General features: G+C 53.6%; 6 protein-coding genes and 1 long non-coding RNA gene across 15 annotated transcripts; 3 read left to right on the top strand and 4 right to left on the bottom strand.

Annotated features, from left to right (window-relative positions):
* The first annotated feature begins 25777 nt into the window (after positions 1 to 25777).
* Positions 25778 to 40496, top strand: CUNH15orf39 (chromosome unknown C15orf39 homolog). Of its 7 annotated transcripts, XM_070042863.1 has the most exons (5): positions 27454 to 27625; positions 28210 to 28282; positions 34239 to 36956; positions 39309 to 39412; positions 39821 to 40496. In XM_070042863.1, exons 3-5 carry the CDS (start codon positions 34289 to 34291, stop codon positions 39860 to 39862), a joined length of 2814 nt encoding a protein of 937 aa, XP_069898964.1. In that variant the 5' UTR covers positions 27454 to 27625; positions 28210 to 28282; positions 34239 to 34288; the 3' UTR covers positions 39863 to 40496. The 7 variants fall into 7 exon arrangements, with proteins under 7 accessions (XP_069898962.1, XP_069898964.1, XP_069898958.1 ...); XM_070042857.1 differs by lacking the exon at positions 39821 to 40496 and having other exon boundaries at positions 39309 to 39812; XM_070042858.1 differs by lacking the exons at positions 27454 to 27625; positions 39821 to 40496 and adding an exon at positions 27639 to 27696 and having other exon boundaries at positions 39309 to 39812.
* Positions 40497 to 44169: 3673 nt separating this feature from the next.
* Positions 44170 to 48527, bottom strand: LOC138842138 (taste receptor cell protein 1-like). Its single transcript, XM_070043376.1, has 11 exons — positions 48519 to 48527; positions 48398 to 48459; positions 46945 to 47099; positions 46725 to 46855; positions 46158 to 46222; positions 45816 to 45955; positions 44951 to 45075; positions 44777 to 44835; positions 44538 to 44683; positions 44314 to 44405; positions 44170 to 44181 (listed from the first exon to the last, which is right to left on the bottom strand). Exons 1-11 carry the CDS (start codon positions 48525 to 48527, stop codon positions 44170 to 44172), a joined length of 996 nt encoding a protein of 331 aa, XP_069899477.1.
* Positions 48528 to 57070: 8543 nt separating this feature from the next.
* Commd4 (COMM domain containing 4) lies at positions 57071 to 61801 on the top strand. Its single transcript, XM_070042856.1, has 8 exons — positions 57071 to 57154; positions 59884 to 59955; positions 60108 to 60173; positions 60341 to 60380; positions 60524 to 60643; positions 60763 to 60843; positions 61305 to 61481; positions 61573 to 61801. The coding sequence occupies exons 1-8, from the start codon at positions 57152 to 57154 to the stop codon at positions 61611 to 61613; spliced, it is 600 nt and encodes a 199-aa protein (XP_069898957.1). The 5' UTR covers positions 57071 to 57151; the 3' UTR covers positions 61614 to 61801.
* Positions 61802 to 62282: 481 nt separating this feature from the next.
* Positions 62283 to 65228, bottom strand: LOC138841899 (uncharacterized). Its single transcript, XR_011376522.1, has 3 exons — positions 65022 to 65228; positions 63132 to 63237; positions 62283 to 62837 (listed from the first exon to the last, which is right to left on the bottom strand). It is a non-coding gene; the product is annotated as an uncharacterized lncRNA (long non-coding RNA).
* Neil1 (nei like DNA glycosylase 1) lies at positions 64398 to 68307 on the top strand. The gene is made up of 11 exons (XM_070042855.1): positions 64398 to 64469; positions 64706 to 64820; positions 64866 to 65320; positions 66362 to 66481; positions 66573 to 66636; positions 66788 to 66887; positions 67105 to 67232; positions 67388 to 67415; positions 67569 to 67630; positions 67748 to 67928; positions 68066 to 68307. The coding sequence occupies exons 3-11, from the start codon at positions 64887 to 64889 to the stop codon at positions 68125 to 68127; spliced, it is 1179 nt and encodes a 392-aa protein (XP_069898956.1). The 5' UTR covers positions 64398 to 64469; positions 64706 to 64820; positions 64866 to 64886; the 3' UTR covers positions 68128 to 68307.
* An 832-nt stretch (positions 68308 to 69139) lies between these two features.
* Positions 69140 to 81812, bottom strand: Man2c1 (mannosidase alpha class 2C member 1). 2 transcript variants are annotated; one of them, XM_070042853.1, is made up of 26 exons: positions 81441 to 81809; positions 81180 to 81305; positions 80572 to 80695; positions 77735 to 77805; positions 76985 to 77162; positions 75832 to 76021; positions 75488 to 75594; positions 75251 to 75361; positions 74931 to 75023; positions 74719 to 74835; positions 73698 to 73793; positions 73461 to 73606; positions 73069 to 73192; positions 72759 to 72880; positions 72590 to 72675; positions 72343 to 72498; positions 72134 to 72234; positions 71918 to 72012; positions 71672 to 71776; positions 71442 to 71598; positions 71195 to 71338; positions 70795 to 70904; positions 69874 to 69953; positions 69647 to 69795; positions 69436 to 69545; positions 69140 to 69369 (listed from the first exon to the last, which is right to left on the bottom strand). In XM_070042853.1, exons 1-26 carry the CDS (start codon positions 81539 to 81541, stop codon positions 69243 to 69245), a joined length of 3126 nt encoding a protein of 1041 aa, XP_069898954.1. In that variant the 5' UTR covers positions 81542 to 81809; the 3' UTR covers positions 69140 to 69242. The 2 variants fall into 2 exon arrangements, with proteins under 2 accessions (XP_069898954.1, XP_069898955.1); XM_070042854.1 differs by lacking the exon at positions 73698 to 73793 and having other exon boundaries at positions 81441 to 81812.
* Positions 81813 to 83026: 1214 nt separating this feature from the next.
* On the bottom strand, positions 83027 to 132512 carry Sin3a (SIN3 transcription regulator family member A). 2 transcript variants are annotated; one of them, XM_070042852.1, is made up of 21 exons: positions 132484 to 132512; positions 119533 to 119753; positions 116758 to 116934; positions 113317 to 113423; positions 112218 to 112500; positions 110144 to 110395; positions 107870 to 108022; positions 107573 to 107731; positions 105793 to 105882; positions 103814 to 103932; positions 103051 to 103261; positions 102200 to 102316; positions 101013 to 101251; positions 99077 to 99260; positions 97543 to 98116; positions 93956 to 94125; positions 90478 to 90651; positions 89106 to 89198; positions 87373 to 87467; positions 84730 to 84937; positions 83027 to 84143 (listed from the first exon to the last, which is right to left on the bottom strand). In XM_070042852.1, the coding sequence occupies exons 2-21, from the start codon at positions 119719 to 119721 to the stop codon at positions 83913 to 83915; spliced, it is 3825 nt and encodes a 1274-aa protein (XP_069898953.1). In that variant the 5' UTR covers positions 119722 to 119753; positions 132484 to 132512; the 3' UTR covers positions 83027 to 83912. The 2 variants fall into 2 exon arrangements, with proteins under 2 accessions (XP_069898953.1, XP_069898952.1); XM_070042851.1 differs by lacking the exon at positions 132484 to 132512 and adding an exon at positions 128235 to 128503.
* Positions 132513 to 137339: the final 4827 nt, after the last annotated feature.

Raw genomic sequence — 137339 nt, 5'->3', positions numbered from 1 at the left:
CAATGGCCAGTGTTTAAACCCAAGGCCAGATCACAGATCCAGGCTTAGAGATAGCATGGGGTGACTCATCTCTCTGCTTGCTTCTGTGTTGTTGACTTCCTTACGATCCAGGGGCTTTTGGTGACAGGAGACAGAAATCTCTGTCTTCTGTCACCTCTCTGCTGGCCTTCAAAGTGTCCACTCAGGCTGGACACACACAGTAGCTCATACATGCCATCCCAGCTACTCAGGAGGCTGAGATCTGAGGATGGTGATTTCCAAGCCAGCTCAGGAAGGCAAATCTATGAGACTCTTGTTTATTTATTTATCGTGGGGCTTGAACTCTGGGTCTGAGCACTGTCCCTGAGCAATTCAACACAAGTCAGCACTCTACAACTTGAGCCACAGCGCCACTTCCAGTTTTCTGGTGGTTAACTAGAGATAAGAGTCTCATGGACTTTCCTGCCCAGGTGGGCTTTGAACCATGGTCCTCAGATCTCAGCCTCCAGAGTAGCTAAGATTATAGGCGTGAGCCACCAGCGCCTGGCAACGTTCTTATCTTCACTGATGAGTGGTAGATCGCTAGCCTGGAGGGAAAAAAAAAAGAGCTCAGGACAGTGCCGAGGCTCTGAGTTCAAACACCAGGACTGGCATAAAAACAAAATGAAAGAGCAAAGCTGTTTATCTGGAGGATGCTCAGAGCAGCCACGCTTCCCTCCCCTCCCTTCTCTTCCCTTTCTTTTTCCTCTCTCCACTCTTTCCTCCTCTCTTCTTTTCTTTTCTTGTGCCAGTACTAGGGCTTGAAGTGAGGAACTAGGTGTTATCCCTTAGTTTTTTTTTTTTTCCACTCCGGGCTGGTGCTCTACCACCTGATCCACATCTTGGCTTCTGGCTTTTTGGCGATTCATGGGAGGTGAGTCTCAGGGGCTTTCCAGCCTGAACTGCTTTCATACGCAGAGATCTCCAGCTCTGAGCCTCCTGAGTAACAGGGCATGAGCCACGGGGCACGCCCAGCTCTGACTTTGCCTTTGTCCGTTCGTTCATTTGCCAATTACATCACCAGATGCAATGTCTAACTATTTAATCAACAGAAAAGACATTTTTGAGTGGGAAGGGGATGATGTCACATGACTCATCGTGTTTCCCCCACACCCGGCCCCCTCCTGCCAAGGAAGGGCAGCCGACAGCCTTAAATGATCCCCAAGCCCTGGGAAAGCAGACAGGAAGAATCGAGAATCCCGGAACACCACAAAATGGCCAGGTCCCTGCACCCATTGGTTCTGGTTCTCTTTTTCTGGCTACACACTCAGCCCTGACATCTCTTCCTCCTGGTGCTCCATGGGACCCCACACTGGGTTTAGTGCTTATTCAAGCTGGGCACCAACAGCTCCTGGCTGTAACCCTAATCCTAGCTACTCAGGAGGCTGAGACCTGAGGATCATGGGTCAAAGCCAGTGGAGATAGAAAAGTCTATGAGAATCTTATCTCCAATGAACCAGCAAAAAACTGGATGTGGAGCTGTGGTTCAAGTGGTAAACTGCCAGTCTTGTTTCTAAAAAGGAAAAAGACAGCACCTAGCCTCTGACTTCAAGCCACAGTACTGGCACAGTGATAATAATGAAAATAATGGAAGCCGGGTGCTGGTGGCTCACACCTGTAATCCTAGCTACTCAGGAGGCTGAGATCTGAGGATCACGGTTCAAAGCCAGCCAGGGCAGGAAAGTCTGGGAGACTCTTATCTCCAATTAACTACCAGAAAACCGGAAGTGGTGCTGTGGCTCAAGTGGTAGAGCACTAGCCTTGAGCTGAAGAGTTCAGGGGCAGTGCCCAAGCCCAGAGTTTAAGCCCCATGAACACCGCCATCACCAGTAATAATAATGATGATGCTTGTTAGTAGTGTCATTTTAAAATTGAATTTGTGTGTGTGTGGGGGGGGTATGTGCACACTAGTAAGGGGATTTGAACTCTCTGGGCCTTGGCACTGTCCCTGAACTCTTAGTTGTTGTTTGTTTGTTTGTTTTCCTCAAGGCTGGCTGTTGGTCATTGGGCTTGAACTCAGGGCCTGGGCACTCTTTGGCTTAAGGCAAGTGCTCTACCACTTGGAGCCACAGCTCCACTTCTGGTTTTCTGGTGGTTCATTGGAAATGGGTCTCACAGATTTTCATGCCCTGGCTGGCTTCAAATCATGATCCTCAGATCTCAGCCTCCTGAGTAACTGGGATGAGAGGCATGACCCACTGGCATCTGACAAGACATGCATTTGGTTGTTGTTGTTGTTGTTAGCCATGAAGATTAAATTTAGGTCCTGGGAGTTGTCCCTGAGCTTTTTTTTTTCCCCCAGTCCTGGGGCTTGAACTCAGAGCCTGGGCACTGTCCCTGAGCCCCTCTGTGCAAAAGGCTAGGGCTCGACCATTTGAGCCATAATACCACATCCAGCCTTTTCTGTGTATGCGGTACTGAGGAAAGCACTGCACCTCTAAGCCACATCCAGTCCAGAGACATGCTTTTTCTTTTTGTCAGTCCTGGGGCCTGAACTCTGGGCCTGGGCGCTGTCCCTCAGCTCTTCAGCTCAAGGCTAGCGCTCTACCACTTGAGCCACAGCGCCACTTTGGCCTTTTCTGCTTATGTGGTGCTGAGGAATCGAACCCAGGGCCTCATGCATGCAAGGCAAGCGCTCTACCACTGAGCCACCTTCCCAGCCTGAGACATGCATTTGTATTTTGCACCAGGCAGGATGATGACATGTTTCTGATGTCACTGTCAACCTAGGCTGATCCTGGGATTTCCCCTAATATCTCTGATCATTCCAGAATATGCTTCTCCTGGCCTGTGTCTTCCCATGAAACACTGAGCCCCTTAAGAGCTGGAGGAGGGTTGACTGTGCCCTACAAACATAGCTTCTAGCAGGTTCCTCATTAATTGGGAGCTGGAATGGAACAATCCAGATGGGGAAAGGCCCGGCCCGATTTCCTCCAGGAGTCTGTCCTGAGCGAGGCCTCAACCCATTTTTCTTGCTTTCCTGCCAACACAGCCCTCCTCGCTCTCTCGTTCTCTGAGCCAGTGGCTAAAGGCCAAAACTAACCCAGACCAAAGCCAAATATAAATTTGTTTTGCTGACCTGGAACTCACATGAGTGTATTTTGTTTTTCTCAAAGGTATTCTACTATTTTTTTTTAAAAGAATAGTTAACGCCAACTGATCTAGAAACTCTCTCATCCCAAGAGGAATGGAGCCCTGGGGAAAGACAAGGAGCTCAGCCTGGTCCAGAAATGAGGACCCGGATAGCCGTGGGCGCAGCATGATGTGTGTATGTGTCTGTCTGTCTGTCCGTCTGTGACTATGTGCCTGTGTGTCTGTGTGTTTGTATTTACGGGGGCCAAGAGGAAGAGCAGTTCTGACATCTACTCATCTATTCCCTCAAGGGCTGGGAAGGTGGCTCAGTGGTAGAGCGCTTGCCTTGCATGCATGAGGCCCTGGGTTCAATTCCTCAGCACCACATAAGCAAAAAGAAAAAAGCCGGAAGTGGCACTGTGGCTCAAATGGTAGAATGCTAGCCTTGAGCTGAAGAGCTGAGGGACAGCGCCCAGGCCCAGAGTTCAGGCCCACGACTGGACCCAAAAAAAACAAAAACAAAAACAAAAACATCTATTCCCTCAGTCAGCCATCCATCCATCCATCCATCCATCCATCCATTCAACTGACCAGCCATCCATTCACTCAGCTATCCATGCATCCATTCACTCAGCTATCCATTCACCCAACCACTCATTTGCTTAGCCATCTACCCTTCCATTCATCCGTTTGCTTGGTTATCCACCTATCCAGCCATCTATTCACTCAGCTATCCAAAACAGAGTGTAATGGAGTAGAAGAAAGTCGAGTTTTTTCTTTTTTGGTTTTTGTCAGTCGTGGGGCTTGAACTGTGGGCCTAGGGGCTGTCCTTCAGCTCTTTAACTCAAAGCAAGCACTCTACCACTTGAGCTACAGCGCCACTTCCGGTTTTCTGGTTGTTTATTCATGGTCTTTCCTGCCCAGGCTGGCTTTGAACCGTGATCCTCGGATCTCAACCTCCTGAGTAGCTAGGATTACAGGCGTGAACCACAGTAGCCCGGTGAAAGTCCAGTTTTTAGTCTTATTATTCATTTATTTATTTGGCTAGCACTAGGGTTTGAACTCAGGGCCTCATTTCTTGCTCAGCCAGTGCTCTACCGTTTAAGTCACATCTCCATCCCATTTTTTGCTGGTTATTTTTGAGACTGGGAGTCTTGTGGACTTTTCTGCCCCAGGTTGACTTTAACCCATGCTCGTCTGGATCTCAGCCTCCTGAGAAGTTAGTATTATAGGCATGAGCCACTGACACCCAGCTTAAAGTTTCTAGTCTTTTTTTCTTCACAGCCTAGACTTAATATTGCTGATGTTCTGATCTTCTGAAGTAAAGTACTAAAGTAAAATCTACCAAAAATAAGGGAGAAACAAACCAAAAGTGTCCACTTCATTCTCTCTGCTGGAAAGAGACACCAAAAGATCACTCTCTATTTTTATTTTTATTTATTTATTTTTGTCAGTTGTGGGGCTTGAACTCTGGGCCTGGGCGCTGTCCCTCAGCTCTTCAACTCAAGGCTAGCACTCTACCACTTAAGCCACAGAGCCACTTTTGGTTTTCTGAGTGGCTTATTGGAAATGAGTCTCACAGACTTTCCTGCCCAGGCTGGCTTTGATGTGATCCTCAGATCTCAGCCTCTTGAATAGCTAAGATTATAGGCGTGAGCCACGGGCGCCCAGCACCCTGAGCTCTTTTGCTCAACTCTATGAGGGCTGGAGACCAGTGCCTGTCATCCCAGCTACTCAGGAGGCTGAGATCTGAGGATCTCAGTTCAAAGCCAGCTTGGGTAGAAAAGTCCATCTGGAACTGTCATCTCCACTTAAACCACTCAAGTGGAGATGTGACTTAGAATGGTAGAGAGAAGCGGGGGAGGGAGGGAGGAGGGAGGAAGGAAGAAAGGAAGGAAGGAAGGAAGGAAGGAAAGAAAGAAGGAAGGAAGGAAGCAAGCAAGCAAGCCAGGCACCAATGGCTCACGCCTGTAATCTAGCTATTCAGGAGGCTAAGTATCATGGTTCAAAGCCAGCCTGGGCAAGAAAGTCTATGAGCCTCTTATCCCCAATTAATCACCAGAAAAACCAGAAATGGTGCTGTGGCTCTAGTGGTATAGTGCTAGCCTTGAGTTGAAGAGCTGAGGGACAGCGCCAAAGCCAAGAGTTCAAACCCTACCACCACCAAAAAAGAAAAAAGAAAGAAAAGCAAGCAAGCAAGCACATACACACTTCCAGACTCTCTCTCCGGTGTCTGGCTATTGACTCCACACACCAGAGATGTCCAGACTGAAGGAACTGGGCCCTGTCCTCTAGAAGGCTCATCTCGGGAAGAGCTGTTGAGGAATGAATGGAGTGTGGACTTTGGGTGCAGATGGTGAATGTTGGCTGCTCAGAGCGGCTGGAAGTCCACTGTGGGGGAGGAGAGGCGTGAAGAGCAGACTTTTCTATTCTCAGAATCCAAAAACAGACTGCCTTGGGAACTGGTCCCAAACCACAAACAGCCCAGACAGAGGGATTTTTTAAACCTGCCCCAACCAATCATAGACAGCTTCGCTCCAGTGACCATGCTTCTCCGAGCCAGCCATTCAGCGATGGCCTTACTCCAGCGATTCTAGGAATGCCAGCCAATCCTGAAACAGAAGGCTGAATATCTGCCAATCCCTCATCACCAAGGTTGAACATGGTTGGTCAATCCCTAAACCCCATTTCTGAACATGGGCCAATCCCTCCACACCAAGACTGAACATGAGCCAATCCCCAAACACCATTTCTGAACGCCAGCCAATCCCTAAACACCAAGGCTAAACGTCAGCCGATCTGCAAACACGCAGGCTCGTGGAACTTGGCCAATGCAGCACCCATGTTTTCTGTACTCAAGATCAGGGTTGCTTGGATCCTGGGCCACTTGTTCTAAGTTTGCTTTTTGTGTTGGTATTGTTCAGTTTCATTGTCCTGTCACATGATCTATGCCCTGAGAAGGGGTCCACAGTCCTTACCCCCCACTACACAGGCTGTTATAGACTCTCTGGGTCCCTTCTCAAGGAGTAACTCTTTTTGTTGTTGTTGTTGTTTGTTGCCAGACCCAGAGCTTGAACTCTGAGCCTGCTGTCCCTGAGCTTCTTTTGCTCAAGGCCAGCACTCTACCACTGGAACCACAGTGCCACTTCCAACTTTGTTGAGTAGTTTGTTGGAGATAAGATAGGATTAACAGGCATGAGCCACGGATGCTCCAAGGAAGAGCCACGCTAATCTCCAACTAACCAGCAGAAAGCCAGAAGTGGAGACGTGGCTCAGGTGGTAACACCAGCCTTGAGTGGAAAAAGCTAAGTGACCACTCCTAGGTCCTGAGTTCAAGTCCCAGCAGTCAGAGTGGGCGACTCAGTGGTGGAGTCAGCCTGCTGTGCAATTTCTGCTTGATATGATCTGCTTGGGTCTGTCTGTCTGTCCCCCGTCACAGCCACGCACACAGCCTTGCTGGCCCTTTCCTTGAAGTCTGGCTGCAGATTCTCCCTCCTCCTCGCCTCTCCCTCCTCTTCAGCCCATGCAAACCTCAAAGGCTTTAATTTCCATAGCATTTTGCCTGTGTTTACCTTTGCCTCCTCACCCTTTTGAAGCCAACCAGCAAACCCCTGGGTTCTACCTCTGGTGAGCCCTACCCCTCCCTCCACAGGTGAAGAGGATCCCTCCCCCCCAGAACAGGCTGGCGGTGTGGGGTGGAGGGGTCTCTGCAGTGAGGTTTATAGGACACTAGTGGCTCACACCTGTAATCCTAGCCATTCAGGAGCCTGAGATCTGAGGAGGATCCTGGTTTGAAGCCAGCCTGCCCAGGAAAACTTGTGAGACTCTTTCCTCCAATGAACCAGCAAAAAGCCAGGAATGGAACTGTGGCTCAAGTGGTAAGAGTCTTGAGTGGAAGAAGCTAAGGGACAATACCCAGAGCCTGAAATCCCCAAGCCCTTGCGTTCCCATCTCCCCTGGGGTGGAAGACTCAGGAGAGCCAACACACACACACACACACACACACACACACACACACACACACACACACACACACACACACACACACACACACACACACACACACACACACACACACACACACACACAGGTGGGGAGTAAGAGAAGACCAGTGAACCCAGGGTATAACCCAGTGAAGTCTCAGCAGGGAGCTCCTATTGGTGGACATATCTGGCGTCTGTGCACCCTGGCTTATCTGAGCAGCCCAGGCAGGGCATGGAGGGGTGTGGTGACCCCCAAGGGTTTTATCTGGGTGTCCCCCCACAGGGAGAAAGGTATATAAGGCAGATATCTCAATGGCACACACTCAGGAAGTACCAAGTGGAACTGGGTGGCCTGGTGAGGGTAATTAAGTGCTGCTCTGACACAGCACCGAGTGATATTCAAAATGGATGGAGGGGAAAGGCCAGGAATTCACTGCCCTCCTTCTGTCCCTGGGCCTCTGTGGTTCCCCAGGATTTCCTTGGAGAGCTGAAGGAGACCTGCCCTTTCCTGTGGCTGGGGTAGAGCTGGTGTGTGTGTGCGCACGCGCGTGTGTATACGTATGCGTGATTGCGTGAATGTGTGTGATGTCCCTTGATTATTCCAGGCCGGGCCTGTGGCACGCCATTCTCCCTGTGTCTGGTTGACCTGGGCTCACTGACAGGCCCCTCCAACTCCTTGGCCTGGACAAGTGGGGCCTTGTTTCAGGAAAGCTTCCTTCATTACTGTTAGAGAAGGAAAAATGGCAGACAACACAGCTGGCTGATGGCTGTGGCCTCTCCATTCAGGGTAGCAGGGGATTCCCAAGCTCTTGCTTTCCCGTCTCCCCTGGGGTGGAAAGCTGGAGAGAGACACCTTCCACCAGGCCCTCAGGAGAACTCCACCAGGCAAGTCTACATCCTCCCTAGGACAGGTGCTAGAAATAGCTTGAGATGTTGGGGTGTCACGTAGGAATGGGGACACCAACTTGAACTCAGTGAGGCTGAGTTTACTTCTGCAGAAGGGCGCAGCCATCAGCCAAAATTGGCAGATGAACACACAGAGCAGGCAGGCTGCTCCCTTTTTGTCCCTAACCCAGCAGGCCCCGCCCCTCTGCTCCAATTGGCTGAGCTCAGGTTCCCATGTTTGCAAAAGGATGTGGCCTCATTAAAAATGCAACTAAAATTCAATGACATTGTAACAGGATGTCTTAAAAAAAAAAAGTCGCAGGAAAAAGATGTAATTAAAACAATTCACTCAGGAACCTGAGATCTGAGGATGAAGTTCAAAGCTATCCCTGGCAGGAAAGTCAATGAGACTCTTATCTCCAATGAACCACTCAGAAAACTGGAAGTGGCGCCGTGGTTCAACTGGTATAGTGCTCACCTTGAGCTGAAGAGCTGAAGGACAGCTCCTACACCCAGAGTTCAAGCCCCATAACCAACCTAAATAAATAAATAAAAATAACTCACAAGGGCCAAGCCACCTCCTCAGAAAAACAATGCTCACAAGATTGGCAGAAAGGAAAAAGACACTTGGATAAAAAAGTAAAGAAGGCTTTTTCCAGCCAGGGACCGGTGATTCACGCCTGTAATCCTAGCTACTCAGGAGAATGAGATCTGAGGATCACAGTTCAAAGGCAGCTTGGGCAAAAAAAAATAGAGAGACTCATCTCCAATGAATCACCAGAAAACTGGAAGTGGTGCTGTGGCTCAAGTGGTAGAGCACTGGCCTTGAGTTAAAGAGCTCAGAGACAGTGCCCAGGCCCAGAGTTCAAGCCCCACAACTGACAAGAAGGAGGAGGAAGAAGAGGAGGGAGGAAGAGGAGGAGGAATAGGAGGGGAAGGAGGAGGAAGATGAGGAGGAGGAGGAGGAGGAGGAGGAGGATGGGAGGAGAGGAAGAGGAGGAAGAAGAGGAGGAAGAAGGCTTTTCCCACACTGGGAGCTCACTGGCCCTCAGAAACTATGGGATGATTAAGGTCAACAGAAGCAGGTGGATGCTGGTGGCTCATGCCTGTAATCCTCCTGGATAGTTGAGAGGCTGAGAATGGGAAAGTCACTGATCCAGGTCAGTCCAGACAGAAAAATTTGTGAGATTATTTTGTACAATTAACCACCACCAACAACAAAAAAAGCAGGAAGCAGAGGTGTGGCTCAAGTGGTAGAGGGCTAGCTTTGAGCAGAAAAAGCTAAAGGACAGCGCCCAGGTCCTGGTTTCATGCTCCAGTACTGTGTGTGTGCACACACACACACAAACACACACACACACACAAACATACACGCACACACACACACAAACACACACACACACAAACACACACACAAACATACACGCGCGCACACACACACACAAATGCACATGCGCACACAAATAATTATAATAGGCTGGGAAGGTGGCTCAGTGGTAGAGTGCTTGCCTTGAGCACAGAGAGGTGCAGGGACAATGTCCAGGCCCTGGGTTCAAGCTCAAGGACTGGCAAAATAATAATAATAATAACAATAACAACAACAACAACAATAATAATAATAACAGATCTCGCCCTCCTAGGGGACCTTGTTCACAGCCAGGCTCAGGAAGTGCAGGGCCACTTGGAGCTCAGCGACACAGCCCAGACACAGCCACAATGTGTCCTGAGTCTTGGGATCTTGTCCACTTTGGGTAGGAGGTGGTAAAGGCCTATGCAAATAGGATGCAAATCAACCCTGCCGAGCCCCAGCTGGGCCTCCCCTCCCACCTCCTGCCAGCATAAATCCCAAACTACTGGCTTCTGCTGGTCAGGTCTCCACACTCTCCCTTACAGCCAAGTAAATAGGAATGAAAGCCAGTGAGCCTAGCTACTCAAGAGACTGAGATCTGAGGATCATGGTTCAAAGCCAACCCAGGAAAGAAAGTCCATGATACTTTTTTTTTTTTAACTGTATTTGTTTTTTGTCTTTTCTTTTTTGGTACTGGGGATCGAATTCAGTGGCAAGCACTTTGCCACTGAGCTACATCCCAGCCCCATGAGACCCCCACCCCTTTTCTTTTCCCAGTCCTGGGGCTTGAACTCAGGGCCTGGGCACTGTCCCTGAGCTTCTTTTGCTCAAAGATAGTGCTCTACCACTTGGGCCACTTTTGGCTTTTTCTGTTTATATGGTACTGAGGAAGTGAACGCATGGCTTCATGCATGCTAGATAAGCATTTTACCACTAAGCCACATTCCCAGCCCCCCAGAGACTCTTATCTCCAATTAACCACCAAGAAAAAAAAAGCCAGAAGTGGAGCTATGGCTCAAATAGTAGAGCACCAGCCTTGAATGGAAATGCTCGGGGACGGCTCACAGGCCTTGAGTTCAAGTCCCAGGACCAACACACACACACACACACACACACACACACACACACACACACACACACACACACACACACACACACACACACACACACACACACACACACACACACACACACACACACACACACACACACACACACACACAATCTTTCTCCCTCTAGACATGAGCTCTAGGTTTAAATAGACAAAGAATTAGGGCAGAGGTGTGGGATGGATCCTTCAGTCTTGGCCTCGGGAGGGGCCTGGGGAAGTTGTTATCTCTGTCTCCAAGGCTCAGCATTTCGCTTGCTAGCAGGGTATTTTCCTGCATCTTTTCTAGTAAACATGTTGTTGACCAAACCTGTCTTCCTGGATCTCAAGGTGACTCTAAGGCCAATGGCTTCAAACAAAAACAGTTACGAAACGGAGTCTGAGATGCCTAATTTTTCCTGTTTTTTAATTTGTTCCTACTCATAACTAAGGAATCAATACTTTTGAAACATTGTATTAGCGGGGTTTTTTTGTTGTTTTTTTTTTGGGTCTGGTCGTGGGGCCTGAACTCTGGGCCTGGGCGCTGTCCCTCAGTTCTTCAGCTCAAGGCTAGCACTCTACCACTTGAACCACAGCGCCACTTCCGGCTTTTTTCTTTTTGCTTATGTGGTGCTGAGGAATTGAACCCAGGGCCTCATACATGCAAGGCAAGCGCTCTACCACTGAGCCACCTTCCCAGCCCCTGTGTTAGCGTATTTTTTGTGTTTTGTGTTTTTTGGTTGGTTGGTCATGGGGCTTGAACTCAGGGGCTGGGCACTGTCCCTGAGCTCTTTTGGCTTAAGGCTAGTCCTCTATCACTTTGAGCCATAGCACCACTTCCTGTTTTGTTGGTTAATTGGAGATAAAAGTCCCATGGACTTTCTTCTACGGGCTGGCTCTGAGCCACAATCCTCAGATCTCAGCCTCCCTGAGTAGCTAGGATTACAGGTGTGAGCCTTGGCACGCAGCTCTCTCATCCTTTTATAAAGGCTTTAATCTCATTCAGGAGAGCAATGCCCTTATGACCTAGATCATCCTCCCATAACCCTATCTCTTAATACAGCCATCCAACCATCTTGAGCGTTAAATATGCTTTGGGGTGTACACAAACACTTAGTCCATTAACAATTCTGAAATATACTTGTGGAGATGCCCCCACTTAAGGTGACATGAAAGACCCAGACATACCAAGATTCAGGTAGATGGAAGAATGAGCCAAGGCCAAGACCTGGGCCAGGGGGAATGCAGATTTGAAAAACAATGGTTTGGGCTGGGAATTTATATCCCAGTACAAGAAAAAGCCAAAGGATGAGCTCTACAAATAGCCAATCAGAAGTAGCCAATCAGAAGGGAATAGCCAATAAGAAGTAGCCAATCAGTAGGGACTAGGCAATCAGAAGTAGCTCAACCAGAGCCATAAGCCCTCCTCCCAGTCTTGTCTGTTCACTGTTCTGAACCCCTGGCTGGCTAGCTGACTCCTTGTGTCTCTCTTAACCAGCGTCTTAATACACTTTTATTCCTCCTATCCTTCTGTCTTAGGAAATTCTTTTTCTTTTTTCTTTTGTCCATCGCGGGGCTTGAACTCTGGGACTAGGCGCTGCCCCTCAGCTCTTCAGCTCAAGGCAAGCACTCTACCACTTGAGCCACAGCGCCACTTCCGGTTTTCTAGTGGCTAATTGGAGATAAGAGTCTCACAGACTTCCCTTGCCTGGGCTGGCTTTGAACCACGATCCTCAAATCTTCACCTCCTGAGCAGCTAGGATGACAGGCGTGAGCCACCGGTGCCCCACTAGGAAATTATTTTATCTAGATGATCTTTTATTGTGTCATCCACCTAGAGGAGAGAAACATTAAGGAATATTCCAGGGAGACTCAAGTATGCTAGGTATGCTACAGGTTTGTGCAAGTCTGCTCAAAAGGCTCGGCCAGTTCTTCTCCACCCCGGGGGGGGGGAGGTGGGGGTGGGACCCTGACCCAATCAGGAGGGAGGACGTGGAAAGTGGCCAGCCTCTCTGACCTGGAACCTCCAATCCGTAGCTTTTCAGAGCAGGTATCCCGCCCACCTCAACTCCAGCCACATCTCACGGCAGTGCAGAGGACAGGGGGATGGCTGGAGGGCTCCTTAGCTCTGATAAAGAATTCCTCCTAGCCCTCCATTTCAGCTGGGGAGGGTGAACAACATGGGGACAGACATCCTCTGGGCTTACCTGGATCTTTTCTATCTTCACCTTCTCCCCGTAGTGATGAAGCGTTTTTGTTTGTTTGTTTTAATAATCCTTCCTTCCTCCCAACTCTTGTACTCTGACACAAATTCTGGGCTTTATGCTCTCACTTGACTTTTTTGCTTAAGACTGGTGCTCTACCACTTGACCTATAGCTCCACTCCTGGCTTTCTGTTGCTTCATTGGAGATAAGAGCCTTACAGACAGTTGGACACTAATGGCTCAGGCCTGTCATCCTAGCCACTCAGGAGGCTGAGATCTGAGGATCACAGTTTGAAGCCAGCCTGGGCAGGAAAAGTGAGCTGATCTCCAACAAACAACTCAGAAAAGGCCGGAAGCGTACTGTGACTCAAATGGTAGAGCATAATTGAGCAAAAAGAATTTCAAGGACAGGCCCTGAGTTCAAGCCCCAGGATGGGGGAGGGGTGAAGGGAAGGAAGGCAAGAGGGAGGGAGGGAGAAGGAGAATGGAGGGAGGGAGGGAGGATAGGAGGGAGAGAGGGGGAGAGGAGAGAGAGAGATAGTCAGAGTCTTACAGACATTTCTGCCTGGGCTGGCTTTCAATCTCCATCCTCAGACCAGCATCTGGCAGAATTCTTTTTATTTTTATTTTGTCGGTCCTGGGTCTTGAACTCTGGGCTTGGGCGCTGTCCCTCAGCTCTTCAGCTCAAGGCTAGTGCTCTACCACTTGAGCCACAGCACCACTTTGGTTTTCTAGTGGTTCACTGGAGATAAGAGTCTCACAGACTTTCTTGCTTGGGCTGGCCTTGATCCTCAGATCTCAGCCTCCTGAGTAGCTAGGATTATAGGTGTGAGCCACCGGAATTCTTTTAAACTAAAGACCCTGAAGAATGAATTAATGCTAGCAGAGGCTTTTCTCTGAGCTACCCTTATCTTTCTGAAAATGGACCTTCCCCAAGGAATTCAGATCTTAAATCTGTTCCCTAAAGCCAGAGTATTTCTCAATCAGAGAAGATGGACTCAGATTACCAGACTGGAGGCAAAATCGCACCAGGATAAGTAATTGTCTGAATGGACACAGAGGGGAAAGCACCTTATCTTCTATCTGCCCTCCTTCGGGCCCCTATGATTTCCTTCAAATGCCCTTTCTCCTCTTCCTCTATCCCTGGCAGGATGGTAAATTCCAGCCTCTTCCTGGAGCCACATTTTCAGTGAGCTCCAGCTTTTCAGTGTTAAGAGCAGAAGTGTGTGTGTGTGTGTGTGTGTGTGTGTGTGTGTGTGTGTGTGTGTGTGTGTGTCTGTCTGTCTGTCTGTCTGTCTGTCTGTCTGTCCTGGGGCTTGAACTGAATTCAGAGCCTGTGTGCTGTCCCAGCCAACTCTGCCACTGTCTTTGGGTCAGTGGCTTGCCTTTTCTCAGTCAATGTCTTGCTCTCTCCTTCTGATCCCCATTCTAGAAGAGAGGTGTAAACTACAGAGACTCTACTCTCCCTGGAGAGCCTGAGACTTCAGGAATTGAGAGTCTCTAAGCTGGGCTATAGGATCGATTGCCCCATTGTCTTATCTGTATAGGGTAGTGGAGGTGGCTGATTTGCATGTTTATCAGATCTGCAACCAGATTGGATGGATAGTGTAGCAACTCAAGCAAAAAGTCTTATCTGTATAGATACCAATGAGCTGGGAATGTGGTTTAGTGGTAGAGCACTTGCCTAGCGTGCTTGAAGCCCTGACTTTGATTCCTTAGTACCACATACTGTGCTGTGGCTCAAGTGATAGAGAAAAAGCAGCTCAGGGACTGTGCCCAGGCCCTGAGTTCAAGCCCCAGGACTGGCAAAAAACAAAAAAACAGCACCAGGCCGGGTGCTGATGGCTCACACCTGAAATCCTAGCTACTCAAGAAGCTGAAGTCTGGGGAAGGTGGCTCAGTGGTAGATCGCTTGCCTTGCATGCCTGAAGCCTTGGGTTCGATTCCTCAGCACCACATAAGCAGAAAAAGCCGGAAGTGGCGCTATGGCTCCAGTGGTAGAGCATTAGCCTTGAGCTGAAGAGCTGAGCGACAGCGCCCAGGCCCAGAGTTCAGGCCCCACGACCGTCAAAAACAAAACAAACAAACAAACAAAAGAAGCTGAAGTCTGAGGATCGGGGTTAGAAGCCAGCCCAGGCAGGAAAGTCTGTAAGACTCTCATCTACAATAAACTATTCAGAAAACTGGAAGTGACTCTGTGGCTCAAGTGATAGAGCTCTATCTATCCTTGAGCCAAAGAAGCTCCAGGACAGCAACTGGGCCCGAGTTGAAGCCACACAATTGACAACCACAACAAAGGTTGGGAAGGTGGCTCAGTGGTAGAGCGCTTGCCTTGCATGCATTGGAGTCCTGGGTTCGATTCCGCAGCACCACATAAGCAGAAAAAAGAACAATAATAATGTCATTATTATATATAATTACTATTATCATTTCCTGTCCTCCAGGAAGTCTAAGACCAAGAGAGGCCCCCATGTGGTCTGTTGACCCCAGTTCTGATGGGGGGGTTCTAGTCCTCGTCAGTGCCACTCTGGCCAGCCTTGGAAGGCTCTTCAGGATAATAATCACTCACCCAGAACCCTGAGGAACCTAAGCCCACCCCGGCCCCCCCCAGCAGAGTTATCTGAGGACTCTCAGGGAGTAACCGCTGAAGACAGGTACAAAACACTGTGCAGAGGAGCTGGCCCACGCTGGCAAGGATTTACAGGACGTTGCTACTTGTCACTGCCCTGCAAACACACGCACAAAAACCCAGCCTCGTCAGGAGACACACCAACTGCGGCCTCCATTCTCTCCCAGTTCCTTGCATGCCACCACTCTTCCCTTTTAGAAAATTAACTTTTCTTTTTTAAATACTGTTCATTTTACATTTTTCTCCTCTTTATTTATCTATTGTTTGCTCTTCAGCTCAAGGTGAGCGCTCTACCACTTGAGCCACGGCGCCACTTCTGGTTCTCTGGTGGTTCATTAGAGATAAGAGTCTCACAGACTTTCCTGCCCTGGCTGGCTTTGAACCGCGATCCTCAGATCCCAGCCTCCTGAGTAGCTAGGATGACAGGCGTGAGCCACCAGTGCCCGGCTTGTATCTATGGTTTTAAACAGTAACACCCTAGCACCAATGTGGTGAATAGACACCCTGTAACCAGTCCCATTTATTAACCCACAGAGCCTTCACACTCTGAAAGTTTTCTCCATGGTGATATTTGTCTCCGGGATGGAAGCCAAATATTGACCCAGGTTTCATTTTGTATTGTTTTTAGCAAACTAAGAGCAGCAGCTTTTTTGGCTTAAAAACCAAACAAAGCATTTCCACTCATCAAAAGCTACTGCCTGTCCTCCTGAAAGGAGCCAGCACCGTTCCTGAAAGGGTCAACTTCCTGATAGGAATTTGTTCCGGGTGGGCCGTGTGCTGTGGCTCACACCTGTAATCCCAGCTACTCAACAAGCTGAGATCTGAGGATCATAGTTTGAAGCCAGCCTGGGCAGGAACATCCCACCAGGAAAGTTGAAAGTAGAGCTGTGGCTCAAGCGGTAGAATGCTATACATGAGTAAAAGCTCAGGGACAGCGTCCAGGCCCTGTGTTCAAGTCCCCATGCTGAGCTTCATGTGAGCATGCGCGTGTGAAACATACACACATTTTATTACTTGATAACGAATTTCTAGACCTAGACCTAGTTCTCTGAACAAACTTCCCATACTTTTTTTTTTCTCGGTCGTGGGGCCTGAACTCTGGGCCTGGGCGCTGTCCCTCAGCTCTTCAGCTCAAGGCTAGCAACCTACCACTTGAGCCACAGCACCACTTACGGCTTTTTCTGTATATGTGGTACTGAGGAATCGAACCCAGGGCCTTGAGCATGCAAGGCAAGCACTCTACCACTGAGCCACCTTCCCAGCCCCTTGGGGTTTTTTGTTTGTTTGTTTGGGTTTTTTTGGTACTAGGGATGAACCCAGGACGTTGCACTTGCTAGACAAGTGCTTTGCCACTGAGCCACACCTCCTTCTTCAAAGAGTCTTCTGCTCCAAATAAGCCAGGCCTGGCCCCTCCTCCACGAAGCCCTCCAGGATTGCTCCCCCCACAGAGCGCTCTTGAATGAAGGCCTGGGAAAAAGGAATCTGCTGGCTGTGAAGCTGACCCCACCCCCACCCCCAAGTCACTGGATGACCTGAGCCCTGGCTCTCCTCTCTGTCCCCCACTCTGCTTGCCTCACCAGAGAATTGAGAGTCTGCAGGGCTCTGTGGCTACCAACCGAGGCTGAGCTGCCAACCCAGATCCACTATTATTTACGCTGGCTCCTTCACACTCTCCCTTGGGGCCGCCTGGCCCTGGGGCTGGGGTGGGGTAGGTGTGTGTCTTCAGCCCTTGGTGGGCCCAGCCAGGGCAGAGGTTAGGAGGGTGTGTTTAGAGGCCTTTATCTGGCCTCTGTGCCAAAAGCATTAGGAAGTTCCCTGGGAAAGGCTGGTTTGTTTGGCTTTGTTTTCATTTTTGTTTCCAGGGCCGGCTACTTTTTTTGGAGGGGAGGGGTATTCAAAGAAGCCCCCACCCCACCCCCTCTTCTTCCAGTGCTAGAATGGAGTTTGTCCTAGCAAAGCATAGTGTAGAAACCTCTCTCCCCAGCCTGGTACCAGTGGCTCACGCCTATAATCCCAGCCACTCTGGAGGCTGAGATCTGAGGCTCGCAGTTCAAAGCCAGCCCAAGCAGGAAAGTCTATGAAACTCTTATCTCCAGTAAACCACCAGAAAACTGGAAGTGGAGCTGCGGCTCAAGTGGTAGAGCACTCGCCTTGAGCAAAGGAACTCAGAGACAGCCCCCCAGGCCCTGAGTTCAAGCCCCAAGACTAACCAAAAAAAAAAAAAAAGTCTCATAGATTGATCCTTCCTGAGCAGGCTTTGAACTTCAATCCCCAGATCTCAGCTTCCTGAGTAGCTGGGATTACAGGTGTGAGTCACTGGCCTCTGCGTGTTACAGGGACTGGGGTCATGGCAGAGTCGCCCTTGGCTGGACATTGCTTGGAGTCTGCATGCTGAGGTGTAGCAGGATGTAGCAGTAAGCGAGGGCTGGTGCAGTGGCTGTCACTTTGGCTCGGGGAGGAGCACACACGCACGCGGGCCAGGACCAGGAGCTCAGGTAAACAAGCCAGGCACACCTGGGGACTGCTGCAAGGCAGGCTCCGAGTTACATCAGGGCCCCCAGGGCCTCCCGCCCCGGCAGCCGGGGCCCAGGGGGGCTGCTGGTGTCCAGGGCAGGCAGAGGGCTGGCGAGGCGCCAGGGCGGGTACCCTGACATGTTTTCTCCCGAGGTCTCCAGAGACTTCGTGGAAACCAACTTTGGCCTGCCTGGGGCTGGAGGTAGGGAGGAGTGTGGTGGTGGTGCCTCAGTTTCTCCTCCTCTGTGAAATCAGATTGCTGTGCTTCCCAGTGGGGGTGGGGAAGTGACAGAAAGAGACGAAGAGAGGTGGCCAGGGGCTGGATCTGGGCTTTCTTCACTGTGTGTGTGTGTGTGTGTGTGTGTGTGTGTGTGTGTGTGTGTGTGTGTGTGTGTGTGTGTGTGTGTGTGTATGTCTGTGTCTGTGTCTGTAGGTACCAATCCTGGATCTTGAACTCAGGGCCTGGGTGCTATCCCTGAGCTTTTTGTTTTTGTTTTGGCTCAAGGCTGGTGCTCTACCATTTGAACCACAGCACCCCTTCTGACCTTTTGATGGGTAATTGGAGATGAGGCTCTCGCAGCCTTATCAATCCTTGATCGAGCTTCAGATCTCAGCCTCGGGTGTAGCTGGGATGATGGGAATGAGCCACCCATGCCCCGAGGACACAGACATTTCAAACTTGGTCTCCTGCTGTCACACCCTGGAGAAAGCCATTTGTTTTTCCCACTGGCTTACTTTGTTCCCCCTCTCCTGCTCCCTGTAAGAAGCCTTTACCTGGCCAGGTGACAGTGGCTCACACCTGTCATCCCAGCTACTCAGGAGGCTGAGGCTTGAGGATCACAGTTCAAAGCCAGCCTGGGAAGGGAAGTCCGTGAGACTCTTATCTCCAATGAACCACCAGAAAACAGGAAGTGGCGCTGTGGCTCAAGTGGTAGAGCGCTCGCCTTGAGCTGAAGAGCTGAGGGACAGTGCCAGACCCAGAGTTCAAGCCCCATAACCGGCCTTTATCCTTAGCCTGCACAGCCCTGTCATCTGACTTTGTTCATTTAATTCGCAGGCCCCACAGTGGAAAAATCCACACACAATCTCAGATGCAGCATGCGCCAAAAGAAAAGGTAACCGATCTCATTCATTATTTCATAGATCGATTAGCGCTGAACCAGTCACAGTCTGTGGAGAAATCGGGTTAAATTAAACGTATTACTATGTGTTCTCTTTCTTCCTCCCCCTCTCCTCCTTTGGTAGACTTTTGTAGAATATTCTAGAAAAAAAATCTCAAATAACATACAGGCACCTGTTATGTTTCTTTTGGCTTAGGGATATGACACGTCAGGTGACTTTGAATCTTTGGTTCGTTTTTTTTACCAAGAAACCATCAGCCTGTTTCTGTGATGTTCTGGGTCTCAGCAGCTTGGGCCTGGGGGAGAGGGGAGGGGGGAGGGGGAGGGGGGAGGGGAGGGGTGGGGGAGGAGGAAGGAGGCGGCGGTGGTGGCCCAGTGCCAGCCTTCAGGCCCTGCTAAGCTCCTCTTGGCTCCCAGCTCAGCCTGGTTAGGCCAATCCCGCCGGCCTGCCTCGCTATTTCCACAGAAGAATCAGGAGAAAGTTGGATAGAGACTTCTGAAGTTGGCCAGGGCGCTGAGAAGAACTGAGGAGTGTGTGTGTGTGTGTGTGTGTGTGTGTGTGTGTGTGTGTGTGTGTGTGTGTGTGTGTGTGTGTGTGTGTGTGTGTGTGTGTGTGTGTGTGTGTGTGTGTATGTGCCGGTCCTGGGGCTTGAACTCAGGGCCCAGGCACCGTCCCTGAGCTCTGGCTTTTTCTTTGGTTCCCTGCAGATCAGAGTCTCACGGACTTTCCTGCCCCGGCTGGCTTTGAGCCACGATCCTCAGATCTCAGCCTCCTGAGGAGCTGGGATGTGAGTCACCAGCGCCCGGCTGGAGGCCAAGGCTTCTGAGCACAACGTGGCCAGCCAGTGGCCAGAAACCACGGCCGGGCCCTGCAGCGCAGCCGGCCTCTGGGCCGCCCAGCCCCACCGGCCAGCACCGCCGCCGCCGCCTCGTCGGGCTCTGAGCAGCGATCCCCGAGCTGGCCCTGCTGGCTCCATCTGGCAGAGGGGGAGCAAGAGGCCCCCCTCCCCCCTCCATCCTGCCCGCCCCTCCGTTCCCAGGCCTGGCCTGATTAAAAGATTTTTCTGATAGTCAGGGATAGAAACGGAGGTCTGGGAAAGAAATGTATCTCAGACTCTGGAAAAACAAACAAACATAGTTCTAAGGCTGGTATTTCTTTATTCTCTTCCTTCTAACCTCCTTCCTTCCTTCCTTCCTTCCTTCCTTCCTTCCTTCTCTCTCACTCTCACTCCTCTGGGCCTAAACACGCTCCCTGAGCTTTTTCACTCAAGGCTGGCGCTCTACCCTTTGAGCCGCACCTCCACTCCCTGTTTTCTGGTGGTTTATTGGAGATAAGAGTCTCATGGCCTTTCCTGCCTGGGCTGGCTTTGAACCTTGCGCCCCAGCCTCCTGAGTAGCTGGGATGACAGGCGTGAGCCGTGGGCTCCCCAGCAGGCTGGTATTTCTGATGACAGCCCACACCTGGCATTTTAGAGATCTTCCTGGTTGGTGTGACCCCAGTTTAACCTCGGGGAGCAAACATTGATGTGACACCTTTATAGCCCTTAAAACTAAGCAGACCCGGGTGTAAACAAGCTTATCTGGGGTTCTTTTTTCCACTCTCTATAAATCTGCTTCTAACAGATCACACTCCTGGCATGTTTACCTTCCACTAGGCACCAGTGCTAAGAGCTTGCATGTATCCATCCATCCATCCACCCATCCATCCATCCATCCATCCATCCATTCAGCTTGCAAGTCAAACCCTGCCTTCATTCATCAGCTAAGGTGCTCTGACAGGTGAGAAGCAGAGGCACAGAGAGGTCAAGCCACATGGCACAGGTCACACAGGGAGAAAGGCGAATGGGAAGACATGCAGGCAGTCTAGCTTTGGGGCTGCTCTGGATTTCACAGCTTCCCTGGAGGAACCAGCTGTCCTCTGTGAAACAGTGTGTGACATGCTGTGTTCACCACCAAACCTGCCTCCAGCACGGGCCTAAACATATGAAAACCAATGAGGTAGTGAGTGATTGCATTCATCAGAAGAAGAAGTAAAAAAAGCCAGGAACTGGTGCTCACACCTATAGTCCTAGCTAGTCAAGAGGTTGAGATCTGAGGATCACAGTTCAAAGCCAGCCAGCGTAGGAAAGTCCGTGAGAATCTCTCCAATGAACCAGTAAAACAAACAAACAAACAAAAACCAACATGGAGCTGTGGTTTAAGTGGTAGAGCATCAGCCTTGAGCAGAGAAGCTCAGAGACAGTGAGCAGGCTTTGAGTTCAAGCCCCAGGATCTGCACAAAAATAAATGAAGAAAGTAGAATAAGAAAGTCTTGGGCTGGGAAGGTGGCTCAGTGGTAGAGTGCTTGCCTGGCATGCATGAGGCCCTGGGTTCGAGTCCTCAGCACCACATAAGCAAAAAGAAAAAAGCTGGAAGTGGCACTGTGGCTCAAGTGGTAGAGCGCTAGCCTTGAGCTGAAGAGCTGAGGGACAGTGTCTGGGCCCTGAGTTCAAGCCCTACAACTGACAAAAAAAGAAAGAATAACAAAATCTTCCCTTCTGTCAGCTTTTGCCTGTGTGTGCATGGGGGCAGGGAAGGGGAGCCCTAGGTACAAATGGGCGTGGCTTGTTGGGAGATGATCCAGATGGAAGGTTCTGGTTATCTGCCTGTGGTCTATCCAGCTGCTGAGCTGAAGCAGGCCGGTACCTGGACTGCAGAGCAGAGAGGAGGAAAAAAAAAGAAAACTCAAGTGTGTTTCAGATCAGGGAGGAAGAAACGCCGAGGTTGGGGCCGCATGCAGGCCGGCCTGGGTGGGGCAGGACAGGAAGGAGCTGTGAGTTTCCACCACAGGATGAGCGTCTAGCTTGAATATGGTTCGTCTCCTTCAAAACTCACCTTGAGCTGGGGGCGGGGACTCACGCCTGCCATCCTCGGGAGGCTGAGATCCGAGGATCCTGGTTGGAGGCCAGCCTGGGGAGGGAAAGTCTGTGAGACTCCTATGTCCAGGCAGTGCTTGATCTGAAGCAAGTACCCGGATGTCACCCTGACAGGCTGTGTGACATCCTGAGAACGAACACCTCCCCAGCCCCTGGAGGCCTGAATCCTGACTCAACTTCCCCACCTGCCTCATCCCTCCCTCCCTCCCTCCTTCCTTTCTTCCTATCTCCCTCTCTCCCTTCCCTCTTCCCTTTCTTCTTCCCTCCCCCCTCCCTCCTTCCTTCTTTCTTTCCTTCCTCCCTCCCTCCTCCCTCCCTTCCTCTCTCCCTCCTTTCCTCCTTTCCTCTCTCCCTTCCTCCCTCTTCTCCTCCCTTCCTTATCCCTCCCTCCCTCCCTCCTTCCTCCTTCCTTCCTTCCTTCCTCATTCACTCTCTCCCTCCCTCCTCTCTTCCCTTCCTCCCTCCCTCCCTCCTTCCTTCCCTTTCTCCTACTGTCCTTCCTTCCTTCTCTCCTTCCTCCCTCCCTCCTCCTCTCTCTCTCTCTCTCTCTCTCTCCCTCCCTCCTCTCTCTCTCTCTCTCTCTCTCTCTCTCTCTCTCTCTCTCTCTCTCTCTCTCTCTCTCTCTCTCTCTCTCTCTCTCTCCCTTTTCTTTTGTGCTGATCCTGGGACTTGGACTCAGGACCAGGGCACTATGCTAGAGCTTTTATGCTCAAGGCTAGCACTCTACCACTTGAGCCACACCTCCCCTTCTGACTGTGTGCGTGTGCATGTGCACATGTGCGTGTGAATGTGTGTGTTTAATTGGAGATCAGAGAGTCTCACAGACTTTCCTGCCCGGGCTGGATTTGAACTCTGATCCTCTGATCTCAACCTTCTCACTAGCTAGGATTACAGGCGTGAGCTACCAGGCTCGACTCCTGTACCCATTGTTGGAGTCTTGGACGCCCTGCGCTGTGTTTGGAAGGGTGGGTAAGCAATCAGGAAGATGGACTGAGGCCTTGCCAGCCCAGACTTGCCCAAGCTGTGGGCCCTGAAGCCCCCTTCTCAAGAGAGCTCCTCGCAGGCGGCCAGATGGCTGATGCGATCATTACTTGGCTAATTGGGTGGAGCTGCAGCTGTAGCGGGAGGCAGGGGAGGGTGAGGAGCAGACCCAGCCCCTGGCTGCTGCCCCGCTGGCCACTGGCTCCAGGATTGTTGATTTATGAACAATGACCAGAGCTTTCAAACTCATCCTTTGCTTTACACCTGGAGTCTGGCCTTGCTTTGCTCTCTGAGAAAATCTTTGTGTTCTGAGGCCATTGTTTGTCAGTAAAGGCTTCATGGGACATGGGTTGTTGGCTCTGGAGGGGTGATCTAGAAAGGTCTAGGCAGATTCCAGGCCTGCAGCAGTCCAGGGAGGTGCGGACTGTGTGTGTGTGTGTGTGTGTGTGTGTGTGTGTGTGTGTGTGTGTGTGTGTGTGTGTGTGTGTGTGTGTGTGTGTGTAACTTGGCCATTTTGTTGCTTTCACAAAATAGTCCCGTGCTGGTGGCTCAGGCCTGTCATCCTAGCTACTCAGGAGGCTGAGATCTAGGATCACAGTTCAAAGCCAGCCAGGGCAGGAAAGTCCCATGAGACTTTTATCTCCAAGGAACTACCAGAAAACCGGAAGTGGAGCCCTGGCTCCAAGCGGTAGAGCACTAGCCTTGAGCTGAAGAGCCCTGGGTTCAAATCCTGGGACTGGCACACACAGACCTGGCCACTCCAGACCCCGGCTCTCAGTGGCTAGCGGGACATCATCCACTGACTCCTTTCTGTCCACTCAAGTCCTCTCTACTCCTAGCTCTACCTACTGGAAATGGTGCAGCCACACAGCCCTGCCACGAGCCTTGGACTGGGGGGTGGGGGGGGGACCCAGACCTGCTGGGAGTCTGGAGAAAAACTTGGGAGGCGATTGCCACGCCACTACGTGTACACCTCTCCCTCCCTCCTTCCCCAGAGGCTCCCAGGGCTAAATGAGGTGAGGCCTGTGATTTGGGGGGTAATTAATAGTTTAATAACGAGAATGATAATTGCTCCAATTTTATGAATCCCTATTATCTGAGCCAGGCATTGTATGAGGTACTTTGTATGCAGGTCTCCTCAACGCAATCCTCCCCAGCTTTTCAGTGTGGAAATAGAGGCTCAGAGAGGGCTAACCACTCCTTCAACATCACACAGCCTGTGTGTGTGTGTGTGTGTGTGTGTGCGCGCGCATGTGCGCACGCAGGTCCCCGAACTTGAACTCAGGACCTGGGTGCTGTCCATGATCTTTCTTGCTCAAGGCACCAGCTGAGCCACAGCTCCATTTCCAGCTTTTTTTTGGGGGGTGCTTCACTGGAGTTAAGAGTCTCACAGTTTTCTGCTTGGGCTGGCTTCCAGCTATCTCAGCCTCTTGAATAGCCAGGATTACAGGCATGAGCCACCAGCTCCGTCTGCACATCTCTTAGTGAGTCTGGAGACTCTAGTACTCACCGGGAGAGGAGGATTGTTATTATTGTCATTTAAAAAGAAAAAAAAAACTTGTTTCCTCCCCCTCCTCCCCCTTCTCCTTCCCAGTTATCTTGTGCCTGGTGAGTTTGCATCATTACTGGGGCTCAGGGGTCCAATCAGGGGACCCCCCCCAAGGAGAAGGAATGAAGCAATCCCTGCCCCCAAGGGCCTCCCGGAGTTGAAGTTTTAATTAGCCTGAACTGCTCTTCCTGAAACTCTGACCCACCGCTGGCATTGCCAGGCCGGGCGGCCTGTGCCAGGGGCAGGGCTGGATGGCATCCAGTGCAGGGCCCCATCCCGGGGGGGGGGAGGGTGAGTGTCCCCCCCGCCCCCACTCCGCCACCTCCGAATTACTGAATCTAATCCCATAAATGGACTCATGAAATAAAGTGACTTAATCCATTAAATGGATTAAATAAGCAAGTTAATATGTGAAAAAGCATTTACAACCATACTCAACACATAGGACAAGCTATAAGAGTATTTATTAAATTACAAAAAAAAAAAAGCAATTCAGCCGAACGCCAGAGGCTCAAACCTGCCAGCTACTCAAGAGGCTGAGATCTGTGGATCAGAGTTTAAAGCCAGCCCAGACAAGAAAAAGGTTGTGAGAGTCTTTTTTGTTTTTAGTAAGTCATGAGGTTTGAACTCATGGCCTGGGCGCTGTCCCTGAGCTGCTTTTGCTGAAGGCTAGTGCTCTACCACTTGAGCCACAGCGCCACTTCTGGTTTTCTGGTGGTTCATGGAAGAGAAGAGTCATAGATTTTCCTGCTCAGGTTGGCTTTGAACCATGATCCTCAGATCTCAGCCTCCTGAGGAGTTAGGGTTACAGGCGTGAGCCAATAGCGCCTGGCTTATGAGACTCTTATCACCAATTGAACCAACCAAAAAACTGAAACGGAAAACTCAAGGGGGCTGGCATTGTGGCTTAGTGGTAGAGTGCTCGCCTAGCAAGCATGAAGCCCTGGGTTCCATTCCTCAGTGCCACCTAAACATACAAAAAAACGGAAGTGGTGCTGTGGCTCAAGTGCTAGAGCGCTAGCCTTAAGCTGAAGAGCTCAGGGACAGTGCCTAGGCCCAGAGTTCAAGCCCCAGGATCCACACACACACACACACACACACACACACACACACACACAAAGGTGAAAACTATGACTCCCACCCCTCAGCAACCCTTCAGCTTCCCCTGGACCTCTAGGAAACTACAGGGCGCAGAGTTTGTATCCTAGGCCCCAGTGACTCTGTCCTAGGGGAGGGCTGGAGTTATGGTGACAGGAAGACAAGGAGTGTCCAGACCCCGCCCCTCCCCCTGGGGGGGGAGGGGGAGCTCCTGACCTTGACCTTGGCCTCCCTGCCCTCTCACCCACCCCCACCCCCACTGCGGCCTGCTGTAGTGTCAGCCCACAGCCAGAGCCCTGGGGACGCCGTTGCCGGGTAACCAGCCCTAAGCGACAGAGAGCCCAGCGGCCAGCTAATGAGGGGGCAGTGGCCAACCACTGGCCAGATTCTGCCCGCCCAGGCTGGCCATTGTATGACTTGGAAGACAGTTCTCCTGCCCACGGTAGGAGGGCAGGTGTCCAGCCCTGGGAGATAGGAGCGGTGCCATTGGCAGCCCCTCCAAACCTTTGAAATGGGGATCTGGGGGTGGGGTGGGGGCTGGGAGGGAGGGGATGGGGGCTGTGACCAAAACCAGGGGTGGACTGTATGCTGGAGTCGGGACTGTGGCCACAGCTGCCCAGACCCAAACTACCATGCTGGGAACAGCGGTGCCAGCTTTGCCCAGTGGCAGATTTGGGGGTGGGGGGATCCCCAGACAGAAGCTGGCGGGGGGCCAGGCCCTGGATGGGGGACTACCAGTCCCCTCCCCTGGAGGGTCAGGCAGTGGTCCTGTTCTTTCCCTTAGTCTTTACCCCAGGCTGGGGAAACTTCTAGACCTGCGCCTGCCTGAGACCCTAGGTCTGTGGTGGGGCCTTACTGGGCCTCAGTTGCCCCAAGTAGTAATAATAAGCAGGGCGCAGGCTGCTGCCAGCCTGGGGTTTTATTAGGGTTCTGGAGGGTGAGAGGGATTTTGGGGGGAACTTACTGTGGCAGAAATTCCCTGGGGCTTCTCCTCATTTCTGACCCAGGTAGGGTTTGGTTTTGTTTTTTTTTTTTTAAGTTATATTTTCTACCAATTTATTATGTTTGTTTATACCTGTCCTGGGGCTCGAACTCAGGGCCTAGGCGCTGTCCCTGAACTCTTTTGCTCAAGGTTAGTGCTCTACCACTTTGAGCCACAACTCTACTTCCGGTGTTCTGGTAGTTCATTGGAGATAAGACTCTCACATACTTTCCTGCTGGGCCTGGCTTCCAACCAGGATCCTCAGACTTCAGCCTCCTGAGGAGCTAGGGTAACAGGCATGAGCTACAGATACCTGGCTTTTTCTGGCTTTCTTTGCCTGAAGATGAACAGAGCCCTACTTCACTGTGCTCGGGCTCCTATAGCCCTGGCCTGATCCCCCCACCCCCAAGTTGGCCACTCAGTCCCAGCTGAGTCCCTGCCCCAGCCCCAGCCTCTCAGAGGGAAGCCGAGCCACGGGGGGAGACCGGGGAGCTGCAGCTAGGCTGGAAGGAGGTCGGATGTCCATACAAGGCCCAAACCCAGCCTGGAGCTCAGGAAAGGCCTCACTGGCCCGGGGCCGCATGAATCAGCAAAGGAATGCGAGGAAGATACATGTTAGCAAGTGTGGACAGTGATGCACACGGGAGAAACTTCTGCTGCAGTGCTTGCTGGGAGGGGGGGGGGACAATCAGGAGACAGGGACAAGCCACAGGGGAAGCCAGCAAAAGAGGGACTTGCAGGGGCCCGCCTGGCTTGCCCAGCCCAGCCCTGGGGGGCTCCGCCCCCTCCCACCCTCAGTCTTCTGCATGGCCTAAGCCCCCAGTGCGGCTTCCCACTCTGCCTGGTTTGAGTGGACACTGGTGACTTCCTTGGTAAGGGGGGGGGCGTCACAGAGTCCCCAGGGGACAATCAGGGTGCCTTTATTTCTTGGCTCCCTGGGCTAACTTCCTCTTGGCTGCCATTCTGCCATTGGCTGAGGGCATCAGAGCCTTGTGATGTCATAATCATGTCTCTTTGGCAGGTTAAAGGGCTGGCGTGAGTCACAGAGGTCTCCCCTCTGCCCTCCTTCCTCCCTCCTCCTTTTTTTCCTTCCCCCCCTTCCTCCTCTTCTTCCTTCTTTTCTTCCCTTTCCCTTTCTCGCTTAGTTTCTTTTCGAGATAGAATCTCAACTGTAGTCCAAGCTGGCCTCAGACTCATGATCTTCCTGCCTCAGCCTCCCAAGCGGTGTTGGGATTATTGGTATGAACCCGTGTTTTGGTTTTGTTTTGTTTTCAAACTCTCCTGTCATCCGGTTGTGAGAATTAACTGAGGTGAGGCTGGCACGCAACCAGACTCCCAATTAGGCACAGCCCCACCCACAAACACTGAACTGAATCCTCTGCTGGAGAATGGAGGGGCGGAGCAGGGTCACACTAGCAATCTGGAGGCCTCCCTGGAGGAGGCAATTTCCATAGCTAGGTATGAAAGGCGATTTGCTGTGTGTTGTCTCTGGACAAGGCTCCACAATGGTCTGTTTTGCTACCTATGGGGCACCCACTAAGGCCACCTCTCCCTTCTCTGGGGTGAGAGAAGGCTCTGCAGAGACAGGAAAGGTATTTGTAGACAGCAGGTGGGAGAGGCATTATGATGAACAGCCAGAACATGAGCTGAAGTTCAGAGTGCTGGCCTTTGACCTCACCATCCCCGGGAGTCAGGTGACTGCTCAGTGTCTGGGGCAAGCAGAGGCGGCTGGCACTCACCCAGGGTGGGGAGTGTGCAGAGTTGGGGTACAGTGTGTGTAAGCTCCTTTGAACTCCACTATCTACGTCATACTCTCCATCTAGGAAGCACAGCGAAGGTCAGACTCTTCTGCGCTCTACTCCAGTCCACCTGACAAACCAAACACCATTTTTAAGTGTAAGTGTGTGTGTGTTTGTGTGTGTGTGTGTGTGTGTGTGTGTGTGCCCGCGTGCATGGGCCTATACTGGGACTTGAACTCAGAGGGCCTGGGTAATGTCCTTCCTTCCTTTCTCTCTCTCTCTCTCAAGGCTAGCACTCTACCATTTGCTCCACACCTCCACTTCTGGTGTTTTTCTGGTTAAGTGGAAATAAGTGCTTCTCAAATTTGTCTGCCTGGGGCTGTCTTCGAGTCAGGATCCTCAGATCTCAGCCTCCTGAGTAGCTGGGATGACAGGTGTGAGCCACTGGTGCCCAGCTACAGTGATCATACTAATAGTAATGATGGTGATGATGATGATGATGATGATGAGGGTGGGAAACGTGGCTCAGATGGTACAGCACTAGTCAATGAGTGGGATGATCAGGTACTGAGTGAGAGTCCTGATCTTGTACCAAGAAAGAAGAAAGAAAGGGGCTGGGAAGGTGGCTCAGTTGTGCAGTGCTTGCCTAGCATACATGAAGCCCTGGGTTCGATTCCTCAGCACCACATACACAGATAAAGCCAGAAGTGGTGCTTGGCTCAAGTGGTAGAGTGCTAGCCTTGAGCAAAAGACTAGTTACTCAGGAGGCTGAGATCTGAGGATCACCTTTCAAAGCCAGCCTGGGCAGGAAAGTCCGTGAGACTCCTATCTCCAATAAACCACCAGAAAACTGGAAGTGGTGCTATGGCTCAAGTGGTAGAGCACTCGCCTTGAGCTGAAGAGCTGAGGGACAGCGCCCAGGCCCAGAGTTCAAGCCCTAAGACTGACAAGAAAGACAGAAAGACAGATAGAAAGAAAGAAGAATTTTCCATGACGGATGCAGCTGGACTCACTCCCCCCTTTTTTTTTTGTCGGTCATGGGTCTTGAACTCTGGGCCTGGATGCTGTCTCTGAGCTACCACTCTATCTCTTGAGCCGCAGCGCCACTTCCAGTTTTCTGAGTGGTTTATAGGAGATAAGAATCTCACGGCCTTTCCTGCCTGGGGTGGCGTTGAACCTGGGTCCTCAGATCTCAGCCTCCTGAGTAGCTAGGATGACAAGCGTGAGCCACTGGCACCCAGCTTCACTTCCCATTTTTGCTTGGTTGAGGCTTGGTGGAGAGTTTCTCAGTAGCTGGCACCCCCACCCCCTTTCCTCTCTGGTGGTCAGTGATGTGTCAGCCATGCTGAAAGGAGTAGGGGAAGGAGAAGCCAAGGGAAGGGGAGGGGAGGTTGTCGGGTCAGAGCAGGGCTGCACGTTCCTGATGTGAAGGTGTGGCTGCAGAAATACCTGTGGCCCGGCCTGGGGAAAGCCCCAGCTCTCCCCAGCCCTTCTCTTCCTCCCCATCAATCCATGTTTATTCATTCATTACTGGTCCTGGGGCTTGAGCTCAGGGGGCTGGGCACTGTCACTGAGTTCCACCACTGGAGCCACACTTCCATTTCAGGCTTTTTTTCTATGATTAATTGGAGGCGCAAGTCGCATGGACTTTTCCTGTGCAGGCAGGCTGGCTTTGAACCGCGAATCTCAGATCTCAGCCTCCTGAGTAGCTGGGATGACAGGCGTGAGCCACCGGGGCTCAGTCCAAGCTCCATTTGTTAGGTCCTTCCAAGCCCTAGCTCAAACGACAGCCTTCCTCCTCTCCCCCTCCTCCTTCCCTTCTTCCCCTCCCCTCCCCTCCCCCCAGGACTTCACTTGCTTTTCCTACCTGGAGCCCAGCTGCCCGCCTCCTCCTCCTCCTCTCCTCCTCCTCCTCCCCTCTTCCTCCTCCTCCTCCCCTCTTCCTCCTCCTCCTCCCCTCCTCTTCCTCCTCCTCCTCTCCTCCTCCTCCCCCTCCTCTCCTCTTCCTCCCTCCCCTCCTCCTCTTCCCCTCTTCCTCCTCCTCCTCCCCTCCTCCTCCTCCCCCCTCCTCCTCTTCCCCTCTTCCTCCTCCTCCTCTTCCTCCTCCTCCTCCCCCCCTCCTCCTCTTCCCCTCTTCCTCCTCCTCCCCCTCCTCCTTCCCCTCCCCTCCTCCTCCTCCTCCCCCTCCCCCTCCTCCCCATCCCCTCCTCCTCCCCTCCTCCTCCTCCCCCTCCCCTCCTCCTCCTCCTCCCCTCTTCCTCCTCCTCCTCCCCCTCCCCTCCTCCTCCCCCTTCCCCCTCCTCCTCCTCCCCCTTCCCCCTCCTCCTCCTCCCCCTTCCCCCTCCTCCTCCTTCCCCTCCCCTCCTCCTCCCCCTCCCCTCCTCCTCCCCCTCCCTTCCTCCTCCTCCCCCTTCCCCCTCCCCCCCTCCTCCTCCCCCTCAGTGCCAGCTGCTCCCCGGCTCCTGGCACCCGTGGGTGGCTTCAGCTCTGCCCTGCTCCTCCACAGCCCTATCCTGACCCAGTGGCCTGGGTGCTTTCTGACCCCATGAACTCGCTTTGACCTTTGCCCTGTCCACCTGCCCTCTCCCTCACTGGCCCGCACCTGGCCCTGAGTAGGCCGGAAAGATGGGAAACCCCGGATTCCTTCGGAGAAAGAAAGGGGTGGGAGCGAGGAGGGGGCTGCGCTCAGCCTCCAGCCGCCGGGGTCTGGGGGGTCCCCCGGGCCGGGGTCCCCCGCGCCCCCCGGGCTGCACCTGCTCAGGCCGGGCCCGCTGAGGGGTGCGGACCAAAATGGTGTCGGGGGGGGGGCGCCGTGGGGTGGGGCCGGGGCGCGAGGCCCCTGCGGTGCGCCGTCCCCGGGGCCGAGCCTGCGGGGCCCGCGGGGCCGCCCGACGCCCGGCCCGGGTCGGCGCGCGCGGGGCCCGGCGACCCCCCGGGCGCGGCGGGGGGGGGGGCCGTGGCACCGCGGACCCGGGGGAGCGCAGGCTCTGCCCCCGCCCGCCCGCCCCGCCCCCGCCCCGCCCCGCGCCGCCCCGCCCGGGACCGCAGACGGCGCCCGGCGGCGGCGCGAGCGGCAGCGCGGAGGGCGCGCGCGGCGCGGGCGGGACCAGAACCCGCGGCGGCGGCGGCGGAGGATGCGGCCGGCCCCGCGGGGCCCGCAGGTGGGGCGCGCGGCGCGGCGGGCGGGCGCGGGAAGTTGGGCCGAGTTCGCGGGCTGCGCCCAGGGCGCCCCTGCCGGCGGGCGCGGGCGGAGCGCGGGGCCGGGGCTTCCGGCGGCCGCGGGGGCCCCGGCGCGGCCCCGTCCCCACTTCCTTCCCCGCGCTCGGCGGGGCTCCGGGGGGCCGCGGGGCCGGGGTGCGGGGCGGGGGGGGGGGCCCGGCCGGGCGCGCACGTGCGGGCGGCTGCGTGTCAGCCCGCGGGGTGCACGTGCGCCCCTGCGCCGCCGGGACGCGGGGCGGACGCGGCGGGGCGCGGGGCGGGCCGGGCCCGGAGGCGGCGGGGACCCGAGGGGGAGGCCGGGCCCCAGCCGCCCTGCCCGGGGGGCACCGGGGCTCCGCCGGACCCCAGCCCTGCGTCCTGCCCGCCCAGGCCGGGCCCGCGCAGGGGCGCCCCCCCCCCGGGGGGCTCGTGTCTGGGAGGGGAGCCCCCCCATGGTGTCTGCGCCCCCCCCCGTCTCCCAGGCCTTCAGACCCTCTGTGGGATCCCTGGGGTCCCCCCTTGCCCCCCTCCAGAGCTTCCTGGGGGTCCCCCGTGGCCTCCTGGCTATTGTCTGGGTCCGGAGGGGTCTCTGGAAGTCTCCAGAGCTCAGGGCGCGGGGTTGGGCCCAGCCCGGGGGAGCAGGGTTCCTGGGGTGGGGGGCACTGGGGGAAGTGGGACCAGAGCCAAGGCTTAATTAACCCGCAGCTCCCCCAGGGCAGAGGTGGGGGCTCAGCACCCTCCAGACGGTACAGGGACCCCTTCTTGTGACATGGCTGTGCAGCGGGTGGGGGGGGGCAGGTCCTCCTGGTCACCAGGCCACTGCTAGTGTCCCAGTCTGGTGTCCAGTCTTCTCTGGGCCTGCGCTGGCCTTGTTGCTGTCCGATCGAGGCGTCCACTCACTCCACCCCCCCCCCCCATAATTGTCTTTTTGTGTGTTTGTGCTGGTGGTGGGGTTTGAACTTAGGGCCTGCATGCTGTTCCTTAGCCTTTGTTGTTGTTGTTGACTTACTGGAGATAAAGACTCTCACAGATAAGACTCACAGACTTCAGATAAGGGTCTCCCGGACTTTGCTGGCCCGGGCTGGCTTTGAACTTCTGATCCTCGGCTGTCTCCGCCTCCTGTATGGCATCGGAGGCCCTGTGCCAGCCACCGACCCCTGGCTCAGTCTTGCCTTTACTTGTTCCTTTGCTGTTGTGACTCTGAGCCCCTGGCTGTCATCGGCGTCCCCCTCCCCCTCCAGGAGAGGGAGCAGTTCTTGTTTGTTGGTGACAGAAGCCTGTGACACTTGGCCTGTGGCCTGATTGCCGCAAGTTTGAGCTGATTCACCGTTTCTGAGCCGGTGTTAGATGGAACTGGGTGCTGGCTTGGAGAGGGGCGGGTCAGCCTGGCCTCCGATGGAGGGCCCTTGGTGACTCGTCGAGAAACCCCATCCTTAACCTCTGACCCCTCTGGGTGTCGGGTCTTCGTTCTGTCTTGGCCTTGCCTTTCCATCAATGGAAGTAACGTCCATACGGTGGAAGTAGCTGCCAGCTAGCACTCTGGACGTCTCGCAATAGCAGTTTGAAGGGCTTGGGGATGGACGCTGCCTTTCCACCCTCCTCCTCCCGTGGTCTGGGACCTTCCTCCTGGCACAACAGCACCATCTGGCGGACAGCCTTGACCCTGCGGGTGGGGGCGGGGCTCGGTAGACAGAGCCCCAGCGGTGGCTCCCAGGGGACTCCCCCCCCCCCCCCCCCCCCCCCGCCCAGTTTTATCAGTGCTGGCTCTGGGTCTCTGGACCTGCATGTGAAGCCCTGTTCTGGCATTTTTGATAGGACCAGCGGGGTCAAGGGAGTGTCAGGAGAAATCTGAGTTTGTAGATAATGTCCAGATTCTGTGTCTGGGTTGCAGGGGGGTGGGGGAGACGGGACATGACCTCAACCTGTGAAGATGACATCCCAGGAATCAACCAGATGCCTGCTGCTGGTCACATCTCTTCCATCAACAGTGTCTTGGTGTTCTACACCACTCGTCTTGGTGTGGGGGACCCGTGCAGGGCTGGGAATTAATGCAGCATTCCGTGGCTTAAAAAACAGATGCAGTGCGGCAGGGGTGGGGGGGTGGGGAGAGGCTCAGTGATAAAGTGCTTGCCTTGCATGCATGAGGCCCTGGGTTCAATTCCTCAGCACCACATAAGCAGAAAAAAGCTGGAAGTGGTGCTGTGGCTCAAGTGGTAGAGTGCTAGCCTTGAGCTGAAGAGCTGAGGGACAGCGCCCAGACCCAGAGTTCAGGACCCACAACTGACCCCCCCCCAAAAAAAAAAAAAAACCAGAAGCTGGGCTGGGCACCTGTGGCTCACACCTGTAATCCAACCTGATACTCAGGAGGCTGAGACCTGAGGATCGCAGTTTGAAGTCAGCCCGGGTAGAAAAGTCCCCATAAGACTCATTTCCAATGAGCTATTTAAGAACTGGAAATGGTACTGTGGTTCAAGAGGCTTGGGGGATATCACCCAGGCCCTGAGTTCAAGCCCCACCACCCACAAAACAAAACAAGCTGGACACTGGTGGCTCATACTTGGCATCCTAGCTAGATCTCAGGAGGCTGAGGTCTTAGGATCAGAGTTCAATTGAAGCCAGCCTGGAGAGGAATGTCTTTATCTTTGTTTAACTACCCCAAAAGAGCAGAAAGTGGAAGATGTGTGCTTCAAGCAGTAGAGCGGTCTTGAGGGGGGGGGGAGCTAAGGGACAGCACCCAGACACTGAGTTCAAGCCCCAGTACTGGCACACACATGCACACAAAACCCATATGTGCAGGTGGCTCATGTATCCAGAAAATGCAAGATGCATCCGGAGTGTCTGGTTTTCCGGGGCGCCGTGTGGCGGAATGCAGCCCATGCTCCTGAGCGCTCAGCTTTTCTCTCTCTCTCCCCTAGGTCAGCAGTGGAGTAGAAAAGTCCCGGGAGAGTCTAAGGCCTTAACCACCATGGCAGAGAAGCGGCCCCTGGGGACCCTGGGGCCAGTGATCTATGGCAAACTGCCCCGCCTGGAGCCTGACACGGGACGCAGACACAGCTTACCTCTCTCCGTAGGCAGTCAAGACCCCTGCAGCTACAAGGGTGCCTACTTTTCCTGCCCCATGGGGGGCCCCCCCAAGGCTGAACAGTTAGCCTCTTGGACCCCGTACCCACCCTTGTACCCTGCCAGCGTGGCCGCATCTCCGCTGCGGACAGATAATCTGTTAACCAACTGCCTGCTCTACCGCCCGCCCCCGGAAGGTTCTGAGAAGGTGCCAGCCTCCGCCGAACTCCTGCCCTTCGCCCCCCAGGCTCACATGTACCCCGCACCTCCGCTGGCGGCCCCCAAACCCGTCTACCGCAGCCCACTGTGCTATGGGCTCCCCACGTGCCTGGGGGAGGGGCCGGCCAAGAGGCCCCTGGATGGGGATTGGGCCTCGGTGACTGGACCCCTGCTGCCCCCCGCAGACCCGCCCTGCCCTCTGACCCCCGCCGCTCCTGGCAAGGGGCAGTCTCTGGATGGCACCTTCCTGCGTGGAGTGCCCCCCGGGGCAGCTGGCAAAGACTCCTCCCCCGGGAACTTCTCCGCGTGCCAGGCGTTCCTGGAGAAGTATCAGACGCTACACGGCCCCAGTTTCCTGCCTTCCAAGTTCTCGGGACCACACTACGGGGACCCGAAGCAAGCCATGGCAGAGGGGCCTTGCGGTCCTTGGAGTCGCCTGGCTCAGCCCCAGGAGTCTGGGCCCACTCCCTACCCGCTGCCCCCTCTCCCACAGACCCTGCCCTGCCCCCCCGCCTGCCGCCACCCGGAGAAACAAGACGGCTACAACTCGGTACTCTCCCTGCAGCCCCTCGGGCTGCACAAGGGGGCCGGGTACCCGGCCGGGGCTCTGGGTAGCCCCTACCTAAGGCAGCCGGCCGTCCAGGCCCCTTACATGCCCCCGATGGGGCTGGACACTTACTCCTACCCCTCTGCGCCCCTCCCGCCTCACTCGCCAGGCCTCAAGCTGGAGCCTCCCCTTGCCCCCCGGTGCCCGCTCGACTTTGCCCCTCCGACTCTCGGTTTTCCTTACGCCCGGGATGATCTGTCTCTCTACGGGGCGTCCCCGGGGCTGGGGAGCACCCCACCTTCCCAGAACAGCATGCAGCCTGGAGCTCAGCCCAACGCCTTTCCAAGGGCATGCCAGCCCCTGCCAGCCAGCCAGCCCTGCTCGGAGCCCGTGAAGCCGGCAGACAAGCCCACGCGGGGCGCCGGCGACAAGGCCTGGGGGCCCGGCTGCGGGAAAGAGCAGTGCCAGCCGCAGCCCGGCGAGCCCCCTGTCCTTCCCATTGTCATCCCAGACAGCCCGGGACCCCGCACCCCGCCGCCACTGCGCCCCTGTGCCCGCGAGCTCCCGGCCCCCCCACAGAAGGAGGGGGTGAGGCCCCCCGGCTCCCCCCCTATGCCTGTCATCGACAACGTCTTCAGCCTGGCGCCCTACCGGGACTACCTGAACGCGCCCGTGCCCAAGGCCCCCCCGACCACCAGAGAGAGCCCAGATGCAGACTCCGGGGGAGCCCCACCTGCCCAGGAGGGGCCCCCAGGGGCTCGCTGTCCCAGGCGACAAGAGGTGGCCTTGGACCTGAGCGTGAAGAAGTCCGTGGCAGAGGACGCTGCCCCCAGCAAGGCCCCGCCGCCGCCGCCCGAGCTGCCAGGCAGACCCACGGTGGCTGTGCCAGACCAGGGAGACTCACCATCGCGACTGCCCGGCCCGAAAAAGACCACCGCGGAAGCGCCCACAGCGCCAGCCACCACCGACGACCTGCCCAGGACCAACTTCCACAGTTCCGTGGCCTTCATGTTCCACAAGTTCAAGATCCTTCGGCCCACAACCCTATCCGCAGCCGGGGTGCCGTCCACGCCCGCCGTGGCCCCTGCTTCCACGCAGCCCGTGCCCACGCCCCCCTCCACGCCTGTAGGACTGCAGATCCTCACCCAGCCCTTGCCGGTGGCATGCTTCAACCTGGCCCTGCCCAGCCCACCAGCCCTCGCTGTGGCCTCTCCAGCCCCAGGGCCAGCCGGCTCCCCGGCCTCCACCCCTTCTCCAGCTGCAGGCCCAGCGCCGTCGGGCCCCGTGCCCGTCTCCTCGGGAGCCTCCGGAGTCTCCCTGGAGCAGCACTTCACCGGGCTGCACGCGTCCCTGTGCGATGCCATCTCGGGCTCCGTCGCCCACTCCCCACCCGAGAAGCTCCGCGAGTGGTTTGAGTCCACGGGGCCGTGGGGCCGGGCGGCGTGGCAGGAGTGCCAGGCCGTGCAGGGGCTGCTGGGTAAACTGCTGTCCCAGCTGCAGAGATTCATGTACACACAGCAGTGCCCTTTCCCGCACGTCGTGCGGGCCGGCGCCATCTTCGTGCCCATCCACCTGGTGAAGGAGCGGCTCTTCCCCAGGCTGCCGCCCGCCTCCGTGGACCACGTGCTCCAGGAGCACCGCGTGGAGCTGAGACCCACGACGCTGTCGGAGGAGCGCGTGCTGCGGGAGCGCGCCCTGCACGGCTGCACCTCCCGCATGCTGAAGCTGCTGGCCCTGCGCCAGCTGCCCGACATCTACCCCGACCTGCTGGGGCTGCAGTGGCACGACTGTGTGCGGCGCCAGCTGGGTGAGCAGGAGCCCGCCCCGTAGCCGCAGGAGCTGAGGGCGAGCGGGACGGGGTGTGTGCGCGCGTGTGCGGGTAACCAGAGCTTGAACTCAGGGCTTAGCGTTTTCTGCCCAGGGCTGGTGCTCGACCACCTGAGCCACAGCTCCACTTCTGGCTTTTTAAGGGGTCCATTGGCGATGAGTCTCACAGACTTTTCCAGCCGGGCTTTGAATCGTGATCCTGAGTGGCTGGCATTACAGGCGTGAGCCACTGGCGCCTGGTTACGTGGTGGTTTTTGAACGTCGTGGGTTCTAATGAGAAGGGTAGTTGGTTTGCTCTCTTTCTCCACTAAATGGTCAATTTGCCTGTTGTGCAGCTTGCTTTAAGATTTTTTGTTTGAGGGCTGGGAAGATGGCTCAGTGGTAGAGCGCTTGCCTTGCATGCATGAGGCCCTGGGTTCGATTCCCCAGCACCACATAAACAGAAAAAGTCGGAAGTGGCGCTGTGGCTCAAGTGGTAGAGCACTCGCCTTGAGCTGAAGAGCTGAGGGACAGCGCCCAGGCCCAGAGTTGAAGCCCCACGACCAACAATAACAAAAAAGACAAATCTTTTTTTTTATTATTATTATTTGATTCCTCCCCATCCCCTTGTTACTGGGGGTTGAACCCAGGGCCTTTCAAGTGCCAGGTGGAGCATTTACCACTTGAGCTTCACAAGAAGCCCTAGTCTGTCTCCCCCTCTCTCCCTCACTCCTTCCCTTCCTTCTTATCAAGACAGGGTCCTACCTCCTTTTGGCCTCAAACTTGCAATTCACCTCCTCTGTCTTCTCAATGGCTGGGATTACAGGCATGTGCCACCATACACAGTTCCTAGAGGGCACATAGCTTGGTACCTCTGTGTGGTCAGGGCACTCACGCTTCTTCAGCCAGGAATTAGGGGTGGCTCTGCCTCTCCTGAGTCAGTTCTCGGCCTCCTCTGAGCCCTTTCTCCCTGCCACTCCACCTTCCTGCCACCCTTGAAGAACCTGTTTTAGTCACCCCGCCTCCTGGCCCCAGGCCTCCTCCCCTGAGGCTCCTGGTCAAGGTGGAGACCAGGCCGGAGGCAGGTGCTGACCCACATTGTAGCAGATCCTCCAACACGAAGAGCTGGGCACCCGTGCCTCACACCTATAATCCTAGTACTCAGGAGGCAGAGATCTGAGGATTCACAGTTCAAAACCAACCCAGGTGGGCTGGGAAGGTGGCTTGGTGGTAGAGTGCTTAAGCACTTAGCATGCATGAAGCCCTGGGTTCGATTCCTCAGTACTACATACACAGAAAAAAACAGAAGTAGGGCCGTGGATCAAGTGGTAGAATGCTAGCCTTGAGCAAAAGAAGCTCAGGGTCAGTGCTCAGGTGCTGAGTTCAAGCCCCAGGACTGGCCAAAACAAACAAAAAACCCATGTAGGAAAATCCAAGTCAGACTTATCTCCAGTGAACCACCAAAAAGCCAGAAGTGGAGCTGTGGCTCAAGAGCATTTGAGCGAAATAGCTCAACTTAAAGAGGCAGTGTCAAGAACCCAGTACTGGTACACACAGAGTTAGGAAAGAGTTCTCAGTGGAGTGGAAGTGAGTGTGGTATACCATGTGTGGGCCCCATGTTGAAGTCCAGGATACCCTTGTTCTGGCTCTGGTGGCCGGCCCTATTGAGTCTGGCTGGGAAGTGGTGGCCTGGTGGCTTGCCACTGGCTAGATTTGGGGGTCCCTGACCCCACACTCTCCCTCAGCTGCAAGGTACCTCTAGAAAATTACTCCTACTTGGGTTTTTCATTGTTGTTGTGGGTTGTGGGTCTTGAACTCTGGGCTTAGGCGCTGTCCCTCAGCTCTTCAGCTCAAGGCTAGTGCTCTACCACTTGAGCCACAGCGCCACTTCCGGTTTTCTGCGTGGTTTATTGGAAGTAAGTGTCTCACGGACTTTTCCTGCCCGGGCTGGTTTTGAACCGTGATCCTCAGATCTCAGCCTCCTGAGTAGCTAGGATGACAGGCGTGAGCCGCCAGTGCCCAGCCCACTTGCATTTCTTTTGGGTTCCTGATTTCCTCTAGTGGTTTTCCTTTCTAGAGGATCACAGTTCAAAGCCAGCCCAGGTAGATAAATCCACGATACTTCAGCAATAAAAAAGCTGGAAATGGATCTGTGGCTCAAGGGGTAGAGCAACCAGGTTTGAGCAAAAAGAAAAAGTCATGTAATATTGGGAGGCAGGGGTGGGGAACCCTGTGGTACCTGCGTACCCCAGTGCTGAGCGCTGTCCAGGGTGGTTTTGGAGGCTGGGAAGGTTGGCGGGAGGGAGGGGGCTGAGGACACGGAGCCCGCGGTCTGACCATGTCCCTTCTCCAGGTGACCTGGACACGGAGGCTCAGGCCACATCGCCCTCACAGCCCACTCTGGCTAGAGAAGACCGAGACAGCCTTCCCCTGGCTCAGAAGGCACCAGCCCCCAAGGTCAGGAAGCTGGGGAGGAAGCCACCCACCCCTGGCCCAGAGAGAGAAGCCACCTCTGGTGGGGGCGGGTCACGTGGTCCCTCACCAAGCCCAGCCACCAACGCCAGCCCGCCCCGCCCTGCGCTGCGAGCCCGCTTCCGAAGCCTTCTGGAAACCGCCTGGCTCAATGGTGCAGCTTTGCCCACTTGGAGCCACAAGGCCCCGGGACCAGCCCGGCCCCCTCGGCAGCCCCACCTGCTGGGCAGCCCCAGCCAGCACCTATAGCCCCCTGGGGCCAGGAAGGTGCCATCTTGTGTCCTACCTAGTTACCTAGAGCCAGAAATGGATGCTGGGGGGCTGGGACCCACCAGGTTGGGCCTAGAACCTCTGACCTTGGAGTATGAGAAAGGACTCTTTCTTCTTCCCTAGAGAAAACCCGTGGGTGCTGGAACTCCCCAGACCTGGCCTTGAATCGTGGCTGCTGTGTTCCTGGCGGCGTGGCGTGGGCAGAGGCCCCTGCTTCTCTCTCGACTGCTCGTTCCCCGTTTGTAAAAATAGGACAACAGCCTACCTCACTGGGGTGCTCGCGGGGTGATGACCTGACTCATGCCCATGGTGACTGGGACTCCATGTTTCTCCCCCCGGGGTCAGGCCCTCACCATCAGCCAAGAGCCTGGATTGGGAAGCCGGGGCCTGGACTGAGGCCGGATCAGCAGGCTCTTCTTGCTGAAAGTCTCCGTGTGTCTTAGGATTTGGTTGTCCCTGAGCAGTACATTGCCAGTGTCTGTCTGTCCTCCTGTCCGTGCTGTGGTCCTTGATCTGGGCTGGTAACGGGTCCCAGGCCTCACCTGAATTTACGTCGTCCAGCCATCACCCCCCCCTCCCCAGGAAAGTGATGTTTTTCTGGAAGCCAACTAGCCCCAAGGGACTCGGGGACTGGTGCCCACGTGAGGGGTGGGGGGGAGGAGGATTGGCTCTGTCCTTGGAGGTCTCTGAGCTTTGGGGGGACTCTGGTGCTCTCCAGGCTGAGAGCTGGGGTCCTTGGCTTTATTTAAGGGGTCTAGGAGCCTGTGTGGTCCCGGGGGCGGGCAATTAAAACATTTGTGTTGTGTTTTGGAGCTGGGACTATGAGCCCATCTTTAATCATCCCAGGCTTCACCCTACCCTCCCTGCTCCCAGCCTTGAAGTCACAAAGAACCTGTAGCACTGAATATAGCTATGTATATGTATATGTGTGTGCACATATATATGCATATACATATATGTACATATACATGTATATGTATATATGTGTGTATGTGTATATATATACATATATGCGTATATATATACATACATACATATATACACACGTTGTTGCTGCTACAGTCGGGCATCTGTGGCTCAGGCCTGTATCCTAGCTCCTCAGGAGGCTGAGAGTCATAGGATGGCAGTTCAAGGCCAGCCTAGGTAGAATGTTCGCTAGATTCCATCTCCAAAACAACCGCCAAAAAAGAGCTGGACAGACATGACTTCCCCAAGTTCAAGTCTCAGTGCCAGGCACCCAAAACAAAACACAACCTATTGCTCAGAGCTGAGGGACTAAGGGGACAGAAGCTGCTACACCCCCAGAAACCAGGGCCCACTTAACTGTGACCCTCTAGTTCCATCCCCACCCCCACCCCCAGTTCCTCTGCTGTCCATTGGAGTTCCTAGGCCAGGTCTAGCCAGGTAGGGCTTCTCAGAAAGAGGCCCCTGGAAAGGCCTCCCCATTTCTCTTGTTACAAGTATCTTAAAAGAAACCGGGTACCAGTAGCTCAGGCCTGTAATCCTAGCTAACTCAGGAGGCTGAGATCTGAGGATTGAGGTTCAAAGCCAGCCTGGGAAGAAAAGTGTGAAACTTATTTCCAATTAATCACCAAAGATGAAAGCTGGAAGTGGAAGTGTGGCTCAAGCGGTAGAGTGCCAACCTTAAACCAAACAGCTAGTAAGAGACAGTGCCCAAGCCCTGAATTCAAACCTCAATACTGGTGCACACGCAAATATACACATATCCTAGAAACTGAGCCTTGTGGTTCATACTTGTAAACCCAGCATGGATCAAGAATTTAAGGCCAGCCCCGACTGACTCAAAACCAAAGTCAGGAACCTGGGTTTTAGTCAAACTGCCAAGTTGACCGTTCTAGGCTGTGTTCTCAGTAACTAAACACTGACATGAGACCTGGGAACTTACTGAGGGATTGGTCCAGGTTGGGCTATGTCAGAAACCCTGGGCTAGGGCTGGGAATGTGGCTTAGTGGCAGAGTGCTTGCTTAGCATGCACGAAGTCCTGGGTTCAATTCCTCAATAGCACACAGAAAAAAACGGAAGTGGCACTGTGGCTCAAGTGATCGAGTGCTAGCCTTGAGCAAAAGAAGCTCAGCTATAGGCCCAGGCTCTGAGTTCAAGCCCCAGGAAACAACCAAGTAGGTCAGAGCTGGGTGTGGAAGTTCATGCCTATCATCCTGGCTCCTTAGGACGCTGAGATCTGAAGACCAGTGTTCAGAACCAGCCTGGGCAGGAAAGTCCATGAGATGAGCTCACTCCATTGAACCCCAAGAAACCTGAAGTGGAACTGTATGTATTGGAGCACTAGACTTGAGAGTAAAAGCCAAGGGTCAGCATCTCGGCCCTGAGTTCATGTCCAGTCCTGTCATACAGGGACACAGATCTCCGTTTGGCAGCCTCTGGAGGCCTGGTCTGGTTCACTCTGGGTCACAATGAGCAGGATCCGGGCCTGGTCCTGGGCTCCCCCACTGGAGATGGAAGAATGGCTTTAGTCTCAGCCTGATCTGCCGTCCCACTGGGGGGTTTTGGCTGGCAGGTGTCCAGTCCCTCCTCGTGGGTCATTCCCCCCCCCCGCGGTATAGTCCTTCCGTGTCCCCTCTGCTTCCAGCTCTTGCCACTAAGCCCTGGCTGGACAGGCCTCCCACAGAGCTGAGACCCCCATGCGAATACTCAGCTGCCTCCAAGCGTCTCGCTGTCTTAGAGAGGAGCTGAGGCTCCTGGCGTGGGGTGCAGGGCCCAAGGAGGCCTGACGGCTGTCTGCAGCCCTGGAGATCAAGTGAGGGCTCTGTAGAGCCTGTCTCAGATTGAAGGGATGAGAGTGTACAGGGCCAATGTGCCCCCAGGTCCTTCCCTACCTGGCTCAGAGCCTGGCACTCGGGGCTTGGCTGCTTCTCCCTGAACCTTACAAACCCCCCTGGGCCCCCAAGCACCAGCTGCTGGAGTTCGGGATGTCCTTAACCAGGGTGGCTCCGGCTGTGGGTATAGGCCGGGGACCCCAGAGGCTTCTCCCCACACCTGGGCTCTGCCGGCCTTCCCATAAACCTGTGCACGTCCCCTGGGTGGGAAGGCTGGAGCGGCACCATGTGGCCTTTCCTGACCCAACACACCAGAACTCCAGCTTCCTGAAGATCAGGTTTGCTTGTGTGAAGTCAGTCCTGGGGTTGGAACCCATCAGGGCCTAGGTGATGTCCCTGAACAAAAAATTCTCATGCTTGAGGCTGGCACTCTACCACTTGAGCCACAGTTCCACTTCTGGCTTTTTTTGTGGTTGGTAAAAGATGGAAAGCCAGGTACTGGTGGCTCATGCCTGTAATTCTAGCTGCCTATGACTGAGATCTGAGGATCACTGTTCAAAGCCAGCCTGGGCAGGAAAGTCCATGAGACTCTTCTCTCCAGTGAACCACCAGAAAACCAGAAGTGGCACTGTGGCTCAAAGTGGCAGAGTGCTAGCCTTGAGCAAAAGAGCTCAGGGACAGCGCCCAGGCCCTGAGTTCAAGCCCCATCACTGACCAAAAAAAAGTCACACAGGCTTACCTGCCCTGGCTGGCTTTGAAATAAGATCCTCAAATCTCAGCCTCTCGAGTAGCCAGGATGACAAGATGTGAGTCTCAGCCTAGAAGCGTCTGACCCGAACAAACTCCCTCTCGCATTACTGTGGTCAGGTCTGTACAGGAATGGCCACCCGGCCTCTGGCCACTTGCTCATGGGTCTCCCCAAAGTGCAGGTCCCTTCCTTCAAGGGCCAATGGGCAGCAGCTGGGCCTGGCAGGCCCGGAAGCTGGGCCTGAGTCCTCCCCTGCCCCGGGCTGACTCCAGGCATCGCTGAGAGGCTCTGGGCCTGGACCTTGAGCGTGGATGGAAAGGCCAGAGGCTACGCAAAACCCCAGGATCAGAACCCCACGGGAACACAGAAACCATAGCAACTATTTCCCCTCCGACTTTTATGTCCCATGGAGGTGAAGCGAAGTGGGTAGAGAGTCAGGTCTGAGGAAGGCAGGCCACTGCTGGTTCAGTCTTAGGCTAAGGCCTTGCCCTGTCTGTGCTGGATGCCCAGGGAAGGCAAAGGTCCTGGGCTCTGGCTGGAGTCCTCCAGTTCACGGGAGAAACCCCAGGCAGGAGGAGTCGGGGGGGGGGGGGGGGAGAGTGGAATCCAATGGAAGGAGAAGCCGCTCCGGGGACACCTGGGGAGAGGAGAGGAAATACTGAACCCCCCAAACACGCACATACACACAGTGCCACCTGCCCACTCCTGTCTGGGGGGGAGAGGGGGAAGGGCAGGCAGGAGACAAAAGGGGAAGGTGGAGCCTGGCAGCTTTCCGCTCCCCCCCACGCCCCCCTCCACCCTAACACCTCCTCTGGCCCCTGGCACCCTGCGCACCTGCCTGGCTGGGGCAAGCCCATACCTTGCAATGCAGGCCAGCGCCTGGACGAGGCCTTGGTTCCCCCAGGCTGGACACTCAGGCTGAGGCCCCGCTACTTCAGCACCTGGGGTGAGACAGCGCAGCATCACACACCCCTACCCAAAAGCCTCACCGTTCTGGTAGATTCCATTTGGATGCCCTGCCTTCCCCACCCCCACCCCCCCAAGATGTCCCTTCTGCCTAGCTGGACGCCTACCAAGGTGATGGTGACAATGGCATGCAGGACACACAGCGGGGGGCTGGGGACTCCAGGTCCAGGTCGACTGGAGGCTGTGGAGTGGGGGGCGCCTGGAGCAGAGAGCAGAGAGGAGCGGGTGGTCAGGGTAAGTAAGCCTCCATCTTTGCGGTCCTGGGGTTTGGGAGGGGGAGGGGGGAGGGCAGAAGGGAGGGAAGGCCGCCAGCTGGGGGGAGGGCACTGACCGCAGTCTGGGCCGGTCACCTCCACCCAGAGGCCCTCGGCTTCGGGTGCACACCTCAGGGCCCTGCGCACGGATTCCTGGATGAGCCCCCGGGGTGGGGCCGCCTGGAAGAAGATGGCCTCCACTTTGGCAGTCGGTGGTTCTGGCCTGGAAAGGAGTTCCGTGGCTGGCTAACGGGAGCTGGCGTCTGGCTCTCCACCACCCATCCCCAGAACCAAAACCCAAGCCAAACCAGCCCACCAGAACTCCTGCACCACGACTTGAGCAAAGTTCCACAGAGTCCTGAGGCCTGGGGTCATCTGGGGTCAGGAGAAGAGGGCAAAGGTCAGGGCTCTCTGCCCACCATGGCCTCAGCCAGCTCCACCCCTGCACCCCCCTCTCTTCCATCCCCCCACCCCCCCGCCGCCATGTCACCCATCTGGTCAGCTGCTGCTGAAGCTTCTGGAATTCGGGGCTGGTTTTGTTCTGCAAGGCCTTGGTGAAGGGCCAGCCCCCTATCAGGAGCCACAGCTCATACACCTCCAGCTCGGCCTTCTCCTCTAGAACCATAGGAATGGGGGTACAGCATGAGAACCCCATCACCCAGGAACCTGGCGCAGAGCACACGTCCCAGTCCTGCTGTTCTCAGAGAGTGGCATGTGTTTATTTTGGTGTTGGTACTAGGGCTTGAACTCAGAGCCTGGGCGCTGTCCCTGAGCTTTTTCACTCCAGGCTAATGCTCTACGGCTTGAGTCACAGCCCCACTTCAGGATTTGTGCGTGGTTAACTGAAGACAAGAGTCTCACGAATTTTCCTGCCCAAGGGGGCTTTGAACCGCGATCCTCAGATCTCAGCCTCCTGAGTAGCTAGGATGACAGGCGTGAGCCTCCAGGGCGGGCCCAAGGGTGCCATGTTTCACATCGACGTCTGGAGATTCTCCAAACACACATGAAACCCACAGCCCGGGGCCAGTGACTCACGCCTGTGATCCCAGTGACTCAGGAGGCTGAGATCTGAGGATCGATTGTGGTTCGAAGCCAGCCCGGGCAGGAAAGTCTGTGAGACTCATCTCCAGTGAATCACCAAAAAAGCTGTGGCTCAAAGTGGTAGAGCACCAGACTGGAGGGGGAAAAAAACAGGCTCAAGGATAGAATTCATATTCTCAGTACAAGTCCCAGTAATGGCACACACACACATGCACACACACGCACACATGCAATTCTACTCATTTTCTAGAGGGGACTGTAAATTCTAGAAGAAGTAGGCTGCCAGTCCAGATTGGACTCCCTGCCAGACTCACCATTGGCTTCTAGGCTGGATTTCAGGAGGGCGGGATCTGTGCTGCTGCGGGCCAGGTGATTGGCCAGGCCTCGGAGGTGGGTGGGGACAGGGTTGTGGAATTTGTATTCCATGTCAATGCTCACCCATTGGTCGAGGTCGCTAGAGAAGGGCGGGGTCACAGGTTAGCAGGTGCTACTACAGAAGCAAGCTTTGAGTCCTAGGTATGGGGGGGCCCTCCCCACATCCTAGGGCAGAGATCCAGATGGCTCAAAGTCCTCTCCATGACCCCAAAACTCTGCCTCCCCATCCTGGCTTGCCCCCTAGCTGTGCAGGCTGGGGATGGGGGCAACACTCTACCCACCTGAAGAGGAGCAGGGGCCCTTTTTGAGGGTGCTTCTTATAGAATCCAGACACCAGCGGTGTGAGCTGTGGGGAGTCAGGGAGGTCGGAACTCAGAGGCTGCCTCTGAGTCCCTTCTACATGGCACCCTGGGGCAGGGGAGCCTGGCTAGGCCAACCCCAACCCACCCCAGGCATCGCTCTGAGGCCTCTCCGGTCTCCCTCATGCCCCCCTTCCCTCCCCCATGGTGCCAACCTGTGGCACCTCCACAGGCAAAAACCCAAGAGGGCAGCTGGGTACTGGTGGCTCACACCTGTCATCCCAGCTACTCAGGAGACTGAGATGTGAGGATCGCAGTTCAAAGCCCCACAACCGACCCAAAAACCAGAAGTGGCGCTGCGGTTCAAGTGGCGAAGCACTAGCCTTGAGCAAAAGAGCTCAGGGACAGGGCCCAGGTCCTGAGTTCAAGTCCCAGGCTTGGCACAAAATAAAATAAAAATAGCCCAGAGGCCTGTTGTGAAGAGAATCAGGCAAAGGTCCCAGGCCCCTTCCAGAAGGAGGGCTGTGTAGGGGAGCAAGGAGATCTCACCCACTGGAGAATCTGCTTCTCTAGCAGGACGAAGGGCTTAGAACCAGGCGAGAGGAGCTGGGGCAGGAAGGGCCTCAGGACTGTGAAGTGGATGCTGATGGTCTCCAGAGCCAGGTCAGTCAGGTTGGACCCTGCAGAGTCACAGCTGAGAGTCAGGAGGACCCAGAGTCCCCGTGGTCCCTGTATTGGCGGGGGGGGGGGCAGACACTTGAGGGCTCACCATCAGAGGTCAGGCTGTCCTCAGCCAGAGACACACTTCCCAGTATCCACCTGGACATCTTGACCCAGCGGTACATAGTCCAGAGGACTTGGTGCGCCGAGGGCCCGGATGAGCCCCCAAACACCAAGGTGGCGTTTACATCTTCAGAGCCAGGCCTGGGGACAGAGGCGTGTGCTCACAGAAGGCCCAGGCAGGGGAGGGGGCCTGGCTGGTGCATAAGTCCCCCTATTTTTTTTTTGAAAGGGGGGAGTAGAGGCGTGAACTCGAGGCCTGGGCACTGTCCCTGAGCTCCTCAGCTCAAGGCGAGCGCCCTACCATTTGAACCACAGCGCCACTTCTAGTTTCCTGGTGGCTCATTGGAGATAAGAGTCTCATGGATGTTCCTACCTAGGGCTGACTTTGAACCACCAGATCTCAGCCTCCTGGGTAGCTAGGATTACGAGTGTGAGCCATGGGCACCAGGCCTGTTCCTGAGTTTTTGTGCTTCAAGGCTGGTGCTCTACCACCTGAGTCATTACGCCCAGTCTTTTTTTTTGGGGGGGGGTCCGGTCGTGGGGCCTGAAATCTGGGCCTGGGCACTGTCCCTCAGCTCTTCAGCTCAAAGCTAGCACTCTACCACTTGAGTCACAGCACCACTTCCGGCTTTTTTCTTTTTGTTTATGTGGTGCTGAAGAATCGAACCCAGGGCCTCATGCATGCAAGGCAAGCGCTCTACCACTGAGCCACCTTCCCAGTCCACGCCCAGTCTTTAACTCAGGGCTGTGCTCTCCCTTGGCTAGTTTGCTAACACCCGGTGCTCTGCCACTTGAGCTATGCCTCTAGCCCAGCTTTTGGCTGGTTAATTGGAGTGGGCACCCAAGGACTGTTCTGCATGGGCTAGCTTTTTTTTTTTAGTCGGTAGTAGGGCTTGAACTCGGCCTGGGCGCTGTCCCTCAGCTCTTCAGCTCAAGGCGAGCACTCTACCACTTGAGCTACAGCGCCACTTCCAGTTTTCTGAGTGGTTTATTGGAGATAAGAGTCTCACAGACTTTTCTTGCACGGGCTAGCTTTGAACCGCAATCCTCAGATCTCAGCCTCCTGAGTAGCTAGGCTTACAGGCGTGAGCCACCAGGGCCAGGCTGCGTGGGCTAGCTTTGAACAGTGATCCTCTAGATTTCAGCCTCCTGAGTAGCTAGGATTATGAGCAAGAGCCACCAGCACAGGGCCAGCCAGATGCTCTTGCCACCCCTGCCTTCCCACTGCTGCTCAGACATGCCTGGCAGCACCGTACCAATCCAGCAGCTGAAATCAGCTCGGATCAAGAGGAAGGTCATTTGAGGTCACACAGCCACTGCTGGGACCAGATGTGAGCTTCTACCTCTCCCCCCTCCCCATCCAGCCCTTCCTGGCCCTGGCAGAGAGAGCAAGCATGCAGGGGCTGGCAGCCTGGGGACCCCAAAACACAGGCACTTACCCGAACACCAGGACACCAACACCCTCGAAATTGGGAAAGTCCAAGTGATAGATAGACTGGATCTGAGGACAGACAGGCAGACAGACAGGCAGACAGAAGGCATGGAGCTGGCCCTCCCTACCCTCCACATCTCTGTCCCCTGCCATCAGCCCGGCTTGAACAATGCAGTGGCCAGGCTCTGCCCAAGCTACTTTCCTTTTCTTTACTTTTTTTTTTCTGGCCAGTCCTGGGGCTTGAACTCAGGGCCCGGGCACTGTCCCTGAGTTTCTTTTGCTCAAGGCTAGCACTCGACCACATGAGCCACCGCACCACTTCTGGTTTTTTTCTGTGTATGTGGTACTGAGGAATCGAACCCAGGGCTTCATGCATGCTAGGCCAGCACTCTACCAGTAAGCCACATTCCCAGCCCTTTTTTTTTTTTTTTTTTTTTTTGGTACTGGTCCTGGGGCTTGAACTCAGGGCCTGGATGCTACCCCTGAGCTTTTTCATTCAAGGCTAGTGCTCTACCACTTGAGCCACAGCTCTACTTCTAGCCTTTTTGCTGGTTCATTGGAGATAAGAGTCTCAGGGACTTTCGGGCTGGCAGGCTGGCTTTCAATCTTGAGCCTCAGATCTCAGCCCCCTGCGTGGCTGAGATGACAGACATGATCCACGAGCACTGGGCCAAGCTACTTTCTACACAAGCAGCCTCAGATCTGAGGTCAACTTAGCTAACATCAGAGGCAGTGTCAAGTCTTGGAGCCGTAAATGCCTGATTTTCCCACTTTGCTTTTCCTCTCTGCTGCAGATCACTTTTCAATGCGGTCATGCTTGGCTCTGGCTCCCAACAGCTGCCACCTGGGCCTCTCCTCACCTCCCCCCTCCTCCCCCTTACCCCCCCCCCTGCCCCAGTCCCTCAGTGCCTCTGACCATCTCAGGCACACAGTTCTGCCTGCTCACAAAGTCTCTTTTGTGTGTGTGTGTGTGTGTGTGTGTGTGTGTGTGTGTGTGTGTGTGTGTGTGAGTGAGATCAATTGTGGACCTTGAACTCAGGGCCTGGGCACTGTCCCTGAGCTCTTTGGCTCAAAAGGATATTGCTCTACTATTTTGAGCCACAGCCCCACTTCCCATTTTCTGGTGGTTCATTGGAGTAAGAGTCCAATGGACTTCCCTGCCTGGGCTGGCTTTGAACTGCAATCCTCAGATCTCAGCCTCCTGAATAGTTGAGATGACAGGCGTGGGCCTCCAGTGCCTGACCGTCTTCCTCTCTCATCTGGCTATCTTCTCTCTACGACAGCTAATATTTCACACTTGTAATCCCAGCACAAGGGGAGACTGAGGAGGGAGGGTCTTGAGTTCAAGGCCAGCCTGGGCTATATTGGGAGACCCTGTCTCAATGAAAGGAGGCTGGGGAGGGGGGTTAGCTCAGAGATGGAACTTTTACTCTATCATCGTCTATCTGGATTGGCCTGGTTTCTGATTCAGTCTCCCCAGGAGATTCCCTGAGGCAGGAATTCTGCTTGGTTTTGCTCTCTGTCTCTCCTGCCTTGGCACAATGTCCAGAAGGTGCTCAGTGAATTCTAAGAAACAGGTTAAAAAGAGGAAGGAATGGACCAATTGCCATGGACAGAGACTCAGAGCGCCCCCTGGAGGACAGGTGAAAATATACATGTCCTAGTCCTGCAGCTGTGGGTCACGCCTGTGATCCTGTGATCTGGCCCTTCCTGGCCAGAGTGCTTCCTCCCCCATCTCTATAGTTCCTGAATGAACAGTGACTCATTTTCCCAGGAGTAAGGTAAGAGTGAGATAAGAGGCTCATGGACTTTCCTTCTCAGGCTGGATTTGAACTGGGATCCTCAGATCCCAGCCTCCTGAGTAGCTGGGATGACAGGCAGGCTCCTGACTAGTTTTCGACTTTCTCCCCATTCTGTGGGGTCCTCCCAAGAGCACAGGACAGTATTCATTCATTCATTCATTCATTCATTCATTCACCCTCAGCTCTGGGCCTCGCTGCCCTGAGGGAGCCCAGGGCCTGAATGGACACAGGAGGGGCTCTATGACCTCCCCGTGGGGAATCAGGTGCCCCTACCTGGTGGCGGAGGTCCCCACGCAGCTGCTGTTGTGACACAGATGCGGGGCTTCCCAGAGCATCAGACGAGGCTCCACCGGTGACCCGGAAAGTCACGGAGCGGGTCACGTGACCAACTCTTGGCATGGAGGAGGCTGAGTCCTGGAAAGGGGTGATCTGGCCAGGATGAGAGGAGGGGGTGGGCTGGGTGGGGTAGATGCTTGCAAGGGTCCTCGGGGAGCCAGGGCTCCAGGGGGCCCCCGGAAGGCTGGAGGGGGGTTGGTGGGAGAGGGTAGCAGTTGGGGATGGGCTGGCAGGGCCCCCCAGCCCTGGCTGGACTGTCCTCTGAGGGGCAGCCGGCTGGTGGTGACCTGAGACCAACAGGAGAGGCCTGGTTGGAGCAAGGCTGGAGGCACTGGGAGAGGAGGCTGTGGTTGAGAGGCCCAAGGCAGATGCAGACAGGCCTGGGGGGGCCCTGGCTCCAGTGGGGACAGAAGAGATTGGGGCTGGGACTGGAGATGGTGGCACTGGTGCTGGGGAAAATGGCAGAGATGGAGCCAGCGGGGAGGAGGAGGTTGGAGATGGTTGTGGAGCTGACCTGGCTGAGGGCAGTGGCCCCACAGAGGCCGCCATGGGCCCTGGACCCCGGCTGGCCACTGCCCTGTCCCTGGCCACCCTTGTGATGGCCGGAGAGGCCCTGTCCAGACCTGAAGTCCCAGGAGCTGCAGGGGGCAGGGGCTGGGTGATGGCAGTCCTGTTAGAACCAGATGGCCACACAAGTTGGCACGGGGGCACGAAAGCCTTCCCAGGGTCCCCTGGAGCTCCCAGCAGGGGGGTAGGGGACTCAGGCCAGGAGCGGCCAGTGGTCCATGCTGCGGGCACCTGAGCACTGGCATTAGGACTGTGCCTGCCCCAGGCCTGCCTTGGCCATCCTGTGGGTCCAGACATGAATGAAGGGGAGGGGGAGGAGAAAGGGGGTCCTGCGGGCTGCCTCTGTGGTGTGGGAGTTACAGGTGCAGACATCACCTGGGATCCTGGCACCCCTGGGACCTGGGGCTGGGGCTCTGGGGTCCTGTAGGCTGCAGCCTTGGTCACCGCTGAGAGGGTCGGGACAGGGGTGGCTTTGATGGAGACCTCAGGACTTCCCCCAGGAGTGGGCCGTGGGAGGGGATCCCAGGACACGGCTTCGAGGACCTGCCGGCCCCCAGATTTCCCTGGGTAAGGGAATCTGAGGAACTTGGGTAGCTGGTGAGGCGTCTTGCTGCCGGCTTGCAGGTCTGCTGGGCCAGAGGCCGAAGGAGACTCATCAGGGTCTTCGTGGGCAAAAGTCAGGGGTAGGACCGGAACTGAGACCACCAAGAGAACTGCAAACCAGGCCAGGCCTTGTCTAGCAGCACCAGTGTGTATGATCGGCCCCACTCTCCCCCCCAGCCCCCGTCATATTAAGGGGCCTAGGGAACCTAAGACCCAGCTCATCCTCAAGAGCTCACTGGAGCCAGGTGCTGGCGGTCCACGCCTGTCACCCTAGCTACTGAGGAGGCTGAGATCTGAGGGTCTTGCTTTAGCCCTGGCAGAAAAGACCTTGAGACTTTTGTTGTTGTTGGGGGAGGCAAGAAGGGGGGTCTTGAACTCAGGGCCTGGGTGCTGTCCACAGCTCCACTTCTGGTTTTCTGATGGTTCACTGGAGATGAGAGTCTCACCGACTTTCCTGCCCTGGCTGGCTTTGAACCTCAGTTCTTAGATCTCAGCCACCAGCATCCAACTGGACTATTATCTCAAGCCCCAGGACTAGCCAAAACAAAACAAAAAAGGGAGAGGGTACCAGGTGCTGGTGGCTCACGCCTGTCATCCTAGCTATTCAGGAGGTTGAGATCCAAAGATCATGGTTCAAAGCCAGTCTGGGCAGGAAAGTCCATGAGACTCTTACCTCCAATAAACCACCAGAAAACTAGAAGTAGAGCTGTGGCTCAAAGTGGTAGAGTGCTAGCCTTGAGCAGAAGAGCTCAGAGACAATGCCCCCAGGCCCTCACAAAATCTCTCTCTCTCTCTCTCTCTCTCTCTCTCTCTCTCTCTCGCTCTCTCTCTCTCTCTCTCTCTCTCTCTCTCTCTCTCACACACACACACACACACACACACACACACACACACACAAGGAGAGGAGAGGTCTGATGTTCGTTGAGAAGGTCCTGTCCCTCCTTTGGGCCACTTACCCTGTCCCCACTTTCTTACCAGCCAGAAGAATCCCAACAGCTGGAAACCACTGCACAGCCATGCTATAGGCTCCCAGGGTCAGTGTCAGGGACAGGGTCAGTGTCAAGGACAGGGCGAAGCTGTCCTGGGCGCCTTGCAGAAGGGACAGGTGGGGCTCTGGGCCGCACTGGAGGTCCTGAGTGTAGTACTTAGAACCTGCAAAAGGGAGGAAGAGAGAAAAGACAGGAAAGCAAAAAGGAAGTAAGAAAGCGGGACACCAGTAGCTCATACCTGTCGACCCAGCTACTCAGGAGGCTGAGATCTGAGGACAGAGGTTCAAAACTAGCCCAGAGGCCGGGCCTCAGTGGCTCACACCTGTCATCCTAACTACTCAGAAGGCTGAGATCTGAGGATCTCGGTTCAAAGCCAGATGGGGCAGAAAAGTCTGTGAGATTCTTATCTCTAATGAACCACCAGGAAACCAGAAGTGGTGCTGTGTCAAGTGGTAGAGCACTTGCCTTGAACTGAAGAGCTGAGGGACAGCGCCCAGGCCCAGAGTTCAATCCCCACGACCAACTGACAAACATGAACAACAACAAACTAGCCCAGGCAGGAAAGTCTATGGGACTCTAATGAATGAGCAAAAAGTCAGAAATGGAGCTATGACTCAAGAGGTAGTGTGCCAGGGCTAGAACTACGGCTTAGTGGTAGAGTGCTTGCCTTGCATGCATGAAGCCTTTGGTTCGATTCCTCAGCACCACATACCCAGAAAAAGCGGGAAGTAGCACTGTGACTCAGTGGTAGAGTGCTAGCCTTGAGTGAAAGATGTCCAGGGACAGTGCCCAGGCCCTGAGTTCAAGCCCCTGAATTGGCAAACAAAAAAAAAAAAATAGGAAGAACTACTCCTGGAACCTGGGTGACAGTGAAGCCAGTAAAGGAATTTAGGCGGAGCCTCCTCTGGTAGAGAGAAAATGAAAACCTAGGGTAGAACTCAGATGGCAGATCTCTCAGACAAGAGGCCAGCCAAGACAGCCAGCCCCGTCTCCCCACCTTCGCCTGCCCCACCCTGCCCTCTAGCCTGCTCCCCTTCCTGGCTGAACAGGTTTCTTTTTGGTGCCAGTGCTGGACCTTGAACTCAGGGCCTGGATCCTTTAGCTTTTGCCACTCAGGGCTGGTGCTCTACTTAAGCCCCAGCTCCACGTCTGGCTTTCTGCTTGCTCGCTAGAGAGAAGAGTCTCAAGAACTGTCCTGCCTAGGCTGGCTTTAAATCCTGATCCTCAGCTCTCAGCCTCCTGAGGAGCTAGGATGCAGCAGTGACCAGCACTAGGTTGAACATGATTTCTAAGAGGGAAGAATTTCACAGCTCCTTGTTGTGTAAACCCCCTTCCAGGCGTGGTGAGGGCCAGAGGGGAGGGGGGACACCCACTGAAGGGCACTGAGTTGAGGCCTGGGCCCCATGACCCACCCCTGGCTGGCTGGCCTATCCTGACACCCCCATTCTGCCTCCCCAACCTGTGCCCCCCAGGATGTTCAGGTCTTACCTGGTAGCGTAGGTAATTCCAAGAAGTCTCCTACGTCCCTCAAGGAGGAGAGGTTCCAGCCACCTCCTTCCCCCCCCACCCCTGACCCCAGGAAGTTCTGCGTTTGATGGCTCAGGTCTGGAGCCCAGATCAACCTGCGTCCCCTGGCACAGAGCAGGGGGCCCACACACCCAGAGGGTCCTGAGAAGGGTGGTAGTGGATACAGAGGGACAGCAAGGGGTGAGGAGCAGACAGAGACCAAGCACCCCATCGAGAGGTGTATTTGCCTAGACATACGGGCAGCGGGGCCAGCGGATGCCAGCTTTGCCTACTTGCCTTCCAATGGGCCTCCCTGGCTTGGGGGATGAGTGCCAGCAGGCTGCAGCTCCCTCCCTCCCCCCTGCCCCTGTGTCCTGAGCCCTTCCATCAGCAAACACCCCCTAGCCAGAGCCAGCTCAGGAAGGGGAATGAATACTCTTCCCACCAGAAATCAATTCATCTCAGCCAGGCACTGGTGCCACACGCCTGTAATCCCAGCTACTCCAGAGACTGAGATCTGAGGTTTAAAGACAATCTAGGCAGGAAAGTCCATGAAACTTCTTTTTTTTTTTTTTAAGCTTCAATTAACCATCAAAAAGCCAGAAGTGTGTCTCAAGTTGTAGAGTGCTAGCCTTGAGCAAAATAGGTCGGGGCCAGCACTCAGGGCTTTGAGTTCAAGCCCCAGGACAGGCATGCACACACACACACACACACACACACACACACACACACACACACACACACACACGAAAAACAACACAGTTTTCTCCCTCTGATCTTGCCCGTTTTCACGAATGCTTACTAGTGTCCCAAAACTGAGCAAAGGCATCTTAAAGAAAGACACCTATTCTGGGAAAAAAAAAAAAAACATTTAATAAAATGATCCCTCTGATCCCAAATGTGTTTACAAAGAAAAAGTATTTAAGGGCTGGGAATGTGGCTTAGTGGTGGAGTGCTTGCCTAGCATGTACTAGGTTCAATTCCTTAGCACCACATACACAGAAAAAGTCAGAAGTGAGTGCTGTGACTCAAGTGGTAAAGTGCTAGTTTTGAGCAAAAGAAACTCAGGGATGGTGTCCAGATCCTGAATTCAAGTCCCAGGATCAACATCAAACAAACACCACTATTGACAAAAACACCAAATAAGAGTACATTTGCAGGGGCTAGGAAGATGGCTCAGTGGTAGAGTGCTTGCCTTGCATGCATGAGGCCCTGGGTTCGATTCCTCAGCACCACATAAGCAGAAAAAGCTGGAAGTGGTGCTGTGGCTCAAGTGGTAGAGCGCTAGCCTTGAGCTGAAGAGCTGAGGGACAGCGCCCAGGCCCAGAGTTCAGGCCCAACAACAGGCAAAAAAAAAAAAAGAGTACATTTGTAGGACCCCATCTGGACCTATTGAATCAGACCTTTGGGTAAGGTCTGGCGATGTGTGTTATCACAAGCTGGCAGATGCTGTGTATCTTGCCAACATTTGAGAACTGCTACTCTAAATAATCAAATAATCTCTATTTGTGAAACAAATATCTGCGAAATGGCATGAAAAGGACATGCCACTCAGCTTTTTGACTTCCAAATTTAAGTCGTTTGCCTGTCTGATATTACCTGTGTGATGTTGGCTGTTTTGCTTTTCAAATAGTCTTATCAATATAAAGGCAGTTTTAAATCTATATCTAATTTTTTTGTCTCTCCTTTATATTAAAAAAAAAATGAGGGCTGGGAAGGTGGCTCAGTGGTAGAGCGCTTGCCTTGCATGCCTGAGGCCCTGGGTTCGATTCCCCAGCACCACATAAGCAAAAAGAAAAAAAGCCAGAAATGGCGCTGTGGCTCAAGTGGTAGAGTGCTAACCTTGAGCTGAAGAGCTGAGGGACAGTGCCTAGGCCCAGAGTTCAGGCCCCATGACTGGACCCCCCCCAAAAAAAAAAAACAAAAAAAAAAAAAAACAAAAAAAAAAAGAGTTTTCAAAGCCAGGTGTGGTGGCAAATGCCTGTAATTAGGTAGGCAGGCTGGCCTGGAAAAGTTGCCAAGACTTTATGTGAAATATAACCGAAGCAGGAAGGGCTGTGGGTGGGGTATGGGGTTCAGGTGATAGAGAGCTTGCCTAGGCAAGCACAAGGTCCTGGGCTCAAACCCCAGTTCTGCCTCCCCCCCCACGGGCACAGGCCCGTCATGCTAGCTACTCAGGAGGCTGAGATCTGAGGATCGCAGTTCAACACCTTCCTGGGCAGGAAGAGACTCTTATCTCCAACAAACCATCAGAAAATCAGAAGTGGCACCGTGGCTCAAGTAGTAGAGCAGAGCACTCGCCTTGAGCTGAAGAGCTGAGGGACAGTGCCCAGGCCCAGAGTTCAAGCCCATCACACACACACACACACACACACACACACACGCACACACACACGCACACACACGCACACACACGCACACACACGCATGCAGCTTTTTTTCCTTTGTCAGTCGTGGGGCTTGAACTCTGGGCCTGGGCCTGGGCTCCTGCCCCGGCTGGCTTTGAACCGCGATCCTCAGATCTCAGCCTCCTGAGTAGCCAGCATGGCAGGTGTGAGCCACCGGCGCCCGGCCGGTTTGGACTTTCTTATCCTCCGCTTTGCCTTCCTGAAAGTGGAGTCACAAGGGAGTTCTCCGACACGGTCAGAGCTGCGGCCACCTCCGGGGGGCCAAGATCCGCAGCGGCGCCCGCCCGGAGACCACTAACCCCGCGCAAGCCCCGCCCCGCGCAAACCACACCCCCAGAGTAGCTGCCCGCGACCACGCCCCCACCGAGCCACACCCACAGACCCGCCTCTCGGCAGTGACCACGCCTCCAAACCAAGCCCCGCCCACCAACCCGCCCCTTACACACTCCACCGCCCCGCCCCTGACGCTGAGCGTCCCCGTCACGTGACCGCCCATCAGCTGACCTATGCGACCCAAAGAAGATATCCGTGGGCCGGGCCTCCGGGCAAGATGGTGAGGCCGCGGGGGCGGCGCGGGGCGGTGGGAAGCGGGAGAGGGTGACCTCGGCGGCGGGGAGACAAACACGGAGGCGGTCCAGACCGGCCGTGCCGGCGGGGAGGCCGCCCGCCGCCCGCGTGCGGGATGGAGGCCGCCGCGGGGCCCCGCGCGGGCCGACGCTCCGGCCGCCGCCCTCCCGGGCCTCCGACCCCCGGGCCTCCGGCCTCCTCCCTCCCGGGCCTCCGCCCTCCTGGGCCTCCGGCCGCCTGCGGAGCCGGACAGCAAGTGGCTTCCAATGCACCATCCAGATGCCTCGCCGCGCCCCGGGCCCTCCGAGCCCCGCTTTAACATGGCCCCGCCAGCCGGGCATCCCTGCCCGAGGCGGACGTGCGGAACACCGGCACCCAACCCGGGCCAGACCCAGAGGGCCAGGGTCCTGCTGAGCGTTGGGAGGCCCAGGGCAGCAGCGGCCTCCGGCGGGGACCGCAGCCCCCGGCGGGAGGGCCTGGCCCGGGAGGGGGGGATGGATCTCAGCGGCTGGAGCTGGGTGGGTTGGAGGTGGGAGATGAGGCGGACCCCGCTGGGTCTGGTCGCCCCAGCCACAGGGTGAGCACACGCACTGGCTCCCAGGTGTCCTTGTGCAGGGAGCCCTTTAGTTTTATTCTTTTTTTTTTTAAATAATTTTTATTGAGATGAGGCGATTACATAAATGTCACAAATTTCTCGGTATTGTGGGATAGTGATACTTAATGTCACACGCACATTTTAACCTTCACAAGGCAACGTGTCATTATCATGGTCTGTAAAGTTTGTGAATTCTGTAAATTTTGACAATACACCTGTTTGATATGTACATTTCTTTAGTGTCAGCTGTTTCCTCTTTACTTTTATTCTTTTTTTTTTTTTTTTTTTGTCAGTTGTGGGGCTTGAACTCTGGGCCTGGGCGCTGTCCCTCAGCTCTTCAGCTCAAGACCAGCGCTCTACCACTTGAGCCACAGCGCCACTTCCAGTTTTCTGGTGGTTTATTAGAGATAAGAGTCTCATGGACTTTCCTGCCCGGGCTGGCTGTGAACCTCAATCCTCAGATCTCAGCCTCCTGAGTAGCTAGGATTACAGCATGAGCCACCGGCACCCAGCTTTACTTTTATTCATTAGCCAGGCTTGAGGTCTGGGAATGTGGCTTAGTGGTAGGGTGCTTGCCTAGCATGCATGAAGTCCTGAGTTCAATTTCTCAGTACCATATAAACAATAAAAGGCCGGGTGCTGGTGGCTCACGACTGTAATCCTAGCTACTCAGGAGGCTGAGATCTGAGGATCATGGTTCAAAGCCAGCCTGGGCAGGAAAATCTGTGAAATTCTTACCTCCAATAAACCATCAGAAAACTGGAAGTGGTGCTGTGGCTAAAGTGGTAGGTCACTAGCCTTGACCTGAGGGACAGTGCTCAGGCCTAGAGTTCAAGCCCCACAACCGACAAAAAAACAAACAAAAACAACAAAAGAAGTGGCACTGGCTCAAGTGGTAGAGAGCTAGCCTTGAGCAAACGAAGTTCAGGGACGGGTGGGAATGTGGCTTCGTGGTAGAGTGCTTGCCTTGCATGCATGAAGCCCTCGGTTCAGTTTCTCAGTACGACATAAGCAGGAAATGGTGCTGTGGCTCAAGTGGTAGAGTGCTGGCCTTGAACAAAAGAAGCTCAGGGACAGTTCACAGGTCCTGAGTTCACACCCCAGGACTGGCACAAACAAAAAGATGGGCTTGAACTCTGTGTGTTGGGTTCCTGCTTGGCTTTTTTGCTCAAGGTTGGTGCTCTACTACTTGAGTCACTGCTCCACGTCTGGCTTTTTGCTGGTTAGAGGTAAGAATACTGCGGGAATTTATTTATTTATTTATTTTTTTGGTCAGTTGTGGGGCCTGAACTCTGGGTCTGGGCGCTGTCCCTCAGCTCTTCAGCTCAAGTCTAGCACTCACCACTTGAGCCACTACTGGCTTTTTCTGCTTATGTGGTGCTGAGGAATCAAACCCAGGGCCTCATGCATGCAAAGCAAGCGCTCTACCACTGAGCCACCTTCCCAGCCCCAGGAAAAAAATTTTTTAAAGAATATTACGGGCTTTTCTTGCTTGGCTGGCTTTGAACTTTAATCCTCAGATCTCAGCCTCCCGAATAGCTAGGATTACAGACATAAGTCACTGCTAAAATAGTTCCTCATTTTAGAAAGTGGGAGCAGGAAGGACCCATTTGACGAGGTGTCCGTTCAGCTGAGGGGGGATGGGATGTGAGTCCCTTCAGCTGAAGGGGGATGAGAGAGAGCAGGCCAGGAGCGGGGAGTGAGGATTCAGAGGGAGCGAAGCTGCTGTAAGGTACAGCAGGTTCATTGTTGTCGCTGGACCTGTGGTAGGGGAAAGAGGAGAGAGATCCCTGAGCCCACAAGTCCACCACGGACTTCCTTCTGCCCCTGCCGGGTGCCCAGCACTTAGCTTAAGCTGTGCCTCTTGATTGATGCTTGTTGACGGTTGGAGTTGCGGCTCCAAGTGACTCCCTCACAAACACCAGGTTCAAACCCCATAGTTTTAAAAGAAAAACAAAAAGCTTGATGCTTGCTGGGTAAGAGAATGTCTGGACCAGACAGAACACAGTCTGGTGGGGGCGGGGGTCCGGTGATGGGGCGAACAGTGGCCTGAGGGTGGCCATCTTGGACATGAATCCGGGCCACTCTGCGGTCTGACTGTGCGCCTCGTTCCCTGACAGAGGTTCCGGTTCTGCGGAGACCTGGACTGCCCCGATTGGGTCCTAGCCGAGATCAGCACGCTGGCCAAGATCGTTGAGTGCACAGGGTCCCCTGGGGGCGGGGCAGGATGAAGGGGTGGAGCAGTCACTCTGGGCCTGGGGCTGCCTTGCTGTGTGACCTGATCCCATGGTTGGCCCTCTCTGAGCCAGTCCCCAGTCACCTGATTTGGGGACTTCCCTTCCAGTCCTCCGTGAAGCTGCGTTTGCTGTGTAGCCAGGTGCTAAAGGAACTTCTGGGACAGGGGATCGATGTGAGTGCGGGGCCCAGCAGCCCCTGTCCTTGACCTGTGACCCCAGGGTGATGGTGAAGCGGCCTCCTGACCCCCCCACCCTCCTCTCCAGCCTTAACCCAGAGGCTGGGGGAGGTGATGGCGCCACCGGGGCTCCAGCACCTGCTAAGGCCCTTCTTTCCCTGTAGTATGAGAAGATCCTGAAGCTCACGGCCGATGCCAAGTTCGGTGAGTCGCCCATTGCACCTGCCAGCTCCTCCCCACCCCCCTCCCCTACACACCCTGGCCTGGAGCTGAAGATCTCGTGGTAGCTGGGAGGTGACTGGGGGCCACAGCGACAGTCCCGTCCTCCCCCTCCCTTGGGTCTCCAGAATCCGGCGATGTGAAGGCCACGGTGGCGGTGCTCAGCTTCATCCTCTCCAGCGCCGCCAAGCACAGTGTGGATGGCGAGTCTTTATCCAATGAGCTTCAGCAGCTGGGGCTGCCCCGAGGTACAGCCTGCGGGTGGTGGGGAGCTGGAGGGGGGGGCGGGGGGAGCCTTGGCCAGGTGTCCAGGCGACCGGGCCTGCCCTCTCCCGGCTACACTCAGTGGAAGTCCCTCTGTCCCCAGAGCACGCCGCCAGCCTGTGCCGCTGTTACGAGGAGAAGCAGCGCCCCCTGCAGGAGCATCTGCGGGCCTGCAGCCTGCGCGGTGTGTGCGGTCATGGGCCCGGGGTGTTGGGAGGGCTGGGCTGGGCTGGGGGTGGACAGCCATCAGTCAGAAGCCTTAAACACAGCCCCACGTGCAGCCAGAGTTTCTTCTGCTGGATCTTTCAGCTCTTTCCCTTTTGTGCTGGGACTGGGGCTTGAACTCAGGGCCTGAGCTTTTTCACTCAGGTACTTAAGCCACAGCTCCATTTTTGGTTTTCTGGCGGCTCATTGGCCATAGAGTCTCACAGACTTTTGCTTCAGCTGGCCTTGAACTGCAAGCCTCAGATCTCAGCCTCCTGCGTAGCTGGGGTGACAGCTGTGAGCCACAGGTGGCTCGGCGTATTTGAACTCTTTAATGATAAAGCACCTGTCCTGTACCAGGCCTGGGCCAGAGGGTAGCGGCCACGGCTGGGGGCGGGAGCCTGGCTTGCCCTCCTGAGCTCTGCTCTCCCTCCTTTACAGTGAGCAGGCTGGCGGGCGTGGGCTGGCGCGTGGACTACACCCTCAGCTCCAGCCTGCTGCGCTCTGTGCAGGAGCCCCTGGTGCACCTGCGGCTGGAGGTGGCGTCCGCCCCGGGCGCCCCAGCCCAGCCCTTGCTCATGGCTCTCTCAGCAGACAAGTTCCAGGTTCTGCTGGCAGGTGAGGACCAGCCACACCTTAGGGGCACGGGGCTCCCCAGGGCCCGACACGGCTGCTCCCAACCTGCTGCATCTTCTCCCTGCCTTCGCAGAACTGAAGCAAGTGCAGACCCTGATGAGCAACTTAGGCTGAGAAGATGGAGCGGCCTTCCCTGGCCGCCGCTCTCCGCCTTCCCCAAGGGCCTCTGGGGCTCTGGCTGTGTGGCTTCCCATTTGGGACTCGAGTAGAGGGACTCTGGGGCTCCTTCCCAGCGTTGCCCTCCCTCCCCCTGAAACAGGCTCTGGTCACCCTGGCAGCAAGAATAAAGGAGTATAAAGGGCTGTGGAGGTGTGGGCCTTTCTTTTTGGGTTCTGATGAAGGCATTTTTGTTTTTTGTTTTAGTGCTGGTACTGGGGCTTGAACTCAGGGCCTTGTACTCTTTTTTGGTCGGTCCTGGGGCTTGAACTCTGGGTTTGAGTGCTGTCCCTTAGCTCTTCAGCTCAAGGCGAGCGCTCTATTGCTTGAGCCACAGTGCCACTTCCGGTTTTCTAGTGGTTTATTGGAGATAGAGTCTCACTGAGTTTTCTGCCCGGGCTGGCTTTGAACCTCGATCCTCAGATCTCAGCCTCCTGAGTAGCTAGGATTACAGGTGTGAGCCACGGGCGCCCAGCAGCCTTTTACTCTTGTTTAGCTTTTTCACTCTAATCTGGTGCCCTACCACTTGAGCCACAGCTGCAAGTCCAGCTTTTTGCTGATTGGGGACAAGAGTCTCACAGACCTTTCTGCCTTAGCTGGCTTTGATCCTCCTATCTCAGCCTCCTGGGTAGCTAGAATGGCAGGTGTGAGTCATTGGTGCCTGGCCCTAGATAAAACTTTGTTATAGAAGAATTTCATGTAATTCATAAGGAATACTAGTTTTTTTAATTTTAAAAAATGAAGATTTTTGTAACTCCCAATTAAATGCTTGATGAGGCTAGAATAATCAAAACGGAGACTGCCAAGACCGTTGGATGAAAGATGGATGTGAAACCAGATATTTGCATGGTATTAAAGAAGCCCCCAGAGAAATCCCAGCCACCTACAACTGGTGAGCTGAGCAGAGTGAATCAGCCGTGCACACAGTTCTGACAGGAGCAAGCCCTGAGCATGACACAGCCTTGTGCTTTGTGCTAAGAGAAAGGGTGCAGATGCTGCCACATGCGCCAGACACGTGGGCAATTCTCTGTGGTAAGGAGCCTGAAGGTTTTGCTGTACACAACGATGTCAGTGGCTGGGCTCTGGTGGCTCACGTTTGTAATCCCAGCTACCTAAGATCTGAGGATCACAGGTTCAAAGCCAGCCTAGGCAAGAAAGGCTGTGAGACGCTCCAATTAACCACTGGAAAAAAAAGGCAGAAGTGAAAACTAAGGGACAGCCCCCAGGCCCTGAGTTCAAGCCCCAGGACTGGCCAAAGAAATACGAATGCACTGCTGTTTATCAGGGAGTTTGGTTTCACATGCCTGCAATCCCAGTTGCTATTGGGGTAGACGCAGGAAGATTTCAGTTCAAAGCTGACTTGGGCAAAAGCTCTAAAGTAAAAAGGGTTGGGGATGTGGCTCAAGTAGTAGAGTGCTTTTGATACCTTGAGTTCAAACCCCAGACTTCCTCCATCTCCCAAAACAATTCACTTACCACTGGTGGCTAGTGATTGTGTCTCCTCATCTTGCCTTCTGTGACACCGCCCTGGGGTCTCTGCTGCTGGCCAGCAGCTGCACAGCTGTGTGTGTTCATTAAAACTCTGCAAAAGATAAATATTCCATATGTAAATTACACCTTAAAAAAGAACATGAAATCGCCCGTCTGTGACTTAGCAGTCCACAGTGGTGCCTTTGCCTGGCATAACCTCTTCCTTGATCAACCCTCACTGAAGGGGACACGATATGGAGTACCCTCAAATGTGATGTTTCTTTTTTTTCTTTTTCTTTCTTTTTTTTTCATTTTTCCATCCTGGGGCTTGAACTCAGGACCTGGGCACTGTCCCAGAGCTTTTGCCCAAGACTAGCACTCTGCCACTTGAGCCACAAGCACCACTTCCAGCTTTTTCTTTCTCTGGTACTGAGGAATGGAACCCAGGGCTTCATGCATGCTAAGCAAGCACTCTACCACTGAGCCACCTTCCCAGCCCAAGAATCTTCAGTTAACCACCAAAATTCCAGAGGTAGAGCTGTGTCTCAAGTGGTACAGCATTAGCCTTGAGCACAAGTGCCAAGAGGAGAGTGGGAAGCCGGGCGCAGGTGGCTCATGCCTGTAATCCTAGCTACTCAGGAGGCTGAGATCTGAGGATCACAGTTCAAAGCCAGCCCAGGCAGGGAAGTCCGTGAGACTTATCTCCAATAAAACACCAGAAAACTGGAAGTGGCGCTGTGGCTCAAGTGGTAGAGGCTAGCCTTGAGCTGAAGAGCTGAGGGACAGCGCCCAGGCCCAGAGTTCAAGCCCCAGAACTGACCAAAAAAACAGACAGATAGGTAGGTAGATAGATAGATAATGAGAAACGAGATGGGGGGAGGCAGGGGGTTGGTGTGGAGAATGCAAACCCGGCTTTGGTCCGGGTCCCAGACCCCCTAACCCTGGGAAAAACGCAGGCCCACCCGGCCCTGCCTGGCCCCGCCCCCGCCGGGCCTGACCCCGCCCCCACCCGGCATGACTCCGCCCCTGCCGGGCCTGACCCCGCCCCCACCCGGCATGACTCCGCCCCTGCCGGGCCTGGCCCCGCCCCCGCCCCATTCCCGCTGTGCCTGACCCCGCCCCCACCCGGCATGACTCCGCCCCTGCCGGGCCTGGCCCCGCTCCTGCCCCATCCCGCCGTGCCTGACCCCGCCCTCACCCGGCATGACTCCGCCCCTGCCGGGCCTGGCCCCGCCCTCCTCTCCTTGCCCGCCCCGCGGCCGCTCGGGCGGAAGTCCCGGCGCTACCTGCGGGTGACAGCGGCGACTTCGGGGCTCCGCGCCCGACCCCGCCGAGACCCAACAGGTGACCGCTCCGACCCCCTCCCCGTGCCCCGACCCCTCCCCGTGGCCCCTTCCCCCTCCCGCCCGGCCGCACTTTCCCGGGAGCTCGGGCAGGTCTGCGCCCCCGTGGGGCCCCCGGGGGGACGGTGGGGAGCGCGGCTCATCCCCGCGAGCCTGGCTGCTCAGGAGACAGAGATGGAACCCGGTTCAAGGCCGGCTTGGAACAGAAGTTCTCAGGATTCTCTTCTCAACCCATAGAGCGCCGGGCATAGCGGGCACACCTGCCATCCCGGCCACGCAGGGGCGGGAACGCGAGCGCTCAGACCCGGGGAGGAGGCCGAGCCCGCCGGCCGCGGCCCGCGCAGCCCCGCGCAGCCCGCGCAGCCCGCGCACCCCGCACAGCCCGCGCACCCCCGCACCCCCGCGCCCCCCGCGCAGCATGCCCGAGGGCCCCGAGCTGCGCCTGGCCGCGCTCTACGTGAACCGCGCCTGCGCGGAGCTGGTGTTCGCGGGCCGCGTGGAGAAGTCCGAGGTCAGCCGCAACCCCGAGGTGCCCTTCGAGAGCAGCGCCTACCGCATCGCGGCGTCCACCCGCGGCAAGGAGCTGCGCCTGACCCTGAGCCCCCTGCCCGGGGCGCGCCCGCCGCGCCCGCCCCTGGCCGTCGTCTTCCGCTTCGGCATGTCGGGCTCCTTCCGGCTGGCCCCGGCCGGCCAGCTGCCGCGCCACGCCCACCTGCGCTTCTACACCGCCCCGCCCGCACCCCCGCAGGCCCTCTGCTTCGTGGACGTCCGCCGCTTCGGCCGCTGGGACCCCGGAGGGCACTGGCATCCGGGCCGCGGGCCCTGTGTCCTCCTGGAGTACCAGCAGTTCAGGTATGGGGGTGCCCGGCCCCCACTGGGCCTCACTCCCCGATCTGTCCCCACACTGATGTGTGGGGGGGGCTGCACCCCAGAACCCCACTCTGTCCCTGAGCTTTTTTTTCTTTTTGTCAGTAGTGGGGCTTGAACTCTGGGCCTGGGCGCTGTCCCTCAGCCCTTCAGCTCAAGGCAAGCGCTCTACTGCTTGAGCCACAGCGCCACTTAGAGCTTTTTGGTAGTTCATTGGAGATAAGAGTCTCATGGCTTTTCCTGCCAGGGTTATCTTTGAACTTTCATCTTCAGATCTCAGCCTCCTGAGCAGCGAGGATGACAGGCGTGAGCCACCAGCACCCAGCCTAGATGTGTTTTCTTTTTCTTTTTCTTTTTGTTTGCTGGTCCTGGGGCTTGAACTCAGGGCCTACTGTCCCTGAGCTTCTTTTGCTCAAGGCTAGTGCTCTACCACTTGAGCCATAGCACCACTTCTGGCATTTTCTGAGAAGTTTATTGGAGATAATTGTCTCACAGGCTTTTCTGCTTGGAACTGTAATCCTCAGATCTCAGCGTCTTGAGTTGCTGACAGACGGGAGCCACTGGCCCCCCCTGCCCAGATGTGTTTCTTTATGGGTCTGTAGCACCCCCCCCCCCATTTCCTTGGAGCAGTGCTCACTAGCCAGGCCTTGCCCTGGCATGCCCGTGACATGCTCACTGAAATCCATCAGTGAACTCCCAAACCCGGGCCCTCCATTCACACACCCCTGGCAGCCTGGGTTCACCAGGAAAGTTTGAGGCTCTTGGATGGTGAGCACGAAGCTGCGCGTTTACCCACCAATTCTCCTTCCCAATACATTTAACCCCTGTGTTGCTCCCATTTAACAGATAAGAAAACAGAGGCTCTACCTTACCCAGACAGCAGAGACTGGAAAGGGGGCTGGGATATCGGTTCCTTCTGCAGCCAAGGATAGGGTGTATCCCGTCCCCCACTAGCCTCTCTTTCCTTTCTCAGAGTTTGGGGCGAGGGTGTGTGTGTAAATCTCCCACATATGGCTGTGTTTCCAGGGAGAATGTGCTCCGGAACTTGTCGGACAAGGTCTTTGACCGGCCCATCTGCGAGGCCCTCCTGGACCAGAGATTCTTCAACGGCATCGGCAACTACCTGCGGGCGGAGATCCTGCACCGGTGGGCAGACAGGCCCTGGGCAGGAGGGCTGGGTGGCCTAGGCCCGGGGCCCACCCCCACCCCCTCACCACAGCCCCCTCTGCTCCCCCAGGCTGAAGATCCCCCCATTTGAGAGGGCTCGCACAGTTCTGGAGGCCCTGAAGCAGCACCGGCCGGTGAGCCCCCCATGAGCATGGGTCCCGTGTGAGGTGGCTGTGAGCCATCTTGAAAGTGGGGCTGGTTCCAGCAGGGGAGGGGAGGTGTGTGGTCTCATGCAGCGCCCCTGCCCCCTGTGCTGACAGCCAGGCCCTGCCCGCCTTCCCTCAGAGCCCGGAGCTGACCCTGAGCCAGAAGATCAGGGCCCGGCTACAAAACCCGGACCTGCTGGAGCTGTGCCATTTGCTGCCCAAGGAGGTGGTCCGGCTGGGTGAGGTCCGGCTGGCAGCCTCTGCCTTGGCATACCGTGTAACCAGGGGTGCCCGGCCTGGCACCCGAGTGGGAGCTGAGCAGAGGTCTCCCCTTGGCCGTGGTGCCCGGTGCCCGCTCGCGCAGAGGGAGGAGCAGGTGCAGCCGAGGTCTGGGCCCCCAGGCTCTGTCCTCCTTGGTTGGCAGTGTCTGATCGCCCTCCTTCCTTCTCCCCCCAGGGGGTAAAGGCTACGGGTCGGAGCAAGGGGAGGAAGACTTCGCGGTGTTCCGGGGCTGGCTGCGGTGCTATGGCGTGCCGGGCATGAGCTCCCTGCGGGACGGGCATGGCCGCACCATCTGGTTCCAGGTTTGGTGCTTACTGTTCACACAGGCAGGGAGGCCAGGGAAGTAGAGGCCTGGGGTCAGAGGCTGGGAGGCTGAGGCCCTGCCGAGGCCGGCCAGGGGTCACATCTCCCCACGGTCCCTTCCTTCCACGCCAGCCTTGTCCTCATTCTATTTCAGGGGGACCCTGGCCCCATGGCACCGAAAGGTAAGCAGCCACTAAAGAGGCCAAGAGAGTGGGAAGGACTCCGCGCCTTCCAGGGCTCAGCGTCCCCCCCCCAGCCCCACTCCATCCTGGGGTCACCCCCAGAGGGGGGAGCCGGGGCCCTAGGAGCCTCAACCCCAGCGCAGCGTCCTGCAGGTGGCAAGTCCCGCAAAAAGAAGGCCCGGAAGAGCCAGCAGGTGCCTGCGGATGGAGCAGAGGTAGGGGCCGGTTCCTGGCCAGTGCTCTTCTGAGGGGTGCTGGGGCCAGTTCTGCAGCTGGACCTGCTCAGCCCCCAGTGGACGGCCCACCCGGCGCCATCTCTCTCCTCCACCCAGGTCCCCCCACTGCCCAGGAGGAGAAGAACCCGAAAACCCTCCGGGAAGACAGCTGAAGGGGACCCGCCTCCCACCAGCCCCAAAGGCCCCCCTGGGCCTGGGACCACCCCCCCGCAGGCCCCAGAGGCCCCCCCGGACCCTGAGAAAGGGAAGAGGAAAGGGCGCCGCTGCACAGGCGCAGGTTGGCTTCCCCTTGTCTATGCAAGCGCAAGTGGGCTTCCCCGTCTCCTCCCTGGGCTGGGGGAGACCAGTGTGGGGGGGAGCAAGGCCCTGTGGGAACCCCCCCGCCAGCCAGCTGTCTCTGCTGTCTCCTCCCAGGCCGCCGTAGACCGCAGAAGACCAAAGCCAGTACCCCATCTGGGGGGACCCCAGCCTCTTAGCAGGCAGCCCTCCTTGCTTGAACCCATCTTCCACTGTCTGGATGTTGCTCTGTGTGTGTGGATTCCTAGGAGAGTATGTGAAGGGCTGTTCCCTGAATCACTGGAGTTTTAAATGGTACCCGCTTTCCAGGTTTTAAAGCTCTTATGAATGCTATTTTAAATAAACTTAATACATTTGGACTCGATGCTTTTGGGCCTTGGAGAGAGGGGCCTCCCCCTGCAGACTTCAAGGCTGTGGCTCTTAGGGGACCTGCGTGAGGGTGGGATTCTATGGGTTCTGTGGCTGCCCCTTCCCCAAGCACCCAGAACCCATCCTCCAGCCTTCAACTGTCCAGCTTGTGGTCTCTTAGTTCAGGGTCCTGGAAACCCTCTGCCTCTCCCTTTTCCATGATTCCTGAGCCCAGCTTTAGCCAGGTAGAGCCGAGAAGCCTCGGGCCCAGGAGACCTGAGATCACTGTCCGTGACAAGACAGACATCTGAGTGCCTTCCAACGGCCTGCGGCCATCTGTTGGTACTGGCATGCTTCTATGTCCAGGGAATGGGCGTGTAATAAATATCCAAATGGGCTGGGCGCCGGTGGCTCACGCCTGTCATCCTAGCAACTCAGGAGGCTGAGATCTGAGGATTGCCATTTAAAGCCAGCTGGGGCAGGAAAGTCCGTGAGACTCTAATCTCCAATAAAACTACCAGATAACCAGAAGTGACGCTGTGGCTCAAGTGCTAAAGTTTTAGCCTTGAGCTGAGGGACAGCGCCCAGGCCCAGAGTTCAAGAGCTATGACCACCACCAACAAAATCCGAACGGGGGCTGGGACTGTGGCTCAGTGGTAGAGTGCCTGCCTGGCATGCATGAAGTCCTGGGATTGATTCCTCAGTACTACATACACAGAAAAAGCAAGAAGTGGTGCCGTGGCTCAAGTGGTCGAGTGCTAGCCTTGAGCAAAATTCGCTTAGGGACAGTGCTCAGGCCCTGAGTTCAAGCCCCGGGACTGGCAATAAATAAATATCCAAGGGTGGCGGGGTCCCGGGCCGGGGCTACCGACCCGGGGGTTTATTATGCAAGAGGCAGGGGATCCTGGCTCAGGTCGGGGAAGTGGAGACAGGAGGCCCCAGGGCCTCAGTTCCGGGGAGGCTGCAGCACCAGCAGCAGGGACCTCACTTGGAAGGGGGAGAAGCTGAGCTTCACGCGGGAGTCCCGCAGGGGCAGGTAGCCGGCGGGGTCCCGCTGCTCCAGGAGGTCACAGCTGCGGGGAGGAAGGGGGGTGAGGGTCTGCAGGGGCGGGCCCCCCCCCCCCGGGGTCCCCACTCACAGGAAGGCCTCCTGAACGGGCAGCAAGATGTGCAGCCAGCAGTCCACGCGGCTGCCGTAGGCCTCGTACAGCCTCAGGACCAGTGTGCGGCCCTGGGGGTTCCGCTCCGCCTGCGGAGCCAGGGGAGGAGCCGTCGGCGGGAGTGGGCGTGGCCCGTGGAAGGCCACGCCCCGCGCGGGAATGCCCCGCCCAGGCCCCGCCCACCCCGGACCTGCTTGACCGTCTCCAGCACCACGGCGGGCGAGGACACGGAGAAGGCGCTCCAGGCCGTGGCGGGCGCGGGGCCGGGCACCCGCAGGGCCAGCAGCGGGAAGTTGAGGCTGTAGGCAGCTTGGATGACGCCGGCGTCCTGGAAGGAGCCTGGGGCGGAGGGACGGAGGACGGAGAACGGTGTTCTCCGCGGGGGAGCCCCGCTCCGCCCCCGGGAGCCCCACTCACCCTGGTGCGGCATCAGGGCGTAGGTGAACTCGTGGTGCCCCATGTCCGCCGTGGCGTCGGGGGCCTTCGGTGCCCGCAGGCTGGCGTGGGAGGGGGGGAGAGGGAGGGCTGCAGGGGCCCGGCCCCAGTCCCCCACCCGGCGGCCGCCATCTCTCCTCCACTGCCCCTCAACAGCGAGGCTGACCACGCCCCCCAGCCAGAGACCCCCGCCAGACACCCCGCCTCCTCCCAGGCCCCTGCCCCTTACAGCGAGAGGCTGACCACGCCCCCAGCCAGAGACCCCGCCCCTCCCAGGCCCCTGCCCCTTACAGGGAGAGGCTGACCACGCCCCCAGCCAGAGACCCCGCCCCCTCCCCTTACAGGGAGAGGCTGACCCCGCCCCCAGCCAGAGACCCCGCCCCCTCCCAGCCCCCTGCCCCATTTACAGGGAGAGGCTGACCACTCCCCCAGCCAGAGACCCCGCCCCCTCCCCTTACAGGGAGCGATTGACCACGCCCCCCAACCAGAGACACACCCCCCTCCCAGCCCCTCTTACAGGGAGAGGCTGACCACGCCCCCAGCCAGAGACCCCGCCCCCTCCCAGCCCCCTGCCCCACTTACAGGGAGAGGCTGACCACGCCCCCAGCCAGAGAACCTGCCCCCTTCCCTTACAGTGAGAGGCTGACCCCGCCCCCGGCCAGAGACCCCGCCTCCTGCACCCCTCCCCCTCCCCCCGCCCCTCTTACAGCGAGAGACTGACCACGCCCCCCAGCCAGAGACCCCGTCCCCTGCACCCCCCACGCGCCCCTCTTACAGCGAGACTGACCACGCCCCCAGCCAGAGACCCCGCCCCCTGCACACACACACACACACACACACACACACACACACAAACACACACACACACACACACACACACACACCCGCCCGCGCCCCTCTTACAGCGAGAGGCTGAGCACGCCGCCACGCACGGCCGCGCCGTACTTGCAGTCGTTGAGCAGCGCCAGGCCGAAGCCGTGCTCCGACAGATCCACCCAGCGGTGCGCCCACACCTGCCAGCCAAGAAGACCTGGTAGCCCCACTTTTTCCGCTCTGTCCCCTCGTCTCCTCTGGAACCCCCCTGACCGAAGGGAGCTCTCACGGGCTAGGAAGCCCTGGGCCGTGCCAGCACCCGGCTCAGCCTCAGTTTCCCCATCTGTGAAATAGGACCCCGGCGTCAAAGCTACACAGGAGGCTAAGGTCAGCACCCTGCAAAGAGCACGGGCTGGGTCTCCTCCTTTTCTCGCCTCGTCAGGGGTCAGAGCCCCCCCCCGCCCCTTTCACCCCCATTTCCAGGTCAGACCTCAAATCGGGCCCAGTCCCAGGAGGTGTTGTAGTGGGTGGGCCGCTGCAGGTGTCCGAACTGGATCTCGTAGGTGGCCTGGGGGCTGCGCACGCGGGCGGGGAACTCCACCTTCAGGAACTTGTGGGCCTCGTGCCAGTGCACCTGGGGGCAGGGGGCGGGACAGGAGGGGAGGACCCCACCCCATAGGCTGGGGCCGGCGTCCCACGGGACAGGGCGGCCACCCCCCACCCCCTGCCCAGGCTACCTCGGTGTGGAAGCGGACGTAGGGGCAGCCCACGTCCAGCACAACCTCCTGCCGGAGCTGACTGTCGGGGCTGATCTGCAGCTGGAACCAGGCGCTGCCGCGGAGACCCCCCTGGGCGCCCACCTCGAGGGCCCCCGCCTGGCCCAGCACTGGCTTCCTGTGGAACGGAGGTGGGGGACCCTGAGCTGGGGCAGGCCGCACCCCCCCCCAGCATCCAGCCGGGCGCTTACCGGGTCTCCAGGTGGTAGTCCATGACATCCCAGGCGTCCCAGAACAAGGGGACATCATCAAACAGCACGAACTGGTTCCCCAGGGCACCCTGGGCGACGGCCTCCCTGGGGACAGGGCCACCTCGTCTCTCTCCACCCAAGGGACAGGGGGACCCATAGCCCAGCCCAGCCCCAGGCCCGTGCCCCCCCCAGGTCCTTGCCCTGGGGTGCTGGCAGGTGGGGTGCAGCATGGGGAGGGCTTGGTACCTGCCGGAGGCCACCAGGACCAGGGACGTGACTCTGCCCAGCGGATCCAGCTTTACCCGGATGATGCCGTTGTCCAGAGTCACCGAGCCGTCGCTCTTGGGTGGGAGCGGCGGAGGCTGAGTCTGGAGGGTCTTCCCACACCGACAGCCCCCTCCCCCAGCACCCTCTGGCTGCAGTCTGGGGGTTCAGGGCCTGCCCCAGGCTGCCACGACTCACCTCCTGCACCACGCCCACAGGCTGCTGGGGCTGTGATGGGGCCTGGCTGGGGGTCGGGCTGGGGGCCGGGGCGTAGCCCACGCCGGGCACCGTCACCAGAGCTGAGGATGAGGCCCGGGTGGGCATCAGCGGAGCCTGACCTTTCAGAGACCTTGCTCAGGGGGGTGAAGGCTGCGGTACCCCAAATCAGAGATTCCCCCAGGACTCACCTAGGCTGTGGGTCCCCCCAGGCCTGGGCAGCAAGAGCACCTCGGTGCGCGGCCAGGGCAGCGTGTTGACCACGAGAAGCCCTTCGGGGCCGGGCTCCCCGGCGCTCAGGGCCGCAGCCGCCATGCCCAGCAGCGCGGAGCCACGGGAACGGATGTCTAAGGAGAGACTGAAGGGTCACGGCGTGGGGTGCGGTGGGGGAGGGGAGTGGGTCCCTGAGGGGCGCTCGGGGCCTGCGGGCAGCGTCACCTTCGTAGAAGCTCAGGGCCTCTTCGGCCACCAGCTGGATACAGCTTCCGGTCAGCACGTCGTGGAACTGGTTGAGGAGCAGAATCCTGGGGGAGGGGGAGGGGTGTTGGGGCAGGGATGGGCGGGGCAGTGGGGGGGCACTTTTGGGGGGCTGGGGGGCTTGGCTGACCTCCACATCTTCTGCAGCTGGGCTGCAGGGTAGAGGAACTGCGCGCTGCGGGCCAGGGCCAGGGCGCTGAGCAGCTCCACATCATGCAGGATCTGCTCGCATTCCCGGTTCCCCTTCTTGAGCTGTGCACAGAGCGGGGTACACCTGTGTGCAGTGTGCGTGGAGCCAGGGGTGTCGAACCCCCTCCCTGGCTCTTTCGGGGTCCCCTGGGGACCCTGGCCCCGCGCGGGGAGGGGGGGTGGGGGCTTCTCTCTCCCCAGCTGGGACTCCACCATTGCCTGCAGGCCGGGCCTGGCAGCCCGGCTCTGACCTGGGCATGGGTGGTGTAGGTGCCATTGTGTAACTCCAGGAAGAGCTCCCCGACCCACGTGCACAGCTGGCCGGCGTCTTTCTCCAGTGCTGAGAAAAGCTGGTCCGGGGAAGACAGCTGCACCCTGAAGGAGACCACGGCCTGGGCCTCTCAGCACGGGCCTCCCTGCCCGGGCCTGTAGTTTGCCCTTCCCCCTGAGAGCCAGCCCCAGTACTGGAGTTAAGCTAGAGAGTTCCACAGACACAGGGCTGGCAAGGCCCCCAGGAGAGGTGCACTCTGGTGGCTACGCTCTTGCCCCTGCCCAAGGCGGGGGTGGGTGGGAGGGTGGAGCCCGGTGCAGGCCTGGCTGCGGGGCTTGGGCTGGGGCCGGCCCGTAGGAGGCCCAGGCTGACCTGGGCATCCCATCGGTGTTGCGCAGCCGCCTCAGGCGGTCCAGCATGGTCTGCGTGGGGCCGCCGCCCCCGTCCCCGAAACCGAAGAGGAAGGCGCTGTGGTTGGCCCGCCCCTTGTCCCGGTTATTGGTCACCGTCTTCAGGATCTGGACAGACCAGCCTGGGTCAGCTTGGGACGTCCAGCCCTCTCCGGCCTGTCCCCCCCCCCCCCCCCCCCGCCAGCAGAGGTCCGCTCACCTCGTCCACACTGCCCTGCATGCCGTACGAGTCCCCAGGGGGAAAGTGGACCAGCACTCGAGAACCATCCAGCCCCTCCCAGAAAAAGGTGTGGTGCTGCCAGCCGGGAGACAGGCAGGGAAGAGGCTGGTCAGGGCTGAGGCTGCAGGCACCTTCCACATGGGGTCTTGCCCCTTTTTTCATCCTGGCGGAGGCCTATACTTTTCTAGGTGGGAGTTTGTTTTTGTGTTTTTGTTTTTTTTTGGTTGGTCCTGGGGCTTGAACTTGGCCTGGGCGCTGTCCCTCAGCTCTTCAGCTCAAGCAAGTGCTCTACCACTTGAGCCACAGCGCCACTTCCAGTTTCCTGGTGGTTTATTGGAGATCAGAGTCTCACACTTTCCTGGTTTGAACCATGATCCTCAGATCTCAACCTCCTGAGTAGCTAGGATTATAGGCTTGAGCCACCAGCACCCCGCTTCCCCCCCCCCCCCCCCCGCCCACTACTGGGGCTTGGAGTCAGGCCCTGGGCGCTGTCCCTGAGCTTTTCGCTCAAGGCTCACACTCTGCCACTTGAACCACAGCTCCACATCCAGCTTTTTGCTGGTACACTGGAGATCAGAGTCTCATGCTGCAGCTGGCTTCAAACCACGATCCTCAGCTGTCAGCCTCCTGAGATGCTGAAAATTTGGGGTGGTCTTTCTAGGGGCCCTCAATAACCTTGGGGAGGAAAGCCGGGTGCCAGTGGCTCACACCTGTCATCCTAGCTACTCAGAAGGCTGAGATCTGAGGATCATGGCTCAAAGCCAGCCAGGGCAGGAAAGTTCCTAAGACTCTTATCTCCAATAATCCACTCAGAAAACCGGAAGTGGCGCTGTGGCTCAGGAAGTAGAGCGCTTGCCTTGAGCTGAAGAGCTGAGGGACAGCGCCCAGGCCCAGAGTTCAAGCCCCAGGACCGACAAAAACCAAACCAAACCTTGGGGAGGGGGTGAGAAGGTGGGGGGACCCAGCCTGCTCCCTCGTGCGGTCGCGGGCTTGGGCTCACCGGGAAGGAGTTCACCAGGTTCCAGCTGAGTTTCTGCGTGAGGAAACGTGTGATGCCGCAGCCGCGCATGATCTGGGGTAGCTGGGCTGAGTAGCCAAACGTGTCCGGCAGCCAGAACTTCCAGGAAAGTGGGGGAGGGGGGAGAGTGGTCTGGAGCTGGTGGGAAATGCTCCCCACCCCGCCCCGGGCTCCGGGGGGGGGCACCCCACTACCTCAGAGCACGTCTTCCCAAACTCCTGCAGGAAGAAGGCCTGGCCCTGCAGGAACTGTCTGACCATGGCCTCGCCGCTCGGCAGGTTCCCGTCCTGGTGGAGGGGCGAGGGCAGCCGTGCTCAGGGCTACGAGCCCACGCCTGGAGAAGCCACAGGCAGGGTGGCGGGGGAGGGGGGGGTCCCTCGGGGTGCCCCCCCCCCCAGCTCCTGCCACGTGGAGAGCCTGGCTCGGTGCCCAGCCGCTTCCCCTTGGAGCCCCGCTATGGAGGAAGTCAGATGGCCTGCTGATGGCCACGTGGAGCAGGGCGGGGACTACTCACCATCTCCACCCAGGTGCCCCCCACGGGCACAAACTGCCCGCGGCAGGCAAACTCCTGGAGCCGGGCGTACAGACCAGGGTAGTGGCTCTTCACCCATTCCAGCTGCTGGGCCTGGGGAGGGGGGGGGATCACACGGGGGTGTGTGGGGGGGAGATGGCCCTCTGGGACCGACAAGGACCCTACCCCAATGCCCAGCTTCTGGGGCCATATCATGCCCCAGCATGGCCACCTTCTGACCTGGGAGCAGGCGAAGATGAAGTCGGCATTCTCCTCCATGAGCTGCACAGCCGTCGCCCAGCTTCGGGCACATTTCCGCACTGTCTCTTTGAAGGGCCAAAGCCAGGCTGGAAGGGCGCAGGGTCAGGGCTGGGGCGGGGCGGCCGGGGCCCTGCTCCGTGCTGATGTCCAGCAAGCAGCCTGGCCCAGCCCAGGCCTCCAGATGGAAACCCCAGGCCCGGCGGCAGCGCGCACTCCCAGACCCATTTTACAGAGAGGGAGCATGAAGGCCTGAGAACCTTGTGTCTCCAGGGCTGGCCTCCAGCCTCCCCAGCCCTGCGACCAGCTGCCCGGCGGCGCCCTACCTGTGTCGATGTGGCAGTGCCCCGTGGCGTGGATCGTGTGCTGGCTTTCACCTCCTCGTTGGCTGAAGAACTTGGAGGCCAGGGCCTGGGCGGCTGGGAAGGTCTCGGGCCGGGTGGGGTCACACACGTTCACCATGTGGTTGGCCGTGTACAAGGCCTGGAAGCTGCGCTGGCTCTCCTGCCCAAGGCCCTGCAACAGGCCTGACCCTTCACCCCTGCAACAGGCCTGACCCTTCACCCCTGCAACAGGCCTGACCCTTCACCCCTGCAACAGGCCTGACCCTTCACCCCTGCAACAGGCCTGACCCTTCACCCCTGCAACAGGCCTGACCCTTCACCCCTGCAACAGGCCTGACCCTTCACCCCTGCAACAGGCCTGACCCTTCACCCCTGCAACAGGCCTGACCCTTCACCCCTGCAACAGGCCTGACCCTTCACCCCTGCAACAGGCCTGACCCTTCACCCCTGCAACAGAGCCCCCCCTCTTTACCCCCAGCAAGCACCACTGCAGCATCAGAAGCTCCCTTCACATGGGAAGCTCTGGGTTCCTAGAATCCTTGTCACCTGATCCCACAATGCAATGGCCAAAGGCGTCTGGAATCACACCTGCAATCCCAGCGACTCGGGAGGCTGAGATCCAGGATCACAGTTTGAAACCAGCCCAGGCAGGAAAGTCTGTGACTTTTTTTTTTTCTTTTGTCCGTCATGGGGCCTGAACTCTGGGCCTAGGCACTGACCCTCAGCTCTTCAGCTCAAGGCTAGCGCTCTACTACTTGAGCCACAGCACCACTTCCAGTTTTCTAGTGGTTCATTGGAGTTAAGAGTCTCATGGCCTTGCCTGCCTGGGCTGGCTTTGAACCGTAATCCTCAGATCCCAGCCTCTTGAGGAGCTGGGATGATAGGTGTGAGCCACCGGCCCCCGGATCTGTGAGACTCTTATTTCCAGTGAACCACCAAAAAGCTCAACGTGGAGCTCTGGCTCAAGTGGGAGAGTGCTAGCCTCGAGTGAAAAAGCAAAGGGACAGTGCTCGGGCCCTGAGTTCAAGCTCCAGTGCTAGTACAAAACAAAGCTGATGTGCTTGGGGTGGGGCTGTAGGGGATCAGCGGGGAGCAGGACGGGCCCCTTGTCTGCACCCTGGTGGCGCTCTAGTACCTTGGCGATGCCCAGCAGCAGCTCCAGGTCCACCAGGAGCCTGTGCACATCCCGGCGGAACACAGTCAGCTCAGCCCGGCTCAGCTTGAACATCCTGTCGGGGTCCGGGGGCGCGATCATGCTGTCCTTCCCCGCCCCCAGGAGCGCGTTGCAGGCCACTTCCACGTAGAGGGTGAGGCTGCACAGGCAGGCAGAAGAAGGGTCTGGGGCTTGGGGAGGGGCGTACAGGAGGCATCTGCCTGACCGGTTCCCCTTCGCCTGGCCTGAGACACCCACGGGATGTATGTGTGTGCATGGGCGCATGTGCTGCGCGTGTCATGGGAAATACACCAGACCCAACCTGTGTCCTCCTCCAGAGGCTTGGGCTCCACATGGTCCGTGAGCCAAATGGTGCTGCTGGCTCAGGCTGTTTCCTAGCTGCCCAGGAGGCTGAGCTCTGAGGATTAAGGGGGACTGGGGACAGACTGCCTGGCAGCCAGCAAAAAGACTTGGAGAAAGCTGGAGGCTGGCAGCTCACGCCTGACATCCCAGCTACTCAGGAGGCTGAGATCTGAGTTCAAAGCCAGCCCGGGCAGGAAAGGCCTTGAGACTCTTATCTCCAATAAACCACAAGAAATGCAGCGCACATGCGTGAGCGCGCGCACACACACACACACACACACACACACACACACGCCTCTCAGGGCTGGTATTCCAATTGCCGATGGGGAAGTGCTTCTGAGCCCACTCAGGACTCGTGCAGGGACTCACTTCCGGGGGTCTCCATCGCCCAGCTTCTCAGTGAGGACGTAACTGGTCTTCTCACCCTCTTTGGTCAAACCCTAGTAGAAGGGGAGGAGAGAGACGGCACCTGAGCCTCTGGGAGGCTCAAGGGGAGGGAGGACAGGGCCCTCTGCGCGGCGCCCAGCCTGGGTGCCCCCCCCATGCTAGCCCAAATCAGGCCTCTGTCACTCAGTGCCCACCTCCCGTGGGAGCCAGCCCATGACCAGCCAACACCACCTGTTTGCTGCGGAAAAGCCCACGGTCTTATGAGAAATGACCTAGACGGGATCAGAAGGCCTGGAAGTGGCTTTGGTGCCCCTCAAGAAATATCTGAAGGGCAAAGGGCTGGGAAGGTGGCTCAGTGGTAGAGCGCTTGCCTTGCATGCCTGAGGCCCTGGGTTCGATTCCTCAGCACCACATAAGCAAAAAGAAAAAAGCTGGAAGTGGTGCTGTGGCTCCAGTGGTAGAGCGCTAGCCTTGAGCTGAAGAGCTGAGGGACAGCGCCCAGGCCCAGAGTTCAGGCCCCACGACCGGACCAAAAAACAAAACAAAACAAAAAAAAGTTATTCAACAGAAATATCTGAAGGGCAATACCATGAGCTGAGCCAGGCACAGTAGCACACATCTGCAATCCCAGCTACTCAGGAAATTGGAGCAGGGACGCCTGTTATCCTAGCTACTCAGGAGGCTGAGATCTGAGGACCAAGGTTCAAAGCCAGCCTGGGCAGGAAGGTCTGTGAGACTCTTTTCTCCATCAAACCATCAGAAAACCAGAAGTGGCGCTGTGGCTCAAAGTGGTAGAGCCCTCACCTTGAGCATCCAGGCAGAGTTCAAGTCCCATGACTGAAGGGTGGGGGAAGTGGGGGTGACAGGTGGGAGATGGAATCTGGGAACACTGGCTCAGTAGGACTGCACTTAACTTGTATGTTCAAGGCACTAAATTCAACCTTCCATACTGAGGGAAGAAAAATGCCCATAAAGCCACAGACAGGTGTGCTTCATTTTCTGTTTTCTCTTTAGTACCAGGAGCCATCTGCTAGCCAGTGGGGGGAAGGAGGAGCGGGAGGGATCTGCCTTCACTTATTTTTTTATTTCGCCAGTCCTGCGGCTTGAACTCAGGGCCTGGGCTCTGTCCCTGAGCTTCATTTGCTCAAAGCTAGCACTCTACCATTTAAGCCACAGTTCCACTTTTGTTTTTTTCTGCTTATGTGGAGGAATTGAACCCAGGGCTTCATGCATGCTAGGCAAGCACTCTACCACTAAGCTATATTCCCAGCCTCTGCCTTCTTTTAGAGCAAGAAGAAAAGGTCTAACCCTCGATTTGGAGTGGAAACTGCGCATCAATGAATCTCTATATACCTCAGTTTCTTCATTTGTTGTGCCAGTCTGGGGCTTGACCCCTGGCTTTTTCTGCTCAAGATGTCACTCTACCACTTGGACCACAGCTCTATTTCCAGCTTTTTGCTGGAGAGATGAAAGTGTCATTGGATTTTCTGTCTGGGCTGGCATTGAACCTCGATCCTCAGATCTCAGCCTCCTGAGCAGCTGGGATGACAGGCCTGAGCTGCCATCATCTGGCTGTCTCCTAATCTGTAAGTGGACATGAAAACCTGCTGTACAGGATTACCAAAATTAAACCTATATGGCATTTAACACTGGGGAACAGGGTTGGGTGATGGAGAGCCATTACTTCAGGTGGAGGTAATCTACTTCTCTTCCATTCCTCCACCCCTATTGTTTAACAGTCTTCAGTGAGATTTTGTCCTGTTCATACTTAAGTCACAGTTAATTTCAATATTATTCTAGCTCCAGGTGAAGGGAGCTTAAATGTTATACATTATATAATCTGGAAGTATTAGAAAACCTCCCCCATAAATATGTATTATATACCATTAAAAAAAAATACCCAAAAGCTGGGCACCGTTTTCTCATGCCTGTAATCCTACTCAGGAGGCTGAGATCTGAGGACTGCGGTTCAAAGCCAGCCTAGGCAGGAAAGTGTGTGAGACTCTTTAATAACACCAGTAGAGGGGCTGGGAAGATGGCTCAGTGGTAGAGTGCTTGCCTTGCATGCATGAGGCCCTGGGTTCAATTCCTTAGCACCAAATAAGCAGAAAAATCTGGAAGTGGCGCTGTGGCTCAAGTGGTAGAGCACTTGCCTTGAGCTGAAGAGCTGAGAGACAGCACCCAGGCCCACAGTGCAAGCCCCATGACTGACCAAAAAAAATAAAATAAAATAAAATAATAAATTCCAGTGCTGGTGGCTCAGGTCTGTAGCTACTCAGGGGGCTGAAATCAGAGGACTGCATTTTGAAGCCAGCCTGGGAAAGGAAAGTCCCTGAAACTCTTATCTCTTCATTAAGCAGTAAAAAGCCAGAAGTAGAGCTGTGGCTCAAGTGCTAGCCTTGATTACAAAAGCTAAAGGACAAGCCGGGTACCACCTGTAATTGTAGCTACTCAGGAGGCTGAGATCTGAAGATTGTGGTTTGAAACCAGCCTGGGCAGGAAAGTTTATGAGATTCATCTTCAATGAACCACCAGAAAACTGGAAGTTGGAGCTGCTGCTCAGCATGGGAGAGCAGTAGCTTTGATCAAAGAGCTCAGGGACAGCGCCTAGGACCTGAGTTCAAGTCTGATTAACTGACAAAAAACCCAGGCCTTGATTTCAAGCCCCACTCTCTGCCCTCCTCCCACCTCCAAAAAAAAAGTTTGTTCAAACCAGGAACTCAAGACAGATGTCCCAGCGGCTTACTTTCCTAGTCCAGGAAAAGCCATTCAGCTCAGCTTCTCTAAACCCCAGGGCTGTCCACAGGGCAGGCCCTCACCTGGACGGGCTCCCCATCGCGCCAGACCAGGCCTTCTCCATCACTTTCCCAGCAGAGGTGAACTTCTTGGCCTACCCATGCTTCTGGAATGCTCAGCTCCACGCGGAACCAGCAGGTCCACCACCTGCAAGAGAGCCATTGGGTTCAGGAGGTGGGAATTCCGCCCTCGGGGTTTTTTCTTCTCAGCGGTGAAAACTGTCCCCAAAACTTCCAGCAGAGGGCGCTGGCTCATCCCATAGCCGTCAGGAGCGGAGCGAGGAGGGGGCGTGGCCCTGGGCGGTGACAGACAGGCCGGAAAAGCAGGGCTTCCCGTTCAACCCAATCCCGAGCGGGACAAGGTGAGGGGCGTGGCCCTAGACGGTGACAGACAGGCCGGAAGAGCGGGGCTTTCCTGTTCATCTCTGTGGGGCGGGGCGGGGAACGGGCGTGGCCTGATGGTGATACACAGGTCAAGGGGCGGGGCCTCCCGCTCATCGGTCTGGAGCAGGTCGGAGGCGTGGCCAGGGTGCGGACAGGGAGGCTGGGGGCGGGGCTTCTCGTAAGAGGCGTGGCCCTGAACGGTGACGAAAGGCTGGGGGCGGGGCCGCCCAGGCGGGGCGTTTACCCACGTGGGTCCGAAGCTGTCGCCGACCTGAGCCGGGCGGAACTCCCGCTGGATCGCCTCGTGGTACGGAAGTCTCTCGGACGTCAGGAAGCTCGCGAGCGCCGCCACCGGGCAGCTGTCGCCGAAGAGCCTGGGCCAGAGGAGCCGGTGGGCGCGCCGCGGCCACGACGCCCCCCGCTCCCCCCTCGGCCCGTCCCCGCCCGCCGCGGGCGCCCAGCCCCTCCCGCAGCCTCCGACGGGGAGGCCCGGCCGGCGAGGCCCGCACCTGCCGCGGAGGTTGCAGTCGGTGAAGTAGCGCGGCGACACGAACTTCTCTACCCGCTCCAGCGTGGTCCTCCAGTGCTTCAGGGCCGGCGCCGGCGCCATGGCGGAGGGTGCCCGGGAAGACTTGGTGCTGCCGGCGCTGTGCGCGGTCCGGAACCAAATGTTCCCGCTGCCCTCGCCGGGCAGCTTTTCCGGGGGCGCCGGCGGCGCGCATGCGCGCACGCGCCCTGGCGCCGGCCCCGGGTGAACTTGGAGCTAGGTCGGAGGCGGAAGCTGGAGGCCTCGCTCCGGGTGCGGCCCGGCCTGGGCGGAGCCGCGGGCCCCGGGGCGGGCGGCCCCTGCGGAGGGAAGCGTGAGGAGAGCGGCGGGAGCGCGCCGCCCCGGCCCGCCCCGCGGCGAGGACCGTGCGCCCCGGAAACGCTTCCCCGGCGCGGGCCGGATGTGCGCGCCAGCCCGGGCGGGACTTTTGACTCCGCTGGCGGATCCTCCACCTTGTATGGCACAATTCCCTAATATTCCGCTTGGCCACTTGTTTTCCTTCGGGGGCTGATGTCCCGCTCGTAAAATGCACATGCACGTAAACATGCACACGCTAGCCCTGGCGTTTTCCTTCCGGCCGTGGGGCTTGAACTCGGGCCTGGGCGCTGCCCCTGAGCTCTTTTGCTCAAGGCTAGCGCTCTGCCACTTGAGCCACAGCGCCACTTCAGGTCTTCTGCTGGTTAATTGGAGATAGAGAGGCTGGAAGTTCCTCCTGACGTGTCTTCGAAACGAGCCTGAGAGCTGCGGCTGACACCAGCAGGCAGGGAGGGCGCCTGTGGCTGGTGCGGTGGTGGTGAAGCCAACATGGTGTTTCTGGAGGGGAGCAGAGTGGAATAGGGAAATTGTATTCCCCTAAAATACACGCCAACCATTCTCCAGCATCACCCTTGCTAGGCCGCATCCGTGTCCACAGAGCACCTGCTCCACTGCTACAAGAAAAGCCCAGGGCTGAGTATGTGCAATCCTAACACTCAGGACCCAGGTTCAAGGTCAGCCTCAGCAAGTTTCTGAGTGTCTGCCTTGTGTTTGTGGAGATCCAACAGCCAAAAAACGTTTTTCTTTGTGGTGGTGTTGGGGATTTTTTAGTAAATTTTTACCAAAGCACCCAAGCAAAACTACAACTAGGTGATGGTTGCTCAGAAAATACGCACCTGAGTGCTGTGAAGGGCTAGTCAATCTTTTCTCATAAAATCCCTAGTCATTAATACTTAAGTCTGTGTAAAAGTTTTAGAAGTGTGCACGTGTGTATACACATTTCCTTAGCAAGTGCAAATAGTATCAAATAGTATCCACTTACACAGCACACACTTTAGACATACTTCTTTCGGTTACTGGTTTGGTATTTACCTTAGTCACCCTTAGTCCCAGTAGGATAAGAATACATAGATAGAAATCAGTAAATTGTTGAACGGGAGGAGGAGGAGCATACTAAAGTTATTTAGTATTATGAAGTATTCCCTTTTAAACCTGAGGATGTGCAGCAGTGGAGAGATCACCGAGGCCAGCACCTTGCCTTGCTCTCGTGAGGACAAGGGACTGAAGATTGAGTATTCCTTAAGAACCAAGCTTTATTTATTTACAAAAAAAAAAAGAAAAAGAAAAAGAAAAAAAAAGAAAAAAAGTCGGGGCAAAGGGGAAGACAAGTTTTACACAAAAGTACTACAATGGTTAAGTCCCTTTGGTAGAAAGTGTAATAAATGCCTTGTACACCTGTCGTAGCACTAAACCTGAAGCCACACAGCACCACGGTACACAAGGAGCTACAGCAGTTATGCTAGCACATCAAAGCAGAGTTCTTTTAATAAAAAATTGACAATATGTACATTATTTACAAAAGAAAACCCAAGTTAAAATTGTGTGTGTGTATGTGTGTGTGAGAGAGAGAGAGAGAGAGAAAGCTGGTGGATGGACTAGGGCGGACTAGTAAAGAAGCAGGTACAAAACAGTTCCACGGGAGCTAGAAAGGACGACGGAGTTGTACGTGTTGAGAACCGGAAGAGGGGAGTGGGGTGGGCAGACACCAGACCCACACGACGGCCCATCCGGAAGCCACGCTGGGAGCCCACACGAAACCCAATGGCTTATCTTAGATGTGCTCGTGACCAGAAAATGAAACAAAACACCAGGTCCGGTGTCTCTCCTGTCTGGGGAGAGGGTAGAGGCCGGCAGCGGTGCCGCGCTCCCGGTGCGTCCGCCTGAGCAGCACCCCGCTCCTTCCTGAAGGTAGGGCGGTGGAGACGCTGGTGGTTCCCTGCTGGTGTGGGCAAGCACGCTGTGGGGTTGTGCGCTTGCCTGGGCTCCTTCCCTTCTGGGTAGCTCCAGCTGTCAGGCGCCCCGTTCCTATCGGTATCCCCCTCGGTGCCTGCAGGCCCAGTGAGGCTGGAAGCACCCTTGCTTGCAGCCTGGCCTGTGCCTCGGGCTCCTCGGGCCCGGGTTAGGGCGCCTTGAACGCGGGGCCGTACTTCACGCGGTACTTGTTGATGCTGACGAAGTGCAGGGTCTCCGTGTCGCAGGTGGTGGTGCAGGGCACCAGGCCCTCCAGCCCCTCACCCATGAGCCACTTGGTGGTCTCCGCCGCCATCTCACGAGGTACATGCTCCTTGGTCCATTTGTCCACCCAGGCCTGGAACCGCTGGTGCAGCCGCTTGCTCACACGCTCGTGGGACTGCAAAACAGATATTGGGGATGCCACACGAATGGAAGCCACCTCTGCAGAAGCAGCGGGGAAGCTGTGGCTCAGCTCTTACTATTGCAGGTTTAAAAATTTTAAAAGGGGGGTAGGGGTGGGGAGACAGGCGCCAGTGGCTCATGCATGTCCATGCATGTCATCCTAGCTACTCAGGAGGCTGAGATCTGAGGATCGTGGTTCAAAGCCAGCCCAGGCATAGTTTTAGCTGAGGAGCTCAGGGGCAGAGCTTTGGCTGAGTTCAAGCCCCGGGACCTCCCCCAAAAAAGGGGGGGGGGTGGAGGAGGAGAGGGAGACACGGTTCAAAAAGAATCATTACCTGACTCATTTAACCATAACCCCTCTCTACATCAACTCTACAATAACAAGAATAAGTTTTAAGAAGGCCGCGGGGGTTGTCTGTTTAAACTGGACAGTGAGAGACCTGGCCCTCTGAAGGAAGATGGAAGCCCTCTGCCCTCCACCCCCCAAGACATGCCAAAGCGGCCAGCTGCGCGGGAGGCGCAGTGTGCGTGAAAGCGGGGAGGCGCGTGAGGAGTGTGCGGTGGGGGGCGGTGCGGCTCACCTGGTGCGCGCGCAGCAGCGCGGTGCGGCGGTACATGTAGTCCTCGGACTTGATGACATACACCATCTTGTAGGAGTTGAGCTTGAACCTGCACTCCAGCTTGTCCAGGCTGTCCACGCTCTCCGCCGGCTTCTTGCTGTTCCCCTCCTTGCCCTCCTTCTCCTGCTGCTCCCGCCCGCGCTGGCACTTCCGGATCCGCCGCAGGTTCCTGGGACGCAGAGGGCCGGGGGGCAGTCACCCCGGTGCCCTGCCTGGGCCTCCAGGGAGGCCACACCACGGAGGCGGCAGCCCTGCCCACCCGCCGCGGCTTCCCCACCAGAGCCCGAATAACCTCGAACCAGGGACCCCTTCTACCTGCGCTGGGATGATGAACCAACTCAAACCTTCCTATACTGTGGGACAGTATATATACTCTTTGTTGGTTGTGGGGCCTGAACTCTGGGCCTGGGCGCTGTCCCTCAGCTCTTCAGCTCAAGGCTAGCGCTCTACCACTTGAGCCACAGCGCCACTTCCGGTTTTCTGGTGGTTTATTGGAGATAGGAGTCTTGGGCATTCCAGTGACAGGATTCTATCACCTAAAGTTGATCAAGGCAGCTACATGCACGAGTGCCACACTAAATCGGAGGAGCGCTTTGGGGCACTGTCAGGGGCAGGTGCCTCCAAGGTGAGAATCTGGTTTTAGGATTCTAATTCCCAAGAGGTCACTAATGTGAAAATGTATGCCAACTCAAGTTTCCAGTCCTTAACCTTGTATTATTAAAAGGAAGAGATCTCTTTGTATGGGGCGGTTCTCTTTTTGTTGGTCATGGGGCTTGAACTCTGCACCTGAACTCTGTCCCTCAGCTCTTCAGCTCAAGGTCAGGGCTCTACCACTTGAGGCACAGCGCCACTTCTGGTTTTCTGAGTGGTTTATTGGAAGAGATTAGCTAGGATTACTGGTGTAAACCACCGCACCCAGCTGTCTTTTTATTGGCCTGCATGAGGGCTTGAAATCAGGGCTGCATTCTTACATGGCTCGAGCCCTACCTCCAGTGCAGCTTCTTTGCTGGTTAACTGGAGATATGGAGTCTCTTGAACTAGCTATCCGAGGTAGCCTCAAACCACCCTAGACCTCAACCAGGGTCACAGGCACGCACCACTGGTGGCAGCCGAGGTGGTTGGCCTGAATCTTGCACAATGGTAATGAGTGACTGGACCTCTCTGTGGACACCACTGTCCCTGTCCTCATGAGGACTGAGCCTAATGAATTCATTTATGCAAAGGTCTTTGAGTATCCCAGGTTGGCCTGGAACTATATTATACAAAGCTGGCTTTAAGTTTGTGATCCTTTTGCCTCTACCTCTTAAGTGCTGGGATTAAACTACCACCACATTAGCTATTCTTTATTTTCTTCTGAAACATGATTTATGTTTCTTTGCCAGTCCTCGGGGTTGAACTCAGGGCCTGGGCACTGTTCCTGAGCTTCTTTTTTTTTTTTTCTTGGTCGGTTGTGGGGCTTGAGCTCTGGGCTTGGGTGCTATCCTGCACTCTTCAGCTCAAGGCAAGCACTCTACCACTTGAGCCACAGTGCCACTTCCGGTTTTCTAGTGGCTAATTGGAGATAGGAGTCTCAGGACGTTTTTGTCCAGGCTGGCTTTGAACCACGATCCTCAGATCTCAGCCTCCTGAATAGCTAGGATGACAGGCGTGAGCCACTGGCGCCCAGCTTCCTGAGCTTCTTTTGCTAGTGCTCTCCATAGTGCTACATGCAGCCTTTTCTGTTTATGTGGTACTGAGGAATCAAACCCAGGGATACGTGCATGCTAGGCAAGCTCTCTACTACTAAGCCACATTCCCAGCCCCTGAAACATTATTTTATACTCAGAGGAGGAGCAACTGTAACAGGACACAGGGAGTATCCTAGCAGCTCTACAACTGCCCTGGGCCACTGTGCATGTGATCGTGAGGTTGTGGAGTGCCTTCCACCACCCCGAATCACCAGGGAATAGGTATGCTGAAAACCATACACATGCAATGTGGCTTCTCCTAACACTCGCTGTTATCTGAGTCTGGGATTTTCACACAGGAAGGCTGTTTCCATGACCAGCACAGGCAAAGCCCTCACAGCCTCTAATGAGTCTTCCCAGAGGCAGCGCCTCGCCTGTGTGTGGAGGAGCTGAGGGGGTCCTGTCCACGGAGAAGGGGGTGAGGGCATCCAGTGCGTGGAGGAGGAGCTGAGGGGGTCCTGTCCGTGGAGGAAGGGGTGAAGGCGTTCCGTGCATGGAGGAAGAGGAGGTGAGGGTGTTCCATGCGTGGAAGAGCAGGAGGTAAGAGCGCTCCAAGCGTGGAAGGGGAGGAGGTGAGGTGTTCCATGTAATTCTGCTGGGAGGACTTCTGGCCTGGAAGCTTCTTTTGGCTTCCTCCCTTTTCCCTTTGCTGATCTGCTCTGGTGCCTCAGCTGTAACAGATCCTCATTATGAACACGACTAGATGCTGAGTACTTGAGGCAGTCCAGAAACCCTGGCGGTCCTTCCTCCTGAGGAGGGATGCCCTGCCAGGCTCTGGGCACGCTCAACATGAGCATGCAGAGAGCAATGGCTGACGTCAGCACTCCCAAGTCTGCAAAGTCATGGATGCCCCACCGTGCACACCAGGCGTACTCACCTGGGGAGAAACACTGGTTTCTGGGCCAGATGTTCCCGGAGCTCAGGAGAGGTAGTGTCGGAGTTCATGTAGCGCTCTACGTAGTCTGACCAGCGCTAGGAAGAGACATGCAACATGGAAGTAGAGGAAAAGCACAGAAGCTAAGCCTCATCCACATCACACAGTCTAATTCTATGACCATCATACAATTCAATTCTTTGATTAAAATCTCCAGAATTGCAAGCAGGTGCTTGTGGCTCATGCCTGTAATCCTAGTGACTTGGGAATCTGAGATCGGAGGATCAAGGTTAGAAACCAGCCCATGTGCCAAAATCCAATTTATCAGCAGAAAACAAAACAAAACAAAACAAAAAGAAAAAAGAAAAAGAAGAGGCGTGGAGTCATGAGTCAAGTGGCAAAGCGACAGGCATGAGAAAAAAATTCACGTAAGAGCACAAAGGCCTGAACGTAAGCCCAGTACTGGCACCAAAGAAACAATTCCAACATCAAAGTAAGTCAGCTGCGTTTGGTGGCACACGCCTATAGGCCCAGCACTTCAGGGGCAGAGCCACGAGAGAAAGACTGTCTCTCAGGGGTGCACTGTTGCCTTTTATGCACCACCTTGAGTTTCATCCGCACCATGGCAAGTCTTGTTCCCCAATAAAACGTTAGCTACTTAGTATTAAAAACAGATTTTAAAATTCTATCAGCTACAGGCTGGCTAACGACTAGCTCGGAGATGGCCATCAGAAGTCGGAAGTTGGTAGAAACTGGCTCATTGACAAAAATTTTCCTACGTGGTTTTTTTGTTTTTTTTTTTTGGGTCCGGTCGTGGGGCCTGAACTCTGGGCCTGGTCGCTGTCCCTCAGCTCTTCAGCTCAAGGCTAGCGCTCTACCACTTGAGCCACAGCGCCACTTCGGGCTTTTTTCTTTTTGCTTATGTGGTGCTGAGGAATGGAACCCAGGGCCTCAGGCATGCAAGGCAAGCGCTCTACCACTGAGCCACCTTCCCAACCCATAAATTTTCTTTTTTTTTTTTTTTTTCCTTTGGTCAGTCGTGGGGCTTGAACTCTGGACCTGAGCGCTGTCCCTGAGCTCAAGGCTAGCTCTCTACCACTTGAGCTACAGCGCCACTTCCCCTATGTGAGGTTTTAAAGGAAATGTACATAGGGAGACTATGTCTGCAATCAGTATCTTGCACACCAGCCCGGACTTAGGTGGGCAGCTCCAGGGTTCAAGTGCCTGCCTGGCAAGTGCCAGCCCGGAGTTCAGACCCCAGTGCCACCCAAAATCTGCATTTCTGGTACCTCTTGGGGAGGGTGGAAGAAAAAACTTCACAACCAGAAGCTAATATTTTCCTGTTATAATCTCCAACCATACAGCTTGTGCCTGCACGTCTGTCACCTTGCTGGCCAGCCAAACACCTGTGTCACGGCCTGCTGGATTAGTTCTCAATTCCTGGCTACTCTACAACCAGTGAGAACAGAGCACCACGTGGACTCAACACTGCGCCGCCAGAGGGGCCCCTGGGTACCCCGTGCTATTTCTTGTGCAGGAAAGCTGCCAACCATGATATTTCCTCAGTGGAGAAGAATAGAGGACTGGGCACCCCTTCCTTCTTGAAAGCTGAGGGGCCCCTGACTCTCACCATGCCCAACACATCTAAGTCTCCTTGAGAACAGGGCTGCCTGGCAGACTCAGGCAGCAACACTTCCTGGCATGGGGTGGTGGTGGTGGGAGATACTTGCCCATACCTCAGCCTCCACAGGGTCATCTGAATTCTCCTCCTCTGTGTCCAGAAGCTCAATAGTCAGCTGAACCTGGCCTTGACTTTGAATGAACATAAGCTGTAAATGAGAAGCCAGAGCGTAAAAAACAGAACCTCCAGGACAAATAAACTTTCCCAAGCTATGGAGGCAGTGAGTTACAAGATTTTGTGTAGGTGCCCGGTGCTGGTGGCTCACACTTGTAAGCCTAGCTACTCAGGAGGCGGAGATCAGAGGATGGCAGTTCGAAGCCAGCTTGGGCAGGAAAATCTGCCATGGTGGTGGGGCTTGAACTCTGGGCCTGAGCGCTGTCCCTCAGCTCTTCAAATCAAGACTAGTGCTTTACCACTTGAGCTAGAGTGCCACTTCCAGCTTTCTGGTGATTTTTTTCTTTTTTGGGTCCGGTCGCGGGGCCTGAACTCTGGGCCTGGGCGCTGTCCCTCAGCTCTTCAGCTCAAGGCTAGCGCTCTACCACTTGAGCCACAGTGCCACTTCCGGCTTTTTTTTTCCTTTTTGCTTATGTGGTGCTGAGGAATCGAACCCAGGGCCTCAGGCATGCAAGGCAAGCGCTTTACCACTGAGCCAACTTCCCAGCCCCTTTCTGGTGATTTTTATTGGAGATAAGAGTTTCATGGACTTTCCTATCCATGCTGGCTTTGAACCGCGATCCTCAGATCTCAGCCTCCTGAGTAGCTAGGATTATAGGTGTGAGCCACCAGCGCATGGCTTTCTGTGAGATTCTTAACCCCAATTAACTGTCAGAAAACTGGAAGTGGCACTGTGGCTCAAGTGGTAGAGTGCTAGCCTTGAGCTTCAGCTCAGGAACAGTGCCCAGGTCCTCAGTTCCAATTATTTGCTTTTATAATCAGCTAGAACAGTGGTCAAATATTGGAAACAACCAGTGCCCAACCTGACAGGCATTTACTCTATGAAATGAAATTTCAGGGTCAGCACCGAGGCCCCAAGTTCAAGGTCCATGACTGACAAGAAAAAAGAAAAAAAAGGCCAGGTGCCGGCTTGAACCCAGGGCCTGGACACTGTCCTTAAGCTTATCTTGTTCAAGGCAAGTGCTCTACCACTTGAGCCACAACACCACTTCCACCTCTTTAGTAGTTAATTGGAGATAAGAGTCTCACAGACTTTCCTGCCCAGGCCGGTTTCAAACTGTGATCCTCAGAGCTCAGGCTCCTGAGTAGCTAGGATTCCAGGTGTGAGCCAACGGCACCTGGCCACTTGAGTAGTCTCGGTAGTGCCTCCCCCAGGAACTCCTGAGGAGCTCCAGGACTGAAAGCATGTGCTTGGCAGAGCCTAGTAACTGTGCCCTCCCCAGCAAGGTCTTGGTCACTTGAGTCGCTCTTACCTTAAAGCAGTTCTCCTCAGACATGAGCTGCTCCGCTTTCCGCTGGTACGTGGACTCGAGCAGGCTCCGTGCGCTCTGTGAGCTCAGCTGCCCTCCAGTAGCCCCGTTATTGTTTTCTGCCAGGTAAAGGTCCGTCACCTGCACGCAGATCTCATCGCTGACAATGTGCTGCAGCTGCAATGACACAGGCCACACTCCAGTGAGACCCACGCCAGCCTGACACCAGTGGGAGACTACTGACAGGAAGTGCCATACTTGAGCTGTCCATGGGAGGGACAAGACAAAGGCTAGTCACAGGAGCACTACTCCCCCATCGGTTCATTCTCAATACAGCATATCCAATGTGGGGAACTCATCTTCAAGCATTCTTCTGGCCATCTCCCCAGTGCTGGGGGTCTAACCTCGGGCCCTGCAGTAACAGTTCAATGACCACAAAGTCGAACGTTCAAGAGATGTTGTTCTCAAAGATTATAGGCTATTTCTTAAAAATAAAATAAATTTGTGGCACTGAACATGAAATGTGACAGATGCTAGGCAAGCACTCTACCAGTGAGCTACATCATTTTCAGCCTGCTAGGTTTTTTTCTCCCCTAGTTCCAGGGTTTGAACTCAGGCCCATGGGCTTGCTTGGCTACCACGTGAGCTATGCCTCTAAGCCTGCCCTGCGAAATATTTCTAAAATGGAGTCATGGACTTTTCTGTTACAGCTGACTTCTTTGAACCATAATCCTCAACTCTCCGTCTTCTGATTAGCTAGGATGTTAGACATGAACCATTAGTGCCAGGTTGATTATTTCTATGTTGAAATAAAAATTCCAAGCCAGGCAGAGTGGCAAACGATTACATGACTATAACCCTAGCTTCTCAGGAACAGGATTGTGGTATGAGGTAGCTTGGGCAAAAATTCATTGAGACCTAATATGTCAACCATGCCTGAACATGGTGGGGTATGTCTGTCATCCTAGCTACTCAGTATGATTAAATAAGTAAGTACTTAATAGCTCAACATGAAAGAGCTGGTGGTGTGGCTCGGGTGTCCAAAGTACGAGGCCCTGAGTTCAAAAGAAGAAAAAAATTATAAACCACCAGAAAACGTGAAGTGGCACTATGGCTCAAAGTAGCAGAGCACTGGCCTCAAGCAAGAAGAGCTTAGGGACAGTGCCTAGGCCCCATAACAGATGCAAGAAGAGCTTAGGGACAGTGCCTAGGCCCCATAACAGATGGAAAAACAAAACAAAACAATGTAAAAATCAAGTAAGAAAGCAAAAAGTAGCAGGTGGCTCATGTCTGTAATTCTACCTTCAAAGGAGGCCAAGAGGTATGAGGTCTGTGGTTTAAAACAAGCCAGGCCAGGAAAGTTCTGGAGACTCTTATCTCCAGTCACCCACCAAAAAGACAGAAGTAGGAACTGGTGCACACATACACACACACACACAAAGCAAAGCATCAAGTGTCACTATCAATTCATCTATATTAAATTTCTTTTTTTTTTTTTGGTCGGTCGTGGGGCCTGAACTCTGGGCCTGGGCGCTGTCCCTCAGTTCTTCAGCTCAAGGCTAGCGCTCTACCACTTGAGCCACAGCGCCACTTCCAATATATTCAATTTCTTGTAACCACTAAGCTACCTATTTTTAGGAAGTGACATTCTTTTTGAGGTGTAGCCATGACAACTACTATTTTTTCACATTAAACAGTCTTAAATGACAATGTAGGTATCTGTAGATAACTGGACAAGGCAAATTCAGAAAGGCGAGTGACAGGAGCTGGATAGGGGCTGGCATCTGTGGGGCTACACCATTCACAAAACACTGCCTGCTAACAGCAGAACCCATGGTGTGCTCGCCCTCTCACAGTATTCGCACAGGGCAACATGAGGAATCCAGAGGCATGTCTGGTCACAGTGCCAGTGGAGTGTGTGGAGGGAAGGGCAATGCCAGATCTCACAGGGATGGAGAGGCCTGGGGGAGATGCGGCAGGTCCATCCACAAAGAACTGAGGACAAAAAGACAACACAGGAGAATAGGGGTCTCCCAGTGGTCCTCACTGCGCACCCATGCTATGAATCCTGGACTCACAGACTGTCTGCTATCCCCTGAAAATTCATCTCCCTAAAACCAGTCTGGAAAAGACCCATCTATGGCCTGACCTACACAGCAGTTCTCCATCCATTCAGCAAGGAGCTTGGGGCAACGTCATGTGGGAAGATGGAAGATTCTGAGAAGGATGTCTGGGCGTATGCACGGGGAGGAGAGCGATGGAAGAAGGGTGACACTGACCAGAAGTGTCATAACCTGATTTCTGGAATTGTAACATCTTTATATACTCAGAAGTAAAACAAATAGTAACAAAGCAAATAGTGCTAACTAAAATGGACTAACTACACCTACTGTTTCAAAGCTTAATCTGCTAAAAGTATCTACCAGGGCTGGGAAGGTGGCTTCAGTGGTAGAGCGCTTGCCTGGCATGCATGAGGTCCTGGGTTCCATTCCTCAGCACCACATACACAGAAAAAGCCAGAAGTGGCGCTGTGGCTCAAGTGGTAGAGCACTAGCCTTGAGCTGAAGAGCGGAGGGACAGCGCCCAGGCCCAGAGTTCAGGCCCCACAACTGACCAAAAAAAAAAAAAGTATCTACCAGTCTCATCGCTCCCTTTCATTTAAGGGGGGACTGGCACTGGGGCTAAACTCAGGGCCTTGTGTTCTTACTCAGCTTGCTCACAGCTGGTACTCTACCGTTTGAGCCATACCTCTAGTCCAGCATTTTGGAAACACTTTTCTGCCCACTGGCTTTGAACCTTGATCCTCCAGATCTTAACTTCCTGAGCAACTATGATTACTGGCATAAATGGGCAGCTGATGGCTTTTACTGGTTCTCTTTGAAGCTGATGAGATGGTGGACTGACACATTCTGTTCCTACCTCCAGCCACAGCAGCAGAAAGCCGCACAGGGCAAGTGGACTCTGTGCTTAATGTAAATGAAGCCAGCTGTTATCCAATAGTGATCCCAGCAGTCACCACTCACATACCTTATGGGAAGGGCCAGGAACATCTCTGCTTTTCAGGAAAGAAGCTGTCCACCTAACAGCTTCAGTTCCGCGAGGCGTGTACAGAATGAGCAGTGTCTACATAAAAGGCCATGCTACATGCTGTGCATGCATCTCAGACAAGGGAAGAGACGGGCAGGTGGGGGTGAGGGGGGTGGGGAGAGAGCACCAGGACCCCTGTGCTCTCCAAGGGGGGCCAGAAGGAATGCAGAGACTACAGTAGGGCCAGAGCACGGAGGGTTGCGAGGGAGCCCGTTGTGTGGTTGGAATAGTGACACTGCGACATGGTGTGAGACCATCCCTTATCCTTTGCCTGCCTTTCCGTTTCAGAGCCGTCCATTCACAGCGTCACACAAGCAGACCGCCTTCCCTTTACACACCATGCAAATCCTTTTTTTCTTTGCCCTGAGCAGCCCCGGCTTCCAGGCCCCCTCACCTGTCTGACGATGCTCTGGATCAGCTTGTCCATGGTGAAGGCAATGTAGGCGTGAATGGTGAACATCTCTCTCAGCGAGTCTTCATACTGCGACGAGTCTATGTTGCCGTCCAGCAGGCTCCGCACCATGTCCAAGAATGCTGGGTAATAATCCTCCACATCAACGTCCACTAGAGAAGAGAAAGGATGGGACAGGTGAGGCTTTACCCAGCTAAAGGCAGATGGAGGACAGAAGGCAGGACAAACCCCACAGCTGGCCACGCTGCATCTGAAAGCATCAACACTGGAAATAGTGAAATCACCAGCTCCTCAACCCCTGCAGAGATGAGATCTGATGGCTGGCTATCATCAAGTGCGGTCCAGTAGAGAAAGAGACTTCGTAACCTTAGATACTCCATAGCACTGCTGGCCGCCGAAGGACAGGGAAGCAAAATATCCAAGGCAAAGGATCCAGGTGCTTTGGGCTGGAGAGGTACTTGCTCATCAAGCTATTTCAGTGAAACACAAATTACGGACAAGAAAAGGCAGGTGGGCAGGTGCAGCCATGGGCTGGCCAGCAGTCCAGGGCAAACTGTCGTTAACAGAAGGGGCACAAATTAAATCCCTTATGAATAATGAGGTCATCTACATTTGTCAAAGTTCTTTTGTTTCAAAAGGTTTACAATATTATATGCTCCATGAGCTGCACTCAATGACCTATACTTGCTGCACACAGGAATCACCTCATCTAGCACCCTGAATCAATCATTTTATATTTCCGGTCTGTTCTAGGATTTGAACTCAGGGCCTGGGCACTGTTCCTTAGGGTATTATTATTTTTTGCTTGAGGCTGGCACTCTACCACTTAAACCACAGCTCTACTTTTGGCTTTTTGATGGTTAATGGAGATAAGAGTCTCACAGACTTGCCTGCTAGAGCTGGCTTTGAACCTAGGTCTCAACCTCCTGAGTAGTTAGGATTATGGATGTGAGCCATCACACCCAGTTTTGGAATGATTTTCATTAGTACTTAAAAGTTGTCTGGCAACCAGTAGAGGAACAAAGACTGGACAGAGAGAGAGAGAGAGCTCCTTTCAGCTTACTGAGACCTATAGATAAAATTCAAACACTAATCTCTATGATTGGGACTCAAGAGGAAAGCACACAGAAGACACTGGCGTCTTATCTTGATTCTTCATTGTCATCATTGTTGTCTTTTTTTTTTTCCTGGTCCTGGGGTTTGAACTCTGGGCCTGGGCACTGTCCCTCAGCTCAAGGCAAGTACTCTACCACTTGAGCCACAGTACCACTTCTGTTTTTCTGGTGGTTAATTAGAGATAAAGAATCTCATGGACTTTTCTGCCCGGGCTGGCCTTGAACAGAGATCCTCAGATTTCAGCCTCCAGAGTAGCTAGATTACAGGCATGAGCCACCAGCACCCAGCCCTTAATCTCTTTCTTTAACCCCAAATATATTCACTAAGGAAAAACTTATCTGTGCTGCAAAATTGTGATTTATATACTTTCCAGTGTAAATGTACTTTCATTAAAAGTTGACTAAAATGAATTGCGTGCAGGAGGCTTACACCTGTAATCCTACCTCCTTGGGAGGCTGATAGTGGGAGGATTGTGGCAGAAGGGCAGAAAAATTTTGAGACTCCTCAACTAGGCTCGCTGTGTATATGGCTGTCACATCCCAAATAGGATGGGAGGCCTCAAACAGGTGAATCATGGTCCAAGCATGCACTGGTCATGAGGCAAGAAGGTATTTAAAAAATGACCTTGGTAAAAGGGTGGGAAGTCATGGCTTGGAAGCAGATGGCTGCCTGGTAATCACAAAGGCCCTGAGTTCAAACTCCACAATACTGCCAGAAAGAAAGGAAAAAACGTGACTAAAACAAGAAGAAAAAAATTACAAAAAGAAACTTCACCCATTGGCTACCTGCACGTAGCATATGCATGAAGAGAAAACTCTAATGAGCAAAACGGAACCCATCTCCCTTTATCTGAAGTGTGGTGCAAAGTTCCCAGACGGGCAAAACAAGACAATGACTGCGTGAAGCAATCAAGTGGCTTGAGTTTGACTGCAGAACATCACCTGCGCACAAGCCCACAGACAGACAGAGATGACAGCCTTTGAAATACATTGTGGCTGTCAGGGAAAAACACCTGCCTTTATGTGAGTATAAAGCTAGTGAAACTACACCTGTTCTTATAAGCTACGTCTAGGATAAGGGTGGCTCTGGCTTTACCACTCAACACCAAAGATGTAAGCCTCATACCAGGTTAAGCCAGGTTAGGTTAGTGGTCAGGCCAGGAGGATGCCATCTTTAATTCCTACCTAAGCAAAAGGAATCACCACAGTTAAATTAAAGGCCATAATTTGTTTCTCTCAAGCTAGCACTAATGTAGACAAAGGCGTTGAGAATTAATTGCTAGTGTCATTAGCTCTTCAGACAGCCAGGGCTGCACATTCGATTTCTGTAAGAGCAACCCAAAAAACAAAATGAAGCTAGACACTAGTGGCTCACACCTCTAATCCTTGCTATAAGGAGAGGTTGAGATCTGAGGATGATGGTTTGAAGCTTCTCTGGGCAAGAAAGTCGGTGAGACTTTTATCTCCAATAACTGCTCAGAACAAGTTGCAAGTGGCGCAATGGTTCAAGTGGTAGAGTGCTACTTTGAGCAGAAGCAGCTTAGGGACTGTGCATAAGCCTTGAGTTCAACCCCCAAGATAGGCACAAAAATAAGTATGTAGAGGGGCTGGGAAGTTGGCTCAGTGGTAGAGCGCTTGCCTTGCATGCCTGAGGCCCTGGGTTCGATTCCTCAGCACCACATAAGCAAAAAGAAAAAAGCCGGAAGTGGCGCTGGGGCTCAAGTGGTAGAGCGCTAGCCTTGAGCTGAAGGGCTGAGAAACAGCGCCCAGGCCCAGAGTTCAGGCCCCACAACCGGACCCCCCCCCCAAAAAAAAAAACGTATGTAGAAAAATAAAACCTCCTTCCTCAGATTTGCTATTTCCTGAAGAGCACAGACGAAAGACGTGGAAAAAGATTCTGGCTCAGAACAAGTCCCTAATGTATGAGCTGAACTGTGGTGTGGACACAGGCAGCAGACTTGCTTAGCGCATCATCAGGGCTTCCTCAACCTGCTCTCGTGTCACAGGAGCCCCAATGCCAATCTCCTCTTCAGAAAATATTGCTACTTTTTAGGAACACAGCTATTTGTCTTGGGCATGAATAACTAGACATTTAGGCTGTCATGGAGTGGAATCAACTATTAAGTCTCTGTCCTTTCACTCTGTATACTGACAATTGGGTAACTGACGCCCCATCCCTGTGTCTGCGGTACCAACCACTAAGCTCAGTGTCCATGAACCAAGCAGGGCAAAAGTGCTCTCTCTCTCTCATAACCGCCCTCGCCCCTCACCCTCCCCTCCGCCTGTGCCAAGTCCTCCAGCCACCCATAAGGTAGTAATTAACACCTCCATTCCCAAGTTATCAGCTCGCTGCTGTAAGGTCACACAGGCAGTTAAGTTGCAGAGACAGGGTGTGATAAGTTTGCTCCAAAACCCAAGGCATGGCTCTCGCTTGCCCACAGCCCAGGCACTCACTAGGTTCTTTGAGCCGCAGCTGGATGGCAGGGCTATCACTCTTGTCTCGCTTGATGCCCAGCACTTCCCGTTCCCATTCTCTCTCTCGGTTTTCCTCTTCAATTTGCCGCTCAGCTTGGGAACAAATCCGTAGCAGCCGTAAGCAGAGAATCTGGTGCAGCCGCATAAAGATATACCAGTTGTTATTGACGTAGAAGAGGTTGTACACTTCGTCCATCCCTCGCAATTTCTGAGCTGCTGTGTTACTAAAGAGGAGCTTGGATTTAGGGGGGCTGCCCCCAACACCGTTGTGCTTCTTGGCTGCTCCTGTGGCTTCGTCTACATCCATTTCTTCCTCCTCCTCCTCCTCCACATCGGAGAGATCACCTCTCTGAGCAAACAGCAGATCTGGAATGAAATGATGCATGATTTGCTTGATTTTATACTTGTCCTCCTTCTGAATTCCTGTTTGCCTCTTGACATGATGGATGATCAGGGCAGCGGCATCCTCCAGGATTTGCTTGTCTTCATAGGCGAGTGAGAGGTGTGGGCCAGCGGGGACATTTGCATTCTCTTCTGTGGCTTGTTCTTGCCTCTAATGGGACAGACACAAAAGCATCGTGTGATATGGCTACAACAACAATGAACAGGACTACACCAGCCACGCACGTTCTATTATGAACTACAGAGGCAGTTGTGGGTGAGTGTGTGTGTGTGTGTATGTGTATACAACTGTAATCGCAGCACACAGGTGAGGCAGAAGGATTGTAAGCCTTGGAGACACCCCCTTGACCTTAACAGTTATATGGTTCTTCACATACATAGGTAATGTGGAAGAGTTAACTTGATGCAGAAAAATTGGTACCTTGTAAGACTCTGAATGAGAACGGGGGCTGAGTTTAAAACACTTCCAGGGTAGAGTGTTTAGGTGCCTGTGTAATAACACTGAGAGTATTGGTGGTTAAGTTTATGTCAGAGCTCATTTGCTAAATTCTTTTTTTTTTTTGGGGGGGGGGGGCAGTCCTGGGGCTTGAACATAGGGTCTGGTCACTATCCCTGAGCTTCTTTTTGCTCAAGGCTTGCAGTCTACCACTTGAGCCACAGTGCTACTTCTAGCTTTTTCTGTGTATGTGGTACTGAGGAATTGAACCCAGGGATTCATGCGTGCTAGGCAAGCACTCTACCACTAAGCCACATTCCCAGCCCATGCTATATTCTTTTAAGAATGTGTGATCACAGTACCCTCATGTCCTAAGACTGTACACTAACAGAAAACACGACTCATCTTATTCATCTTTAGCTCCAAGACTATTTATAGTCCTGCTAATAAGTGTGCCGCGTCAATGAGGATTAGGTAGTTTGAGGTCAATGGTAAGTTTTAGAGCTGTGGTACAGAGCCATCATATTTAGGCAAGCAGACGGCAGGGGGCAAGAAGTGTACACTGAATCAGCAGCCCTGGAAAATCTTAATGCCTCTGTAACAAAGAATCTCCAGGAAGCAAAGCTATGAAAAAGATGAAGGCCAGCCCACAGGGGCCCGGGCCTGCCGGCTCACCTCATCGTATATGCTCTCGATCTCATTGAGCAAGCTCTTAGACCTCAGGACCTTCGTGTCGTTCTGCTTGAAGTTGATGCCTTGATGGTCTAGAGACTTCAAGTAGTATTTTTCATTTTGTTCTCGCCAAACCTTGTTAAAGCCTCTCTGAGCTTCTCGCCACTCTTCCTCTTTCATCTTCAACCTGCCGGGGAGAGGGAGATGTGAACACCATGTGGAAATTAAGAGACTAGGAAGGAGACATAAACCCCGATTACTTAAAAGATATGCAACATCTGGTGGGAATATTTATAACCTGAGATAAATATTTCCAAATAAAATAGTATGATGAATGACGACAGGGAACCACTCTTAGGTAGGACTTACTATGGGGAGATAATCTATCCTTAAGTCAGACATCTTAGCTACAATTATTTTTTTTTTCTTTCTTTCTTTTTTTTTTTAAGGTGCCAGTCTTGAAGCTTAAACTCAGGACTTTGAGCAATCACTTAGCATTTTTGCTCAAGGCTGGCACTCTACCACTTAACCCAAACCTCCAGTCATGGCTTTTTTATGGTTTATCTGCGTGGGCTGCTTCAAACTGCAGTCCTCCTAGCCATTTGAGCAGAAAGGATTACAATTATGGTGCCTGACTTACAATGACTAATGCTTAAAAAGTGTGGTTAAAGCTGGGTGCTGACGGCTCATGCCTATAATACCGGTTACTCAGGAGGCTGAGATCCAAGGAGGATCACAGTTCAAAGCCAGCCTACGCAGGAAAGTCTGTGAGACTCTTTATCTCCAATTCACTACCAGGAAACCAGAAGTGGCACTGTGGCTCAAGTGGTAGAGCACTTGCCCTGAGCTGCAGCTCAGGGACAGGCCAAGTTCAAGCCCTATGACTGACCAAAAAAAAAAAAAAAAAAAAAAGTGTAGTTAAGAAATGCAGCATTGGGGCTGGAAAGATGGCTCAGTGGTAGAGCGCTTGCCTTGAATGCATGAGGCCCTGGTGATTCCTCAGCACCACATAAGCAAAAAGAAAAAAGCCGGAAGTGGTGCTGTGGCTCAAGTGGTAGAGCGATAGATAGCCTTGAGCTGAAGAGCTGAGGGACAGTGCCCAGGCCCAGAGTTCAGGCCCCACGAACGGAATCCCCCCCCCCGCCCCAAAAAAGAAAGAAATGCAGCATTTTCCCCTAGTAAATTTGAAGCCGTGGGTTTGAACCCAACATCGTGAAAATAAAACAGAAGCACGCATTCTGGGGCTGAGAATGTGGCTGAGTGGTAGAGTGCTTGCCTAGCATGCATGAAGCCGTAGGTTTGATTCCTCAATATCACGTAAACAGAAAAGAAAAGCTGGAAGTGGAGCTGTGGCTCAAATGGTAGAGTGCTAGCCTGGAGCAAAAGCTCAGGGACAGGCCTCAGGTCCTCAGTTCGAGCCCCAGGAAGAGCAAAGTCTAAGAACAGAGAAATGAGCACGAAACTGTCGTCTTGGCTTGCTTGGGAGGCTTTGATCACAGTTGATGCTAATGCTCAAGATTATGATAAAAAATCAAACACAGCTGGGAGCTTGTGGCTCATGCCTGTCATCCTAGCTACTTAGGAGGCTGAGATCTGAGGATCATGGTTCAAAGCCAGCCCGGGCAGGAAAGTCCATAAGACTCTTATCTCCAGTTAACCACCAGAATCCAGAAATGGCGTTGTGGCTCAAGTGGTAGAGTGCTAGCCTTGAGCTGAAGAAAGAGACTCTTATCTCCAATGAACCAAGAAAAAGCTAGAAGTGCAGTTATGGCTCATGTGGCAGAGTATTGACAGGGAGTGGGAAAGTAAAGGAACAGCACCCCAACCCTGAGTTCAAACCACAGTATGGGCATTCAAACGCGCGTGTGCACATGCATGCATACTCACACACACACACACACACACAGAGGCTGTCACAAAGGACACACTGCTCACGCACCTTTTAAGAACAATTGGAACTGCGATGGAGGGGTTCTTCCTCAGCCCGTCGATAATGTCGGCTGCCTTGTCAGCGTATATCCTCTGGAGGGCTTTGCGGTGGATGACTTCTGACGTGCCCCCGAGGGTGTTGTCCAGGCGGAACTTGGCTTGCTCCTCAGCAGACAGGCGGGAGAGCTTTTTCTGTATTGCTTCCAGAACTCGGATTGTTGCCAGATTGGTCTCTAAGACGACATCAAGCTAGGGAAGAAGAAAAGAATGGCGCTCAGAACCCAAACCAGAAGAAAGTAGTGCTTAGAATAAGGTAGGGATCTAGCGGGGTCATAAATGCCAGATACCAGATACAGCTTATCAAATAGGACGAGCCACTGCCCGCACGTACTAGTCACACAGCACATTAAGCACAATGCCTAGCACAGGCCAACACACACCGAAGGCAGCTGAACAGCTATTACTGCTCTCCCAGCCAGCGATAGGGCTGCCTTAGGACAGCCAACCATAGGCTGGGGGCCTTACAGCAGAGACCCCAACTTATCACCTGAACTTGTGGGCACAGGGAACAAGAACACTCTCTTCAGCTTGATATAATAATGCTCCACAGACGCTAGCATTGATCATGGTTATTGACTTCTGTGAAATGACTGAGAAGTTCATAGATGCTATAGGCAACTATGACTAACCACCTACCAGTGGCCAACTGACAGAGAATTCTTCGTTCAAAACACACAAAATTGCTGAAGTGAAAAAAGCTCTTCGAAACTCAAAGGAGCCGGGCGCTGGTGGCTCATGCCTGTCATCCTAGCTACTCAGGAGGCTGAGATCTGAGGATCACAATTCAAAATCAGCTCAGGCAGGAAATGTCTGTGAGACTCTTATCTCCAATAAACCACCAGAAAACCAAAAGTTGCGTTATGGACCAAGTGGTAGAGCACTTGCCTTGAGCTGAAGAGCTGAGGGACAGCAAAAGTCCCAGAGCTCAAGCTCCATGACCAACCAAAAAAAAAAAAAAAAAAAAAAAAAAAAATTGATATGTTTGATGGTGGTCACTGTAAGCAGCACTTACAACACTGTGAGCCTTTGGTTCTTTAGTCTTAAACAGCCCATGCTCACAAACTATACTTAAGATACGCTTTCATTAATCTCATTTTCTCCCAATCCCCTAACTCCCAATGAACAAGGAGCTCATACCTCAAAACGTTCATCTTCACAACGGTAAATGTGCTCCTCATACTGAGTCTTCTTAGAACTGACAAAGGTGGAGTCTTCAGACCAGGAGGGGAAGGAAACCCAGGTATCGTTTAAAACCTTGGGGATAGAAAAAGAGAGACTGAGCCAGGTGCTGGTGGCTCACACCTGTAATCCTAGCTACTCAGGAGGCTGAGATCTTAGGATCTCAGTTTAAAGCCAGCCCAGGCAGGAAAGTCTGTGAGACTCTTATCTCCAATTACCCACCAGAAAATTAAAAGTGGTGCAGTGATAAAAATGGTAGAGTGCTTGCCTTGAGCTGAAGAGCACAGGGACAGTGCCCAAGAGTGCCCAGAGTTCAAGCCCCATGGCTGACCAAAAAAAGAAAAAAAAAGGAAAAAGAAAAGAGACTAAAACAAAACTCTACACGTTTCCGTTCCACTAAAAAGATACACAAGAAACTGAGCACTAGTGGCTCAAGCCTGTCACCCCAGCTACTCAGGAGGCTAAGATCTGAGGATCACAGATGGAAGCCAGCCTGGGTAGGAAAGTGTGTAAGACTCTGATTTCCAATGAACCATCAGAAAAACTGGATGTGGTACTGTGGGTCAAAGTGGTAGAGTGCCAGCCTTGAGAACAAAGAGCTCAGAGGACAGCACCCAGGCCGAGTTCAAGCCCCATGACCAAAAAAAAAAAAAAAAAGAGGATACTAGGAAGCAAAGAATTTTCCTTGTAGGTTGAAAACTGTCTCTGGAAGAACAGAGAAAGTCCTTGATCTCACCACTCAAAAAAAGGCTTGGCTTGTTCCCCACTACCTGCAGAGGAAGTGGGGGGCCATGCTGACCCTCACCCACCTCTTTGCAGAGTGGAGTCCGGCCCGTGCACTTGGGCTGCTGGTAGCTCTTTGGCAGGGCGCGGTAGCTGGAGCCCAGGCGCTTGCAGGATGCGTAATCGATCTCCATGGCGATGCCCTCTGTGGCACGTTCCTTTGGATAGCTCTCCAGGTGAACAGACTCCTTGTAGCCCAGAAAGTTTTTAAACCAATTAAACAATTCAGGGAATTTCCTGAAGAATCAAGCAAAACACTTGTGAGCAATGAGGCAATATGCATTTATTTGTAGGTTAGGTAGGCTAAGGGCTCCACGTTGGTCAGAACTCTACCATGGAGAACGAGCATCTTCATTCAGCACACTCTGCATGTGGGGCCCTGCTCCTTGCTGAAGGCTAGGTTAAAGGGGTAATGGAACACTGCAGCCAAACTAGGCAAAAGCCAGCCTTTCTTTGGATCTAGAGTATTGCTTCTGTGCTAACCCAATTCTTAGGTTGTCTGTCAATCACAGTCAAAATTATAGAGCCCTGGGGGAGATGTGTCTTGAAACATCCAGAATCGGCTAGATGATAAAAAGACCATCATTCCGGACGATTGGTCAGCCATGACACTGCAACATACACTGGGACAATTTTTTTCATCTTGAAGAGGTAAGATTGTATTTTATTTACACTGACATGAGTCAGCTGACATTACCGCAATTAATGTTGCCTATTACACATTCTTACAAACCAATCACTATCTCGTGTCCAAAGGAGAACTAGGTCTGCAGCCCTCAGTTCACATACCCTAGAAAAGGAGAGACCAGCTGCACCAGTTCAGCTCGGGAGATGACCTCCTGGTTGAAGATAACAAGACAGCGCAGGAAATTTTCATATGCCTCTGCACTGCGCAGAGCCTTTCGGACCTACAGAGACAATGCAGGAAAATGGTTACATGGAAAACCGAGGCTCTAGGTCACTTTTTTTTTTTTTTTGTAGTCAATTGTGGGGCTTGAACTCGGGGTCTGGGTGCTGTCCCTGAGCTCTTTTGCTCACGACTAGCACTATCACTTGGAACCACAGTGCTACCTCTGGTTTTCTGGTGGCTAACGGGAGGTAAGAGTCTCATGTACATTCATGCCCAGGTTAGCTTTTAACTGCAATCCTCAGATCTCAGCCTACTGAGTAGCTAGGATTACAGATGTGAGCTGTTGGTGCCCGGCCTAGATGACTTTTAAAACATCAGGAAATTGAACTGAGTGCTGTGTTCACACCTGCAGTCAGGAGGCTGAGAGATAAAGATCATAGTTGGATGCCTGGGTAGGCAGAAAAATCCAAGAGGCTCAGTTTCAATTAACCAACAAAGTGCCAGACTGGAGGCCATGACAAAAGTGGTAGAACACCAGCCAAGAGAAACAGAGAAAGCTGAGAAAGAGCACCAGAACTGAGTTCAAGTCCTGAAACAGCACAAAAAGAACTATTTTAGCCAGAATGATGTTGTAACGCTGTAATCTTAGCTACTTTGGAGGTCAAACTGGGATTACCACAGTTAGAGATCAATATAGTGGAAAGACTCTTTCTCAGCTAAGGACTAAGGTACAGTGGCACTCGACTATCATCTCAACTACAAAGGGAAGCACAGATTGGAGGATTATAGTCTAGATCAGCCTGTGCCTTAAAAGAGAGACCCTGCCTTGAAAACTACTGCCAAAAAGGCTGGCAGAATGACTCAAATGGTAGAGCCTCTGCCTAGCAAGCACGAGGCCCAGGTACTGTTCAAACCACAGTACCACATACACACCCCTACACATACCCACAAAACAACAGAAAACAAAAAGACTTCTGTGCGTTCACACGCAGAGAGACAGAAAGCTACATGAAGCTGAAGATTATGGAGCCTCAAAGACTGTGAAGAAATCAATCCTCAGCCACATCCAAATATCCACGTGGGAACACCAAATGCCTTCCAAACACCTTCTGAGACGAGCACCACAGTTTCTGTGAGGTTCTGTCTGGTTCCACCATGGACAATGTTATCATGTCACAAGGGACTTCACAAAACCAACACAGAAAATGCTATTTATCTTATCAACTTGTGCTAATACTTGTAGAAGCTGAAAAGGATCTACAACGTGGAAAATATGGCAGAGTGTTTGCCTGCCCTGTACAAAAGCAAGGAAGCAAACAGAAAAAAAAAAAATTCTAGGCTTGGCACCAGGGGCTCATGCCTTTAATCCTCACTACTCAGGGTGCTGAGATCTGAGAAGGTTCAAAGCCAACCCAGAAAGTCCACGATACTCTTTATCTCCAGTTAAAGACAAAAAGCAGAAGTGGACTTATGATTCAAGTGGTAGAGCACTAGTCTTGAGCAAAATGGCTATAGGAGAGTGCCCAGGCCCTGAGTTCAAGCCCCAGGACTAGTGCCTGCACAAGCTGCAGTCACACACGCTGCACTCACACTTCTGAACAGCGGGATCTTTTTGAAATTATTATTATTATTATTTTTTTTTTTTTTTTTGTCGGTCATGGGGCTTGAACTCCGGGCCTGGGCGTTGTCCCTCAGCTCTTCAGCTCAAGGCGAGCGCTCTACCACTTGAGCTACAGCGCCACTTCCGGTTTTCTGGTGGTTTATTGGAGATAGGAGTCTCACGGTCTCTCCTGCCCGGGCTGGCTTTGAACCGCGATCCTCAGATCTCAGCCTCCTGAGTAGCTAGGATTACAGGCGTGAGCCACCAGCGCCCGGCTGAAATTATTTATATTAACAGCAATTCTTATCCATTACTCACCTTATCAAAAAATAATGATTCTGTTCCAACCCCGTGCTTACTGGCATCTACCATTGAGGAATCCTTTAGACTCAGGAGTTTGGGCTTCTTCTGCGAAGGAGAAATATAAACATGTGAGACTCAGGGAATGGATTTCCCTGCATTTTATGCCACATCTGCTGAAGAGTTCCATCCCAGAGCCCACCATGGATGAATAATCTGGAACAGGTGAGAATTCAAGCCCCCGACCCACTTTACACCCTAAAAGATTTCTACTTTCACTTCTATTTTAGTTTTCCTGTCCATTTTCCTCATCCAATGCTCACAGATCATTCCACTCCCCAAATCTCTAACCTTTCTTAAGTAACATTTTAATTTAAAAATATTCAAAAAGTAGCGCTTTCCTAATACAAAAAATAACCATGTTATCATCAGTATATACACAAACTTAACAGTGCTTTGAAAAGGGGATGAACTAGACCTGTGGTGTAACTCCAGCCAACCTCTCACGATTGGTGAAGAAAGGCACCACTTTATAAGCAGCAGCACATTTGCCACGGCCTCAGAGGACACGTTCGTGGGGCCCGCAGCCTTGTTTACGCTGCCCACGGAATGCAGGTGGAGAATTTATATTCTCCCAATGCTTCCACCTGTGGGTTGTGGCGCGTGGGAGCTCCATAGAAGATCCCAGTGAAGCCCACCGGCACAGCTGAGGCTTGCTACCCACACACTGCAATGTGGTATCTGAAGCTTCCACTCATTGAATGGCGCTCCACCATCTGAGTCATGCCGCCAACCCCAATCCTAACACTCTTTACTGAAGTGAGAAAACAAAAAAAGGAGTGCTTCGAAAGTGTTGGCAACACCTAGTGTATCACCCACTTGTTCAAAGTGTGTCTCTCCAAACTCTGCAGACAGGTCACCTCTTCTACATTACACCCTGCTTTAGAATTCCCAGAAAAACCTGGATATTCAGTGACCAACCTCGCCCTCTCCACATCACCACAGCACCACACTGAAAAGGGAGCAAGCCTGTGAGTTTGTGCAGTCAGCTAGTGCTGAGTAAGAGGCATCATGTGCTGGTTACAAACAGGCACTGGAGGCCTCTCGTGGCTACAGCCAAAGTTCCTGCCTCAGAGGTGCAGAGAGCGGGAAGGCCTGGTGAGGTCCACACACTGGTGCGTGGACAGAGACCAGTGAGACGTCACAGTGCCTGCGCTAGACCGCACTTGGAGGACCTCAGAGGCCACATTATTTGTTTCTAGAAAACTCAAGAATCCTCTTTCTTCATACAAGGTAGGTTTAAAGAAGAAAATAAGAAAAAAATTACAAAGCCAGAAATCTTTGGTAAACAAAATAAGATGACTACTCTTAGCAAAGAGAGAAACATAGTTTAAAAAGCACTCTAGCGGGATGCTGGAGGCTCACACCTGTCATCCCAGCTACTCAGGAGGCTGACATCTGAGGATCGCGGTTCAAAGCCAGCCCGGGCAGGAAAGTCTGAGAGACTCTTACCTCCAATTAACCACCAGAAAAGCGGAAGTGGAGCTGTGGCTCAAGGCACTCACCTTGAGCTGAAGGGCTGAGGGACAGTGCCCCAAGCCGAGTTCAAGCCCCACGACCAACAACAACAAAAAATCCAACAAGAATCCCAGTAATAGGTGCTATCCTGACATTCCTTTTGGAAAAGAGCTAAGCAGCTCTGCACCAAGCTTTTGTGATCTCTTCACTAGCTCTGGATGTTCAGAAGTGGGCCTACACCCGCAGCATCGGCACCTGTGCCCACCCTCTGCCAGTTCACCTTCACAGGGGGGGTGGCACCCGTCCCGGAGTGCCTGCGGATCTGGCAGCCATTCTGGCTGGGCCTCTGGGGCTTGTTGTTCAGCTGCGGCTTCTTCACAGTGCCTCCATGGTCGTTCCTCACGGAATCCACCTTCTCAGCTGTGGTTTTGCTTAGAAGCTGATGGAGACAAATGCGAGAGAGGAAGGCTCTGATCAAAGCAAGCACAGTCTGGGCAAAGTCCCTTGGTGGTTCAGTCTGTCCTACTTCGCTAGAACAACAGTTCTCAACACTGCAGATGTTGGGAACGGAACTTACCACAGAACTGTTGGCATCTGGAAGGAACTGTCCAAACTCAGACAGCAGGTCTTCCTGGTTTTTGAAGAGCCGGGCCACCTGGGCATACACCTCTTGCTCTGTTAGGGCTGGAGTGTAGTTCCCTCCTGCCTCCTTAGCGTTCCGCTGCTCTTTCTGAGGAGTCATAATCAAGAAGACACCATTTGAGAGGGCCACCATTTCCTAACACACATTCAGGATACTCTGGGATATTTACTGGGCCTATGGTGTGTGATCTACTTGGGCTGCACTAAAGAAAGTCTAATGTGGGCTGGGAAGGTGGCTCAGTGGTAGAGCGCTTGCCTTGCATGCCTTAGAGCGCTTGCCTTGCATGCCTTAGAGCGCTTGCCTTGCATGCCTAAGGCCCTAGGTTCGATTCCTCAGCACCACATAAGCAAAAAGAAAAAAGTCGGAAGTAGCACTGTGGCTCAAATGGTAGAATACTAGCCTTGAGCTGAAGAGCTGAGGGACAGCGCCACGGCCGGCCCAGAGTTCAGGCCCCACGACCGAACCTCGAACCTCCCACCTTCCCGCCCCCCCCACATAAAAAGTCTAATGTTCTTTTTTTTTTTTTGGTCAGTCATGGGGCTTGAACTCTGGGCCTGGGCACTGTCCCTCAGCTCTTCGGCTCAAGGCTAGCGCTCTACCACTTGAACCATAGCACCACTTCTGGTTTTCTGGTGGTTTATTTGAGATAAGAGTCTCATGGACTTTGCTGCTCCGGCTGGCTTCGACCTGCGATTCTCAGACCTCAGCCTCCTGATTAGCTAGGATTACAGGCGTGAGCCACCAGCGCCCGGCTCTAATGTTCTTTTTTTTATTCTTTTTTTTTTCTTTTCTGGCTTAGGGATTGAACTCAAGGGCCTCACAGTACGTGAGCTATATACCTCCAGACCCTAAGAAAGTGCTCTTTTAAAAACTCATTTTGGCTGCAGTCTTTCAAGTTGAGAAAGAAGATGACAGAGGACAATTAACTTCTTTTATAACTACAGAAATGGCCAGGTGCCAGTGGCTCATGCTTGTAATCTTCACTAATTCAGGAGGCTGAGATCTGAGGATCATGGTTCAAAACCAGCCCAGTCAGGAAAGTCCGTTAAGACTTTTTTTTTTGGTCAGTCGTGGGGCTTGAACTCTGGGCTTGGGCACTGTCCCTGCGCTCTTCAGCTCAAGGTGAGTGCTCTACCACTTGAGCCACAGCACCACTTCCGGTTTTCTAGTGGTTAACTGGAGGTAAGAGTCGCACGGACTTTGCTGCCTAGGCTAGCTTTGAACCGTGATCCTCAGATCTCAGCCTCCTGAGTAGCTAGGATTACAGGCGTAAGCCACCGTCGCCGGTCACCCAGCTCCGTAAGACTTTTTTTTTTTTTTTTTTTTTTTTGGGTCCAGTCGTGGGGCCTGAACTCTGGGCCTGGGCGCTGTCCCTCAGCTCTTCAGCTCAAGGCTAGCGCTCTACCACTTGAACCACAGCGCCACTTCCGGCTTTTTTGTTTTTGCTTATGTGGTGCTGAGGAATCGAACTCAGGGCCTCAGGCCTGCAAGGCAAGCGCTCTACCACTGAGCCACCTTCCCAGCCCTCCGTAAGACTTTTATCTTCAATAAACCACCATAAAAGCCAGAAGTAGTTCTGTGGCTAGCCTTGAGCCAAATCAGCTCAGGGATAGCATCCAGGCCCTGTTCAAGTGCCAGGACTGGCAACAAACAAACAAAAAATAACCTACAGAATATGAGTACCTCAACTAATAAAACATAATTAAGGAAATTTCTCCTTCCGCAACTGTAAAATAACCTAACTACGTAAATTGTCCTTTAACTTCCTAGATAAAACAAGGCATTCATTTCACAGGTCTAGGGCTTTAATAAATCCTGAATGGAAGCTGGGAGCTGGTGACTCACACCTATAATCCTACTACTCAGGAGGCTGAGCTCCCAAGGATCTCGGTTCAAAGTGAGCCTGGACTAACAAACCCAAGAGACTATCTCCAGTTAGCCAGCAAAAAACTGGAAATAAAAGGCATAGATCAAGTGGTTGAGTCTTGAGGGGGAAAAGCCAAGAGCACAAGCTCTTGTACACACCATCCTTTCTAATTGCGACAAGGCATGCAAGTAAAACCTGCTTCATTGAACACACATCAGCCTAGTGTGTCTGACTGATTCATCTCTAGAAGAGTCAAGGAGCATCACATGCAGTAAAGTTCTTGGATCAGCTGTTCTCAGAGATAACCTGGAGAAGACAGGCTGAAAGAGCAACTCACTTACCTGGTATGTGTGCAAAATCTCCAGGAATGCTTTGTAGATGTCTGGCTGGCCCTGGAATCGGTTCTTGATCTTATTGACATAGTTGATGGCATGATTAAACTCCACAGGCTGATTGTTCTGCAAGGATGGGGCCGAGCCCAGGGAGATTGTCACTGGGGTGTGGGGCTGGACAGGTGGAGAGCGTGGGGACGCGTACGGCGGCAGCGGGGGCGTCTGCTGGCTGGCTGGAGTATGTGCTTGGAGTTGGGAAGGCTAAAAAGAAAACAGTCTTTATTCTCTTCCGGAGCATAGATGCTTTGCTATAGGGAAAGACAATTCAAACTAAAAAGGAACAGGGTGTCTGCTGAACTGATTCCCTTTATTTACTGAGGCAATCCCACAATTTTTCTTTCTTGTCAATCCTGGGGCTTGAACTCAAGGGCTTGGGCTCTGAGATTTTTTTTCCTCTCAAGCCTAGTGCTCTACCACTTGAGCTCCACTTCTAGTTTTGTTTTGTTTTTTAATGGTTAACTGAGATAAGAGTCTCATGGTCTTTTCTGCCCAACTTGGCTTTGAACAACAATTCTCGTAGCTCAGCCTTGAGTAGTGAGAATTATAGGCATGAGCCACTGGCTCCTGACAGGCCCACAATTTTAACCCAACTCAAATCACAGTGTGTGGCAAGAGATGTAGAAGGCACACACATTATGATAGGAATTATCTTAACATGTCTAAATACTGCTAGGTGTAGGTAGCTCACACCTGTAATCCTAGCTAGTTAGGAGGCTGAGATCTGAGGATCATGGTTCAAAGCTGGCCTGGACGTCTAAATAATACCTTAAGACTAGCTTACCACCTCTAATAATGGGGAAGAATTCTTCATATTCACTTTTTGAGCTCACTAAAAAAGAAAAAGTGATTTTTACACAGATTTTTCATGCCAGTACCCTCACATCAAAACAAGTCCGAGATCAGCTCTCTGCAATAAAACTATCTGAGAGACTGCAAGTGGTCCTCTGTGCCACAGCCACTAGCCGCTTGTGACTGAGTACATAAAATGTAGTAGAGCAAATGAAAAAGTAAACTTATCTAACTTAATGGAGACCGTTTATCTTGCTAGTACCTACTCTATCACATGTGTAGTTCTTAATTAAGAACATCCCGTCATTAAACTTTCTACTTTTTTGGTATGTCCCAATCTGGCAAATGAGTAAATCATATAAAATGATAAACATGTGGGTAGTAGCCTAATTGGAACACGATTAAGATGATCAGGTCTTAAGTTCTCACTCAAGTTTTTCTGCTCAATTGGTGCCCTACCACTAGAGCCACAGCTCTATTTCTGGCTTTTTGTTGATTAATTGGAGAGAAGAACCTCACATTTGTCTGCCTAGAGGCAGGTGTGGAACCAAGGTTCTCAAATCTCCTGAGTAGGTAAGAGACATAGACTTCTGGCTAAGATTCTATCTGAAGATCAAGGTTTGAAGCTTGGGCAGGAAAGTCCATGAGACTCTAACTACCTTGGTAGTTAATTCTACCAGAGTGGAACTGTAGCTCAAGTGGTAGAGTGCTAGCCTTGAGCAAAAAAGCTCAGGGACAGAGACAGTGCCCAGGCGCTGATCTTCAGCCCTGAGACCAGCACAGATATACACACACAATCACACACGCACTCTCTATTTCTCTTTCTCTGTATCTTGGCTGCCATCCCTGATCACCATCATGCCACGCGTGGTTTCAGACCTAAAGCAATGCTGCCACAGAATCATGGACTCTAAATTCAGACTGAATCATGAGCAAAGTAAATCTTTCCTGGTCTAAATGGACAAGAACAAAAGCTTGCTATGATGTCAAAGTACTACACACAAAGCCCACTGCCACCTGCTAGCATGTATGTGAACTACCAAAGACAGAAGAGCTGGAGACCAAAGATGTCCACAGCATGTTACTGTTTAAGTAGGTGTCCACGTAATCACTTGTCTCCATCTTCTTTATGAAATAAGTTTTCTAACCTGTGATCTGTTAAGAGTCAAGCCTTATAAGGGTGGCTTCCTAAGGGGATGCATTTCATGTGAGGCTTTGGTTTCCAAATGCTCACCTTGCTGACTTTGGTGGCTGGGGGCTGAGGGCTGGGCTGGGCGGGAGCCGGGGCAGACTGTGCTGAAGGCTGGGAAGGATGCTGGGGCGGTGGCTGAGGCTGGGGCTGGATGCCATGGGTGGGGATCTGATGAACCTGGCCGGGAGTTGTCACGTTCACCATGTCATTCGTTTGCACCTCAATTTTATAGCCAGGAGGCAGGAAGGTGTTGAAGCCCATGATCAGGTCGGGGTGGCCTTTGAATAGTTGTGACACCCGGCTGATCACTCCCGGAGTATCGATGCTGACGAATAAAAGGAGAAAAGTGAGAAATGGCAAGCTCAACAACGAAATTCTCAAAAGGAAAAAAGAAAAAAAAAGGAAGAGCAACCTGCCTATTATTATAACATCACATAAAAGTTACTTAGCTTTAGTTCCAGAGGCTTAGTCAGAATTTTGAACAAAATATACATTCACAGCAACTATGTAATGAAGCCAATACAAACAGTGAATATAAAGGTGCAATTCTCAAACAAAGCCCCATCTTTGATCCACCAGTATAACTCATTTACTGGCATCAGTCTAAATGGTTCAGATTAGTTTATGCTTTACAATGGTGAACCATGCCCGAATACAGGTATCTATTTTGTTTTATAACTAAATATATACCTTAGTATGCCTGCTTTCAGCCATAAATACATGAGTATTTAACATACTTGTAATCATATTTAATATGTTGACTGTTTGCTGGGGGCGCAGGGTGGGGGTGGGGGTGGAACTCCTTGCCAGGTTTTTTCACTCAAGGCTGGCTCACTACAGCTTGAGCTACACCTCTGCCTCCCCCTCCCCCAGGCTATCTTAAACCAACAAAAGATCAAGTAGCCTAAGCCATTCCCTAATTAAATGAAGCACCCTGACAAAGTTTAGTGAAAATGTACCAATAGGGAGAAAAACATCCACTAACTATAATTTATATGGAAAAAAAACCCCAAATGTACAAATATATAATTTTTAAGACATGACCTGAAAAAAAAATCCCTGAAAAAATACTCAGGAGATTAAAGTTATACTATCTAATAATCAATATGCCATGAACAAAAACCACAAGCAAATCTCTTACCTCTGAGATTTAAACTCCTTCATGATGTCAAGGAAATCATTGTAGACCTGTGGTTGACTGCCGAACTGCAGCTTTACCTGGTCGAGATAGGACAGCGCATCCTCCACCTGAGAGGATAAATCCCAGAGTTACAGTTACAGAGGGAATACATGTGCAGCCACTGGAAACAAATCACATGAGCCTTCAAAAAAAACCTCAAAGCAGTGAATGCAACAGAATATGTAAAAAGCATTAAAAAATCAGCACAGATGACAATAACAACAAAAATCTTAAAAAAAAAAATCAACTCGTAAAACTGCACTTTGCCTTAGATAGTTCTAGAAGGAATAACCAGTGACTAACAGTCACAGGAAGCCACTGTCAAAGTATTCATCTAAGTATCTATTAAGATAGATCACAGAAGACCCCATGTAGGCACTAGAGAAGTTTGAGGCTCTACGCACTGGGGTGAGCAGATAAGCACTGAAGGCTCAGAGCAAGGCTGCACATATCACTCTTCCTGCAGGAATGTGGACCAGCTAGGACGGGATGTGTTGACTGAGATACAGGAGAGCACAAGCTAGCAAAAGTGAAGACAAGCAAGAATATCATGTGGTTGGACTTAGAAAACCAGAACATTTAGTTTGGCTGGAAGGTAAGATTTGGTAGGAAGATAAAAGAGAGATGAGAAAAGAAGGATCTACATCCTGAAAGGCCTTGTAAACTTTGCATCTTAATATTTTGTTGTTGTTGGTGGTGGTTGTGGGGCTTGAACTCTGGGCCTGGGCGCTGTCCCTGCACTCTTCAGCTCAAGGCTAGCACTCTACCACTTGAGCTACAGCGCCACTTCTGATTTTCTGGTGGTTTATTGGAGATAAGAGTCTCACGGACTTTCCTGTCCAGGCTGGCTTTGAACCGTGATCCTCAGATCTCAGCCTCCTGAGTAGCTAGGATTACAGGCGTGAGCCACCAGCGCCCGGCTTTAAGATTTTTATCATATGCTTTTTTTTTTTGGTCAGTGCTGGGGCTGGAAATCATGGCCTAGATGCTGTCCCTGAGCCTCTTTGTGCTCAAGGCTAGTGTTCTTCCACTGAGCAACAGTGCCACGTGCTTAATGTGGCCACAGGGAGGAAAAAAACTGCCCAATCACAGTGGTAATAACTGGGAAACTCAGGTAAGAACAGGAACTTGGTCAAAGTAACAGAACTCTCAGATTGTAAAGCTTTTGAAGAAGAAGCAGCTGGGCACTGGTGGCTAACATCTGTAATCCCAGCTGCTCAGGAAGCTGACATGAGCACTGCTGAGGAGGGAGGGCTCAGGATCTCAGTTCAAGGGAGGAACTAGTATGGGACCTCGTTGCCCTCCTACCTTCTGCTACATAGAAGGGCACTTGTGCAGAAGCACCTCAACCACAGGTGTGCTTAAAGGAACTCTCTTGGGCAAAGAATTGACCATCACCCAACAGTGAATGGCTCTTGGATTCTGAAGTCATGATTTCTATGAGAAATAGATGTTGGCTATTTATAAATTACTCAGTCTCAAGTATTCTGATAAACCAAGCCTAATGAATTGAGAGCACCATTGTTACAAGATGGATGTAATGGTGTATACTTTGGTCTATACTTATAGTCCCCCACATACCCTATTTTGTTGTTGGTGGGCGTCATGAGGCCAAGGCTAGTGCTCTACCACTTTAAGCCACAGCTCTACTTCCAGTTTTCTAGAGGTTAACTGGAGATTAAGAGTAATGGATTTTCTTGCCCCAGCTGGCTTTGAACCACAGTCCTCAGATCTAAGCCTCCTAAGTAGCTGGGATTACAGGCATGACAAGAAATGTCAGCTCTGCCTGAGTTACTCTATACACTCAAAAGCCCTTCCTCACCAGTGTGTGGAATATGGAGCTCAATCCACATTACATACCCCAGCGAGGCAGACTCATTTGTAATACTCAAGCCACAAACTGCAGACAGTTCCCCATTCTCAGGGCACACGCGCCAAGACTCTCAGTGAATGCTGGTTGGTACTCAGTAACGAACACTTTGTATACTATGTCTTCCCATGCATACTTAATATTTTAACAACTATTTTTCTTTGTGCCAGTCCTGGGTCTGTGTCCTGTTCCTGAGGTTTTGTGTTCAAGGCTAGCGTAGCACTCTATCCAGCTCTATTTTCAAGATCTAACATTTTTAAACTTTAAATTTATATCTTGTACATGATCATAAATTTTATGATCAGGGAAAAAACTGAACTCTAGGACACTGATAGCAACAGTCACGTAAGTAATGCTCAAGTAAAAAGGAGAGATGAGGTTAGCTCCTCACTTCTGAATTGCCTCAGGGAAACGAAAGCATGCACACAGCAGGACAGATGCAAGCCCTGACATTCACAGGGATAGTTTCCCCAAATTTTATTATAAAGTTAGGCTCAAATAGAGCATGTGTTTACTAAGGATGGATCTCAAGATGCCAACAAGGCCAGCTACTCAGAGGTAGGAATAAAAAGATTAAATCTGAGGGAAGGAATGGTAAGGGGAAAAACAGAGGATGTTAACAATGCTCAATAGGAAATGGACTCATTACTTTACTCATGTAACTGTAATCCCTCTGTACAGTATCTTTACAATAAAAAACATATTTAGGAGAAAAAAAGATTAAATCCTTGTCGGGCGCCCACGGCTCACGCCTGTAATAGCAGCTACTCAGGAGGCTGAAATCTGAGAGCTGAGATCTGAGGATTATGGTTCAAAGCCAGCACAGACAGGGAAGTCCGTGAGACTCATATCCAATTAGTTACCAAAAAAGCCAACACTGGAATTGTGGCTCAAGTGGTAGAGCACCAGTCTTGAGCAAAAAAGCTTAGGGACAGTGTCCAGACTCTCAGCGTAAGCACCAGGACTGGCAAAAAACAAAACAAAACAAAACAAAACAAAACAAAAAACCAAAAAACCAACAAATAAAAAAAAAAAACCCACCTGGGGCTGGGAAGGTGGCTCAGTGGTAGAGCACTTGCCTTGCATGCTTGAGGCCCTGGGTTCGATTCCTCAGCACCACATAAGCAAAAAGAAAAAAGCCGGAAGTGGCGCTGTGGCTCAAGTGGTAGAGCACTAGCCTTGAGCTGAAGAGCTGAGGGACAGCGCCCAGGCCCAGAGTTTAGGCCCCACGACCGGACCCAAAAAAAATGAAAATAAATAAAAATAAATAAATAAAAAGCATTAAACCCTGAACTTTACAGTCTATTTTGTATGAAAATAGCCTTTCAATTCTGGTCTAAGGATCATGTGTTCATTCTTGAGTATATTCTTCTTTGGATCAGGCACTGTGCTAAAATAGGAAATAAAGATAAGTTTTCAAGCTTCTCGTCACCCAACCTCTGAGATTAAAAGTTGTGACTCCACCACTCACAGGCTGTGGCTGATTACTTCCTGCTAAAGATAAACAGACAAAAGAAGGAATCGAGTACCACCTTGAGTCTCTGAAACTGCTGCTGTCCCTGCACCGGTGCCACGGGCGGGGCGGGGTGGGCATGACTCTGAACCACCTGGCTTCCGTGGGGCTGGACGGCAGTCGGGTGGTGGTGGCTGCTGTGGACAGCTGCGATGGCGGGCCCATGACTGCCAGAGCTCTGGGGCACAGCTGAAACCTGGGAGGCAAAACAGACAAATCTCAGGGCTTGTGCACTCTTCCCCAAATGCACCTATGCACAAAGCATGCTTGCATGTCTCTGGCATGCATGAAAATTATACATTAGGAATGCAAATTTTCAAAGCTAATGACCATGTTGTAGGTGCTGAGTTCAAGCCTAAGTACTGCCACAAAACAAAAAAGCCTAAATTTTCCAGAAAAGAGAATTAGCTAAATAAGTAACAGCCCATCTTCATGACAGAGCTTTTCTTCAACTATAAAAATTACATAACTTGCCGGGTGCCAGTGGCTCAAGCCTGTAATCCTAGCTACTCAGGAGGCTGAGATCCGAGGATCATGGTTCAAAGCCAGCCCAGGCTTTCCTTCCCGTGAGACTCAGAAAACTGGAAGTGGCGCTGTAGCTCAAGTGGTAGAGCACTAGCCTTGAGCTAAAGAGCTGAGGGACAGCACCCAGGCCCGAGAGTTCAAGCCCCATGACCAACAAATAAACAATAAAAAAAATCACGTAACTTAAATGCTAAATTACCTGTGGTGAAATTACAAGTTTTCTTTTTATTTCTTCGATTTTATTTCTAGTGTGGTACTGGGGATGAAACCCAGGGCATTACGCAGGCAAGGCAAGCTGCACTGCCACCGAACTACACTTCTGTCCCCTGATTCCTTCAATGTCAATCTGCCATGGGCCATTACTGTTGCTCACGGCTTATGCTCTCATTACTTCAGCCACACATTAGGTCTAGGCCATTACTTTAATAAAATGCCAGGAAAATGGATTACTACTAGAAAAGTGAAATAAGGGGCTGGGAATGTGGCTTAGTGGTAGAGTGCTTGCCTAGCATGCATGAAGCCCTGGGTTCTATTCCTCAGTACCACATAAACAGAAAAAGTCATAAATGGCACTGTGGCTCAAGTAGAAGAGTGCTAGCCTTGAGCAAAAGAAATTCAGGAACAATGTTTAAGGCTCTGGCTTGAATTCAAGCCCAGGAGGGGTTAAAAAGTGAAATAAAAACACATAAGCTCATAATTCTTAATATCAGATATTACAGATATAAAATTATGATGCCCATTTACTATAAAAGTTTCTAACAGTGTGGTGGCACATACCTATAATCCCAGCTCAGGCAGAGGATCAAGTTTGAGGCCAGCCTGGCTATATAAGGAGTTGGATCTTATCTCTTATTTTCATGAGTTGTAGCTATGAGTAGCAACAGATGCATAAGAATATTCACGGCAGGGTTGGGAAGATGGCTCAGTGGTAGAGCGCTTGCCTTGCATGTATGAGGCCCTGGGGTTAGATTCTCAGCACCACATAAGCAAAAAGAAAAAAGTCGGAAGTGGAGCTGTGGCTCAAGCGGTAGAGTGCTAGTCTTGAGCTGAAGAGCCAAGGGACAGTGCCCAGGCCCAGAGTTCAGGCCTCATGACGGGACCCAAAAAATTAAAAAAAGAATATTCACGGCCTCTGGTGCCGCATGCCTGTAATCCTAGCTACTCAGGAGGTAGAGACCTGAGGATCTGAGGTTTAAAGCCAGCCCCGGCAAGTTCTGATAAGACCCTTATCTCCAATTAACCACCAGAAGTGGCCCAAGTGGTAGAGCACTAGCCTTGAGCTGAAAAGCTCAGGGACAGCACCCAGGCCCAGAGTTCAAGCCCCACAACAATATTCACGGCTATACCATCATAGAATGGGTATAAACATTGAATATAATTACATATTTTATACTAGAGTAGAAAAGATACAATCACTACTATACTCAATAGAAAGCCAGAAGTGGAGCTGTGGCTCAAAGTGGTAGTCTTGAATAAAAAAGCACAGGGACAGTGCCCAGGACCTGAATTCAAGCCCCATGACCAACCAAAAAAAAAAAAAAAAAAAAAAAGGCAGAAGCAGAAGAAGAAGAAGGAGAAGGAGGAGAAGCAGCACATGTCTATAATATCTGCTATTATGCAGGTGGAGGCAACTGAGTCTCCAAGTGAGTTATTTTTTCTCAATAAATAAAAACAAAAGGGAAAGGGCTGTGACTCAAATGGTTAAGACACCTGCCTAGCAAGTGCAAGGTTGAGTTCAAATCCCAGAAATACTCAAGGGGGGGAAATGTTTCCATACATGAAAAAGAGAAAATGGAATGGGAAAAACCTGAAGAAAGTACAGGTAATGAACCACCAAAAGTTCACATTAGCTGCTATGCCTACAAAGGGAAAGAAAAGAAGGAAGCAGGAAAAGACAGTGAAGTTCAACAGCCAGGACTTATTTTTTTTCATTTTGTGCCCCTGCTCCATCCTAGGCACTGTCCCTGAGCTTCTTTTGCTCAAGGCTAGCACTCTACCACTTGAGCCGTTGCGCCACTTCCAGCTTTTTCTATTTTCTGAGGAGATGAACCCAGGGTCTCATATATGCAAGGCAAGCACTCTACCACTAAGCCACATTCCCAGCCCCTTGATGTTTATCTTAAATTAATGTGATAATGAGCACACAGCACAAGTATACTGTACAAGTGTATTGTTTTATACTTAACACATTTCCTGTACAACTTTATATCAAATGCACAGCTTAATAAAAATGTAAGTGAAAGGGACGGCCCACGTCCTTCCCTCGCACCTGGTAGCTGGGCGTGACTGAGTACTGGATCCCTGTGGCCGACTGCATGGCCTCGGAGACCGCTTCATAGACAGGAGGGGCGGGGGCCAGCACCCGGTGCTGGTGAGGAAAAGCCTCTGTGCCGCCAGGGATCCGACGCTGCTGGGCTGCATACACCGGTGACTCCTGGTCATCCAACCGTCGCTTCATTCTGCACTCATGCTCAGGAATGCACCACAAACCTGCAGGAACCAAACACAGCCCAGCAATGAGCTCTCAGTGCAGTAAGATGAGGAAGGCTTAGGACCCCTTGCCTAAGTTCAGAAAGAGTCCGACCTCCAACTGGGTCTACTTCACATGGGGGTGATTGCTGGGTCCAATACATTCATGTGCATGTCATGTGTGTCATGCCATGTGTGTATGCTGTGTGCGTGTGTGTATACATGTCCAGTTACTCTACTCAAATGCTATCATTCCTAATATTAAAATTACATATTCACATGCTATAAAAATATTCACTTCTTAAGTACCTTCAAAACCTAGTATTTCTTTTTTAAGTTTATTTTTACATTTATTTTTAAATATAACTATTGTTATTAATAAGGCGTTATATAGAGGGTTACCATAAGTCAGGTACATTTCTTTTTTTTGGGGGGGGGGCTGAACTCTGGGCCTGGGTGCTGTTCCTCAGCTCTTCAGATCAAGGCTAGTGCTCTTCCACTTGAGCCACAGCACAACTCCCAGTTTTCTGGTGGCTTATTGGAGTCTTAGAGTCTCATGGACTTTCCTGCCCGGCTTGGTTTGGATGGCTTTGAACTGCAATCCTCAGATCTCAGCCTCCCGAGTAGCTAGGATTGCAAGCATGAGCCACCAACACCCAGCTTACTATATTGTTTATATAGGCTTTCCCTAAGTCACCTAGGCAGATCTTGAACTTGCAATCCTCCTGCCTCTTGAGTGCTAAGATTTTGGGCCTGTGAGACCACATCCACTGGGAATCTAATTTTTTAAATATTGTTGTGACAAATGTGTCACACAAAAAAGGGGGGGAGTTTGTCAGTTCGCGCCACTTTTGTCGGGGCTATTTTCCTTCCATCAGAACATACAAGTCTAATGGCAGCTTGCCCGGTAGTGCAGCTGAGGTGTTCAGCTTGCCCAATGTCAGTATGACTGGTGTATGATGCACCATGATTAAGACACAAGGCTCCAGCCATCTGAAGACAAGGAGGAACCAAGCCTCGCCAGGTTTTCAGTGATGACAATCCTTAAAGCAGCAGTCCCCACAGGACCCTGAGCAGCCACCTCTGCTCCGCTCACCACAGCTGCCGGTCCTCAACTCTGAAACAAGACTTGAGGTTTTCCTCACACCTCAAAACCCTGGAAGGACACTGATACAGTAGCACAATGGTTTCATTTGCAAGCTAGCTACTTAACCTATGTGCACGTGTGTGCATGCTGGTCCTGGGGCTTGAACTCAGGGCCTGGGCACTGTCCCTGAGCTTTCTCACTAACTTTAGAGCTCTTTCGCTTGAGCTCTACTTCTGGCTTGTTTGGAGATACAGTATTACCAACTCTCCTACCCAGGTTGGTTTCAATCCTCAGATCTCAGCCTCCTGAGTAGCTAAGATTAAAGGTATGACCTGCCAGTGTCCAGCCAATATGAAGATACATATATATTTGTATTTTATAAACCACAACCCACAAATATGTTGTGGTCTGCAAGGGCTGCTGAACTCAATTAACTACAATTGAAAACTACTGCTGACAGTCTCTGAAGGGGAAATAATCTTAAGTGCCTTAACTAGTGTCTCCCTGGTATGAAGCAAAATATTTAGCTTAGTATTTCAAAATATTTCAGACACATTAAGGGGTTGGAAATACAGATTTACACACGCCATTTGAAACCTGAAGAGCCACCTGTCAACTAGCTATGAACACTAAACCTCAACCTATTTTGGGATGAGGCACTGAGTCTCATAAATGGGTAGATTAAAAAGTCTTAAAGACTTCTCTGTGGCTTCTATCCATGGCCTAAACTACAATTCAGTCTTGGCTTCTATTGGTTTAAAACCTAGATATTTAACTCCTTTAATATTAATCTCTATAAACACCTCTAAGATTAATCTCCAAAAACAAAAGCCAATACTTTATAAACAGTAAATCGAATGCGTATTAGCAGTACAACATAAGACTAAGAAAAAAAATACTAGAGTACCACCAGCCTTGAGAAAAAAAGCCAAGCAAGAGTGCAAGGCCCAGAGCTCTAACTCTAGTATTGGGGGCAGGTGCATGTGCATGCACACACGTTCACACACTTTGACTCCTCAGTACCACATAAACAGAAAAAGCCGAAGTGGCACTATGACTTAAGTAGTAGAGTGCTAGCCTTGAGCAAAAGCAGCTCAGGGATACTGACCAGGCCCTGAGTTCAAGCCCCAGGACTGGCCAAAAAATATTAAAAAACAAAACAAAACAAAAAAAATGCATAAATGTTGGCTTATGGACCAGCCTATAGGAAAATGGAATCATTTTGACTTCATGCTCTTTTTTTTTTTTTGCTACTAAAGTATTATTTCCTTTATAAAGTAATTGTGGTTTTGCTTAGGAGTTTAATTTTTGGTGTTTTTGTGTGCTGAAACTGGGGCTTTTTAAACTCAGAACGGTCTCCTTACCTTTTCATTCCTTTTTGTTGTTGTTATTGTTGGTCGTGGGGTTTGAACTCAGGGCTAGCACTCTATCACTTTGAGCCAGAGCACCACTGGTTTTCTGGTGGTTCATTGGAGATGGAAATCTGAACTTTCCTACTCAGTCTGGCTTTAGAGCATGATCCCCAGATCTCAGCCTCTTGATAGGTAAGATGATAGGTGTTAGCTTCCAGAGCCCAGCTCCCTTAGCTTTTAGACTCAAGGCTAGCTAGCACTGTACCACCTGAGCCACAGCTCTACTTCTGGCTTTTTGTTGGTTAACTGGAGAGAAGAATCTCATATACTTTTTCAGCCTGAGCTAGATTCCATGATCTTCAGATCTCAGCCTCTGAGTAGCTGGGATTACAGGTGTGAGCCATGGGTGCCCGACTCTTCTTTTTTCCTGAGACAGGGTCTCCTCATGCACTGCCATACCCTGCGCTACCCTATTCTCTCTTTTTCTTTTCCTTCCTTCCTTTGCCAGTCCTGGGGCTTGAACTGAGGGCCTGAGCAATGCCCATGAGCTCTTCAGCTCAAGGCTAGGCCTCTGCCACTTGAGCCACAGCGCCACTTCTGGCCTTTTCTGTTTATGTGGTATGGAGGAATAGAACTCAGGGCCTCAAGCACTCTACCACTGGGCTACCTTCCCAGCCCCTACCCTCCATTTTCTTTTTCCTTTTTTGGTCTGTTCATGGGGCTTGAACTCCGGGCATGGGCGCTGTCCCTCAGCTCTTCAGCTCAATGGGAGTGCTCTACCACTTGAGCCACAGCGCCACTTCCAAGTTTTCTGGTGGCTAATTGGAGATAAGAGTCTCATGGACTTTCCTGCCTGGGCTGGCTTTAAACCATGGTCCTCAGATCTCAGCCTCCTCTGAGTAGCTAGGATTACAGGCGTGAGTCACTGGCACCTGGCCCTACCCTTCATTTTCTATAAGAAACTAAAAATTAAATGAATGGCTCAATTACTCAGCAATAGAGGCAAAGGTGGGATATAAATCTGAAAATCTGCCTCCAGGGTATGGACTTTAAACCACCTCATAACCAATGAAAGAAGAGTCCCTTTATTTAAAGCACAAGGGTTGAGCAACTTCAGCTTTAACCTATCACACACTTACACTATTCATCTTTTCTGTAGCCCCAATCTAGTAAAGGAGGAATGTTTTGTCAGCTTTCATTCATTCAACTAAGCAGACAGGAAGGCAGCTCAGGACACTAGTCCCTACCCTCTAAAAACTTAAAAATGAGCAGTAAAGAAATGTAAACAAACAAAGAAATATACATATCTCCCAAAGCCACTGACAAAAATTACAAGTTGGTATTAACTAGACAATATATTGAATATGAGCCATACAATTTGTAGGCGAGGATGGGAGGGAAAAAAAGAGTGAGGTAAGCGGTGACATTGTCCAAAAAGGAACTTGTTCTTTACCTGACTTATGTAGCTGTAACTGTAACCCCAGTGTACATCACCTTTATAGTAACAATAAAACAATTATTAAAAAGACTAAAAGTTATGTTGGTCAGGGTGGGTAAAAACCATGTGGTAGAAATTAATTGGTACAGTCTATCTGGTCAGCAACTTATAGGCATCTTTAAAACTTCAAATGTACTCATTTCCAGTATTAAGGTCTCTATATTATATGTCTGCCAAGTGTATCTACTGCAGCAAGAATGCCATTCTAAGTGTCCATTAGTAGCTAAATGAACTGACACATGTTATGAAAAACTACACAATTACAAAAATCAGGGTTTGGTTACAATTAAAGACATGAAAAGAGAAAGCTATAGATTATATACACCGTGTGATATCATGTATGTGCACACCACATGCATTCATCCCATGTACAAGACATATGCATTTCATACATTCTTCCGTGAAAGTATACCAATGCCTGCAACTTACCAGGAAATACATAAAAAAAAAAAACCCACAAAAAAACCAGTTCAGACTTACAGCTGGACAGAGGGATCTAGGAACAGACGTACAAGAGAGCAGGCACTATAGAAATGGTAATGAAGCCAGAGCTGGTGGCTTATCCCTGTAATCCTAGCTATTGACTGAAAGTATTGTGATTCAAAAATCAGCCTCGACAGAAAAGTCTTTCAGACTCCATCTCCAAAATCAGCAGCAAAAAGCAAAGCTGGAGGGGTGGCTCCAGTGGCAGTGCCAGCCATGCCAGCTGTGAGTGCAAGGCCCTGAGTTCGAGTTCAACAGGAAAACAGTATAGCATACATAGGAAGTCAATAAGTTATTCACTGCGATTCCTAAATACCTCTGAAGTACTTGAAACTGAAGCAAGCAACATGAACAAATGCTGGAAGAGAACTCAATGTCCACACGGACCACCCCCCCCTTTCAAGAGAGATGCACAACTCGCTCCCCAGGCCCTGGCATTTCACACCAGTCCCTCTGGACCTGCAAGGTAGCCTCTACTCCTAAGGACCTGGGGAACTTGATTCTTGTTCCCCCCCACTCTTCCCCCCAGTCTGGTTGCCTTTCCTCATAAGAATGGTGGCTTCCTGGGGACAAAGGCTCTTCCTTTATAAGCCTAGGAATCCCTCAAAGCCTATCTATCCCTCAAAGCTGCTTTCAAAACTCACTGAGGATTGCTCCTAGTAATTAAATGTAGAATTAATCATGATCTAGCAATTCCATCTTTGGATATATACAAAAAAAGAACTAAAAAGTTCAGCAATATTTACACACACACACACACACACACACACACACACTCTCATGACAGAATTATCCATAATAGCCAAAAGGTGGGAAAACGCTGTGTCCACTGACATACAGGTACATACACACATATGCATAATGGAGTATTATTTCACCTAAAAAGAGAGGTATCTTCCCACAGAATGCAATTTGGATAAACCTTAGCAATATAAGCTAAGGGAAATAAGCTGGTGACAAAGGACAGAGAATGTATGATCTACTTAGATGAGGTACTCATCTAAGGGTCATAACAGAGAAATCCATAGACACAAAGTAGAATAAAGCTGGTGACAACTGGAAGGGGACATTTACTGATTAACAAATGCAAAGCTAGGAAAGTCAAAAAAAGTTCTAAAGATGGATAGTGTTAATATACAATTAAAAATGAGCAGAATGGAGCTAGGCACTGGTGGCTCCTGCCTATAATCCTAGCTACTCAGTAGCCTGAGATCTGAGGATCGCAGCTCAAATCCAGCCCCAGCAGGAAAGTCTGTGAGACTCTTATCTCCAATTAGCCACCAGAAGATCAGAAGTGGCACTGTGGTCCAAGTGGTAAAGTGCTCACCTTGAGCTGAAGAGCTCAGGATCCATGCCCAGGCTCCCAGAGTTCAAGCCCCATGACCCACCAAGAAAAAAAAAAGAGAATGATAAATTGTGTTACATGAATTTTACCACAATTAAAACATTTTAAAACAGAATGCTGCTTCTTTGCAGCCTATCCTTAAACCAGAGATGGCTAAAATATAAGAAACTCCAGAGCCAGACTGCCTAGGTTCAGACCCTGGCTGGGCCACATGAATGTCTCTGTGACAGTGTTTCTTCACCTTTTTTTTTTTTTTTGGTCAGTCATGGGGCTTGAACTCTGGGCCTGGGTGCTGTCCCTCAGCTCTTCAGCTCAAGGCAAGTGCTCTACCACTTGAACCACAGTGCCACTTCTGGTTTTCTGGTAGCTAATTGGAGATAAGAGTCTCACGGACTTTTCTGCCTGGGCTAGCTTTGAACCCTGATCCTCAGATCTCAGCCTCCTGAGTAGCTAGCATTACAGAGCCACAGGTGTCCGGCTTGTTTCTTCACCTTTAAGGCATGTGTTTCATTGCACTCACCATTCAGAGCTGCTCTGACAATGGAATGTGTTAATAAATGGGCAATGCCCAACACTACACCTTGGACACAGTGAGGGCTCAATAAACGTAAGCCCATATTGCTATTGAAGAGGGAAGAGGTTATAGTTTGAAAATATATGTTTATTCTCCAAGAACATGTAGAAAGGGGCTAGAAAGGTGGCTCAGTGGTAGGGTGCTTGCCTTGCATGCATGAGGCCCTGGGTTCGATTCCTCAACACCACATAAGCAGAAAAAGCTGGAAGTGGTGCTGTGGCTCAAGTGGTAGAGTGCTGGCCTTGAGCTGAAGAGCTGAGGGACAGCGCCCAGGCCCAGAGTTCAGGCCCCACCACCGACAAAAAAAAAAAAAAGAACACGTAGAAAGAAAAGCTTTCCAAGTTCTTGGCTGGGGGAATATCCAGAAGAACTGGAAAGCCTGCATTAGGCTACTGAAATGTCATGTACATAACCTTCCAATTCTAGGTACTAGAATACACATGTACTAGAGTCTGGACCTTCAAGGCTCTCTGGTAAATTGTTTGTTTGCACTGAAGATGTAAACAGAAAAACGTGCTTTGCCAGGATTATTGTGAAACTACTTCCTACTTCTTTCCTTAAAGAAATATGTCTCTTCAGGTGAACTATGTAAACCTTCTCAATTGTTTAATGTCAATGTACCTATTGTATTTACGTCGAAGAGTTAAAATGACTCACAAAAATTCTCATCTATTATAAGGCTCTTACTTTAAGGCTTAAAGCTCAGGTAGTGTGTGTGACCTTTGCACACTAGACAATGTATTCTGCAAAAGCATACATTCATTCTTATGTATTTTCCAAAGCACTGGAAACAACTCGATTGGCTAAACTGTCCTCAACACCAAGTCATTCTCCACTGCAGCACCAACGTGCAGCACCAGGAAGAACGCCCAGGTTTCCTGCCTGCACACCGATGCCATTACCGAGCCACGGAACCGCTACTACTGTGGCTGCAGAGAATGGGCGACTGACCCAGTTCACGTGGAAAGTACAGCACGGGGCACCGCGCTTGCAGCTCCTCCTGAGCAAAGGACACATCTAGAACTCAACTCGAGTGTAACTAACCTCGGGCTCACTCAGAGGACCCGCGCGTAAATAACACGGACGCTCAGCATCACCCATTAAACGCTCGCTTGCTCATGAAAAATGCCGGTCGCTTTTGACAGCAAGATGACAAGTCGGCGTAAAAGCCTCAATGGAAGATTTCAGAACGTGCCAAGTGCTGAAGACGCCCGGGTGCTTCATTCCGAGGCGGCTGGGGCGGTAAGCGCCCTCCGCGCGGGGGGTGGGGGCGGGGGCTCCGTCCCGACCACTCCACTACAAAAATGCAATTTAAAGAATCCGTGTCCGTGGAGAACCCTTCCGGGACAAACCCCAGCCTTCCCGGGGCTTCCCGCTCCTCTTGGGGGGGGGGGGGCTCGAGTCTTTGATGCGCCTCGGACGCCCCGACCCCACAGGACCGGAGAATCCTTCTAGAAACTCCGGGGTCGGGATTCCCGCCAGCTTCCGCCCCGAGACCCCGGCCCAGGTGAGCCCACCGGGAGGCCCCGACTCCCGAGCCGGACGGGACAGCGGGCTTTCCCAGCACCGCCCCCGGCCCCCGGGCCCGCGGCGCGCAGGGGCGTGGCCTCGCCATTCCGGACGGCCATTCGGGCCAGTCGCGCCCGGGGAGGAACGCGGGCTCCACACCGCCTCCCCAACCCCCCCCCGCCGCCGCCGGCCGCGCCCGGGAGCCACGCGCGGGAGACCCGCGCCCGGGCCCATCCCGCGGGCCGGCGGCACGGGGCCGGCCGGCGGCGTGGAGCCCGCGCGCGGCGGGGCGGGGCCAGGCCGCCTGGGCCCGAGGCTCCGCCCCCGGGGGGGGCCCGAAGGGGGGGTCCGCGACGCTCGGCGCTTCGGCCGCCCCGCCCCCTTCGCCACCACCGCACGCGCGCCGGCCCCGCCCCTGGGCGGCGGGGCGAAAGCCCGCCCCTCCGCGCGCACCGGGACTACGCTCGCCTCCCCCTCCCGCACGGAGGGCGGCCCCGCTCCGCCCTCCGCGCCCCTCACACCGCCACACACCTCCCGCCCGTCCGCTCTACGGGAAGCCGAGGAGGTCAGCCCCCCCTAAAAATACACGCCCTCGAGTCCCGCGCGACCCGCCACCCCGACCCCTGCCCGCAGCCCGACCCGGCATGCGCTCACCGCGAAGCTCCTTCAGCCGCTCGGCACTGCGGGTCCCGTTCGGCGTGAGCCTCGCACTCGGCGGGGAGGCCCTGGAGAACGGCGCGGGGCACAGGCCCACCGGGGCGAACTGGCAACCTCCTCTGCACTCCCCGAGCACTCTCAGGCCCCGGTGCCGACACAGGGAGGGAGGAAGGGAGGGAGGGAGGGAAACTCCGAGGGGGAAGGGGAGGGGGGGAAGATGGAGAAACCGTCTCCGCCGCCTCTACTGCCGCGGCCGCTTCTCTGTTACCCGGGAAATCCCGCCCACTCCCCGGCCCGCCCCGCTGGGGGAAGGCTCAACCTAGCTCCGCCACTGGACATACTACCCGCCCGTCACACACTGAGCCAATCACTGCGCCCCGCCTGCAGACTGCCCGCCCCTTCCCCCGGCGAGAGGGGAGGGGGAGCCGCTCACCTTCTCCACGCCCCTATTGGCGGGGAGCGTCCTTAACTCAACCCCGCCTATTGGAGACGGATTGCTGAATCCCACCCCCAAGCCGTGACACTATTGGAGGAGGGAAGGAAGTTCTTGACATCTCATTGGAGGGCGCCACAAGTCCCGCCCCACAGCGACTCAACCACAGGCCTAACAAATGGGCTCCCGCCTCCGCCGGCCGTCGCATTGGAAGACTACCTCGGGCTCTTTCACGGCCCCAGGAAGGTAAGTAACCGATGTGGGGTAAAATGTCCGTAAGTGAGGCTGGCTCCTCCTACTGCACTGTCGGGCCAGGCCCCGCCCCCGGCGGGGGGATTGGGTCTCCCGGCGCCGGTTGGAGCCTCCATTGGACGCGATGCCCGTCCGGGAAGGCGCCGAGTCCACCCTGCGCGGGGAGGCTGAACCTCGGTAGTCCTTTTGTGGAATGTTTACACTAGAGACGAGCGCGGCGTTCCAAGGTCCGGGGCCACAGCCCAGCCCTGAGCCCCGGGCAGCGCTTCCACCCCGCCAAAACCATGCAAGAGGACCCCATCGTTCCCTGTGGTTTTCACACCGCCGGGAAAGCCGGCCGGCCGCCCAGATCACCAAGTGCAGTACAGAATAGAGACCCGAAGCTCAAATCGCAGCTCCACACCTCGAGGGGCTGTGAGTCCGCCTTCAAGGGTGGCCACACTGTCCTAACTCTAGACTCTCGCTGAACCTGAACATGCAAGCCTAAAAGGGCGGAGATAGCCCAAAGGGTGGCCCCGAAGGCCACCGCCCTGGCAAGCCTCCGGAAGGCGGAGCGGGAAGCGAAGTGCATACGTTAAGTCCCCCGTAGGTCTAGGGGACAACCCCGGGCTGGGGGAACCAAGATACAGTGGGAAAAGCTCAAGGCAGACCCCGGTATAAATGAAACTTGGGGAGACCCTCCACACGCAGAACAAGGATGGAAATTCCAGACTTGGGGCGGGGGAAGGGAGAGTAAAAAAAAAACAAAAAACTTAAGAACGCCCCTGCACGGACAAGCGCCAGTAATCTCAGCTACTCGGGAGAAGACAGCAGATCGCTTGAGCCCAGAATGGAGGCCAGACGGGGATACTTAACAGATCCACAAAAAAGGCGGGGGTTGGGGGGGCGGGGAGGACTGTTGTCGGCCCAAGTATGTTAATGGCAGACCCCAGGCCCTCCGAGTATGTAAATACGTCTGCAATACGAATAAAAGTCCTGGCGATGTTTCCTAGTTGCTTTGATTAATTCACCAAACAGGGTGTGGACCCGGCGCTGGCCAGGCTTTGGGGGTGGGGGACCGACGCAGCTCGGCGCCAGGACAGGGGGGCGGGACTAAGTCTTCCCGCTCACAAGCGAAGAGACTGGGCGGCCCGGGGAGCCGATTCCTAGGTCCAAGGTTGTCCTCCTTCCGCAATCATGCGGGGCCCGGCAGGAACGAGTGCTGGCAACAGGTGGGTATAAACTCCCGGGTAATTGTGCCAAGCCCTGCCCCAGGATGGAGCTCTAAAAATAAGTCAAACCCCCAAGCCAAACTGCTCCGAGGTGTCGAGCAGGCGGCACTCCAGCAGAACGGTCCGAAAGCCGCCTTTAACTCGGGTCGGGCACACACCTCGGACCCTCCCTTCAGGCCAAGGCGGCCCTCCCGACGACCCCAGATCTTTGGGGACGCGGCAAGTTCTAAATGGCGCCCATGGAGGAGGGCACCTGCCCGGTCTGGGGCAGGAGACGCGGCCGGCGCCGGATTCTACAGGTTAATGGGGCTCGAGGAAGTCAAGGACCGCAGCGGAAACGGCCATGCCTGGGACCAGAACTTCAGACTTGGGGGGACCAAGGCAGACAGGAGATCCCAAACCCGCTCGATCCCGACCCCCAGGGCTCACCCGAGGGCCGCCCGACCTCCAGCCCGGCCACAATCTTTGTGTGCCTCCCCGCCCCCTTCTCCAAGGGCGCGGAGCCCGGGACTTCCGGGCGGGAGGGCAGCGCGGAGCGGCCGGGTGGACCTCACACATGTGCCGGGCGCGCTCCCGAGCCGCGGCAGGAGGGGGCGGGGAGGGGAGGACTTCCCCCGCCCCACGGGCCCCGGACGGAGGAGGCGGGCCTTACTCATTCCGCCAATCAGGCGTGGGGGCGTGGCCGCACGTCTTCCGAAAGGCCCCGGAATCCTCCCTCCGCCCTCAAGGGGGGGGGAAAAATCCTAGCAACTTAAACTCCAGCCCGACCTCCCGATAGGCGGAGCACTGGGGAATCCCGCCCAATCCGTACGGGGGAAGGGGAAAAGGGAGGCTCGCCCAGCCAATGGAAGACAAGAGGAGGCGGAGCCTCCGGGGGAGCCCGAGGTGGGTGGAAGGGAGGAAGCGGCCCCGCCCCTCGGGCCCCCTCCAGGCCGATTGCACAAGCCCAAGCCGAGGAGATAGTAAACAGTCTGGGCCGCAGAGTGACGGCGGGGGCAGCCCGCGTTCCGGGGACCGGCTCCCCGCGCCGTGCGGCGGGACTCCGCCGCCCCGCGCCGCACCCCTGCCCGCGGCCGCCATCCCAGCTGACAGGCGCGCCCCTCCCCGCCCACTAATGCATTTCCTTCTCCCGAGCCCGGGGACTGTTTTCCCAGTTTCCGACCTTCACTGCCTCGGTTCGGGCCGGCCCCCGCCCCCGTGGGCGTGCACACACGCCCACGCCCCAGCCCCCCCCCCCCGCCGCCCCGGGGCCCGCGGCGGCCCCTCACGGGAAGAGGAAGCCCCGACCGCCGCACGGCCCGCGGAGGGGGAAGCCGGCGCCGACGCGGCCGCCGCGCGGTGGGCGGGGAAGGAGGCAGCACCATATTTGCAAAGGGATCAGCTGGGGCCGCGAGTCGCGTCGGCCGAGTTCCTGGAGGTTTTCGGTACTGCCGGCTGGGGGGGGGGGGCTCCCCGTCCGAGCGCGGGCGGGCGGCGAATCGTAGCGGCGCGGCTACAGCCCGGGAGTTCCGGGAGCCCCGAGCGGCGCGGGGGGCGAGGCACAAGGGCGCTCGCTCCTTCTCCCGCCTCCGGGTCCCTCCCGCCCGCCCGCCCGGCGTTGCCCCCGCCCCCAGAGTCCTTAACAACCGCGGGCCTCCGGCGCCCGCGCCTCCTCCCCGGGGCGCCCACTGCCCCCTCCAAGTTTGCCGGCAGGAACAAAACCCTCAGGGCACCGGCCCCCCTCGCCCCGCGTGGTTGGCGGAGCACCCCGGCGGCGGCTCGCGGGCTGGCTCGGAACTCCGCATCTCCACCAAGTCGGGACACCGAGGGCCCAGCCCTCCCGGCGCGGGCCGGGGCCCCCCGCCAAGCCCGCGCGCCGCCGCAGTCCAGCCAGGGCCGGCTTCCAGTCGGGGTACGGAATCCCCACCCCATTCTCTCCACGGTATTTTTCTTTTAAAAAAAAAAATAAAAAGAAAGAAAAAGGCATAAACGGGAGCGGTCTCCAGTCGGCTCGCTGCCCAGCGCACCCCCAAAGCCTTACCGACGCCCCCCTCCGCACACCCGGCTCGGGGAGAGAAGCTCGAAGATGCGGCGGGCGCAGGGGCGACCCCCGGCCGGGCCGCCCCCTCCCCGCGGCTCCAGCCCGGCTGGGAAACACACGGGCGAGCAGGCGGCGCCAAGCGCTCTCCTTCCTGGCCTGCCCCTCGCCTACCTCGGCCGCGGGACTCCGCGCCTCCCCCTAGCCGGGTCTGGAGACCCACGGCGCCCACACCGCTCCGGGCTAGCCAAAGCGGGGGGCCCAGCCAACTAGCCCCCCAAAATGCCCGAGATTCAGGGGGGGAAGCAAATTAAAAGCAGCTGTTTAACATACCTTCCGAGCCAGGCGAGGAGTCCTGAATGGGGAGGAACGCCCCCCGCCTGCCATTGGCCCCGCGGCGCTGACGTCAGCGCCCAGGCCCCGCCCGCCGCCCCGCCTCTTCCCTTCATTGAACGCCCCCTCCCTCCAAAAAATTATAAATAAATAAATCGAACCGGAGACGGGCGGGAGGCGCCCGCCCTGCGTGGCCGGGCCCCGCCGGCGCCCGCGCGCCCGCCCCGGCCCCCGGGCGGGAAGACGGGCAGGCAGGAGGGACGTCAAGCAGGTCCCAGCCGGGCTACGGAAAATCCGGACTCGCCGGGTCGCAGGGTGGACCGCGTCGTTGGTTAGGGGGCCTGGAAATCCAGCGATGCAAGCGGAGTCTCTGAGCCCCGGGCAGCTCCTGCACCGCCCGGTACCTGCTGTGGACAGACCGACGCTTCGGGAGTCAGGCGGGAACGGTGAATATAAAGATCAACAGCAATCGACGCTGCGAAGAGGGAGCTTCCTTCTAGCCCAGGGAAGCCGAGGAGGACGTGGTCGTCCAGAGGGGGTCTGCACGATCCGGGTCGGGCAGAAAAACAGAAAGGCAAGCCAGACACTGGTGGCTCACACCTGTCATCCTAGCTACTCAGGAGGATGAGATCTGAGGGTCCTAGTTCAAAGCCAACCCTGGCTTCCAAGAAAGCCCAGGAGTCCCTTAACTTCGATTTTAACCAGAAAACAAAACAAAACAAAGCCATAAGTGGGGTTGTGGCTCAAGTGGTGGAGTGGAAAGAGCCAAGTGAGAGGCCTGAGGCCCTGAGTTCGAGAGGAAAAAAAGTGTTTCCAACGAAAAGGGATAGACAGAAACGGTAAAGGCCTTCAGATTGGAAGCTGAAGACTTAATAAATATCTATAAATGCTTGAACTTGGGCAGAAGGTGCCAGCCTGCCACAGGTGTACAGGCCCAGCAGTGTGGAGTAAGAAGTTTAACATCCTAGCAAGCAGGGAGGCTCTGAGTAGGGGAAATGAAGCAGCAGTAGAGAAACATAGGTTTGTTTTTTTTAAATCACATGGGTTTGACGAATACAGACGTACATCTTCATGGAAAGGATAGGGTGGGGGAAAACTGAGTTTTATTTCTTTCTACCAATCACTCAATCTAGAGTTTTCCCCACCTTCAGAGGCCCTCAAGGAGAAGCTCTGAGTCAGGACCTTCCCTGCATCATTTGCTGTTTATTAGAAGGTCACACAAAAGGCATTTGTGGGTCCAAGCCCCACACCTCCACCTGTGTTTGACAGAGCTGAGCCTACAGTCAGGGCCCTTGAGAAACACTTGTGTTGCATGTAAGAAGTTAGCGTGCTATCAAATAGGGTACACAGAATGAAGAGCACACAGTCCTGAGGACAGCTTGGAACTCTGCTGCCAATCAGGGGACTGTCCCATAGACAGTTGAAAGTCAAGTATGCAGTATGTGGGCAGGGACAGCAGGAGGAAACAGGGAAAGTGAAGGAAAGGGGGACATTGTCCAAAAAAGAAATGTACTGATAGCCAGGCGCCGGTGGCTCACACCTGTAATCCTAGCTACTCAGGAGGCTGAGATCTGAGGATCACGCTTTCAAGCCAGCCTGGGCAGGAAAGCCGTGAGACTCTTATCTCCAATAAACCACTGGAAAACCAGAAGTGGTGCTGTGGCTCAAGCGGTAGAGCGCACGCCTTGAGCTGAAGAGTGCAGGGACAGTGCCCAAGCCCGGAGTTCAAGCCCCACAACAGACAAAAAAGAAAGAAATGTATTTATTACCTGACTTGTGAAATGATTATCCCTTCTGTATGAACACCTTAATAATAAAAATATTTAAAGAAGGACCCATGACTGGGGTTCATGCCTGTAATCCAGCACACAGGAGGCAGAGGATGATCATGAATTTAAGGTCAGCCTATGAAGCAAGACCACCTCTTGGGAAAGAGAGAGCCCCGTGTGGGATTCAGAAGTGGATGACTGATACAGTGCAGCAGAAGAAATGGCCAGTGAGGAGAAATTATACATTTACTATGGAGGTATGCCTTTATCATACTCAATAACTAATGTTATATTCTTAGGCAAATCTCTTCCTCTGTCTGGCTTGTTGACCTGCTAAATAGAGTTTAAACTGAGGTAGAAAGTCTCGTTCTGAATTGGGCACTGGTGGCTCACACCTGTCATCCTAACTACTAGATCTGAGGATGGTTTGAAGCCAGTCTGGTCAGAAAAGTCCTTGAGACTCTTCAATAAACTACCACCAAAAAGCTGTAAGTGGAAGTGTGGCTCAAGTGGAAGAGTTTGCTTTGAGCAGAAAAGTTGAGGGACAGTGTCCAGGTCCTATCAAACCCCAGGACTGGCACCAGAACAGAAAGAAAGTGTAGCTCTGTTTGCCGCTGAAAGGGTGCAGGCGGGCAGAAGACAGGGTTTGGGAAGTCCAGTGGTGATCTCACCTACAGTCTGGGTCCTAGAAAGCAAGTAATTTCTGTGAATGAGAGTATTCAGGAATGGCTATGGAGGGAAGGCAGGAGGCCTTGTGGTCACCAGGGTCAAAGTTCACTCTCGTATGAAGACCAAACTTTCCTGAATCAGAACACTGATGCCCTGATGTCTCAATCCCTGTCTCAGGTCCGCAGTCTGCTTGCCACTGGTCACAGCCTAGTGGAAGGCATGCCAGGTCAGGCATTAGTGTGTGTAGAGACAGAGAGGTAGGGTAGAGAGAAAGGACATGTTCTGAAATGCTGGTCCTGCCATTCCCATTTGAATCTCTATCTGTAGCTCATCCTCCATTGCTGTGTAAAAGGATAAGGTAACAACCTTGATCCTGGGCTGGGAATATAGCATAGTAGTAGAATGCTTGCCTAGCATTCATGAAGTCCTGGGTTCGATTCCCCAGTGCCACATAAACAGAAAAAGCCAGAAGTGGCACTGTGGCTCAAGTGGTAGAGTACTAGCCTTGAGCAAAAGAGCCCAGTGACAACACCCAGGCCCTGAGTTCAAGCACTGAGATTGACTCTATCCCCACACCCCCAAACAAGTGCTTTGTCACCCAATGAGGTTCTGAGCTTTGGTGGAGGACCCCTGTAGGGTCAGGCTTTGACTGTGACCTGGCCAAGTCACTGATGAAGTTATTTAAGATTTGTGTACCCCTAACACTACATACCTCAGAGGACTGGACTCCAACTCTGGGAACCTGTACCCTCCCAAGTTCCTCAAAGATACCCATTCTGACTTACCCTTGAACCCCTAGTGCCCACTGCAGCCAAGCAGAAGCCCCTTTGAAGGAGTCCAGTAATTAGTTCTGCCTCTGTGCATTAACATCTGCACAGCACCTCCAGCTTCTCTGCATTGTGGGAAAGTTGAGTGTTGAAGACAGGTGCCAGTGGCTCACGCCTGTCATCCTAGCTACTCAGGAGGCTGAGATCTGAGGATCACAGTTCAAAGCCAACCTAGCCCAGGCAGGAAAGTCCATGAGACTCTTATCTCCAATGAACTACCAAAAACCTCCAAGTAGAGCTGTGGCTTAAGTGGCAGAGCACCAGCCTTGAGCTGAAGAGCTCAGGGACAGTGCCCAGGCCCAGAGAGAGTTCAAACCCCACGACTGACCAAAAAAAAAAAAAGTATGGATGTGTGGAGGTCCCTCCCAAGAGAGTCCATATTGGAGGCCAAGCTAGATTCCCGAGGTTTTGTGAGTTGGGGATTATTTATGGGTAGTAAGTAAAGTGAGGCTCAGGGCAGGACAGTGACTTGCCCATGTGAAACAGCCAAAGCAAGTCTATCTGGGTATAAAACCCTGAGTTTTATCCACTGCCCCTCAGACTGTCTCTGCTATATTCAAGCCATGATAGAAGTTGGGGTCTTTGGAGCAAAAACCTAAACCCTGATTCTTCTCCTGACCCTCAAACTGCCCCAACTCCTCCCAATCCCCAGCTGACAGTTCTAAATGAGTTCTGATCATTATTAGAACTTTCCTAAAATACACACACACACACACACACACACACACACACACACACACTCACTCACTCACTCACTCACTCACTCACTCACTCACTCAACTAAAAAACATACTCTCCAGCACCAGTGGCTCACACTTGGAATCCTAGCTACTCAGGAAGCTGAGATCTAAGAATTGCAGTTCAAAGCCAGCATAGGCAGGAAGTCCAAAAGACTCTTATCTCTAGTCAATTACTCAGAAAAAGCCAGAAGTAGAGCTGTAGCTTAAGTGGTAAAGCACTAGCCTTGAGCAAAAGCTCAGGGACAATGCCCAGGCCTTGAGTTCAAGTCTCAGGAGTAACACAAAAATAAACAAATAAAATACTCTAACTGGGTGCTGGCAGCTCACAAGTGTAATCCCAGCTACTTAGGAGGCGGTGATCTGAAGATCTCAGTTGTTGTTGTTTTTGTTTGGGGATGGGGGGTCATGGGGCTTAATCTCTGGGCCTGGGTGCTGTCCCTCAGCTCTTCAGCTCAAGGCTAGTGCTCTACCACTTGAGCCATAGCGCCACTTCCCGCTTTCTGGTGGTTTAATGGAGACAGGAGTCTCATAGCCTTCCTGCCCCAGCTGGCTTTCAATCTCGATTGAGGATCTCAGTTCTAAACCAACCTGGGCAAGAAAGTCTGTGAGACTCTTTATCTCTAATTAACCACCAGACAATGGAAAGTGGTGCTGTGGCTCAAAGTGGTAGAGTGCTAGCCTTGAGCAAAAAGCTGAGGGACACCACCGGGCTCCACACTGATTTTTTAAAACATTAATTAAAAAAAAAAAAAGCCACTCTGAACCCTCAGTCTCATAGTACCCTATTGCTTACAATGAGGACCCATTCAAGTTTTGGGAGGTACCTTGCATGGTGGTGACTGAAAGACATT

This window comes from Dipodomys merriami, unplaced genomic scaffold, assembly GCF_024711535.1.
Source record: "Dipodomys merriami isolate MVZ:Mamm:240054 unplaced genomic scaffold, mDipMer1.0.p SCAF_33, whole genome shotgun sequence".
NCBI lineage: Eukaryota > Metazoa > Chordata > Mammalia > Rodentia > Heteromyidae > Dipodomys > Dipodomys merriami.
Note: the sequence above shows the minus strand (reverse complement) of the source record. Positions and strands in the feature narration are given on the sequence as shown.

Bases quoted from the DNA above. Each gene is read 5' to 3' on its own strand.
- CUNH15orf39 (XM_070042861.1), top strand. From the start codon at position 34,289: ATGGCAGAGAAGCGGCCCCTGGGGACCCTGGGGCCAGTGATCTATGGC. The intron at 36,957-39,308 runs GTGAGCAGGAGC...TCCCTTCTCCAG, and splicing joins CTGTGTGCGGCGCCAGCTGG to GTGACCTGGACACGGAGGCT.
- LOC138842138 (XM_070043376.1), bottom strand. The intron at 46,856-46,944 runs GTGAGCCCTCAA...GTGACTCTGCAG, and splicing joins GGACAGCCTGACCTCTGATG to GGTCCAACCTGACTGACCTG. The intron at 44,684-44,776 runs GTGGGCTGGTTT...ACTCCTTTCCAG, and splicing joins GTCGTGGTGCAGGAGTTCTG to GCCAGAACCACCGACTGCCA.
- Commd4 (XM_070042856.1), top strand. The intron at 60,381-60,523 runs GTGAGTCGCCCA...TTGGGTCTCCAG, and splicing joins CACGGCCGATGCCAAGTTCG to AATCCGGCGATGTGAAGGCC. The intron at 60,644-60,762 runs GTACAGCCTGCG...CTCTGTCCCCAG, and splicing joins GCAGCTGGGGCTGCCCCGAG to AGCACGCCGCCAGCCTGTGC.
- Neil1 (XM_070042855.1), top strand. From the start codon at position 64,887: ATGCCCGAGGGCCCCGAGCTGCGCCTGGCCGCGCTCTACGTGAACCGC. The intron at 65,321-66,361 runs GTATGGGGGTGC...CTGTGTTTCCAG, and splicing joins CTGGAGTACCAGCAGTTCAG to GGAGAATGTGCTCCGGAACT. The intron at 66,888-67,104 runs GTGAGGTCCGGC...TTCTCCCCCCAG, and splicing joins CAAGGAGGTGGTCCGGCTGG to GGGGTAAAGGCTACGGGTCG.
- Man2c1 (XM_070042853.1), bottom strand. From the start codon at position 81,541: ATGGCGCCGGCGCCGGCCCTGAAGCACTGGAGGACCACGCTGGAGCGG. The intron at 76,022-76,984 runs GTACTAGAGCGC...GGCCTGTTGCAG, and splicing joins TGCTGCTGGGCATCGCCAAG to GGCCTTGGGCAGGAGAGCCA. The intron at 73,607-73,697 runs GTGAGCGGACCT...TGGTCTGTCCAG, and splicing joins TGCAGGGCAGTGTGGACGAG to ATCCTGAAGACGGTGACCAA.
- Sin3a (XM_070042852.1), bottom strand. From the start codon at position 119,721: ATGAAGCGACGGTTGGATGACCAGGAGTCACCGGTGTATGCAGCCCAG. The intron at 108,023-110,143 runs GTAAGTGAGTTG...ATGACTCCTCAG, and splicing joins AGATTTTGCACACATACCAG to AAAGAGCAGCGGAACGCTAA. The intron at 99,261-101,012 runs GTGCGTGAGCAG...TCTCCCCGGCAG, and splicing joins GTTCCAATTGTTCTTAAAAG to GTTGAAGATGAAAGAGGAAG.